General features: G+C 38.2%; 1 non-coding gene across 1 annotated transcript; it reads right to left on the bottom strand.

Annotated features, from left to right (window-relative positions):
* Positions 1-15,474: 15,474 nt before the first annotated feature.
* TRNAV-GAC lies at positions 15,475-15,548 on the bottom strand. The gene has a single exon. It is a non-coding gene; the product is annotated as a tRNA-Val (tRNA).
* Positions 15,549-144,179: the final 128,631 nt, after the last annotated feature.

The following is a 144,179-nucleotide window of genomic DNA, read 5'->3' on the forward strand; positions in this document are numbered from 1 at the left end:
CAGTTCCCACCTGTGGCCCATACATGCTCACTAAAACCCTTAAAATGTCTCTGTCAACTCTAAACCTATCAAGAAACTCCTGGTTATCAAAATTATAACAAGTTATTCTTTGCCCATATCTATGCTTTCTTGGCTGGCGAACACCAGTGGGCACCTTCGGTTTTGGCTTGGCTAAGACAAGCAGCTCATACCAGGAACCAACCATGCAAGCAACAAAAGCAAGTATCTTTGTCAAATGCAATGTAAATGGAATAAGAGAAATTCTGCCTTTTATAACACATATGCGGGCACTGTTTTTTTTTTGAAAAGCTATACCCACACTGATTTTTTTAAAAGCTAGAGGCAAGAGTCCATTATGATGGGCAGAACTAGACATCTTTTATAGGCTATGAGTAATCTTTTTTTGTTGAATTCCTTCCAGTATTTAAACCAAAGGAAGCAGCTTTAAAATAACTGTTCAAGCCAAAGATGTCCTATGTTTATAGACTTGGCTTATTGTTTTCTACACTATTTCTAACCCAGGCAGAAAGGCTGTCTTTGCAATAGCTGTTACTTAAGAATCTATTGTATGCCCATTTCCTTTAACCTCTTCAAGTCCGTTACACTGACCTTCTTATATGCTTAATTAATTAATACCTAGCAGCATTGGAATTTTCCACCTCCTGGCAGCAGAATTCCTAGCTGGACAGCTTGCACCTAAGCTAAATTCCTGAGAATGCAGTTTTGCAACCTGCCTGAAAAGAAACAAACAGATATTGAGATGCAAAATACACAAAGAAAGTCCAAGTATGAAGGCTGTTAGCACACACTCCTTCACAACAATAATTTTAGATTGAACAAGTAATTATTTAATACATAAAATGTATTACTATAGTTATACCAACAACTATTATCTTTCTAACAATAATAGACCCCCAGCTTTCAGTGTCGCTTCTGTTCATGTTGTGATCTTCAGTTTGTGGCAGTTTTGTAGGTATCAGTCCACCTTTGAGATATTTGCATAATTATGATGTATATTTGCATACTTAATGGACAAAAAGAGCAGTGCTAGTTTGACATCATGTATCTGTGCAGAGTTTTTCCAGCATTATGTATGCTTTCATTTGACACTGTGGAGCACAGTATATGCTACTTTTGTCTAATGTTATTAACATTTGACATGTATTCATATTAATGCAGGAAAGTTAATACACATTTTCAGGTACTCAGTAACCCATGAGAAACGCACTTGGCCTGTATGTTGATTTGACATGTGAAGTGGTGTTCCACAGTTTCTCCAAGTGGAAACTGCCTGATATATTAACAGAAATGTGGTATTTATACATATATGCATATTTTATTGCTAAGAAGGAATAGCTATCTACCATGTGATGGTAGTGAGACAGCAGGTATCAATGACAACTGTTCTAGTATTATGTAAGCTTTCATTTAATACCATGATGGAACTTAAATTCCTAGATCAGTTTATTAACAGAAATATTAATGTAACACATAAAATTGACAAAACACACTGAAACACACACGCACGCACATGCACACGCACACATGCACGCGCACACACACACACACACACACACACACACACACACACACACACACACTCTTCACTTGCTGGCCAGTTTGGAACAGCATCCATTCCTGACCTGTGTGCTTACTTGTCTACGAAATGTTTTTCCATGATGCCACTGACAATACCTGACATATATGCATAAATATATTTGTGCATATTATATTGCTAAAGATGTACACACGTCTGCAAAGTGGTAGCAATCAGTCATTTGTTATCATTTGAGAATTTTTTTAGCATTGCGTAAGTTTTCATTTGATACTGTGAAGTACCATCAAATCTCTCTTGGTCAGGTTACTAACAGAAGTATAGGTGCAGTATACCCTCATCACTTGGCAAGAAGTAGTCACATTTTCTCACCTACTGAGAGCCCCATTTTGGTCAGAAGTCTGATCTGATCTGCCTGCAAATTTGGAAGGAGAAATTGCTTTGTAGTGCTACTAAGTGTACAGCTCTTAACACATTTGCTTAAATTCCAGTTGAAAAAAAAACTTCCATTTACCTTAGCTATAGTAGGGAAAACATTAGCAAAGTTGTTTGTAGTATTTGAAATGTTTTGCTGAAAAACTGACAGGATTCTAGTATTTTTCAAACTGTTAAAATCTCATATTGCAGATGGATAAAAGTGCAGCTGTCCTACAGATCCAGGTTAAACTACATCTGCAGATACTCCACTCTGCATGTATATACCCTTATGTGTCACAGTGGTTAGTGTTATTGTCTCACAGCAAGAAGTTCTCTGGTTCAGTTCTTGGCTGGGGTGCCTGCTGTGCAGAGTCTGCATGTCCTCCTGTCTGCGTGGGTTTCCTCCGGGTGATACGGTTCTTCCCATATTCTAAGGACATGCAGCAGGTGGATTGAACACTCTAAAACTGGCCCTAGGTGTGTGTGTGTGTGTGTGTGTGTGTGTGTGTGTGTGTGTGTGTGTGTGTGTGTGTGTGTGTGTGATATCAATGACAGGTGGCAGGGCAGGTTTACCTTTATAACCTCGATTTGCAGAAGGGCAAACTGCACATACCCAAAAGGCAGTCTGCAAGATATACAAACGCAAAATAGAAAAAACATTGAGATTCACTCATTGTACATTCAACATTCAGGGGTGGATTGCACTATAGTGGGGATCGGGAAAAGGTTCCCTTACCCACTGTAGTGTGTTCTCGGAGTTAGAATAATAAAGTAGGGGGCACGCAGCCCCCCCACATTGGGGTGCAGGGGGGTTACCCCCCCTGCTTTACACTTTGTTTTTTTTTTCTTTTCCTTTCATGTTCGAAAACAGTGGATCTGCTGTTTAATTTGCTGTTTTTTGAACATGTAGGTGTGTCGACATTGTTAGTTTCGTGGATTAGTCGCTCATATGAGCACTCGCTCTTCTGCAAATCGCGGTTATAAAGGTAAACCGGCAGGGCTAGCCACCCTGTGGTGTAAACCTTGGCTCAAGATTGTCACTGTCAAAGTGACACCCCAACCCGATGTGCAAAATGGGAATAAATGGGATGAGGATGGATGGACTAGTAATGGCTTTATCATTTCTTTGCAACCCAGCAACTCATTCTGTGATAGCTGATATAATTTAAAAAAATCTGAAACCATTTGTTTTGTTAGGGGATAATTATCATCAGCATGACTACTTTTTTTTTTTTTGCTCTCTTTCTCATTGAATGTATTTCTTATTGTTTAGTTGTAGTCCGTTTAAACTGCTTTAGATTAAAAAAAAGCTGATCTAATAACTGTGTATGCATTTAGTTCACTAGTGCAAATGTATATATTTTGCTCTTGTTGTTGTATATATTGATGCATGTTTGTTGTTGCTATTTGGCCTGAGTTGTGATTAAAATGTTTCAGTGTGTAGGAACAGCTTATGTACTTGGTTAACAAAGTGAATAAATATATATTTATGTGCATTTGTATATTGCTAAAGAAGTACAAATATCTACAATGTGGTGGTCGTTGGATACCATGTATCACTAGGAAGTTTTCCAGCTTTATGTCAGGTTTTATATTATAAAATATAAACTTGGTGAAGTTATTATCAGAAATAATATGACATATATTCATCATTTGGAATGAAAAGTCACAATTTCTCACTTACTTACTCAGCACCCCATTTTTATCAGCAGCTTTTCCTGACGTATGTGCTGATTTGGCTTGTGAAATGGAATTGTGCAATGCTACTAATTGAACTCTGTCTGATATATGTGCATAAATATGATATTTATGCATATTTTATTGCAAAAGAAAAACATATCTATTCAGAAGGGCTTCAGGAGTTGGCTTTGTGATTCTTATAGGTTATTTATAGAAACTATGAACAGAAAATAAATGAGAACATCACAAAAAAATCTTAAAATATCTAGGGATAGTGGTGAACAACAATTTGCACTTTGAACACTGTGGGAATATCAAACAAGGTCAGAGAAAAAAATTTCTGTAGCTCAGACATCTAGGGACTGTCTACTCAAGGAGGTCAGAGAAATACTTCCTATCTCACTGATCTGATTGATTGTTGAACACAACCTCAAGTGGTACAACAGCTATACACAAGGCTAACTGCAAACAAATGCTTTAGGAAATATCACTATATTTTATTTCTTACCGGCTATGCAGGGGAGGATCTCTGTCTGGTATATTACACAATATATCATCCAGTTCTACTTCAAAGTTGTTTGATTAGGAAAAAATATGTGTTTGTATATGTATGTACATGTATATATGCTGCTGTGTTTTAAAGATTTTGAAGTAGAACTGGATGATGCATTGTGTTATATAACAAGCAGAGGCCATGTAAAATCATTGTGATGTGTGGGCTGGTCTGACAGGCCAGTGTTCAATTCAGTGACATGGTCTTTGATTGTGCAGTTTTACCGTTACTGTGTGTGTGTGTGTGTGTGTGTGTGTGTGTGTGTGTGTGCGCATGCATGCATGCATGATATATAGATATACTGAAGCTGACCACAATATCAACTGTCAAAACACTGACAAAAATTATCTAAAGCACAATTTTTTAAACACCCTTTTTAAGTTTTCACTTAAGACATATGCACACATGCATTAACAGAAAATAAAACAAACCATATTAACCCTTATACATTACAAATACATATATGTTTTGTTTCTACCAATTGCCATTCACTGCAACATTCCATAACTTGTTGAACTCCTGCCTTCACCTGAATCACACTACCCGTCCTGAACATTATTCTACATGTATTGTTCCCACAGACTCCATTGATTCCTATGTAATTTGGGCCTTCCCTTTTCTAAAGATTGCACGTTCGTTTATTTTGTCTTTTACAATATTCAGTACTTCAGTTACAGCTGGTTTAGGTTTTCATTATCCAATTGCTTTTTTGGGCACACAACAGCATTAAATGTAGTAAGGCCTTACTGTCTAGACAATTCAGATCCTGTGTACCAGCTCAATTGAAGTTGCTTCCCCAACATTTCTGACAGAGTACTCTGCAAAGAATTTTTCAGATCTGCCAACTTTTGTTATGCCCCCCAAAAAAAAAAAATTCCTAGCCACCTCTCTTTCCCATCACATTTACAGCATTTGATATCAAAATGAGGAAAATTTCTCTGAAGTCTGCTTGGGGTATAAAAATATTTGTGCAAACACCTTCAAGCAAAAATCATAAACCTTTTTAACTATTTTTGCACACTTGCCAGCCATACAGATGTTTCCATTTTTCCTTCGTAAAATGTTTACAGAAACTAAACTGAGCTTGCTCCAAAACAGTGTGCACAAGCATAACCAATTTTTTTTTGCTAAAGCCACCTCCCCTACACCCCCACCCCTGCTACTTAAATATACCAACTAAGGGGTTGCACGATAGTGGCAAAAGGTCATATTCCCTTCTATAACAGTGATGATGTGTTTTATTTATGTTTTTGCCAGTGTTTTGAGTGTCAGTATTGTGAACAGAAGATCAGTTTTAGTGGGACATCTAAATAATATATGTAAATACACATACATACACAATCTGCATGTACGTATGCATGTACATATATAGATACACAGGGGTGTGTGTGGAAAATTATAAACCACTTAAAACAAGGGAAAAACAATGCAGCATTTTACTCCACAAAAGGCACTGCTGTTGTAAGAACTCCACAAATGATGCTGTTACTGAAAAAAAGCATTGACCAAAGCATGCATATTACTAGGCAGTCACTAAAGTGAAGCTACTATAGCACTCGAGAGCAATACAAAGGCATTGTGATCCTGTACTGGCAGCAATTAGTATCCGCCAAGGCAGCATGGTGGTATGAATTTTACTGAAGTGAAAAAGATCAATTTCATCTTTATATGACTGGTAATGTAATAGCAAAATTAGAAGTGCTGTATGCATACAATACTGCATGTACATAAAACCGGAGGTATAGCTCACAGAACCTTTATTCAAAAATCAGTGACAATAGCCTCAAATCAGGGAAATTATTAAATAGTACTCTAATTCATTTAAATAGATAATTAAAAAAAATTGCATCAATATATGTTTTCTGAACAATACAAAGTATGAAACTGTAATGTCCGTCACTGTTGAGAGACTTCAAGCCTCATAAATTGACCAGACATTTTATGAGGGACAAGGTAAAAGAGTAAAGCAAAATCAGGGACAATAGAAAAGTATGATTGCATTACTGCCAGTCAACATTCAGGCAAATTATGTCATTATGTATGCATTCCTAACATTATGCTCACATAACAATAATAGAGGGACATTCACAAAGCACAATTCCTTATAACACTCTACATCCTAAGAATTTCCAGAAGTTCTTTCTCCAGAACATTGGTTATTTTAGGCTATTTTTGCATTTTATATAAAAAATGTTTCTGTCTCCAAAACAGTTCAACCCTTTTCCATACAATTTTGAATTTTACTAAAATAAGAATCAATGCCATTGTGTATGCATCAACAAATAAAAGAATTAAAAAAAAATCACTTTTATTCAGAATTATGCATATTTATATCTGCAGTTACAATAGCATTGTATAATGTATGCTTTGATCGAAATGTGCTTCTTTTTCATACAGATGTACAGTTGCTGAACCAAGGAAAATATTGATGTTTTTGTTCAGTGCACATACAGGGCTGCAGGTATGAAAAGGAGCATCTTATTATACAACTTGTGCTGTAGGCATGAGAAGGACAAATACAGGAATGGCAGTAAAGGTGCAAAAGAGTTTACCAAGCAGCTTATACTAAGGGACCCTGCTCAGGAAGGTGAGGCTATTCCACGTTCATTCTTTGGTGTTTTAGCTTATCTCAAATAGCTCAAAAGGCTATTCTTTCATATTTTTCTAGTTGTTTTGACCTGAATAGTTGGACTGTGTCCACTCCCTGATGGTTTAAGCTAACTTCAGTGTGCTCACAGTGCTTCATTTCTAACCTTGTTTTTTAAAGGATAGAAAGTGAATACTTTTCTCTAGATTTGTTATTTCCTTGGTAATCTGTTAACTCTCAGTTATGATGTTGTTCCCTGTATCACACCTATGTGGCAACATGTGCAGGTAACTATTAATATATTAATATATATCTATATATATACTTTTGTAAAAAAGCATCAGATTGAATAGGTAAAGCAAATTGTTACTTTACTTGTTCAAAATGATGATTTTTTTGCACTTTTATTTTTCCCTTTGGTGATAACTGTACAGTCCACAGGCACAGATATATTTTATACTTGCTTAGCATGACTGTTGGCAGGTGTGACAGAATGAATTAAGCAAAATATGTACACAGTGTTGTCCTTATGGTTTCTACTGTCACTGTTCCCCTAAAAGGAATTCTTTCATTGCACAGTAAGGACTTGTACCACACCTGGGTCCTGAGAATTCTCCAAATATTTTTGCCTTTTCAGAACCATTAATTTAACAGATGCCTTATATGTGCAGGCATCATTAATGATTTTGCATCCCAGTGTCAGTTTGCTGCCCTTTCAGGTTATTAAAAATCAGGTTTCACCCTTGAATTCAGTATTTCAGAAGTGTTTTTTAAACACAAGACAAAACATTTGTTGTGGTTGTTCTAATGGACCATCCTATTGCCTCTTCTATCAGACAAGACGTTCATTTTATATTTTAATGGTACTAAATGCTATACTTCACATGAGGAAATTCTGGTATTGCAGGACTGTTTGGGATCTGAGTCAGAATTAAAGAGAGACGTTTTATTTATTTATTTTATCAGAATAAACCAATTACTTCAGAAAATTCAGTCGAGTGGAGCCTTTCCAGCAAACATCATTTTTATAATTTCTCTTGACAGGTGTTTTGGATATTTTACATGAAAGAGATATTAGTAGAGCAATCTGGTATTAAAGCTTTTTTCATCTAAGTCAGAAACCAGGTGTTGAAGCTACATCAGTTATTACAACAGTACTCTGTTATCTAGCCACACAGGAAGGGGCTCCTTGAGATTGCTCAGAAGACTAGCAGTTATAATTTGGAAACAGAATTGTCTCTGATTTTCTGTGTTATGCTTTTCTTCTATCTGAATGACATGACTGAATCTCTCCACAGAGACAGACTCCCCTGACTCATGAAAGAGACCTCAGTAAAATAAATATTTTCACCCAAATTTCTTGAATCTGGGAACAGTCTACAACAGTTCTATCACTTCTCTCCAGACCTGCTAACTGTTTTTGCAGTAAGCATACACTTCAGAAGGCTTTGGCATTGACATTTTTTCAGCATAGGTTGGGATCTCAATGTGTTGTATGTTGTTGTTGTTGTGTCTTTCGGCTTTCGGTTTTGGTTAGGGGTCGCCACAGCAGAACTTCGGTCCGCTAATGATTGGCAGTAGATTTTTACGTGCCGAGTTGCCAGCCCTGACGCACAACCTTCAACGAAGGTACGCCCATTCATGCATGTCTCCACACAGAAGACGCTTTAGCTGAGAATCGAACAGGACAACGTCTTACTGTGAGGCGACAATGCTACCGCAGCACCACCACCGCAGTGTCTCAATGTGTTGTATGTATTTTTGTTTAATTATTTGTTAATCAGAAAGACTGTGTTACCAAAATATTTCAACTTGTAGTTATGATAGCTCTTCTTTCACAAAGACACCTTTTATTTTTCCAGTTATAGAAAATGACACGGAACCATATTTTTCTCACTAGAAGCCTCCAGACTCCTAGCTCAGAAGATTTGAAGTTAATATCTAGTAGTTTTTGCTGAAAAATATTGTATTTGTTTAAGATCTTCAGTAAGGAAATTGTTTTTAACAGAATAAAAAATGATGTACCATTTATTTTCATGCAGAGGTTTCCATCCTTTGTGACCCAGTCTTTTTTAAAAGTACTTTTATAGTCTTTTGCATATGACCTTTCATTTTCCTCAAAAGTCTGTTACTGCTTGTCTGCTTTTCCTCCTATAGATTTTCATGTTACACATCACTAATGTTTTAGAGGTAATTTACAGCTCAGACCTCACAGAGATAATTATTTTTTCTGTCCTAGATTGAACTCTGTCACTGAGAACCTGAATTTCCTTCCCTGTGAGCCTGCAGCATCTATGGATTTGAAGTTTCTCTCTTGGAAAAACTTTCTAAATTCAAGACACTAGTGTTTAGAATCCCCCTTTTCTAAAAAAAAAACAACAAAAAACTGTATTTGAAATTTGGTATCCATTTCCTTTTTTCCTGCTCTGGGAGAGATTAGGAGTGAACATTTTTATGCACGTTTTGGATATTCGTAGTTAAATGAGGTTTGACGATTGTGCATATCAAATTACATGATCATTTGGAAGCTTTTTTTAATGCAGAGAAATGATGCAGACCAGTTAATAATGAGCATGTTCTTGGTGACAAGACAAATATTTCAAAGATTTCATCTGGGTCTTTTGAGTAAGCCAAACACTTTTACAAGCACAGTATCTAGTGTTACTTCATGTCTCCCTATTGTTCAGCTCAGGGTATATGTGATCATATGGGACCATACGACCTTTGCTTGTACTCACTCATTTATAGAGAACTATAAATTGGATTTCCTTTGGAGAGCTAAAGCAGGTTTTACCTTATATTTTATTCCACAAATACCGGCTTCCCCTTTTGTCTTCTTAGGCAGGGTGTACTGCCTCCTAGTTCACCCAAGTGTAGAGAATGCAGAGAAAGGCATTTAAAAGAGAGCAGTACAGTTCTGTCATACCTAATGTAACAGTAGAGCTTCTCAGACCATCTACATAGTTTGCCACTATATTAGCATCCCCTCATCATAACGATATACTGTCTAGCATATTTGTTTACACATGTGAAGTGTTTTATAGTTTTCTTTGTTGTTTTGGTTATTTTGTATACACCTTACAGCATATACTTTTATTTATATGTTATTTTTTTTTATTTTACAAATGATATATATTGTTTAGAAGGATCATTTTGGTACATGCAACAAAATGTAAGTGGTTACAGATATGCCTGTAGTTTAGATACAAGCATTCTGGTTTCAGAAACCTTGAGCGGAAGTTGGGCACGTACCCCAAGTGGAAGAAGCTATACTACATTAGAACTAAATTCTAACCAAATGAGTCTTGTTTGGCAAGCCAGTACCATGTAAGGAGGAATTGTCAGGTATCTAGATAGTTCAAGGATGTACTCTAGTGGTCAGTACCTCACACAACTGTTTGGATGATTTCAAAGACCTCACAGAGATTGCTGTAGAAAGAGGACCGACTTTCTCAATAAAGGGGAAGAGTCTTTTACCTAAACTATGTTCCCCGAGTCTGACAGCTTGGGACAATTGTCTGCTCTTGCTGACATGTCATAGTTTAGTTAATCATACCAGGAAGCCTCTCGTGAGAAAATCCTACTGTAGACAATGCATAGGTTTCCATATACGCACCAAATTAATGCCTGTACTGAAACTCTGAGGACTTCTTGGCTATTTGCATTCCTTGCATGAGTCAGCTTTATCATATTATACTCTTTTGAGTTGATTCGTGTTGCTGCCTTGTCAGTTTGTCTGGACAAACTAGTTAAGCTGCTTTATTGCACGTGAAGATAAGTCTTAAAGGGATTTTGCATTTCAAACCACCAAAGAAGATTATTACATCAACACAGCAGTTAACATTTGTCTTGAATGTGTTAACCATGTATCCATTTGAATCTGCCTGACATTACATATAGGATGCTTAAAAAAGAACTTTGCTTCTAGAATTCATGTCAGCCAGAAATATTTTCAGAGTTCCAAGTCTTGATTTCTACCAAGCCTTATTGTATTTTTTCACAAAGACTGTCTCTGTAAAGTGATCCTTCCTGTGACATAGTGTCAGGACTTTAAAGCATCCATTCAGCTTTTTTTTTCCATCCTAAGCAAGCCAAGAAAGCAGAAAAGAATAGATTTTACATTCCTTTGGTTTGCATAGGCAATCCAAGCATTACTTGGCACAAGCATCTGCATTTAGGAAATAACATCATTAACAGTTTGTTGCCCTGTCAAAAGGTGAACAAAAGAAGCCGGTAGGTAGGCAAGTCTTGCCTAAATGGTTAGAGAACTATAGCTGGTCATGCTGTCAGAACTCCTAAGGCCCAGCAGAATGAGGGCTCAGACCACCAGGTAGCTTGTACTTGTGAAATGTATCTGCATAAAATCTATGTGAAGCAGATTCTTGGTGAAATATGGATGCATTTGTTGCAAGCTAGACTAAGTCCAAAAGCCAAACTAATTTTTCTCAAGTGCTCTTAATATTTCCACCTTATAGGATTTAGGATGGGTACTATAGAATATTCTGTCCAGCTTTTTTTGTCTTAATGTTGATATACTTTGCAAAGTAAGATTGCACAGCTGAATAACTCACTTTAACAGATGTTTGAGAGGGAACACCTCAGCTGTTAGGTTACACTTCCTCCAGTCGTACAACTTTTGAGTGCTTTGCACTTAGTTGTGTGGGCAGCATTCCTCTCAACTGTCCAGATTTTTGAAGAATGCACAGATTTTTGCCTCATATTTTTGGTGTGTTCTTTATAAAATTTGTGGATTTCTGGCAAGTCACTAGGATGATCCATGGACTGAAGTCACCAAATAATGACATGCATTTGAGTTTCAGAATTCAAATCCTTCAGAAAATGTATGTTAACACAAACCCTGTTACTCAAGCAACTCTCTAAGTTTATAAAAACAATATTTAAAATTTGTCCCTATTTTTGGGCCTTTGCCCCCCCATTTTGTCAGGCTTTGTCCTATTTCTTGCATTAAGAGGTATGCATATAGGGTATGTTTGATATATATCTGAAGGTGGGAAAAAACAGAAAGAGTGGGGAATTTGAAAACAAAATACACAATATATTAATTGTTGTTCCTTCGGCTTTTCCCGGTTAGAGGTTGCCACAGCGGAACTCCAGTCCGCTAATGATTGGCAGTATATTTTCACAGTTACGAGGTGCCAGCTCAATGCCCAACCTTCAACAAAGACACGCCCATTCATGCATGTCTTTCAAACACCACTCTACCACAGGGAGGACATGCAGACTCCACACAGAAGGCGCTCCAACCGAGAATCGAACGGGAAAACCTCTTGCTTTGAGGCGACAATGCTACCGCTGCACCACCGCGGCTGTACACAATATATTAATTAAAAGCATAAAAATCATAGCAAAGCAAAAGAAAGAAATTTAATACAACTGTTTCAAAAGACCATGCAAAAACATGGATTTTTATTATAATAGTTTGCAATAACAATTTTCCAGTACTTTTCCCAAAAGATCATAGTGGGAAGGAAAGCTTTTGCTGGCATTAGAAAGCTTTTGTGACATAAACATTTTAATTCCTGTTTTTTAGTATCCAGCTACACTGAAGGTGCTCTACAAAGGTTTGACTTTGTCATGCAACCCACATTAGGATGTGATAAGGGAAATATCAGAATTGGGCATCTGTTCTCACATTAGGACATTGTAAAAGAACTAAGAGAGTTTGGTATCTGTCAGCCAATGCACGTACAGAAGAGGGGATTTTTCTTTTCTTTTTTGTCATTTTTGTCACTAGCTTTTTAAAATTGTTTTATATTTTGCAAGCATTGTTTTTGTCAACTGATTCAAGGTTTTTTATCTGAGCAGTTATATGCTTGAGATTCCTTTCTGTATTTTGAGGGATTATAATATAGTATTTTATGAATATTGTATAACGTCATGTGAATGGTGTTAACCGTTTGATTAAGGAAATAATTTGATGCATTTGGGGCATATTAAGTCCTCATTTGACTTGTTTTTAAGAATTACAGTTATCATCTGACAAACATTTTTACATAATACAATTTTCAAACGTGTTTTTTTTATTTCTGTTGCACATAAATCTAAGGAACAGTAATTATTCATCTCAACTTATTTACTGTTTTAGACACTGCACAAAAATAAACAGCAGAATACTATTGCAATGGTTTGGTTTTCATTAAGGTCTCAGTATATGCACCTTTCATTGCTTCTGGATGTTTTGAAGGTTGTGCCAGTTGATTAACAGCCTTGTACAAGGCATTCTTATTCTTGATCTAGACTTTAATATCCATATAGGCAGGCTCACTTTCCCAGTATCTACTAAAAGTTGAGAGGTTACATTACTGGTTTTCATCAAACATAATTTTTTTGATGCATGAGGGTATGTAGATCCAGTAATTCCAGTAACTGTGCATCTGAATTTAAAATATAAGAAGCTGGTCAGTTTAAATTATTTTTTATGCCCCAAAAGATAAAAGGTCAAGGGTTTTAGAATGGTGTAGGCCTTCGGCTTATATCTGACCCTTCTTTATTTGGTTTAACAACAAAGGAAGTTCCTGATACATGGAAATGTGGAGTTAGAGTAGATAACATTTTTGGTCAGTATTCTGATGTTATAGAAAATAAGATTTAAGAGTATTAGACATTAAGTGATGCCTCCAAGACAGTCATGCCTGAAGTTCACTGCATTTCAAACATATTCTTGCTGTACTTGTGTAACTTACTGTTAGAGATCAAATATATTAATAGAAATTTTATAACAACATAAGTATCATTTGCTATTAGTAACCTATGATAATCGGTGTATGTCAGAATGCAGAAACAGGCCACGATAGTTTATCCTATGCATTCATAGTATTTAACATTTGCTTTGGCATACAGAACAAATTCATACACACAGAGACAGTACAAGGGGTTTTTGCTTTGTAGAACTTCTGATCAAAGGTAATAAACCAAATTCTGTACCACAAACTACACAAGATGGTAACTATTCTTTCATGACATAACTCTTATTAAAAGCAAAATTTTTTGTTTGTCAAAAATGGAATCTCCTCATCTGAATTACTCTACTTTTCAAGCTAATCTGCAGACAGTATATGAAATTATTGCATTACTTCCAGGCAGGAGAGCACTTGGTTCTGATGACCTGTGGAATTTTACAAAATGTTTTCACATTTACTCTCCCCATACATTTTACATTGTGAAATACTACAGAAGGTAGTGATCCTTGTTTTGTACTAGCTAAAATAACTGCTGTTTCAAAATCTAACAAGGATCCATTTTACATGATGAGCTACCATCCTGCTGCTCTCTTGAGTGTGGATTACAGAATAAATGCTAAACTTAATATTATACCATGAACCCCCATTAATATTCCAAAACGTGCACGCTGATTGGCCAGCGTGCACGTTGTAAATCGACTTATACTAATGGAAAAAGGTCCGGTCACCCGGACTTTTTCCATTAGTATAAGTCTCTTTTAAAACACTGTCTCGCTATGTTAAAAGAGTTTAACATAGCGACACAGGTTTAAAAAAAGCAACGGAGATCTCCGTTGCTTTTTTTTAAAGCTGTCTCGCTATGTTAAACTCCTTTAATATAGCGACACAGTGTGTAAAAAGCAACGGAGATCTTGCTTTCTCCGTTGCTTTTTAAACCTGTCTCGCTATGTTAAATGGGTTTAACATAGTGAGACAGCTTTAAAATAAGCAACGGAGATCTCCGTTGCTTATTTTAAAGCTATCTCGCTATGTTAAACCCATTTAACATAGCGAGACAGGTTTTAAAGCACGGAGAACGAAGATCTCCGCTGTTTTACTGTTTCGCTATGTTAAATGGGTTTAACATAGTGAGACAGCTTTAAAATAAGCAACGGACATCTCTGTTGCTTATTTTAAAGCTGTCTCGCTATGTTAAACCCATTTAACATAGCGAAACAGTAAAAAGCAATGGAGATCTTGCTTTCTCCGTTGCTTTTGGCCACAGCTCTGATGTACTGCCTAGGCATGCGCAGTACATCAGAACTGCTGCGGATACCAGGCAGCTGCGGAAGGGCAGCAAAGAGGCATTATACAATGCCATTATTTAAGAAAAGTAATTATTTCTTTTCTTAAATAATGTCATAGTATAATAGCAATAACCCACTTCTGGGTGTGGGTAATGCAGGATTTACCCAAGGTTGTCTTTGTTTGGTCCCTCGGGCTTCGCCCTCGGGACCAAACCACGCCAACCGTGGGTAAATCCCGCATTACCCACACCCAGGCATGGGTTATTGCTATAATAACTAGTCCACATGCATTAGTCTGGCTTTATTCCTAGTCATACCTTCATGGATCTCAACCCAGTTTTGCAAGCAAAAATGAATCATTATCATAGGTTGGTGGGACTGGTATTTGATATTTTGGATTGAGGATATTTATTTATGCTATTGCGAATGTATTTTTTTTCAAAATGTAATATTAGCATTGTTTTCATATGCACATAGTATTTACATGTTTAAACTACAACTATAAAGATATGGTCCACTGGAACTTCTTGCAATGCTCATTCCTTTTCATATAGGTTCATAGGTAAACACTAGACTAGCTGCCCTTGTGGCCACTTTAAGCCTAGCCAATTTCCTTTTCCCTGGGGAGAGCTAAACCTTGTACTCTGTAATTGCAAGGTAAACACCTTAACCATTATTCTAACCCCAACTCCTAATGGTTTTACTGGGGATTGAACCCAGGACCTTATGCATGTCAAGCAGATGTGATAACCACTATACTACAGAAACTCAATTTGACCTTATTAGCCTAAAATCCAGAAACGCACTTTTGGAATTCATTGATATTCCCATATGATGTATCCTATTGATATAAAAGGAGTTACAATAAAATTTGTAATTTATGCAGCTGGCCTGCTGTTGGCTGCATCTCAGGTCAGGCAATCATTACACATATTTTTCCACTTGTTTTTTATATAAGAGTATTACTGGATACAGAGCTAATCCTAATAAATCTAAAGTGATGTTTTTAGCACTAGCTTTCTGGATTACTGATCAGATTTAGCAAGTAGAAAAACTAAAGTACTTTTGTTGGGTTTGTGCTCCAAATGTAGCTGACTAAATAGAATATTAAGTATCAGATATTTATAAAAAGACAGAACACATGGCAAGTAGATGACAAAATGTTCTATTTACCCATATTGTTTAGATGGATAAACTTTCTTAAGATTAAACTGGTATCCTATGGAATTAATTTTCATAAATAATATATTAGCATTCCCTCTACTTATATATGGTATTATAAATTCAGGAGGATTTAGAAAAAGTTTATTTATCAGTAGGTCACCACATATTCCATGACAGATACTTATGGTTTCTAAATAGCAGGATGGATTTAACCTCACCAAACCAGAACATTATGCACTGGCCCAACTGAGTATTAATTAAAAAACTAGTATGGAAACATTTTTTTTCTGATGGAAACTTATTTCTAAGCTGTGTCATCTGCAGCTTTATGGAACATTTTATTTGGTCACCCAGCTCATCCAACTTGTGCTCAGTGATATTCTTATTAAAGTCCTATCAGTTTAAGCAACTTGTCTTTTAGGAAAACAAATATTCCCTTGCACTTTTATTATCTCCGTCTAGTCAGTGGAAGAAAAAAAACATCTTTGCCAATATTTAACTTTTATGATGATTCTTCTCAGGTGTTCAGCAAAGGCTTATTGTGCCAATCTGCTGTGTCCATCTAGTTGTAACAAAAAAAAAGGAAGTTCTTTAAGAATTTTTCATATAGCCCATACAGCATAATCATATAGGTTCATAAGTGTTTACTAGACGAATGACCACAAGGGCCTTTTTAAGACTAGCCATGCATCCCAAATTTCTGACACATTCTGTCACCCTTGATAAGTGTAAGAAGGGGCTTGGGAGATGAAACATTTACAAGCAGGGGCCTAGGAGATCTTAAGAAGAATGGAGAGGATTTTTCAGGACTAGTTGAGATGACCAGAATTGTTCAGTATCAATAAATTTTGCAGGTCATTTCAAAATTTAACCAAGAATTGGAAATTTCTATTTCATGCATAATATGTATTGCTTGGGAAATTACTTACAAGCCCCTAAAATCACTATACAATACAATCATTCAACTGAAAATGTAACACAGGACATAGTGGACCACTGTTAAAATGGGTTGAACAAGATTGACCAATAAAGAATGTTAGTACAATTGCCACTAAGTTGGTATATGGTTTAATAAATTGAGGAGAAGTCCAAGATTGCATCATTGGCGAGTTATGATATATTTCAAGCAGATTATAAATTTTCGGTTCCATTTAATTACTTCATGTGTCTTAGGCTATGTCAAAGAATTGATTTTAATATCAACAGAGTCTACTGTTTTTGGCATCTTTCATAATATTAGCTTTCAAGGAGAAGTCTCTGACATTGGCTAGAATTACTGTAGCAGTTCCACCCACAAGTTGGCATAACTGGGGAATTGTCTGTCCTAATTTCAGAGCTTCTGTTGTTATACTCGGGGGTACTGAATCTTCCTTTGTATTTGACCCCAAAATATCACTGATCAGATTCACACACACCCAGGTGGAGAAGAACATCTAGCCCTATGTACATAGGGGCGTTTAGGCCCCTTACCACCTGTGAAGGGTGCTGCAATGTCTTTTGCCCTAATTGGAGGTTCAAAGTACAAATTCTTATACTCTCTAAATTTTGCACGTGATTTGGAACATCATTTAGCAATTCTGACTTTTTAACACATTTCAGATCAGGGCTCAACCTCTTTAGCATTCTGTAGCACAGCTCACTCATAAGACCCTTTTCATTTTCAAATTCTAAGCATAGCGCACAGTTTTAGGTAATAGCAAGTCTGCTGCCTGAACTGACACACTTTTCATTTCCTTCTGACCACATTCTGCAAATAAATGAATTTGTGAGCTGGCAAACTTTCCTTTGCATTTTCTACATGGGAGGTAGGGTATTCAGCATGTGCCAGTATTTGGATGACTTTCTGAGATAGCAGGGTTTATTTCTTTAGTAAAGAATGTCAGGCCTCTGTAACGTATTTTGAATTTCACTGCATCCTGCCTTGACACACATACCACATGTACCTTTTGTCTCCATGGAGATAGATCAGAAACTCAGACACATCTAGCACATCAGACCTTACAAAATTCACTTCTGTCATTGTATTATCTTTTTCTAAGTAGCATGATTCTGCTTGCTTATGAACCTTTAAACTCCTTCCAAATGGAATGGGTTTATTTACCTGTGACAACAAGACCCCATGAAAATTGTCAGTCATAGGCCTAAACCTTTTCAGCAGATCATTACCAATTAAGAAATCATTTCCTGGCCTACTAATGACATATACTGAGTGTCTCACTTCTGTTTTTCCAAACTTAGCTTTAGCCATACCTTCCCTAAGTTTTGTTGTCCTTCCACCCATGTAGCCTGTAATCTGCAGGTGATTTGGTAGGATTTGCAGTCTCGCTGAATCTTTTAATGCTCTGATCAACTTATTATAGAAGCCTTTTGACATGAGTTATTTCAGCTCCTGAGTCTGTTAGAGCATTGTGCTTTAAACTGTGTTCCACATTTTTTAATTTATTTATTTAAATTTTGTTGACCAGGTTAGTCCCACTAGGTTAATAGTCTCTTTTCAGGCGAGATACAAGGTGGTAATTATACTACTACTAGGAAACATTTGTCCAGAGCATCACTTTCTGGAGCTGCTAGATGGTGCTGGAGGGCTGCTACTGCAGTTCTGGGAATCCCATGATGTAGGAGAGTGCAGCAGAGCTGGAGAAAACTTACTGAAAGACAGAGAGGGAGATGAAATAACTGTTACAGAGCTGAAAAATGGAGGACTGAAGACACAAGACACAAGTGCTGATAAATTTGATGAAGTAGGCAGAGTGAATTCCTTCGACAGTATTGCTCTCAGCCAGGAGGCCCCTTTTAGGGTCTCTTTGGGTCTGTCAATCGCTGAGTTGTTGCGTTGCAGTTGAATACATTTCGGCAATGCCATGTGTTGTGTACTTTGCCTTCGGCTTTCTGGGTTTTTGGAGTTACTTATTATGGTAATTTGGTGTTTTAATCATCTCGGCATTTTGCAAATTGGTCTTTAATGATGGATAGTTGTTTCAATCTTAATGGATGAGTTGCGGTTGAATACATCATTTCGGCCATGCCATGTGTTGTGTACTTCGGCTTTCTGGGTTTTTGGAGTTATGTAAATTTGGTGTTTTAATCTCGGCATTTTGCAAATCGGTCTTTTAGTAAATTCGGCTATTAGATGTAGACCTGTTCTTATACCTCTAATGAAGGGATTTTATTTTTGTGATTTTTGGTCTCCTAAAAAGACCGCTGAGCTTTGGAGCCCACATTTAGATTATCTTTTTTGAAGGCACTTGAATTAAAGTACAGTAAACAAAATTCTGTGTCTCAAATTTAGTGCTTTGTCTAATTTTAGGGAGCTTTAATATGAAGGCAGGGGGTTATTATTCATATCACAGATAAAACTGAATACATCATTAAGATGTGAAATACGTTCAACAGATATGGTTTCAGTGAGTGCTCACAGTATGGCATATGGCATGCTTATATTTATAGATAGTTATTTCTCATAAATGCTATTGGAAAGGGTCATTATACTGATGTTATTATTTTTACATGGTTTCTTATCCCATTATTGGAAAATGTTTAGAATTCCTAAAGTGTATATGAATGAAGTGAATTTTCCTTTTAGGTCACTCATAAAAGCAACAGGGTCCAAGACTGAACTCATGACCATAATAGAAGAAAAAATGCTGATCCTTTTTTGTTTAGGATGCCCTCATATGTGGAAGTTACTTTTGATCCAACAGACCATGTCAGCACTGTTCTTATAGATGCCAGGCACTGTTTTGTTACTCTGGGTATCAAATCCCTTTATACTGTGTCTGCCCAGGAGGAATGGGTATTCCAACTTGCCGAATTTAAGGTGTATGGGTTAGCTGACTGTAGATGAGTTGTTTATGATATTTTGTCTCTGATTTTAAAGAACAAGTACTTTGTATTTCCTGAACACTAGTATTGTCAAACCCAAGGGTAGCAATGGGTTACTGTTTGCCCCCAACTTTTGCTAATATTTTTGTGGCCCAGTAGGAAGAAGCATATGTGTATCATGGTATATACATACATTATCTTGTGATGTGTCAGCATAAGTTAGATATCTTGGTTATTCATGTATTTTTTTGTGTAGGGTACAGGTTTGTGAGTTGGTAGTTGCTTGGGGTTATCCAGTTGACAAAGCTTATTCAATGGTCAGTGCGGTTGTTATCAACAGATATACCAGATAGCCACCTCTTGTTTACAATACCATGTTACCCTATGCCCAGGACAGTAGAAGTTTAAAGTCCAATATTAAAATGGCAGTAGACATGTTAGCCTGAATGTTCTTTGTATTGTTAGCTAAGGAGGGACAAGCTTGGCTACTACTTGGTTGGGAAACACCCTAACAAATACCAGGAGCTGATTTTAAACTTTTTCAGTATCCCGAGTCTAAATTAACATATTAGTGTTAAATCTGAACTAAAAGTGAATCCGTTAAAAATCACCAGTGGTCAGGCTAACTCAGCATTCCTGATTTAAGATAAGCATGCCCTGGCCTGGCCTGGTTACGACTTACATGGGTGACCCATGTGAATACCAGCAGCTGGTTTTATGCTTTTTATAATCTGATTTCTATGTGTATATGTAAACAAGAATGTGATTCTACATTTTTGTCTTAACAATGACCATTTTTTTTTTGTTTTTGTTTATTGCTGTTAATGTACGTGCGATGGTTCATTTATTCTCTGAAAAAGTTAGTATATATGTACTACATATTGAAAGACTGTGTAAGCAAGTTTTGGGGCCAATCAAAAATAACCAAACACGAAGCTACTTGTGTTTATAATGTGTAACTGTGATGTTCTGCATTACTAAAAGACCTTTTTTTTTTTGGTCTTCACCTAGCCTTTTGCCCCACCAAAGAATCTATTGTCCTCTTTTTCGTATAACCAAATATGGTAACCCTAGGTTGGAAGATAAGCTCATTTGAAAAGTTATTTACTTATAAACTTAACTTTTGTTTGATTTTTGATGAACCTGAGGGGGTACAGCTTGGTGTCAACAGCTTAAAAAGGAGAAGTGTAGCGAGCACTCCATTACATCCAGCAGTCTTGATGTATGAAAAAATTTATAAAAAGGAGATCCGGAACTTGCTGGGTAGGAAAAGACACAAGAAGTTTTACAACTTAGCTAAAAAGGAGAAATCCACCCTGGCTGCCATGATGGAGAATAAAAACAGATGTATGGAGCTGGAAAAGGGAGGTGGTCTTGTGGTGATGGACTGTGTAGACTACGCTGCACACCTTCAGAAGTTATTGTATAGGTTCATCGGTTGGTACTAGGCTATAGGCCCTATGGCCTATACAAGCCTAGCCATAACAATTCCCTGGATATTTCTTCCCATAATATTTACTTCCCTGGACCCCTGTCTAGCAGGGCGACTGACATGATCCCCGGGGTGAATTTCCTATCTCCCATCCAATCATCAAGGTTCCTTTTGAAGAGGGCCAAGGAGATGGTCTGCTTTACATGTATGGGTAGTTTATTCCAGAGTATGGGGAAGTCTCTGGGTCAGGAACCTATCCCTCCAGCATGTTTTGCTCATTGTGATGACAAGGTTTAGATCCCTGGAGCGTGTGGCTCTGAGGGATTGGGATTTCTTTAAATGGAGCATGTCCATCAGCTCAGGGTTTGACATGACCTTGTATGTTAAGCAGAGATTGCCTCTGAGTAGACGATATGCCACAGAGTATAGCTGGAGTTTTTTTTAGATGGTCAGCATATGGCAACTGCTTTAGGCCTGTGATTCTTTTAGTGAGGTATTTCTGTGGCCTTTCCAGCTGTTGCAGATGTCTTGTGAGGTACATACCAAATGGGGTGTTATACGCTATTGTGTGTCTAATGAGGGATGAGTACAGTGGGACAATGACCTCCTTTTTCTGGATGAAAAGCCCTTAGTGATGAGGTGTGCCACATAGAAGGATTTCCTGACTTGTGGCGATGTGGTTATCGAAGATGAGACCACTGTCCACCTAAGTCTCTCATCACACGTTCGGTGTTTAGTGTACTGCCACCTATGTGGTAATTCATGGGTACATGGTTTTTCCCAAAGGGGATACTATACATTTCTTGGCATTAAGCTTGAGCCCATGGCTCTGGCACCAAGCATCTGTTTCTGTAAGGCCCTTTTGTAGAATATTCACATAATTTGGGGATTCAATAATGGCTCCCAGTTTGCAGTCATCTGTGAACTTTGTTAGCCAGAGTCCCTCAGTGTTGGCCTAGTGATGTAGGGATTTATGCTAGGCTTAGTAAGTTTATCTATGATTCCAGAGTGGGGGATGGTGTTGAAGGCCTTGGTGAGGTACAGATGAGAGTAAAAGTGCCTTGGCTAGACATGCAAGCACTTGCATGTATTTTAAAAAGTTTAATTTTTTGATCTTGAAGTAAATTGAACTGGGGGTGTGTTCAGGTGATTGGAGAAACAGACTGTTACAACGGGAAATGAAATAAGTTCATAGGTAAGTACTAGGCTATCCGCCGAGGGCATCTATAAGCCTAGCCAGAATGTGTTGGCTTTCACCACCTCCTTAGATTAATTCCCTGTGCCTCTGTCCAGCAGAGCCATTAGTTCCCTGTGCCTCTGTCCAGCAGAGCCTCTGCAGTGATTCCCCAGAGGAAATTTTTTGTTTCTCATCCACTCGTCAAGGTTTCTCTTGAAGAGTGTTAGTGAGGAGCTCTGCCTAATGTAGATTGGAATCCTGTTCCAAAGCATGGGGAGTCTCTGGGACAGGAATCTATCCCTCCAGCACGTCCTATTTATCATTGTGGTGAGGTTTAGATCCCTAGACCATGTGGCTCTCGGGGATTTGTTTTTTTTTTTTTTTTTTTTTTGGTGGGGCATGTCCATCAATTCTGGGTTGGACATGGCCTTGTATGTCAGGCAGAGATCACCTCTGAGTAAGTGGTATGCAACCGAGTACATGCTGGAGTTTCTTCAGTCGGGCTGCATAGGGCATCTGTTTGAGGCCAGTAATCCTCTTGGTGAGTATCTATGGATCTACTTTGAGACTTTTAAGGGGAACTTTCTTATATCTTAAATATCAAAAAATCCAAAAAGTAAAAAGTAAAAAGTAAAACAAAAAAAATAACAAAAACGGAAAAGAAACCTGTCTTTTAAGAAAGCCAAACTAGGATTTTAAGAATTAGCTTTAATGAAGCTTGAAGTGCTTTTCTTTTCTTTTTTTTTTTATGATAAATAGATTTGATGATGATGATGATTGAGTAGAGACGGACCTACGCATCGAAAACAACTTCAAGAAAATTATCAATTAATATAATAAATAATCTATACATTGAAAATAGTAAAAAAGCAAAAAAAAAAAAAAAAAAAAAATGAAAAATGGTAAATGATTCTTTTAAAATTTAATAAAAAAAAGATAATAATTATTATTAATTTAAGCTACACTTTTAGACTTAATTTTTTTTGTCTAAATATGTATGGCTTCCTGAGTTGATTTATGGAAACGGAAACGAATGTAATTAAAAAACTTCATGCACTTCACTTTAACTAATTAATAATATAAAGAAGAAAGATATTAATATTATTTAAAAAGAAAAATAATTATAGTTTTTATGCAATGGTCATTTAATTAAATGCTATATGATGGACAGATTTCTTTGCTTTTTTATTAATTTTTAAATTATATTTTTGTTAATGAGCCTAGTAGTGTAATTGATTTTAATTGAACTGGATTAATTTGTTTTAATTATGACAAAGGGCCTCTAAAAAAGAAATGGATTTTTTTTATGTGATTGTAACCTGATGAAGCACAACTTGTGTGTGAAAGCTTCTTGTTCCTTTATTTTATTTCACAATAAATGCCTTTTGGATTACATCGTGGTGGTTTCAAGCAGTTTCTTCAACATTGCATAGGGCATCTGTTTGAGGCCAGTAATCCTCTTGGTGAGGCACTTCTGTGGTCCTTCCAGGTGTCATGTAAGGTACATCCCAAATGGGGTGTTGTACTCTATGATGGGTCTGATGAGTGATGAGTAGAGGGGGCACAATAACCTCTTTTGTTCTAGATGCGAACCCTTTTGTGATTAGGTGGGCCACATAGAAGGATTTTCTAACCACCCTTGGCAATATGATTATCAAAGGAGAGATTACTATCTACTTGGGTCTCCAGCTTAAGTTGGATGCTGCGAGTGCATCAGGACTGAATAACAATATTTCAATTGTGAGTGAGCCACGGGCAAGAGCAGCTTGCATTTGACTGTTTTAAACAGTTTGACAGGCTTATTACTGTGACTATATTCGGGATGACCACGGTGGTGCAGCGGTTAGCGTTCTGCCTCACAGCAAGAGGTTATCTGGTTCGATCCTTGGCTGGGGTACCTTCTGTGCGGAGTCTGCATGTCCTCCCTGTGGTCGTGTGGATTTCTTCCCATGTCCCAAAGACATGCTGTAGGTAGTTGGACACTCTAAATTGGCCCTAGGTTTGAGTGCTTGCTTGTGTGTGCCTTCTGTGGAAGGTTGGGCGCCAGGCTGGCAACTCGACACCGTAAACTCCACTGCCAATCATGAGTAGATAGGTGATCTGCTGGGTTTGTTAAACATTCAAACATCCAAAATGTCGAACATTACATGGTCGAGACCAAATGTTTGAAATTTGGATGTTCAAACATAAAAAAAACAAGAAAACACAGAAAAAAAACACTTTAACTTAAATATACCAACTCCGAGACCGCACTTCAGTGCAGAAAAGGAAAATTCTCCCTATATGCACTGTATGATGCCGTTGAAAGTCTATCTTCGAGCAGTCAAAATTTCAAACGTTTGGTCTCGACTATGTAACATTCGAAATGTTGAGCGTTCGAAGATTTGACAGGTACCTGATCTGCTGTGGCGACCCCTAACCGGGAAAAGAAGAAGAATTACTGTGACTATACTGTGTTTTGCACTAATTGACATCTTAAGCTTATGAATGGGGTTTTGCTGTTAACACTTTATGCCTTTAAACTGTAAGTGCCTTTAAATTATAAGGTCTGATGGTTGGTGATTGTAAAGGGGTGTGTTATGAACAGCTGATTTAATTCAAGTATTTTAATGCAAGCTGTAGTTATTCCTTCACAGTTCTGAAGATGTCAAGACATGACAAAAGCGCTTAACTAGGGAGAGTTTTTATTTTTTATTTTTTAGAAAGTTTTTATTGTGTTGTTGCTACCGCAGTGTTTGTTTTATCAGCTTTATTAAACGTGATTTGGGAGACAGCTTCGGGCAGTCTGGCTCTTGTTTTGTTTGAGAAAGTATTAGATAAGGTAACAGGAGAAGGGATTTTTAGAGAGGTGAAAGAAATATTATTTATGGTGAAAGAAGTAGTAGACATGATATTGAAAGAAAATAGAGAAGTAGGACTGATAAGATGTGACGCAGCTAAAGCATTTGATAAAGTGAGCCACAAAGCAATGTGGCAGATTTTAGAGGCATGTGGCATAACAGAAAAAAATACTAATGTAATAAAAAAATGTTATGAAAATTCATAAGTGCAACTTATGATAAATGGATGGGAAAAAATAAATATTATGTGAGAAGTAAAACAGGGATGCCCGATAAGTATGTGCTTACTTGTATTAGTAATGAATGCAGCAGTACAGCCAAGCATGTATGAAATGAGGAAGGCAAGACGTGAGATGGAAGGAAATATTACATTACCATTATGTACGGTATATGCAATCGATTTAGTTCTAATAACAAAAAACAAGGGATGGTTAATTGAGCTTGTAAAAAGGATTTAAAAGCTGTTAAAAAAATTGGCCTGCATTTAAACAAAATAAGGTGTAAGGGATTTGATCAGATAAAAATAACTGAAAAATATTTCACAAGAAAAGAAGTAAAGATCTTAGGGGGTAACATTTGGTGAGTATGGTACTAGGGTCATACCTGCCTGGGGTACAAGATCGGAGAGCTCTTCCATGTTTCTTTTCATGTAGTCCAGGGAGGTACATCTCAGGTCATTCACACCGACATGGACAATGACAGAGTCATATTTGTACTTGTTTTGGAGTGACCTGAGTGCATGGGTTATGTGGCGGATCCTGGCACCTGACAGGTAGCTGACAGTAACCTTCTCCTTATTTAGCCTGGTGAGTGGGACATCAGTGTGCCTGACTATAGAGTCACCCATGACTAGTGTGTTGGGTACGTTGGTTTACCTTATGGGCTGTGGTTTATTGGCACACTGAGTCTGTGGGCTATGGTTTATTTGGGTTGTGTTGGGCAGTGGAGGTTGCTTGCATTTCTCCTTTGGAGGTCTCTGTTGCTTGAGCAGATTATTATTGAGAGCCTCTGCGAATGTTTTTGTGTTTCTATGTGTGGATTTTGGTGGTGTAGGTTTAGTGGGACTATGTGATGAGTGTGGTGTGGTGCAAGTGTTTACCTTCTCCTCTTGACTGTCAAGTTCAGTCTTGGTTAGAGAGAGCTTTACCTTCAGTTTGGCTAGATAAGTGCTAGATAAGTGCATCTTTCACAGGTTGTGGTGGTGGGCGATAGGAAGAGAGGATTGTCTGTGTACGTGAGGCAATTTATACATTGCCTCAAGATGCCCAGATTCATCAGATAGACAGGAGAGAACACTGGGAGCTGACCCTTGGACATGCCTGAATAAAAAACTACTTTCCTCTAGACAAGTGAGGAAAGTGAGTATAAGAGCTGCTTTTCTCTAAGCAAGTAAGGAAAGTAAGTACAAAAACTGTTTTCCTCTAGGTAAAGAGGACGGTTGAGTGCTGTAGTAATTTGTAGCTTATTTAGTGCTAACAACAAGTTCTGAACAAGTGCTGAGCATGAATAAGCAAATTCAAGTGCTGAAACTAAGAATCTGTATCTGGAACTTGTGATAGATAGGTTACTTAGTGCTTACCACTCCCACTGATAAGCTAGAAGGCTTCCCTCCAACACAGAAAGGCTTGGTGGGGCTCGAAAGCTTACAAGAAGTCCTAGATAAAACAAATCTGTATCTGGACTAGACTAGTTATAGGAAAGGTGGCAAACATGGGCTTTTAAACCAGAAGGTTGAAAGAGATGGAAAAACTGCCCAAACGGCCAATAAACTACCATTTCTGGGCCAGAAACCACTCTTGTGGTAGATAGGCTACTAAGTGCTTACCACTCCCACTGATGAGCTAGAAGGCTTCCATCCAACACAGAAAGTGAAGTCAACAATTGGCTAAGCTTCTGGTGTCATTCTAAGGGGATCCAGTATCTGTCTGCCTGGGATGACATGGTAGACAGACCACGATGCTTTGCCAGAGATGGCCTGCACCTGTCGCCCCTGGGATTCTGGATACTGGCTAAGACTCTTACCGCCCCTATAGTGCCTTTTTTAAGGCAAGGTTCAAATGACAAATTCACCACCATAACAGGAACAGGCAAGCAAAAACTGAGGGTAATGCGACATAATGCTAGAAGTCTAAATCTCAAAATGCACTCACTCGAGGCACTCCTTAAAATAGAGAACATCAATATCTGTGCAGTGACTGAGACCTGGTTCATGGCTCTAGAGAGCACCCCTGCATTACCAGGCTATAACTCATACCACGCTTTTCGGCCATCTAACCTGCACCAGAACACAAAAGGCGGAGGTGTGTCCATATTCATTAAAGATATCCACACCTCCAGGCTAGTTGCGCAGCATAACGCATCCAAGGTTATCCAAGTGCAACTAACTCTGGGCAAAACTGCAATCCAAATTGTAGCTTGCTACAGATCCCCTACCCTGCCCCAGGATTTCCACTCCTCTTTTCTTGATATACTGGAAAATATTAGGGTTCAACCAAACACCCTAATAATGGGCGATTTCAACTACACCACCATTAACTGGGAAAGCTAATCATGTGCCAACTCCTTCACTCAACGCTTTCTGGAATTCATAAATTCCAATGCCCTGGATCAACTTACCCACACCCCCACCAGGGGCAACAATATCCTAGACCTAGTCATTACCAACATGAGTGACCGGTGTTCCACACCTGAAGTCTGTACAGCACTTTAACTCTATCTTCCTAGACACTCTTAACTTCCTAGCTCCTCTAAGAAACAAACGAATCAAAGCCAATTCTGCTCCTTGGCTGACCAAAGAAACTAAACAAATCATGCACCACAGAGACAAATCCTGGAAGCTTTATCAGAAAAACAAACTGTCTTCCACCTTCCTCCAATACTCCCAACTCCACAACCAAGTAAAGAAATTAATCACGCTGGATAAAAAAAAAACACTATAGTAAACTCCAGTCCAACAATAATATCAACCCAAAACAATTCTGGAAATCTGGTAACTCCCTTCTCCACCCTGGGACAAAGAATAATCCCTGCCCTGACCCTAGTTTAACTGACAAGGAGCTTAGCTCTCACTTCAATACTTTATTTACAGAATCCATAGCTAAGCTAACCAAAACATTCCCAAACAATAATCCACCCAACTCCCTCTACTCAACTGCTAACAACCCTAACAACTGTCCCATTAACTTCCAATTCAAACCAGTGTCCACCATTTTTATAAAAAAGCTACTATCCAAACTAAAGCCATGCTCTAATGCCCCTGACAACATACCTTCCTCCTTCCTCAAATGCGCAGCTGAAGGTATTGCCCTCCCAATTAGCATTCTGATTAACAAATCCTTGAAAGAGTCTTACATTCCCAAATTTTGGCGCTCTGCCTACATTCTACCTCTTCACAAAGGAGGCAAAATCACCACTATTTCTAACTTCTGTCCCATTGCCATTCTCTCCCCAATATCTAAAATTCTAGAAAAATGTGTCCACCACCAACTATTGCCCTACTTAACTCAGAATCATCTACTAACTCCCACCCAGCACGGCTTCCGTCCTGGTCACAGCACCATAACTGCCTTACTATCCTTCCTAGAAGCAGTCAATCAAGCCTGAGATGCCACACTTCTTGTATCCACAGTACTGCTAGATCTATCAAAAGCCTTCGACACCATTTCCCATACATACCTTCTCTCTCATCTCGCCAACCTTAATCTCTGTCCTAATGTTCTATCCTGGTTCTCCAGTTACCTATCTGACAGATCTCAAGCTGTCAGATGGAAGAACTCTACCTCTTCCTTTTTGCCTACACCTACCGGCATTCCTCAGGGGTCCATCCTCGGACCCATGCTTTTCAACATCTTTATAAATAACCTTCACCCTGCCATCCACGACACTACAGTCATCCAATATGCCGATGACTCTACCCTAGTTTGTACCACCTCTAACATTCCCGAACTACTGACAAAAGCACAAATAGCTTTCTCCACTACAGAGAACTGGATGCACCAAAACCATCTCTCCCTCAACTCCAATAAATCTAAAATACTAATTTTCCTCCCCAACAATGTGTCCTCCTGTGACAAAAATGCTTTCAAGGTCCTAAGCCAAACCAACACTGCTATTGAAGTGGTCCCTTCTGCAAAACTCCTAGGCATTACCATAGATGAACACCTTAAATTTGATCTCCACATACACCAAAACATAAAGAAAACCCACCAAAAGTTAGGTATGCTCTATAGGAATAATCAGTTTCTTTCAAACTCCTCTAGGCTGACCCTAGCAATTACCTACCTCCTACCCTCTCTACTATATGGAGCCCCCCTTCTAACTAATCTGTCTGCTTCCAACTCCTCAAAACTTGAAGTTTGCTATAATAAGATCTCTAAATTTGCCACTAAATCTAAAACCTCAACACACCACTGCCTTACCCTACAATCTCTAAACTGGTTATAACTCCCTAACCATCTAGACTATCTCCAACTAACCACCGCTCACAAATGAATATTCTTCCCAGATAAATGCCCAGCCTTAACTAACATCCTTCCCACATACATCCCAAACAGATCTCTGTGATCTGAACACCAAAACCTAATCTCCATCCACAAACCTAAACGTCCTGCTGGACAGCTTCTACTCTCCTTCTCCCTAGGTAAAATATGGAACTCTCTCCCACCATCTCTTAGGACTGTACCTAACACTGAATCCTTCAAGACCCAACTTTACTTATACCTATCATCCAAATGGAAATGTCCTTGCTTTCACCCTATATAAACTCTAGGGATTACCCTCTCTAAGCTCTCTATACTCCTGCTCCACTCTACCCTCAGGTTTCTTTTTCCTTCCTCCAAAACTGATTCTGTTGACTTTCACTTGACTGTAAATATTTAAATACTGTAAATTCTGTATTGCCATTGAAAGACAAAAAAAAAAAAAATTTCTTTTGCCACATTGCACTGTCTATGATGTATATTATGCATGTGATTTTCCCTGTCTGTAAAAAATTTGTCTCTTGTATTTTACCTTTTACGTTGTGTAACCTATTGTATTCACAACTGCTTGTGGAACTTTTCTCCCCGAGCCTCCACTGAAAATGGACACTTCTTGGCCCAGTGGACTTCCCCGGTAATCAAACTGAAAAAAAAAAAAAATAAAATAAATAAAGTCAACTCCTTGTTGGTCAGATCCGAACATAAGCTAATCACCGTAGATATCCACATCCCGCCCCCACCCAGCATTAAGGAAACCACAGTAAAAAATTTCTCCAAAGCCAACTTCATGCTTCTTAAGAGAAAAGTGGCAAACTTCATGACACCCATGCAGATGGACAATACAATTATGACTGCTGAATCCTACACAAATACACTCTATAAGCACTTACACGAGTGCATGGATCATGCTATCCCAAACAGAACCAAGACACTATCCTCCAAAAAAAGGAAGCCAATCTGGTGGTCCCTTGTCATAAACAAACTCTACAACAGAAGGAAGAAACTGTTGCAAAAGAGTAAAATCCCATGAGTGGAGGAGCTCCCTGGTCAGTCTCAGTAAGAAGCTGAAATCCCTTATAAGATCCTCCAAAGCTAGCTATGAAAAGAAAATTGCCACTGATTCTAATGGGCAACCACAAAGCATTCTATAGCTATGTCAAGAATCTCAATGGCAACACTCAGATCTGCTCTGAGTTACAGCACAACGGCACGAAAATTACTGAACCAACTGATATTGCCAACATCCTGGCAGATAGGTTCAGTGCTAACTTTAACCCCCTTCTCTCCCCCTAAAGGGCCCATATCTATACAGGAAGAATGCAGAGTCCCTGTAATCACATGTATGCAGGTAAAAGCTGCACTCTCTAAAACCAAAAATACAGCATCCATGAGACTGGACAACATCCCAGGCTGCGTTTTACAAGAACTTCAAAACAAACTTGCTCCCCACCTAAGCACCATGTTCAGTCATAGTCTCACGTCAGGCTTTGTGCCCACTGAATGGTGCACAGCAGCAGTTATCCCACTCCACATAGGGGGAACCACCACTGATCTTGGGAACTATCGCCCTATTAGCCTGATGAGCCTGGTCTGCAAGGCCATAGAACGTATCATCATAGAGCTCATAAATAAAGACATTGGTAACCTCTAAACTCTAGACCCCACCCAGTCCGGGTTTGTGAAAGGCAGATCATGCCTTCTGAACCTGATCGACTTCTTTGAGGCAGTCACCAAAGCTGTAGACAAGGATAAGGTGGTTCACACAGCCTATCTTGACCTCGCCAAAGCTTTCAACACCATTCCCCATTCTGGAATTATAGCTAAACTCACTAAATGAGTCTATGTCATATATTCAAAATTCTAAAATGTCGAACACCATATGTTCGAACTTGGAATTCAGAATATTGAAAACATCGAACGCTCAGAATAGCAAATTTTTTCCCATGAAAAAAAATTTGCTGTTCCGAGAAACATACACACAAAACAAGCACACCAAAATAAATAAACCACACAAATACAGTTAATAAAACCCAACCCCACACTAAAGCACACATACATTACTAACTATCCACTTATCTTAACCCACACCCTAACCCTAAGTTCCGTAACTCTCTCACCACAGTGGAGGAAATAGCAAACTCCGATGACGGCCCACCGATTTCTTTCCCTTGGAAAGAAATCTATGTTCCATCAGTTCGCTCTTCTGAGATTTCAAGCATTTCAGTTCGATTAAATTAAATTTGGCATTTTCAACATTTGAAATGCTGATAGGAACCCCACTAAACTAGGTATAAATCCCTATGTCACAAGATGGGTTACCCAACCGGCTCACTGACAGAACCCACACTGTAAAAGTTGCAGACTCCAAATCTGACTTCAAACCAGTGACAAGTGGAGTACCACAGGGTTCAGTCCTGGGACCTCTCCTGTTTGGTATCTACTTCTCTGAAGTACAGGCTAACACAGAAGACCTCTGGCTAATGAAGTTCACAGATGACTGCAAACTAGGAGCCATAGTCGAGTCCCCAAATGATGTGGACTTACAACAGAAGGGCCTCACTGAGACAAATGCCTGGTGTCAGAGGCATGGCCTCAAGCTCAATGCTCAAATGTGCATTGTCATCCCCTTTGGTAAAAACTCTGTACCCATGAACTACCACATAAACAGCAGTTTACTTAATGCCGAATGTGTGAGAAGAGATCTTGGGACCCAGGTGGACAATAGTCTCTCCTTTGATAATCACATCGCCACAGTAGTCAGGAAGTCCTTCTACATGGCACACCTCATCACAATAGGGTTCTCATCCAGGAAAAAAGAGGTCATTGTTCCCCTGTACTTGGCACTCATTAGACCCATTATAGAGTACAACGCCCCTTTTGGAATGTACCTCACAAGACATCTGCAGCAGCTGGAAAGGCCACAGAAGTACCTCACTAAGTGGATTACTTGCCTCAGACAGATGCCCTACACTGACCATCTCAAAAAATTCCAGCTTTACTCTGCAGCATATCGCCGCCTCCGAGGAGATCTCTGCCTAACATATAAAGCTATGTTAAACCCAGAGCTGTTGGACATGCTACACCTAAAGAAATCCCAGTCCCTCCGAGCTACATGCTCTAGGGACCTAAACCTGGTCACCCCAATAAACAGGACATGCTGGAGGGATAGATTCCTGTCCCAGAGACTTCCCATACTCTGGAACAAGCTACCCATCTATGTCAAGCAAAGTTCCTTTCCAGTCTTGATGAGTGGATGGGAAATAGGAACTACACCCCGGGAAAGGGGCACAGGAAATTACCTTTTTGGGTGACGTAAGCCAGGGAACCCTGTTGGCTAGGCTTACTTAGGCCCTTGGGATGATAGCCTAGAACCTACCTATGAACGTGTAATAAGTCAATGGAGAGGGATACTGGAACAAATAAAAAAAATGTTAGCTTGGTAGAAAAGCTTTAACTAATCATTTTAGAAAAAGACATATATGCTGAATACTTATGTTTTAGGAAAATAGCGTATTTAAGGGGAATATATATGTTTCCCACTCCAATGGAAAAAGAGTTATTAGAGAATTTTTAACTTCATTTGAGGGTTAGAGCTGAACCTGGTGAGGAGAGTGATAATTTATAATAAAAAGGAAGAAGGTGGTTTGAATTTAGAAACATCCAGTGGTGCACTTAGCATCTCTGTATTTATTTTGGGTAACAAGAAAGTTAAAAGAAAGAGAAAAAGAAATTATAACTAAAATGCTATATGAAAATTGTAAAAATGTATGAGAAGAAAAAAACAGCAAAAAGAAAAGAAAAAAAAGAGACAGGGTGTAAGAAAAAGAAAATTAAATTATGGAAGTTAAAAGTAAGTGAGGTTGATGAGAAAAGAAAGGAATGGTGTGCTATGCTTTTAGAAAAAAATGATTGTACCTGTGGAAGGAATAAAAAGAAGATAAAAAAGGGCAATAAAAGACAGAAGAATAAGTTTGAACATTTTTATGAAGTAGAAGATTTTTTTATTTGTGGAGAATTTTATTAGACAAGTTTGTGGTGAAAGTGAATATGAAACATAAGATGATCTAGGCAGTAAAATGTCAGCACTATAGTAAAGAAGAAACAACAAAACATTTTGGATTGATAAAAGAATGAAGAATTTTGGAAAAAGTTTAAAATGAATACAGATGGGAAGAGTTTAAATGTATAAATATGGATATAATATTTTATGGAAAATATGATAAAGCAAAGAAATGTGATATTGATAAATTAAATAAAGTACTATTTGTGACAATATGGGTGCTGTGGAAAAAAGATGTGAGAATTTGTTATATAACAAGAAAATGGAAAAGGATGATGTATTAGCTGAAATAACAGGATCATTGTGGAAGAAAGAGTGGGAGCATAGAAGGTAGATACAAATGAAAAAAATAATGAAAAAATAAAAATATTTAGTTAAGTTATTTTGTGTCGATAACTTGCAACTAATTTTAAATATGAATGTAAAAAAATGAGTTGTAAATATTTTTTTTTTATATGATATAAAATTAATGGAAATGTTAATAAAGCACCACTCATGTTTTCGATAGATGCTGAGACAGTGTTTTGTGTTATCTTTGCCATACATACATCTTTCAAATCAGTAGCCACACCAGAATCATTTCCTTAGCAGCCTGAGATGAGACAGAAAAAAATAGTCATTTTTTATTGGGAGCACTGCTGTCAGTAGGGGTAGGATTGCTGGGTACTCCAGACCCAGTAGGAGGAAAACCAGGAATCAGAGAGGATTTTTTGGTACCAGAAATTTTGAAACAAGGCCTTCAGTCCTTCTACCTGTTCCGTCATCCATTTGACCTCATCCTGTGACCTGTTTATTTCTTCTCAAGCTCGTTCTGGCTGAGAGGAATTAGGTCTGTGCAATAGCCCCTGTCAGAACCATGTCTCTGTCCCCTTCATATCTCCTGTTATTTTGTCTACTTGGACCCTTTGCAATAGTCTCTGCCAGAGCCCATGTCTCTGTCCCCTTCATATCTCCTGTTATTTTGTTACTTGGACCCTGCCTTCTGTATGATTGTCCCTAGCTAGAATAAGACTGTGGAGGTCCATTCTATTGTGGTAACTCTACTGGAAGTTGTGGAGTAGGAGGCATTTGCTGAGTTGCTGGAGAACTGGCACTAACTTGTGCTTAAATAGGGGTATTAGCCTTTTCATTTTACTTGGTTTGTTGCCTTTTGAATGAGGTATTTCAGTATCGCTCCATGCCAATGATATTAGAAGCTTTCACTTCTAGTACCTGAGCTTGGGTAGCAGGTATCCCCCCCCCCTTCTTGGTGGCAGGGCATCATCCTCTTTAGTGGACTCATAGATATCTACTGCCCTGTCTAAAATCCACTGCACACTTTGAGATTTCTTCCTAAGTTTTAGACCTGTGTCCTAATATGGAACAGTAGGATCTGGAAGCACATATCTTGAACATCATCACTGTCTGTATCTGAAAAACCAACAGCTGCAAAATACACATCCTTTAGATGGTTATAGAATTTCCGGCGGTTCTGGTGTACATACTATCACATGATCTGCCAGGAAATTAGCAATATTAATACACAGCAATACATAAAGGCAGAATTAATAAATGCAATCAATGCACAGTAGCAATGGCACGATGCATGCAATACTCAATGGCATCAACAATAACAGATATAGCAATAACAATAATGTTTATGATAACAATGACTAACAATATCAGAAATACATACATTTATTTTCCTTTTCAATCAAAGAGTTCTTTCCCCTAAAGTAGCATATCTATGCCAACATTATTTTAGCTTGGTGCAGTGTTTCTCTCCTTTTAGGGTTTAAACATAAACCCCACAGGCTTTTAAAACATACTTCCCTTATGTCTTTTCCCAGTATGTCTGGTATTAAAGATAATCCTGTAACTTAATTAGCTTGTGCAAACACTGCAGCTTTAATCAAATGAGCACTTTTCCTTAATGGCATTTGATTCACAGACTAGGAATCAGCTGTACTAAGAGTATGAATGACAAATTAGACTAAATGCCAGCAGGCACAAAGGGTTGAACAATGTAGTCAGTTTTGTGTGTCATTTAAAGAAAATTCAGAGAAAGTTTAGTAATGTGGTGTAATGAAGTATTTAAATGGGCAATGTTGTATTTCAAAATAATCTGATGAAGTCTCTTATCCATTTGAGATACAAGTGAAATGAAAATGCTTACATCATTTTTTTTGTTCACATTAAAAGATGTGTGTTTTACTACTTTCCTCGCACTCCTGTTTCCTTTACTAATTTTTGGAAATTTTATTTTTTGTCACTTTGGGAAGAGGACAACTTTATGTATCTTTCTGACAAGATAGTTGCTTAACAATTTTTAGTTAAGCAGCTTTTCGTGCTGTTAAGCTCTGCTATTGTGCTACAGCATAACAGTGATTAGTTTTGACAGCATCAAGAAGCTAAAACAGCTTTAGGAGCAATAATAATAATACATGGCAGTCACATGCAAAAACAAGATGTGGCAGAGTGAAGTCTCTAATAATTTCTAAAGCCATTCATTCATAAGATGGACACTTAGCTTCTCTCCACTGTTTGTATAGCAGTGCTAAGTGTTTTATGTCTTTCAAAAGTGTAAAACACTTCATACTCCTGCATAATTTTTCCTGTGATGTAATACTTCATAGCAACCAAAACTTCATGTACTTCAAAGAATTATGATTGTGTCTATCCAGTCATAACACCCTTGTTATTTGCTCCTGACTTGGATGTGTCAGGATTCACTTGTTTTGAGTTTTAGTTTGCTACATTGTCGAGGTGAATTTCTTGACATCCATATGTCAAACACACACCTTGGTTATGATCAGAGACTTGAGCATAATCCGCAGTGTTATATCCTTTCAGGTGTACTGCCAGATTCTAAGCTTAATGCTTTAACTTGTCTAGAAGGGGATGTTCCTTGGTGTCCTAGTTAAAATTTTCCATAGTCAATATGAATACCACCTCAAGTGTCCCTTGAAAAATAAGCCATGCCTATTGGGATTAGCCCAGTAAATAAATGTATATAATGTTGCATAAACAGCACATGAACTGAGGGCTCTTCTTATAGCAAGTGACTGTTATGCAATAGATGATAGACATTTTCAGGGCATCTACATGACTGCATCTCGGACAGTCTTGCATAGGCCTGAAGTTTGAGAGCCCAATATTTTTATGAAACCATCAAGATTTAGATGCTGAATGTACCACTGGATTAAGGGCTTATCCTTTTGGGGTTTTCTTCTTAGAAAATGCTAAAGGGCTTGGAGAAGAAGAGAAAAATAAACTCTGTATACTGGGGAAAAACAGGAATCAGTAATATAAGCAGAAGGAAAAGTAAACTTGGAAAGCCAAGTGCCAATAATGATAGCTTCAGGTGTTTTCTAAGCAGGATAGACTATGCAACAACTAGTAACTGCCTCACTATCACATTTTGATGCCTGTCCATTTCCCTTACCCCATGATAGGAAAGATATACCAGTTTTACAAGTCAGTATTATCTGGAAATTTCAGATAGTGACAGGGTTTGGGAGTTGGCATAATGGTTAAGGTGTTTACCTCACAGAAACAAATTAGAGTTTTATCATCATCTTTGGTCACTGTCTGATTATTGGTTAGGTATATAATAATCTGCAGACTGATTGCCTAGCATTTACCTATAAATCTGTAAACTTATCAAGAGATTATATTCAACTCTTTACCAGTAGTTTAGATTAGCTACTAGGCATTCAAGCAGTGCCGCCTGTACCTTTGTCAAAAAGTGGACAAGGACTTTACTTAGGTCCTTCCTAGTATCAGACAAGGAGAATTGGTAGAGACCAGTTCTGATCGCACTTTTTAAACAAGTTTTCCTCTGAATTCATGGCATAGAGGGGTAAAAGCCCCTACTATTACCTAGATGATGAGTATTTGTCTAGCTTCTCAGATGCTAGAAGAACTGGGTGTAGAGGGTGAGAATGAGAGGTCAGTGTCAACTCACCTAAGGAGGAGAGGGATGTCAAGTGGTTCCGGTCACTGGCTGCATTTCAATTAGCATTGGCTGGGTCAGTCAAGCTGTTGATCATAATTGTCACAAGTGGATGAGAGCACATACACTAGGGCAGGCTATAGTAGGCCCTCACTGTAGCATGAGTGCCTCTGTCAGCAACCAAGTAGCAGGGCTAGGGTCATATAGAAAATGCCATCATACACTTGCATTTGAACAATATAGTTGTGAAGAAGGGTGTGAATTTAGAGTAGTTCCCTGGCTTTGGGCAATTAGGGTCCGGTCCTGACACACCGACTACCTGCTTGGGGGATGAATCCAGATCCTTATAGCACTAAGACAATGGCATAGTAAATGATGCAGGTACAGGCAAAAACTCATCCATAGCTACCTAGATGACGAACCTCTCTGGTTAGTGCTCTCACCCCACTGACATCCCCATGGCATGTGAGGTATTGGGGGACTGGGAGTGATTATAGCCCATGGGGAGGGGACCGGCAACAGTTAAAGGGAGAAAAAACAAAGAAAATATGTTTGAAAAAAATTATCAAAGTGATGATGCTGCAACATCTTTTAATTCACAGTGCATATTTAGTGATAATAGGGTTATAAGTAATGTGGTCTATTTGCTTTTATGTGAATTCTTATCATAGAACTTGTTCTGTTAAGCCAGTCTAATTCAGCAATATTTTCAGTTTACTCCGAATTTCTGTGACCTCGGAGTAAGTTATATTGAGGGGTTGCAGTTTTCAAAGCCATGGTAGGTGTGAGACTTGCATATTGAGGGGTTGCAGTTTTCAAAGCCATGGTAGGTGTGGGACTTGCCCAGCCATGGATAACTGCCTGATTTATGCCTACTCCTTGCAGTGCATAAATGTATCAACTCAGCAAAACCTGCAGTGTTTCCAGAGTCTGGGGATTTCTGTCATAATATAAAAAACAGATGACTTCCCCTCCCAGATAAAATATTTTTTAGAAGTCATCCTGGGCAAGTCTTGAATGAAATTCTTCCTTAGGATAGCATGTAACTGTCTTTGTAAATCACAGCAGGATCTTTCTCAAGGCACTGGATTATGACCTCCTTCATAATTATGGCTTGTAGCTCTGGACTGCACACTGGAATAATCCACTGGCATTTAAACTTACTATTTTTGTAATCAAAACCTCAGTCCATGGACCATGTTCTTTCTTTAATTCTGGCTATTGTAAAAGTCTTCAAGTAATATGCAATGATATTTCTGTGCATTGGGATCTATGTTTCATTTCTATGATTACTAACTAGTGGCTTACTCCAAGCTATCCAAGTTATGTCTGTTGGGGTAGGAGCAGGCAATGAAAAATCCCCAAAGTCCAGGAATGTTTATACATGTCTGAGAGAGCAATGCTGAAGGATATGTTGGTTATTCATTTGGCCCTGACAGCCCTCAATTCAGTTTTGAGAGGGATCTTACAGGTTATCACATTATTTTCATATTGTCTGCGATTTCTTTTGGGAACAGGTATTACAGATGAACCTAACTCTTATTTCCACTTTTGGGAGCTGACATGGTGAGGCAGGAAGAATAGTGAGACTTAATCTTCTTGCCTCTTTTTGTGGAGCGGGGTAGGTAATGTGTTTGTGGATATACTATGATAATGATTTGCCTGGTGATGACCACAGAAAACTCACCCTAGCTGCCTTGTCATTAGGAAGGTGGGGCTGTCTGGAGACTTGTATCAATTCCATGAGTGAGCAGCAGTCCTACACTAATGTCCATTACATGTCCTCCTTGAGAGACCCCACTTGACATACATGGGAAGTTAGGGCTTAAAAAAAACTCTAATCCATCATGCATGGGTGCTGTTATTTGCTCATCAACTGATGCTAAACTATTCCAAAAAGGGCTGGAATAAGCATATATTTTGTGTATTGAAAACAGTATCAAGCTTAATTTCAAAAAGTTCAGCATAGTAATATAAAAAACTGTTCCCACCTCACAAGTTATAAGTGCTACTCCTCTTCAAATTTGTATGATTGTAAGAGACCTGGTTACTTAAGCTGACAGCTCTATCGCATTCAATCATCATGTTTTTACCACTGTCAGGAAATCCTTCTGTCTGCCCCAGTTAATTTCCAAGGTGATCTTTTGGTATCTAATTATCTCTGTAGTCTTCTGCTATTAGCAGCATTATTGACTACATTACCTCCTTTGGTATGTACATATCCGGACATATCACTCAAATGGAAAGGCTCCTATCATTTTTAACAGCCTTCTCCCCCCAAAAAATTAAAGGACTTAAATCCTTCAACTATCCTGAAAGATTACACAGCTCTTTATATGCTCAGTAGCTTGCTGCTTCTCCAAGGTGACCCATGTCTCACTTTCTGAGCTGTACAAAACCCACTTCTGCTTATCCTCCCATTTCTCCACAAAACCAATGGATCTCAAACATGCACACTGGGGACTTAAATTTACACCAAAAAAATAAATAAGACTTGCTAGAATTATAGGTTGCTTAGTCAAAATGTTCTCAAGTGAAGCAAAGGCTAGTCTTGATGACTGGATTTATACCAGGGTTATCATATATGGCCCTGCTTGATTTGGAAAGTGGATACTATTGAGTACTCGTAAAGAGTGACAGTCTACTTTAAAGTGTATGTGGCTGTGATGACTTGTCCAGTATTTTTCCTATGCATGACTGTACCACACCTGGCACTCAACTTTTACCCTATGGAAATAAATAGGATGTAGGGCAGTTGCCTAAAGAGGAACAAATGGGTCCATAATGTTGTGTCTGGGGAGGGAGGGAGGATTGATGGTCCAAACTGGTAGAGCACCCAAATCTTTTAATCAGAGATTTTTTTTTTTAATATAAACTAGACAAGAACACCTTCTTCGTGCTTAGTGAAAGATGTGATCAACCAAATGAGGACTGATTCTTCTCTTGTCTGAATATTCAGCATTCTCTGTTCTGCACTAGGCTTTCTTACAAACAGGTGGCACTCACTAATAAGTTTGTAATCATTTAGAACAAGGATCTTCTTTATGCATTAATTCGATCTCACCTGAATTGAAAACTGCTGCTAAAGATAAATAGAGAAATTAAGATATTTTTTACAACTCTGTTCTGGTTAAGGCAACTATAATTCATCCTTCTGACTTGGGACTGAAGTGGATTACTCAGTAGCCATGCTCGTTTACTGCAAACTGCTAACATAACAAGAAGGTTTTTGCTCTGTCAGTGTTTCATATCTCTCTCTTATATCACAGAGGATCACAGGTAAATACAGGACATTTTTCTCACAGGTAGTGGTTAAAGATTTACTACTATTAAAATCATACCTTTCTAAACAAACAATATTTTCTTGTTAGTGCAAAATTAAAGCTGCAGGTCTAGTTTCCTGTTCATTGTCTCAGCTGATCTTTTTCTTGTTCATTTGCTCCTCCATGCTTGTCCAGAGAAGGCTAGATGCAATGTTTGGACCTTCAGGATGCTTATTTGCATTATAAAGACTGCAAAACAATTGAGAAGGTTCCTGTGCTTCAAGATAACAAACACTAACAGTTTCACAAACTTTTATCGAGTCTTACTTTAGCCCTATAGCTAAGTCTTCAGGACATACTTACTGACAGCATTTCATTCTCCATTGCAAGCACCATTTCTTAAAGTCAGCTTGTGATTCTGGGATGTGGAGTGGATAACAGTTATTGTTATGGTGTCAGTAGAAAGACTCCTTTGTCACAATGACAAAGCTGTAAGAGTTCTAGCTTGAATATTGTAGACTGTTCCAGCCTGGATCATTTGCTCCTGTTCACCCTATTCACAGCAGTGTTCTGGTATGGGTGGAGAGACAATACGGCTAAGGATGGAAGGCACAGGGATTATAGTCCAACCAGGAGTCTCATACACACACATATATATATATATATATATATATATATATATATATATATATATATACACACACACACACACATATATATATGTGTGTGTGTGTGTGTGTGTGTGTGTGTGTGTGTGTGTGTGTGTGTGTGTGTCTCCCCTGGGAATAAGAGTGATGTTTCTCTTCTCTTCGTTTGCACTCTGGAGGAAGTGTCAGTGACTCGTAAGGTAGCACAGTTGCCTTTGGTGCAGGAAGATTGAAAGACTGTGATCTATTCCCACTACAAGTGACTGAGTTAATTTTCCATTACTGAAACTATAGTGCATTATTAGGGGTGCCTCACTCCTGAGTGTCTTTCTGCAGTTACGGTTTTCTTATTTTTTCCAAAATATAATTCAAAACCATTTTATTGACCAAAATATCATCAGTTCCAGCCATACAGATATTTTGTATCAAGTAAAACAGCCTTCTATCTGAAATTTTAACTTCCTCCTTTGTCTTATTTTCATAATAACCATAAAGAATTATATTCATCTGCACCTCTCTGATAATCTCTAATATTCCTTTTCCATAAAAAGTAATTCCATGCTTTCTTAACTCTGTCACAATCTAAAAACACATGTTTTGACATTTCTACCCTCTCCATAAAAAATGGAAAACTCTTTACTATCACACTTTATATTTCACGTTCCCTTTCACAGAAAGTTTATATAAGGATAAACTCCACAAAAACTCCTGACATTCCACCTCATCCTTGAACTTTTGCTTTCCTTTCCTTAGCTTGTTTAACATTTTCACAGATCTCCTCCCAGTGTTTTACATAAAATCATTTTTAATACCAGCATCTTCTATTATTTCATGAATCTTCTAATTCTAATTTTGTTTTCTAGAGGTAAGTGGGATAAGTTGATTCTCCCCATAGAACAAGTTGGTCTAAGATTACCTGATTTGAAAGGATACTAGTTTAGGATCATGTATGTAACACCAGCAGAAGGTTATAAGTCAAATTGGAAGGGGATAATGATGAAATGGCGGGGGGGGGGCAAAGTTGAGAAATAAAGAGAGAGTAGAATTTTGGATGCAGGTCCTTAAGGAGAATAATATCAACATTATATTCATAAAGTAGCAGAAAAGCATTCCAAGATCCAAGCTGCTATGGAAATGGAGAAAGGAGATTTTACTAATGGGAATTTTGCAAGTAAGGGTAGAGAAAATCTGCAAGAGGTTGTTGGAATTTACCGGAGAAAATTAGTAAAGGAACTAAGTTACTGGGAGCAAATAGCTATGGAGGGGAAGTTCAAAGAATGGGATGAGGCCAAGCAGAAGTTTGCAGTGCAGAGCAGAGATTGCCTTCCATACCAGGGACTGATAACAGAATATAAGCAAAGAGTAAGTGACAGAGATTTGCTAAGTTAAAGACCAGCTATGGTACAGTTTTAGTTGAGTCTAGAACAAAAGCAGCTTTTATGGAAGGCATAATTAGTAGGGCATATAGAATATTGAATGATAACTAAAAGAATTAATCAGAGGAGGTTGGAAAAGGCTGAGAAGAGAGACTGGAAAGGCAATTTCCCAAGAAACAATGGAAAGACATCTATCCAACTCCTGGGTATGCAACCAAGTCCAGAAGGTTTTTGCTTGGAAATGTTCACATAGATATTTTACACCCCAAGCAAACTTCAAAGAATTGTTCCTCAGGTAGATAGCAAATGCTAGAGTGTGATTGGAGAGAAGGTGTTCTTGGAATATCATGAGTTGGCAGATTTTAACATTTTTCTACAGAGTGTTTTGTCAGAAGTGTTGGGAGAACAAGTTTTTGTAACAAAGAAAATAATTCTTTTAAGTTGGGACATAAGATTTGAATTGCCTGATCATAGTAAGGTCTTACTAAGTTTAAAAGCTACTGGCTACCAAAAAAAAAAAAACATTACTAGAAAATGGAAATCAAAATCTAAGTTGACTAGAATTTTAGTATTGAATATTGTAAAGGAGATCAGGATCATTAGAACAAGGAAAGAGTAAATTATAAAGAAGTAAATTGAATATGTAGGAATAATAGATGCAGAATAATGTTCAGGAGGAGGAGTGAAGTTTAAAGGAATGAAAGAATTGAACAATTTATGTAATGCTCCTGGAGTGAATAATTGTTAAAAAGGAAATGTACAGTGCATAAGAAACTGTTACTATGGTTTGTTTTCTTTTATATTAATGTTTGTGTACCTGTGGAACACCGGATTTCTTGTCCTTCTAATCGCCTTACTCTTTTACATACCCTCATTTTTGCCAGAATGTTTCATTTCTATTTAATGTTTTTGATAGCACTAACTTTCCTTCTTTATTGTCCTTCACATTTAGTGTAATCCACTATATATATTAATTAAACCTAATTCTCCTTTTTCACTTTTATTATAAGCAGTATCTCTTTACTGGATTCAGTCTAGATCTCCAAATAATGAAAAATACAATGTGAAATAACTTTTTTCTTTATTTCCAGGTAACATCTAAACACTTCCCAAGTAACTTAATTTCCCCAGCACAATGCTATTTATCAGGTATACTTTTTTTCTTGACAGATTATTTGTATATTTTTATAGCCTACTAATGTTTTGAATATCCTCTGATACAGAGAAGAGTTGGGGTTCTTTATTGTCACAGCTTACATACACTATTTGTTCCAGAAGTGCATTCTACCAGAACTTTCTCCTGTAATGCTGCTTTGGATATTTGTGAAGCAGTTTCTTTCTTTTTTTTTTTTTTTTTTTTTAATGAATACCTTTGAAAAGGAAAGCATTATAATACAGACGCCACTTCCATGTCTAGGTATTTTTTACTGATCACAGTGTTTATGGGATTTCTCTTGAGGTTACCAAGGAGCTGGAGAGTCTTTTGCACCAGTTCACCTATCCAGAGATTTGCAATGTCAGATGGAAAGAGTCTTCTTTGAGGAGAGTCACTGCAGCAGAAAAGCTGTAATATTATGGTATACCCATGTTCTTTTCCTCGTCAGTTTTCATTGGTTGTGCCTAGTCCTTATGAAGGCCATTGCTGATTTGCCACCAGCATCTGATGCAGCCTTAGCAAGTGCAAAAGGTGCAGTTGTCTAGCTAGAATTGTTGCCAGCCTCCATCATTTCATGTTGTTGATCTTAGTGCTGCACAAGGCACACATGTAGGAAACAAATTCTTTGTGGTGACTCACATAACTCTACCATTAATCATGTTAAAGGACTTTAAAATATTAAAACAAACTGTTGAAGTGTGGTTGTAGTAAGTGACTTGCATTTTAACTTTACCCCAGCAGAGTGAAAGCTTTTTGCTCTTGTTCCACCTACTTGCCCATTAAGCCTTCTCCCCTAGTCCATCCAATGACTTTTTTCCCTTCCAATCACCAAACTTGACCACCAAACTCCCCTACACTTTTCCATGATCCATTTATTCCACTCGATTCAAAAGCCTTTGGCTCATTCATTCATCTCAGGGCGAGACTCTAGCTCCATGAGTGGTGCTATCATCTGAGATGGGAACAAGAGTTTCCTACTTTGGCTCTGTTTTCTCCCCCACAGATGTCTATTTAGGACTTCTAATGTCAGGCTTGCAATGGGCATTGAATAGATCTGTCATTCAGTTATTTGACTGATTTAAGCCCACAGATGACAATGCTCACTTGAAGCAAATGCCTGCCTGAGTTTTCTGGTTTCCATTGAAGATCACAAGTGGAACATATAATACTGGGCATACATCCCTTCCACAATGGGAGAAGCAAGCAGGCACAGCCCCTTCATTCCTTTCCTACCCCACCTAAGCTCCTGCATTGCTGGACTGCTAATCATTCTCACATTATATAAATCAATGGGCTTCATCCCTCCACACCAGGGAACTGACTCTACAGTAATCCTGTTTACATTTTTTTAACTCCTTACATATTAAAATGTATAAGACAAAGTTTGACAGGACCAGGATAAAAGAAAGAATTCTGACAGTGTCAAACTTGAGAAAGGGAAATGTTTAAAGAAGGCAGATAATTAACTAAGTGAAATGTGCAACTCCCTCAGTTCCAGTATAATTTTATTTCCTCTCACATTGTACTTTTGCATTTGTCCACACAACTTTCCTTTGAAAAGCCACCTTAGAAAAGCAGTCGGAGACCCTGAGATTTAGACACCTAATAATCTGTTAAACAATAGCACAAGAAACATCAACAACAACAAAATGAAAGCATATTTAAAACAAGCAAACAAAATTGAAGCTCTGAAGTTGTCAATTTTCATGTTATCCTCAGTGGATGGGTTTAGCTCCCATCCCTCGGAACCGACTTGGCTGCTTGCTAATGCTTGTGGCAACCAAAAACTCTCAAGCTTCCACCTCTACCCACAGTGGAACTGGTTCATTACCTCATATCTCATTTGCCGCTATAAGCTTCACACCAGTTTTTTTGCCTATTCTTGCACATTCCAGATAAATGTTTATTATATGATTTTCTATATAGTATTCTCTTCTTGTTTTAGTCAAATCTTACCTTTCTGCATCTATTGCAACCCTTTTTGCTGTTTACCTCCTTTTTGTTTGTAATTGTGTACTTAAGTACTGTTGCTAGTACTTTACCCTCTATCCTTCGTTAGCTTCCCATTCCCCCCTTTCATCTATACTTACATCTATAAAAAAAGTCTCTATCTTTTCACTATCCCTTCCTATCTTATTATTTTTATTTATTTATTATTTATTTACATTTGTTTACCGGGAAATTCTGACTGGATGCAGGTCCTTTTTCAGCGGATGCCCGGGGAGAAAAGCTCCACATCATGTACATGATAGAGATACAAAGTTGCAGCAATAGTAAACATTACAGATTGTTGGCTTTAATACAATAACAAGATATTGATTATCAACAGTATATACAGAAAATGTTGCAATCCTACTTGTGTGTGAATCCTTGCATGTTTGTGGACTGTGGCTTTTCTGCCTTCCCATTTTACTATGGCAGAGAAAAGCAAAAAGAAAACCCCTGCTTGGTTTAAGAGATGTGCAAAGTGTTCCCACAAGATCCCCTTTTTGGACCAGCACTAGCTTTGTGTTTTCTGTCTACAACTACTCCATTTACAAGAAGACTACTCCATTTGTTATTCTTTTAGCCACCAGGCTCTGGTGGAGCATAAAAACAAATACTTGATTCTGAAGAGGCTGTTACCCTCATCCTTCGGTGAGGCCATTTCTGGGCCATTGTCCAAATTTCCTTCCAAACACAAATCAAGATCTTCTAAGTCAAGTTCAGCTTCCTCAACCTCCTCTTTCAAGTCTTCAGAGGCAAAGAAATGGAGTTTGTCGGTGCTGATACCATTGTCAGTTCTGACTGTTAAAAGTCTAAGTTGTAGGTTGCACTTGTTTCATCGGAACCAACAACTCAGTCAATGGTATCTACAGTTTATTTAGTACCCACCTTCAGGAAAGACTTCTCCTTCGATACTGTCTTCATTGGTGCTGAATAAGAAATTCATTACAGTGCCTAAGTCCAGGTATTCCCCACCCTTTTGCAGATATGCTGCCTTCCCTTTTCCTGGCCCATACTCCTTCTCCATCAGAATCCACCCATTCTCCCAGAAGTTACACTGAAGAAAAGCTGGGAAGAGTGGTGAGGAAGATACTCTGGGCACAAGGAGTTATTGTTCTTCCAGGCCTCCTACCCTGATGGGTCAGGGTCCTTCCACTTTCACCCCTCCAAGCACATTTCCTCCTTTGACTTCTCAGGTAAGTTCAGAGCCCTTGGTTCCAAATTATCTGGCACTAACTGTCTTGCTTCTGAAGTTTTCTTCATTAGCGCTGATGGTGTCCCCCTCGCTTGGAACCAGAGACCTCCTGGAGCCGTACCTGTCCTGTCAGTTCTGAAGAGTTTGAGTCGACCCAAATTTTTTCAGAGTCATCTCTTCTCCTTGGAGTCTTGGCATGGATCAGCTCAGCTCTGTCTTCTGCCTCAGGAGGGATCTGCCCCAGTTTGGGGGGAGACTGCGGTGCTAAGTTCTGCTTTTTCGAGCCTGGACTCCATTCCTGCCATGGGTGGGTAGGCTTGATAGGCAATGGAGAGGGTTTTATCTGTCCCAAGACAACAGTCTTTTCTACCCCTCTCAGAGTAGTCTTCCAAGTCACTCCTTGCACAAGAGTGTCATCCACTCCATCCAGCCAGACAGCTGTTGTCAAGGCCTCAGGAGCACCCACATTTGGGAACATCCTATTTTGATACCTCCCCAGAGCATCCCATGGAGGAGCTTCAACAGAAGAGAAAGTGTAAGAGGAAACACATTGATTCCCCTGAAGAATCATACACTGAGGACACAGATTTCAAGGAAAGTGAAGGATCTCCACGATCACCTCCTGATGTCTCATTCGGAGACATTGTGGAAATTTTGAAACAGAGAGGTGGTTGGCATTCCAACAAACTTAAATCAGAGGAATCTGTGTACCTGCAGGCTTTTGGAACCCAACCATCTACCTCCTGGGTGACCCCACCCGCTGATAAGCTCACTGAATTGATCTCTCAGCGGGTGTGGAAGGCCCCTGATTCTATTAACCCAATACTCCGGAGACCAGACAAAATCATAACTGCACCTGTAGATAAACCCTTCTGGACCATTGGCTTACCAGCAGATGCCATGATCATGGCAGCAGCTACCAAAAAGGAACTGGCAGATGAAAGTTTCACTATTCATCCTCCTAATAGGGAGTTTAGGATGAGAGAGAGGATAGGGAAGTGAATTTATGCTTCACTGACCTTTTCCTTAAAGTCTTTGAATTACCTGGCATATTTTATGAGGTTGCAGAGGGATCTGATTAAAGAACATTCAGATACCCTCTCAGAAGCCATTTCTGACAAGGTTTGGGAATCCGTAACTTCTCAGTTGGCTACCCTGACCTCCATTTCCAACTCATCCATGACTTATTTCTCATGCAGCAGAAGGAATGACAAGAGCTATTGGTTCATATGTAACCTTAAAAAGACATGGTTTAATGCATTTGTGTGATTTTGTGGAACCCTTCAAGTCCACACTCGTCAATGCTTCCTTTGACAGCATGTCCTTGTTTGAGCCTAAAGTTAGACACACTCACTAGGTGTGAAAAGGATAGAGAGACTCTTTCTCCAGTGGGCATGCATTTTTCCACTCCTCAGAGCCCTTTTTGAGGCACCAGTGCACTCTTGGAAAAATGTGGTTCAAAAAGTCCCAAGGGTCCCTTCCAGATACAAGTAGTGACAGTTTCCCCAAGGGCAGAGGGGGGAGCTTCAATGGTAGACACCACCTTCGAGGCAGAAGAGGTCTGTGGAACCACCGTTTCTGAGATTCATTCTTCAGTATACCTTTTCAGTGCTCCTGAAAGGAGGACTGAGTGTCCTCCTCTGGAGGCAGTTGGGTGTCACTTTTCCCCAGCACCAGACAGCGTGGCTACAGATGATGTCAGACAAATGGGTGCAGGGAATTATATCTACCGCTTATATTATTCCCTTGTGACAAACCCCATTTTCTTACAAAAAATCCCAGATGTTTCACCCAAGCAAAGGGATCAAACAATGCTAGAAATATAAAAACTGCTAGAAAAGCAAGTAATCCAAGTGCTCCACCCTGACCAGATAGGGTCCAGAATTTACTCAAGGTTCTTTTTAGTGCCAAAAAAGACAAGGGGACTGGAGACCTATTCTAGATCTCAGCAAACTGACAAATTAGTTTTTTGAACCAAATTCTGGATGGTCACGGTTCATTCTTCTGTTCATGGAAAAGGATGACTGGATTTGCTCCATAGATCTCAAGGATGCGTACTATCAGATAAAAATGCACAGGTGATCCAGGAGATTCTTGTGCTTCTGGCTGGGAGCCAGTCACTACCAGTTGAAAGTATTGCCTTTTGGTCTCACCACAGCCCCCAGGGTGTTTTCACTAAGTGCATGGCAGTAGTAGCAGCTCACTTGAAAATGCTCGGATTCTGAGTGTTTCCATACCTAGATAACTGACTCCTCACTGCCACTACCAGGCATCAACTCGTAGAAGCCAGACAAAAAGTTCTTCAAATATGCTCCTCCTTGGGAATAACTGTCAGCTACAAAAATGTCACCTAGAGCCAACTCAAGTCCTAGACTTCATAGGTACTGTTTTAAACACAAAGACCACCATAGCCTCTCTTTCTCCACAAAGACTACGGACAATTCAGATGTAAGTTACGAGCATAATCAGCAAGAACAAAGTGCCAGCAAAACTAATCCTCTGAACATTGGGCTTCATGGCAGCATCAATAACTCTTGTACACCTGGCCAGATACCATTTGCAGATTCTTCAGTGGTTACTTGCAACACAATGGTCAATACTTACTCATTCCATGTCCCACCAATTTCCATCACCAACATTTCCAAAAAAGATTTAACGTGGTGGACTCATTTGGAACAAATTCTACAAGGTCAGCCTTTTTCTTCCCCTCAGCCCAAGGCCACAGTGACCACGGATGCCTCCCTGCTGGAGTGGAGGGGCATTGCAGTGGAAAGACCGTCCAAGGCCTTTGGTCTCCACTAGAGGCCTCATTACATATCAGTGTTCTAGAGATGAAGGCAGTGCTCATAGCATCGCAAGCCTTTCATGATGCTGTCCCCTCCAGAATGATTGGAATTCAAACAGACAACATGTCAGTAGTCTGGTACATCAACAAACAAAGAGGAACCAGGTCTTATCCTCCATGTCGAGAAGCCCTCAGAGTGCGGCAACGGGCAATCTCATCAAACCTCTTTCTTATAGCAATGCACATTCTGGGAAAGTCCAATGTAATAGCAGGCAGATTAAGCAGGTCTATTCTTCTATTCATGAGTGGTCCCTCAATCAGAGTGTGGCCGAGAGAATTTTTTGGTCATGGTGCCATCCTTGCTGTGATCTGTTTGCCTCTCCCCGAACAACAAATGCAGCAGATGTTTTCCCCTGCTCCCCCAAATGGGGGAAGACCCGAGGGATATTCTTCTCCTCAATTGGCCCTCTGGTCTCTTTTACACCTTTCTACCAATACCTTTGATTCTAAAATTTCTTCAGAAAGCCATCAGATTGAACAGCAAAGTCATCCTCATAGCTCTCTTTTGGCCTCAACAGATTTGGTTCCCCTTCCTATGGCCTCACCTAATCAAACAACCTTGGATACTGGATCTAATTCCAAATCTCCTGTCCCACCCGACAAGCATTGTACATCCCAACATTCACAATCTCAAGCTGAAGGCTTGATATCTCCACTTCCAATAGTAGGCAGAAAACCGATGCTCTCTTCCCCTGTTTGACGCATTCTACTGTTATCCCATAAAACTTCCACTTGAAAGATGTATTCTAGCCATGAAGAATTATATCAGTCCCAGTTCATGAAATCTTGAGATTCTTGGCATTCCTTTTTGAGAGTAGAGCCTCTGCCTCAACCATTAAAGTTCAACTAGCAGCCACCTCCAACTTCCATATTGGTTTCAAAGACTCCCCCGTGGCCTCTCACAAACTCTGCAAGTCTTTCTTAAGAGGTAACTTCTGTTAAGACTTCCCTTTAAAGACCCTACTCCACCAATTGATCTCAGTCTGGTACTACAAGCAATCACTCAACAACCGTTTGAACCTGCCCACACTTTTGATATTATGCAGAGATATATAATCCAACTTGCACTAAAGGCGATTCAGGTCAAAGTGGAGCAGAGTGTAAAACATCCTGAATCAAAGTTCTACTCTTACGATCTACACACTTGTGATATTAGGTTCCTCTCCTGGAAGACTATTCTATTAGTTGTGCTTGCTTCTGCTAGAATTTCAGAGAGTCAAGCTCTATCATCTAAACTTCCATATTTAGTCTTCCATAAGGACAGGGTTTCACTCAGAATCAACCCTTCCTTACTTCTGAAAGTGGTCTCTGAGAACAACATCAATGATTGTATTCATTTTCCCATTTTCTTCCTCAACTACTCTAACAAAGGAGAGTATTGCTTACATGCCTTGGATATGCACAGACAGTTGCATTTCTACCCACACAGGACAAAGGATTTCAGAAAATCAGACCAGATTTTTACCTCCTTTTCACAAACAAACTGGGTCAAGCTGTATGCAAAGTCACTTTAGCAAAATGACTGGGTAACTGCATTTCTTTTATATATTCCAAATCTGGGATTACCCATCCAAGAACCCCAAAGGCTCATTCAATGAGGGCTGTAGCTACGTCAACAGTATTTCAGGCTAGAGCATCCATGCATGACGTATGTGAAGCAGCAACATGGGATAACCACCACACTTTTTATCAGTCATTACAAATTAAATCTGATCTCCAGGGGTAGAGCATCATTTGGTTCAATGGTGCTTAGGAATATCTTTCCTTAGTCCGGCCAGGAAATAAGGTAGCTGGAGACTCTGTCCCATCCACTGATAATAACATGAAAATTAGCAACTTCAAATAAAGAGGTTATGTACTCACTATAATGCTCCATCTGAGTTGTCAATTTTCTGTATCTTCAACTGCCCACCCTCCATCTCCCTACCTATTTCTTTTGGAAGAATGGGTGATTTCTACCTTATCTCAATCTGGCTGATTATTTGTTTGATTCTGGCTGACCCAGACATGGTCCCTGTTAGACTATAGCATCTTTCTTCCTTCCCTTCTTCCTCTGCTTATTTTATCAGCAAACTCAACCTGAGGTAATGAACCAATTGCATTGTGGGTAAAGGGGAAGCTGATTGCTACAAGATTTAGCAAGCAGCCGAGTCAGTTCTGAGGGATTGGAACTGAACCCATCCACTGAGGATACATGAAAATCGACAACTCAGATGGAACATTATGGTGAGTGCATAACTTTTTTTTTATTTTGATGAAGTAGTTACTTTTGAAGCAAGACTTAACCTTGGGTCATTAATGATAACTGTTACATATGGAGGACAGGAAACAGATTTTGCACTTCTGCTGTGCATTGCAATGCACCACAGGCATTAATATAGGTAGGTGATGGAAAAGAGATTTTACTGAGTGCAGCTAAGACATTTTGCTTTGCAGTTTATAACCACTGGAAAATAACACACATCACTTTAACACTATTGGAAGACAAGATGTTATTGATTATTTACAAGGTGCTGCCAGTTTGTAAGAACAGCAGTTCTGCTAACAGTGTAACAGTAGAAGAACTACACCCTACAAATGTGCTATGTGCTGTTATATTCCATACAAATTAATAAAGATGGGAACGGGAAACAGATTTCAACCTGCACCTGTTACATTCTGCTTTGTACTTTAAGATCATGGGGATGCAACATACTGCATTTTAAAAATTATTGCAAAAAACTATGTGGTCTTGATTATTTAGGGAGCCTATTCTCAGAACTGTAGCTAGGGTCAGACAAAGAGGGCAGCTACACAGGAGCAAGATGTTAAGAGGACGGAATCAGGAAATGCTGATCAATCAGTTGTACAATACCAGCGTTCATTTCCATACTGGCATTTCTAAATGCAGTGCTATTATTGCTTTTGCAGGCAGGGCACTGAAGTGCTTAAATGCTTCATGTGTGGTATATGTTATAACAAACCTATTTCTACAGTTGCCATGTAGTTAAAGTTGTTAAAGTAGAAAATAAATATATATTTTTTTTGTTCGGGGCCTTAGAAGTTGAAGGTCAGACATTGTTAGAAGCACCAGATCAGGAAATTATGGAAAGAGACTTTATTTATTTATTTATTTATTTATTTATTTATTTATTTATGTGTGTATGTATTTATTTATTTATTTATTGCTCCTTATCTTGGCAGTTGTAGGGCAAAGGTTGGGTAGAATGGATCTGGAATAAAGCACTAGATCAGGAGATTGGAAAAGGTACATTTTTTGCTGCTCAGCATATAGTTGAAGGGTGCCAGAGTGGCACCAGGCACTAGATAAGCCAGCTATGGCTCTGCTTATTCTGTGTATGCCATGTTGTTAGTCATGCAGACAGTGCAGTGTGCAGACTCAGTTCTTAGTGTAGTTAAATAAATGTATATGGAGGATGGTAAATACATTTTAGCAAATGGGGCCATGACATTTTGTTTTGCACTGTATGATCATGGTGAAGCAGCACATGATAATTTTAAAATAATTTAATACAAACAACATCGATCATTGTACTGTTGAATATAAAAAGATGGGAGATGGATTAGTTATGAGAAATAAAGGCAGACACTGTTTTCATGGTCAAGCTGTCAGACATGCTTCCTAATCAATATTAATAATAAACTTTTCTTATTGGAGATCACGTTGTTTTGAAGATTTATTTACTTTCATACTGACTTGCTTTGAGTTTTTTTGTGCTCCTCCCTAGCAGATCCACTTAGTCATTAGCTGTTCCCTGGTTACCTCACCTGCACACCCAGAATCTCCCAATTGCTTCTTACCAGGCTACTACCAATGTAAATCTACCATTGGCTGGGCCCTTCAACCACTCTGTGTGTCCAACTTCCAGTTCTCTTTAGTAGTGCCAAGATTGTGAGGGATAATCTGATAAGGTGCTACAAAATGTGTAATTGAGAGCTATCATGTATATGGAACTGGTCAGAATCTCTGCTTGGGGAGTGGCATGTGCAATAACAAGTAGGCCACCTAGAAGTCTCCTGGTCTCAACAAAAGGTCATACAGGAAACAGATTTCCATAAGTCCCTCTCCAGGATAGGAGATCTGGCCACTGGCTGCTTCATCCTACTTTAACAGCTAACCAGTTCAGTGATCCATGACCATTCCCAAACTTGAATCACCAGCATTACAAATGGTCGGGACAACCCAATTTGCTTTCATCTTTATTGATATGCATATTGGTTTATTTTGATGTGGCCAGCCCTGTAGATGTATCTTTGTGATAGAAGCAACATAGTGCTACACATATGCACAAGCTAACTCAAAAACAGAGTCAGAGGTACACATCAAATAAACTGCACAGAAAGCCACTGATGCCTGCCAGTTTTCTCCTAGGAATCTCAAGCTACCAGTCAGTGTGCAACAGTAGATGTTCTTCCAGACAGCAAGATCCTATTCTGCTGTCTTCTTTTATGAAAGAGCAGTAGCTTTACACCAAACGGAGCTTCTGTTTGACTGGTCACTTTCCCTCATACCCAAATTTCCTCAAAAATTTCTTTGGTTGATTAAAAAAGTTTTGTAGTATGGTGTTAATTATCAAAACGAGCAGCATTCTTCTAATAAAATGTAGTCATAACCAAATTCATTAGTGCTGTGCTCAGTGCATAACTTTATAATGAATGAGGAATTACTGGAAGTTAAAGGGCTACATAAGGAAAAGTAGATATTTTACAATCAGCTATTTATACTCAGCTGACATCAGTTTATACTATCAACATTGACTATCGGTAGTCATGATGATCAAAAGATGCCAAATTCAAATCACAGATATCCTGAACCCAGTATTCAGATTTAAATTGCCAAAAAAAAATGCCAGATAAACAAATGCCCTAAGCAAAAGTATTCAGGCAAGTAGTACTCACACACTGAAAAAGTGTAGTTTTAATTTTAGGTAGACAGAATGGCTAAATTTGCAAGTTCCAAGTAGATATTTGTGAACAGGTTACAAACAGACTAGCTCCTGAAGAGTATTTTTAAAGTCTGATGCAGATGTATGTAAAAAAGTAAATTTTCCAATAGTTGAATGAAACATTTTGTAGAAGTTTTTGGCAGACAGTAAAAGTAAAACTTCAAGGGGGATATAAAAACACGTCTACAATGTTGATATTAAAGTACATACAAAATAATGTATAAAAAAAAACTCTGATGCAGCCCTCAAGAAAACTATGCAGGAAGTTCTCACTGCCTGTTGACACTTCTCTCCCAGGACTTGGGGACTGTGTCTGGCATACAGTAGTATACATTCCTCCTTATCAGATGAACCTCTTCTGTTCTGTCTTCCTTTCTCAAAGCTGTTATAAACCTCACCCTGTCCACAATTTCATCAGTAGTATGAGATCTTATGCCATGTTTATGTTGTCAAATGGTCTCTGTTACTCTTGACATGCACAGCATTGTGAACTTTTTTGTTAAATACAATCCTGTGCATTGCACAAATGAAAATGTGCAAAGCGGACACTGTGCTTATAATCAGTGTCATGGGATGGAGCTGCAAGGAGAAAGGTGGGAGAAGGTTTATTAATGAGAGGATGTGGTGTTGGGGACATGAAATGTTCAAGGTAAGAGTGAAGGTGATAATTAATGGAAGAATTTCATTTTTTCAATGTTATTGCATGACTGTACAGTTGAAAAACAGCTTAATAGCCAACATGAATTAATTCTTATAAAAGTATTTTAAAAGTTAGATAAGGTAGCTTAAGATCAAAATGAACTATGTGGCTTTTATTGAACAGCAAAACTAGAATATATAAATAAGGAGGATAGCATTGTTCCAGGCTCAGATTATGAATATTACTATGTCATCAAAGCTCAAGCATTGAAATTGAACTCAGCCAGAGGAAAAAAAAACTGTAACCTAGGATATGTAGCCTGGGAGTATAATAGCTGAATGTCATGCAGTCACCTCAGTGTGCTGACTAATGACTGCCAAAAACAAGTCAAGGAGGATGCTATAGGACAGAAAATCTATTACTGAAAGATGCATATTAAGTGTTTTCTTTATTTTATTACTAGACTTGTTATATAATGTAGTAGTTATCTTCCAGTATCAGCAAAATTTAAATATGCAATGAATTACGAATGTTTGTTCTGTTTTAATTTTTTTTATTTACTTGCTTAGAACAGTTATACTTTTTCTTCTACCAGTTTTAGGAAAATGGGTCGGCATCTGTTGAGAAATATGACTCACACAACAAACAAGATGCTCACAGAAAACTATTATGAATGTACATGTGTGCATGAAAAAACATTTATGAACCTCATTTGCCCATGAAATCTAAGTTCAGTCTCCCCAAGCTGTGCCTTTTAGGGCTTTGATTTACTTAGCTTGTCTTATTATTAAATGATGTAGGAAAAATATGATGATAATTGAAAATATGTTTTCAAAATCTATAAATCCAGTTCTCTAACCATCATTGTGTGATGGTGTAGTACAGAGTAAATGCCTTGTACTTCAGTTTTCACTAGTTGTAGTTACAAAACTATTTTAGAAGCAAGATTTTGCCTCTGGAAAGTGAACTGTTTTCATCTTATCAATGCTGTGTAGGCACTGCTTACAGTGGCAAATTATAATGGGGCAAACTAGGCAATCTTCCAGTCCCACAGCTTCGGGGATGCCTATGGCCGACCAACATAGAAGATTATGATCAGGTCACCAATTGTAACCAGATTATTATGTATTAGAGACATGAATACCAAGAAATTCACCTTGAGAGCAAAGCTTGAGAGGTAAATCTTGGCATGCATGTCAGAACACATAATTAAAGGCTATGGTTGGAGACCTGATCATAATTCCTTGCAGTGCATGAAGCTTTATCTGTTCCCATACATTACTAGTTGCAGGGAAAAAAACGCTAAGTATTTTGCCAGCTTTCAGATCTGTAAAGCACTTAACAAGTGCTGTGGGAAAGATAGTGTAACACAGTCTCTTGGGTTTCCACTCACTTTTCCATGCCTCTCAACTGACCAGATTTTCGCAGAATGCCCAGATTTTTGCCTCATGTTTGGTCTGTACCTCATAAAATCTTTGGTTTTCAGACAAATCTCTGAAGATTGACATCACTAAATAATGACATACATATGAGATTCAAACTTTGCATTCTTCAGAAAATGCAGGTGAACACATATCTTGTTTTTCTAGCTTCTTTCTCAGTTTGTAAAAGAAAATTAGGGACATGTTACTGTACAGACAACAGCCAGAAGCAAATCTGTGTTTTTAATCTGCCGCTGTCTTTGCTAGTCAGTACTAGCAGATTTGACTACCTAGCATGAGACCCAGCCTTAACAAGTTAAGCAGAGCGTGCTTAACATTTGTTAAGATCAGGTCTCTCACTAAAGTAGCACTTAACTGATTTGTCTTTTATCGAATATCAGAGCGTAATAACTGTGCCCCTTGCACTATAAAACACTTTAACTTATTTGCACGTGCTGCATGACCTGTAGAACAAAACTTAAAAAAAAGTCTCTCCTTTTTGCACTAAATCTCCATTTTTTCATTTCCAATGTCCAGTGCAAGAAATAGCCCCAGTGCAGCCAATAGCAGTTGTAGCAGCAGGTTCCACTCCCTCCCTCCCTACAGCCAATAGCAGTTCAACTCCCTTCCATTCCCTACTTTCAGCCAGGAAGCCTAGCATGTGAATACACTTTGATATATTAGAGGGGAGGAAAGCCCACAAGGAGCTTGCTGGTATTGACAGAGGCTGATATTCAATTATTTTTCTGGGCATTGTGAATTTATTTCAGCTGCTACTGAAAACTGAGCTGTTCACCCTTGAGTGTAAGTGGTTCTCCCATTCAATTCTCGGCTGGAGCGCCTTCTGTGTGGAGTCTGCATGTCCTCCCTACAGATGAGTGGCGTTCAAAAGACCTGCGTGAATGGGCATGCCTTCATTGAAGGTTGGGTGTCGAGCTGGCACCTTGGCACCATGAAAATCTACTGCCAATCATTAGTGGACCAGAGTTCCGCTGTGGTGACCCCTAACTAGGAAAGGCCGAAGGAACAGCAACACTTAAGTGTAAGTGAGGTGGATGTTTGTGTGTGCGTGTGCATGTGTATTTCACTCAAAAATGTACAAGAGTCACTGCTAGAGTGTGAATATAAAAACCTCAGTTCTATCCATTGATAATGAGTAACAACTGTAGAACTCATTTTGTAAGGGGCCTGAATGAATAGAAAACTGTATCACTCCTGAGTAGTACTTCTGTTGGCAGAATAAGACCTTATATCATGGCATAGGATCATAGGAAGTTACTAGGCTATTGACCCTGAGGCCTTTGTAAGCCTAGCCAAGAGTTTAGCCCATGTTTAGACAAGTCAGCACCCAGAGCTCCTGTCCAGCAAGGACACAGGTAGAATCCCAGAGGTGTATTATCTGTTTCCCATCCAGTTATCCAGGTTGCATTTAAAAAGAGATAATGAGGTACTCTGTTTGATGTGGAGAGGGAGTCTATTCCACAGATGGGGTGTCTCTGGGACACAAATCTGTCCCGCCAAAAAGTTATATCGATGTCACAGACCAGGTTGAGGTTGAGCCTGTGGGTTACTCGAGTGGATCTTGACTTGCGGATAAGCAGCAGTCCCATCAAGGCGGGGTCTGAAATTGCTTTGTATGCCAGATAGAGGTCACCTCTGAGGAGTCTGTATGAAACTGAGTAGAGGGACAGGGGTTTTAGCCTATCTGTGTAGGGCAGATGTTTGAGGCCCTAGGCATACCTAGCTGAAAAGGCTAAAGCTTCTCTCTTAAAATATTATTCTCTTATTTCTTGCATGCTTGCACTGGAAATGATGTGTAGCAAATGGACTTCAGGTAAAGGGTCACTGGACATGTTACTGGCTGAAAACTGTCTCTCTTCAAAATGATATATGAATAATACTATTGATATCCTACTTGAAGAAAGTTCAGTAGCCTTCAAGTACTTGAATGGGGAATACTTGGTTAGAATTAGCATGAGATGCTTCAAAAAATTAGAAAAGCGCCTCATTAGTGGAAGACAAGGTAGAAATTAGATTGCCATGTTGCCAAAGTCAGTTCTATACAGTCACTTTATACTGAAAACTAGTAGAGATAATTAGTTATGCCCTCAGTGGCAATTTATTTCAGACTCTCACTTCAATGGATGCAGAGTATGTGTACATGGTCACTGAGTGCATTTTTCATGAATCCAGCAAAGGTGATATACAGGGGGCAACTGATCAGGACTTGATTACTAGGTTATAGGAAGGGTGAGGATGTTACTCAGCTCCTTGATTAGTAAAGTTGTATTATTGCATACTAAAAGAAGGAGAAAGTAGAACTTATTGCTAGGTCTGCTTTGTGAAGTCTTTAGAAACAGCTGTAGTGAACAGTTCCTTCAGATAGGAAGATCAGTGTTACTGGTGAACTGTAAAAAAATCTGTCTGTTTGCTAGAACCATTTCTGAAACTATGCTAGGTCATTAAGGTTTCATATTTTTTATTGTTTAGAAAATGCATGCCCGTGCAACACTTAGTTCTGTTAATGTTTGAAGTGATTTTTAATTCTCTGACACTTAAGACTGTGCAGTATTAATGTACTGTTTCTTGTAGTCAAAATTACAGGGGTTGAACCCTTTCACCTCCATTTGCTATTTGTGTGACTTTGAGCAAGTTGTAATTTATGGTGACATCAGTGTTTAACTCTCTATATAAATAGTTGGTTCCTGCACCCCAATATTCCACCCATATCATAGTGACTTAATGCTGATTTCCTTTGCCAAGGGAGCAAGGTTTGAATCCTTCCCTTTTTACTTAGTCTGACAGTTGGAACAGATAGTTAAGGCGCGGTGTTCCTGTGGTATAGGATGTGATTCTGTCAGCTCTCATTTGCCTAATGTGTGACCTTGAGTAAGTCACTAAAGCAGACAGTGCTTTGGGGAAAATAGAAATTTGGGCTAGGCTCCTCAATTGTCCCATAGACTGCAGGCCAAGTAACTACCTATAAACCACAGGAGTTATGATGTAAAGGAAGGAAATTGATTATAGCAAACAGAAGCATCATCAGGGTCTATATTATCTTGCCGAACGATGTGTTCAGCGAACAGGTCTTCATCGGCAAATAAACAGCGAATGCTGAAATCAACAAAAGGCCACATCAGTGACTTTTTTCGTAGGAAAAAAGCGCTTGGCCATCATCTGGGATTTGCCGTTTTCTCCAGTGTAGTGCAATCTCGGAGTTGGTATATTTAGTTAGGGGGGTGTGGGGGGCAAAGCCCCCCAGTTTGCAGGTTTTGAAGGTTTGTGTAGTGTTTAGTATTCCAAGCGCTTTTTTACCCTTGGAAAAAAGTCACTGATGTAGCCTTTCATTGATTTCAGTGTTTGCTGTTTATTTGCCGATGAAGATGTGTTCGCTGAACACGTCTTTCGGCGAGATAATATAGACTCCATCATCATATTAGACATTTTCTTTGGGTGTTCTCCATGTTTTTTTGAATGCTGACAGTGTGTTTTAATTTAGCTGTGAATAGCATGAAGTCTGTGAGTTCAATTTTAATATTTTAACTATGAATTTATTTTTAATTTAGCTTGTTTTTTTGCAGGCAAACAGTTATGAAATGCATTGAGTTTAGCTACAACAGTTTTTCTATCAATTTATGCAGATGAGTATGGCTAATTAGCTATTAAAGAGCTGTTTTCTGTGGTACAAGGTTTGATTCTGCCAGCCTTCATTTGTCTTCTGTGTGACTGACCAAGTTACTTCACCACATAGTACTCCTGGACTGCTTCTGAATAGGAACACTTCTGTCCAGTGGACTCTGTCAGGCAGTTAGCAAACATTTTGTATTCCTGAACCCTTAACATAGCTGCTAATTAGTACTTCACTATATGCTGAGTATGAATCCCAGCATGTCTGTTGTAACTTAATAGGTTGCCAGATACATTTTCACTAAATGTGAGTTTCAAGTAAAGTGTACTGTATTTCATGATAAGTCTGGTATCAATGTAAGAGTGTCTTGTTTTATTTAGAAAATGGCTGTCAGTGTTTTTTGCTGTAAAATTAAAATAAAAGTTTTAAATGAAATCCAAATCTCTGTGATAATTTTAAAAGTAAAGAAGAAAATACTATGTTCACTGACAGGTTTAAACAGTGTTTGTGATAATTGGGGAGAGACAGCCAAGTGATGGAATGTTGGTATGGCTGACAGGACCCTTGTTCACTACCCTGCATAGTGTCCCACTTGTCACTCTGGAAGTGTATACTTCAACAATACATCATTATCAGCTGTCCAAGTAGGTCAAACCTGTAGTGAGTGAAGTCAGAAGGGATATCTATTATTAATAGCAGACACACACTGGGAGGTCAAAAATGAGATGTAGGTGTCCTGCAAGCATTTAAGCTCCAAATTTCCCCAAAAAGCAGTATTTCATATGCTGTAATATTTATATTTTTTGTGTGTTGTTGAATAAAAGCTGCTGCAGCATTTATATTGTATTTAATTGTTTTGTTTTAGTCGGTACAATAAATAATTAATTAATTCATTAATAGGCCTAGATTGTGCAATATAGTCTAAGTATTTCGAATTTTAGTAATATATATTTTTGCAGTATCTTCCTTACAGCCTTCAGCAACTGCAAAGGGGTTGACATTTGTCCGGTCAAATAGTATGCATTATTTGAAGTGGTTTTCAGAACCATCTGATCTTCAGCATCCATTATGCAATCATTCAAGGGGTGAGTTTAGTATAATGGTTAAGATTTTCATCTCATAGACACAAGGTACAGGGTCTGATTCTGACATCCAGTTATTGGCTAAGCAAAAAAATGTCCTTCCAGGCCAGTTAGCCTAGTATTCACCCTATGAACCTATTTTTGCATATTACTATGATGCAGTTTTCTCTACAAGATCTGATTGTAAAGGATTTTTGCATTTAGTTAGTAACTGTTGCTCTGTCTGGCAGTTAGAGCTGAGGACTAAAGCTGTGACTTATAAATGAGCTGCTTCATGTATCAAGGGTGCAGTTTTTGAATCCTTCCACCTTATTTCACCTACTGTGTGATTCTGATCAAGTCACATAACTGGACAGTTCTTTGGAGCAAATGGGAATTTGGGCTAGACTCCTTGATGGTTTCCTGGACTGCCTGCCTAGTAATTAACTACAATGCTATTTGCCAACCATTCACTACTGCATAGCTGATCTAGGTCAGAAAATGTTATGATAAAATCATCAGAACAACAATTTTAATACAACATAGGCCTTTTATTCTTTGAGTGCAGCAACAACTGCATTTCTGGATGGAGCACTGAAATGCAAAATTGTTTGCCAGCAATAACATCCATATTAGTAATAGGTCTCATTAATGTGGAATTATTCAGTAGACTTTTACTTCTGCAGAGATTGTGCATATTGACTTAACATAAATTTTCAGCTGGTTAGTATTTTGTTATGATCTCGTCATAATTGCTCTTCTATTTAAACTGTGCTACACATGGATTTTATGATATGATGCTAGTGATCTTCATACAATTTCAGGTTGTTCATCCAAAGCAACCAATAAAGTACATGTAATTTATTTCTTCATAATAATAAGGGGTGTGTAGGTTCAAAGGTGTGCATTTGACTAATAACCACAAGAGTCTTTTTAAGCCTAGCCATGCATCCCAGATCTCAGATAAGTTCTGACACCCTTGATAAGTGTAAGTAAGGGCTTTGGAAATGAAACCTTTACAAGCAGGGGCCCAGAAGATAAAGCATTTACATGCTGCCTGTGTCTATTAGAGACATAGGTGCCAAACCAGGGATGAATTTCCTGTTCTCCATTCAATTGAATTGGGTCTGCTGTGGGATACATACCTGTCTGTCCAGCAAGTCCTATTTATATCACAGTCAAATTTTAAGTTTTTAGAATGGGTAATTCTGGTGCTGTTTGTTTTGTAAATATGCAGAGGTCCATCAGAGTGGGGTCTGACAATGCCTTGTATGTCAGGCATAGATCTCCACTCAATAGCCTGTAGGAAACAGAATACAGGGGTAGGGTCTAGAGGCAGTCTGGATAGGACATGTTACTTACACCCTGTATTCTTTTAGTGAGGAACTGCTGTGAATGTTCCAATTGTTTAATATGTCTGGTTAGGTATATGCCAAAGAGGGCATTGTACTCAATTATAGGTATCAGAATACAGTGGAAGAATGACCTCCTTGGACCTAATGCCATACCTTTATTTATAAGTTCACAGCATAGAATAATATTCTAACTACTGCAGACACTTGATGATCAAAGGCTAGATTTCTGTCTGTCTCCCCAAGTTCCTGACTACAGGATCAACTTTTAGGGATGTGCTTTTAATATGATAGTTACCATGTGTGGAGGACTTCCTAATGGATACTATTATGCATTATTGGCATTTAGTTATAGCCTGTGGCTCTGCCACCTGTTATTTGTCTGTGTCAACCCTTCTTGGAGAACAGTTGTGTTGGTGGGGGATTCAATGACTGCTCCTAATTTGCAGTCATCTGCAAATTTAGCCAGCCAGAGGCCATTGACATTGGCCTTGACTTCAGAGAAGTAAATGCCAAAAAGCAGCAGTCCCAGGACCAATTTCTGAGGGACTCCACTTGTGACTGACCTCTTTGTAGAGGTGGACTCCCCAATTCTTGCAGTTGGCTATCCACTGGGTGACATAAGGGTTTATACCTAACCTCTTGAGTTTGTCAATAATGACCAAGTGGAGTATTGTGTCAAATGCTTTGGACAGGTCAAGGTAGGCAGTGTGAACTGTTCTGTTCTCATCCATTGCATTGATGACCTTCTCAAAGAAGTCAACCAGGTTGAGTAGGCATTACCTACCTTTGATAAAACCAAATTGGGTTGTGTCCATTGTCTGGAAGTTTCCTACATCATTATTAATCATTTCCATAATTCTTTCCATGGCTTTGCATATGAGACTAGTGCGACTTACGGGTCTGCAGTTTCCAAGGTCTGTAGATGGCCCACCTTTGTGCAGAGGGATGCTGTTCTCCATTCGTGAGATACCAAGCCTCTTTGAAGGATGTAGTTAAATAGCAATTCCAGAGGGACTGATAGGTCATGTTTTATGCTATTTAGAAGGCATCCTGGGATATTGTCTGTGCCCATTTATTCAGTGTTTTTGGCCTTATAGACAGCACTAAGGACCTGTTCCCTATAGAGATGGTAGGGGTAGTTATATTTGATGGTATTTCTTGAGGGGAGGTTCAGGGGGAGAGAGATGTAAAGCTGAAGCTGATTTTTTTTTTGGCCAGTAGGATTGCTATAACTTCTGCTTAGTATAGGTGGCTCCATTAACAATGAGTTCAGAACATAATTGTGTATTGCCTTTGTGGTTGTGGACATAGTTAAAGAATGTCCTGTGGTTGTCCTTGGCCAAGAAGGCCACATTTACCTCAAATTTGGCTTTAGTAGACTTTATTTTATCCTGTTGGGTGATACTACACCTAATTTTTGCCATGATTTTCTTCCTTTGTTATATAGTCTATTGATGATATAATTTTACCAGGGTGCCTTGTTTTTGAGTTAGTTCTGTACTTCTTCCTGGTGGGTGTAGCTGTCTCTATGCAGCTATTAACATACTTGTATGTGGTTTCTGTGAACAGTTCCACATAGGCAGCAGTGTTCTCAGGGTTTACGGGGGCTTGAAATTTTGCTAGATTATCACTTAGTAGTGGGAAGTTAGCTAAAGAGTAGTTCCTGAATATTCCAGGTTAGCTGGGGTTCCAGGTTTATTTTTACTTCAAAGGAGACCATTTTGCAGTCTGACCTTACCAGAGAAGACATTATACTAGGGGGTGTGCAGCACTCTCCCATATTAGTTAGTACCAGATCCCTTATGATTGCTCCCCTGGTCAGTGTATTGACAATCTGGCCCTGGGAGTTTGTGTTTACAAAATCTAGGAATCTCTGTGCCTGCATGTTTGGTGTCATATATAATGTCCGGTTAATAGTGGAGTAATTAAAGTCACCCATTAATATGGCATTAGGTTGGATGGTAAGTGTTTCCAAAAAGTTTAAATATATGTTATGGGTTTCCTGGGTCATAGTGGGGGACCTATAGCTTGCAAGGAAGTGGTATGGGATTTTTCCTGATGTGATTTGAATGTGGAGAAGCTCAAGTGCATTGTCCTGTTTGACCAGCCTTGAGTATGCTTATTTTTGATGTAAATAGAGACACTGCCTCCTTTAGTCCCGGTCTATTTAGTAGCTGGTTTAAATCTGTGGAAGACGTTATAGCCTTGTGCTTCCAGTGTATTCACAGCTTTAAACCATGTCTCAGTGACTGTACAGATGTCAGAATTCTCTAGGGTGAGGGGAGCTTGTAGGTAGTGGCATTTTTTTGTTTAGACTCCTAGGATTGAGCAGTAACATGATTAGATTTTCTTGGTTTTGATTTTGCTATGTAAGAAGTAATTTCACTTTGGCATTGCCTAAAAAGGCACTATAGTGGAGGACAATGATTTAGTTAAATTTCAAAAGTGTAGAGGGAAAAGGTGCTGACCATCCCTGGCAAAGCAGTGTGGTCTGTTGACCATCTCCATCCATGCTGATAAATATTGAACCCCCCTTAGAATGACACCAGAAACTAAGCTAATTATTAAAGTCAGTTGTCTTCTGTTTATATTGTGGCATCATTGTTGGAAAAGGTAACATACTAGACTCATACCAGCCCAGGATACATATTCCAAGAGCTACATGATGTCTCTCTATATATAGTCTAGTGAGGTATGTCTCAGATCATTTACACCCACATGGACTATGACTGAGTCATACTTGCATCTATGGTCCAGTGACCTAAGTTCATGTATAATGTGGTGGATCCTCGTTCCTAATAAGCAAATGACTGTGACTTTATCCTTACTTATTTCTAAACAGTCTTTAAGCTGGCTTTGCAATCTGGCTAGTCCACATGTATGTGTAAATTAAGTTGAAGTACTTTGGCTACTGTATGTTCATGTGAAACAAGTTTGAAATGTATTGCTTTAGTTATCATTACTGTTAATATATGTTTTGGCTCAGACCTCTGAGAAGGGTGTAGTCAACAATGTAGTTATAATTGCTGGTTTTATGAATGTATATGGATAAAAGTGACTGATCCTGCTAAATTGCTGAGTTGATAAAGTTAAAAAGTCATTAATCTGTCTTTGCAGGACTAGTGTATATTTTGAGGAAATCAAATTGAAATATTTTTCTGTGGCTGTTTTTAATCATAATCAGGCATGTGATATGTACAAAGTTGATGAAGTGGTTGTAAATGGTGAGTACAGTTATTTGTGGATTATAATGACATCAGTTTGTATAACCCGAAAAATGACGTCAGTTTGTATGGCTTTTTGTGGAGGAAATATTCTGAAATTGGTACTTTTGTTAATATTGGTTAATACTTTTGTTTCACTGTTTACTGGAAAATAACATTCAAAACAACAAATGTAAAACAGACTCTAACAAATGTTGTATTAAATAAGAAATATAATTTAAATAAATCAGGTAGGTGAATCCAGAAGAACACAAGCATGCGTGCATGGTTCTAAATTTGTGTACTGGGACCTTGGTTTGAAAACAGCCTAGGTCTCAAGCTATACCTAATCCACTACTGATTACTTAGATAAACATTTGCTGGCATTTCTCTGAAAGCTCCATCTAATAAAGAAATCATTCCAACATTTTAAAGGAGGAAATAAATCAACAATGTTTGTTTCTTTTTTTTTTATTTTATAATGACACATATTCCAGACTGCCACAGAGAATACTTACTTACCATCATGTTGTTGATACATAGACCAACATTCTATCTATTTTCCTTTTTAGTGCCACTTAGTTGTCTATGATGTGTCATTTTTTATTCCAGAATGAAGTGTGTGGGCTGTCTCCAACATATACTTAAAATCTTTTGCTACGATCCCATCTTGTATATATGATACATTCACCATATAGGGTGCACGGAATTTGGCAACAGTCTATCCATCTTTCATGAATAGGATTCAGTATGGAGTTCATTAGTTCTGGATGGATGCCCTTCTTGGATTGGTTATTAGGGCAAGCTGTCATCTACTAGCCACATATGAAGTTTTCCTCAGCTGTTGCAAAATGCAGTAATTACATAGAAGATATAAATGTATTTGTATGAATCTCCAGATATATAAGTTATACACTTTTGTCCATGTTGGTTTATCAGTGCACATCTTGGCAGTACCAGAAATCTTTCCACTATATATATATATATATATATATATATATATATATATATATATATATATGGATATATGGATTCCCTTCATAAGCTCGAAGTTTCAAAACTTCGAACTGCAAATGGTTGAGACCATAAGATCGAAGATTTGAAACTTCAAACGTTTTGAATGGAGATCGCCGTACAGTGTGGAATGGGAACTATATTGTTTTTTCTTCACTGTAGTGTGATCTTGGAGTTGGTATATTTGTTTAGCAGGGGGTGGGAGGGTGCATTGGGCCCCCCCCCCTTGTAAAAATGTGAAAAAAATGTTTGTTTTTATATTTTTTTATTACAATTTTGAAGTTTCAAAACTTCGATCTTATGGTCTCAATCATTTTCAGTTCGAAGTTTTGAAGCTTCGAGCTTGCAAAGTAGATCTATATATATATATATATATATATATATATATATATATATATATATATATATATAGTAGAGAGTCGATTATACAAACTAATCGGGACTTAGGGTAGTTCAGATAATCAAACTGGATAATGAAATATATAATTGAACCTGATAAAAAAACTTCTAAAATCTTGTTTTTTCTGCATGCTAGGAATACATTTTTCAACCATTCAGTGATTACAGAGGACTGTAAAGAATATTTTTCACACACAAGCAGGCTACAAGCTCAAAAACATGCACAAGCAAATACGTATAATGTTTACATATTCAGACTTTATGATTTTTCCTACACCACAACTTTGGAAGGCTGAGTTCGAATAATTGACATTTTAATGATCGACTCCTTAGCTCAAGAAAAAATGCAAAGCCGAAGCATATATTAACAGAAGAAAGTCCAGGCAGTTGGGCTTTTTTTCTATTAGTATATGCTCAATTTACAATGGGCACACTGGTTGTTGGACTGACAAGTTAGCATGCACATTTTTGAATGTTAGCAAGCTACTATTGTACAATAACCAGCAACCTACAGCACAACTTCTTAAAACCCTATCTTTTTAAAATTATCTCTTTCTAGTTCCTTTTCCCTCTCCTGTCTTCATCTTTATTTAATATACCTTCTCTCCAGTGAAATTAATAATTTTCTATCTTATTCCATACTACTTGCACTATTCTCACAAATTTTTATCTTCTGCCCCCTCATTGCTCAGATACAAATTTCCTTTTCCACTGCAAACTATATGCTGCTAGTTCATTAATCCAAAATTCCATCTTCTAACTGCACTTCCTTAAAATTTGATAACCTACACAATGACTTTGCTTGAGATTACCTTTATTTTTTATCTTTTGCTAAATATTGGATGCTCTAAATCAACTTGTCACTCTATTGTGACATCTCTCAGTGGAAAACCACTTAATTAGAATAATTCTGTAAATATTAAAGTGGTATTTCATAGGATCATAGGAAGTTACTAGGCTATTGGCCCTGAGGCCTTTACAAGCCTAGCCAAGAATTTAGCCCATGTTCCAACAAGTCAGCACCTTATGCCACTGTCCAACGGGGACATAGGTGGAATCCCAGGGGTGTATTTTCTGTTCCCCATCTAGTTTTCTAGGTTGCACTTAAAAAGGTTTAATGAGGTACTGTGCTTTATGTGGAGAGGGAGTCTATACCACAAAAGGGGGAGTCTCTGGGACACAAATCTGTCCTGCCAACAAGTCCTATTGATGTCACAGACCAGGTTGAGGTCTTGCATGTGGGTTACTCGAGTGGAGCTTGACTTACGGATATGCAGCAGTCCCATCAGGGTGGAGTCTGAGATTGCTTTGTATGCTAGACAGAGATCACCTCTGAGGAGTCTGTAGGAGACTGAGTAGAGGGACAGGGCTTTTAGCCTATCTGTGTAGGGTAGATGTTTGAGGCCCTGGATTCTTCTGGTGAGGAATCTCTGTGGTCTCTCAGGCTGCTGCATGTGCTTTGTGAGGTACATGCTGAAAGGGGCATTGTATTCAATAATCAGTTTTATCAGGGAGGTTATGACCACCTTATCCCTGGATGAGATACCGTTACTAATGAGGTGGGCCATGTAGAAAGTTTTCCATACAACCGAGGCAATATGGTGGTGAAAAGTCAGTTTGCTAACCTGGGTTCCCAAGTCCGTCATGACTCATTGCGTGCTTAGTGCCTTATTATCAATGTGATAATTTGTGGGGATGTCATGCTCCCCAAAAGGGATGATAATGCATTTTTTGGCATTCAGTTTGAGGCCATGTTTCTGGCACCAGTCATTTGTTTGGGTGAGACCCTCTTGCAGGATGTCCACATCACTAGGAGAATTGATGACAGCACCCAGTTTGCAGTCATTTTCAAACTTGGTCACCTGTAGCCCACTAGATTTGGCCTGCACCTCTGAAAAGTATATCCCAAACAGAAGAGGCCCCAAGACCGATATACAATGACCTCCCCTTGACAAAACCAAACTGTGTGGGATCAAGTGTTTGGAGGTTGCCAATGTCCTTGTTAATGAGGTGCATGATAATCTGCTCCATGGCCTTGCAGATCAGGCTAGTAAGGCTGATGGTTCTATAATTTCCTGAATCGGTGGATGCTCCACCTTTCTGCAAAGGAATGACAGTAGCTGTCCTCCAATCAGCTGGAACGAAACCGGTACTAAGGCTTTGGTTGAATAGGGTGCCTAATGGTGCTGCAACTTCCTGCCTGAATTCATGTAGAATGCAGCCTGGGATGTTATTAGGTCCCATTGAGGCTGTATATTTTACCTTTGAGAGGGCAGTGATGACTTGCTCCCTAGAGATAAGGAAAGGGGGGCAGGTACTGGGGATGTACTGTTTTACTGATGGGGGGGGGGACAAAGGAGTAATGTTTTCACTGAACCTGTCTGCCAACAGGTTGGCTATATCTACAGGGTTTGTGTATGTGGCGTCCTTGACCATCAGTTCTGAGCAAATCTGGGTGCTTCCCTTGAGATTGCAGACACGTGAAGAATGCCTTATGATTGTCTTTAGTAGATGTGGCCAGTTTGGACTTGGTTTGCTTTGGAGGATTTCACTAGTGTTCTTATTTGCTTGTTCATGGTAAGAAGAGATTGCTTCCAATTAGACACCTGCTCCTTCTTGGTCCTGGACAGCAATGTTTTCCTTTTATTATAGAGTTTATATACTGTAGATGTCCACCAGACAGGTTTACGCTTCCTTCAGGAGGAGGATTTAGTCCTGTATGGTATTAATGATTCCATGGAGCTATATAAATGCTCATATAGTACTTTGGTGTAAGTTTGGATATGTATGCCAGTTTCTGTGTGGGGTGGAGCTGTGAAACTGTTTATACCTTCCTTCAGGAGGTTGTAATCAGCTTTGGAGAAGTGTTTTTGTTTGACCCTAGCTATGGGGGGGAATTGAGATGGTGACTTTGAACATTACTGCTTTGTGGTTGGATCTTACTAGGGATGATGACTGACAATTTCACTGTTGATTACTTCTATCGTGGAAATTTTCTCCTTGGGTCTCTATTGAAAAGGGCACTGCCCAGTCTGAATATCCCAGTAAACAAATGCAAATAAACAGATATGTACATGTAACTACATTTGTTGATTTATTTTCTAGATAGTTTAATTCTGGATAATATAGCTGAACAGTGTTTAGTGTACAAGTTCCTCATTTCAGTTTTAGAGATCTGAGGGACTAAAGCAGATAAGTAAGTACATTGATTCCACAGCTTGCTACGTAAATCACATGCAACAAAAACCTCATTAAAAATACGCATGAATTGCAGACTCATGTGTCAAGGATGCCTTATTTTATCCTTGTGGTACATGACAGGAATTATATGGCGCAATGAGGCTTGCATCCACAATAATGTTATATCATTCCTGATTTTGGCATTCCCTGAGAAGTCCAGAATCAAGAAATAGCAAACTTTATAACTCACGCCAGCTTTTACCTTTTAGGTTATGTGCTGTCTGCAGACCAAGCCCTCAACAGATGTTTACATAAAAAGTACTGTTGTAATTGCATTTAAACTGAAAGTGAATTAAAAAGTCTCACTGAGCAACAGTATAGTAGTACAACTATTGCTTGATATCTGGACATTCTCCTTATAGAATTCGGAATTGTATGTCTTAAGACTGGGGGACTGAGATGGTAGTTCCCTTGCACAAAAGTGAATCTTTCAAGAACGGGCAGTTAATGTCAGTTATCCCCAATTCCACACAAGGTAAATTGAGGAAAGAAACTGTAGGACAAGATTAGGAAATTTCTAAATGCTGATTCTCCTGCAGATATGTAACAACATGATGAAATACAATGGTCTTCTAAATCTAGCCTGGAACATTTTTTGACTGGGCAGAAGCAGCTGTTTGGATGCCGTTATCTGGGCCTTAGCAAGACCTTTGACACTGCTGTTTACAGGAAGTTAGTAGGGAAATTAAAGAACACTTGGTGGGGGCCAGGATGGAGGCAATTTAGGTTAATATGTTGATCCATGAGGATGCTTAGAAGCCAAGCCAGACATTTCCACAAAGTTTTTAGCCTTTATATTTTAAGTACACATAACCCAAAAATGAGCAGAACATTTACATGTTGCCCCAGTCTGTGAGAAACAAGGATGCTAAATTAGAGGTGAATTTGTGGCTACCCATCCATTTATCCAGATTATTTTTGAATAGTGTAAGAGAAGAACTTTATTTCTGAGGAGAGGAAGACAATTCCAAAGAAGTGGTATCCCCTGTGATACATATCTATCTTTTCAATGTGTTCTATTTATGTTGCAAACGAGATTAAGATCTGTTGAAAAGATGTTCATGTTCCTACTGGGAGAGGATAGGGTCTGCAGAGGCTCTGTACATGAGTATGTATGTCACTGAGAAGAGGGGCAAGACTTTGAGATGATCTGTATAGCTGTTATGATACAGGCCCTTGATTTTCTTAGAAAGTAATGTGAATATTCAAGTTGTGACAAATATTTGGGCAGGTAAAAACTGAATGGGGCATTATACTCAACCACTAGCCTGATGAGTGCAAAATACAGCAGAATGATTACATCCCTGGACCTGGACACTATAGCCTTAGTAATAAGCTACGCAATAAAAAAGGACTTTCTTACATTAGTGGATTTTCTTACAAGAATGTTTACTTGATGATCCAAGGACATTTTATTGTCTACTTCCTGGGTCTGTAACTACTGGGTCAGTTTTCAGGGTGTGTAGTCAATGTGATAGTTACAAACATCTTCTAGTTTGCTGAAGGATACTATTATACATTTCTTGGCATTTAGCTTTAGTCTATAGTTTTGACACCATTGTTGGTTTGGGAAGGACCGTCTTGGAGAATCTTATTGCCCTCTGAGGAGTTTCATTTCTGCATTTATTGAAAATTAGCTAAACAACTGAAAGCAAATGAAGATAGCACTTTATTACTTTTAATGCTAAATGTAGTTTCCTTCTTTTGACTTATGGACATAGACTAAAAGTAGCATTTTTTTCCTCCCCAAGAAATAAATTAAAGGGTAAAAGGGTATTATAAAACTGCCTTTGATAGACCCATAATAAAAAATAAGTGCTTTATCAATCATTTATTAAGTATCCCCTGTGTTGTAAATATTCTGCTCCCTACAGGCCCATTACTAGTTTCTATTTCCAGTTTTCTACAGATAGTTTTTATTTTTCCCCTTCCTCTGCATGGCTTGCATTATAAACCTCTCCCAGCAGTAGCCATATAGTTGTGATTTAGTATCTGACATATTTACATGCAATATGATTGCCTTCTTGCCTCATTGTTTCAGGAAGACATCTGCCTTGGGATGGGAATAGCCCACTGCATTTCCCCTACCCTACCTTCATTCCTATTCACCCTTCTATCATTTGTTTTACACCTCTCATTTCCTCACCCAGACCTTATTCCTTGGCTCTTTTGCTCAAGTCATAAACAACTGCAAAATATCCTCCTTTCCACTCTAACTAAAATTTCACAAATCAAATACCAGCCAATCAACATTAATCACCCCAGTACTTCTGTCAGTTCTAATAATATATAAACTAAAGAATCCTTCAACAGAAACAGAGCTAGTACACTATAAAAAAAGTTTCCTCATTACAGACCTAATCCTGCCAACACAGTGATGTTAGGTCACTACACTAACCTTATGAAAATGACATAGCACCAGTGAGACTCAGCAGATTATTACATACCAACTAGCTAAAGCTCACAAAATAAAACCTAGAAAACAAGCCCCATAACTCATATATTCCTAATACTGAATAAATATGGACATTGTTATTTATCAGAATATCAGGAGACATCCATATCAACCCAGTCCTTCCCATTACTCTGCACAGCTGTACAAAACAAATTCTTAGTAACAGTAGTGAGAATAACACTAACTTAAGACTTCCTTCACCTAAAGACCCTGTTTAGCTGATGGCATAAAATAGTCTCAGTGCTATGAGTATCTGCAACAAAACCAAACAGATAACAAACCTTCATTGACTATTATACCCATGACATTTTAGCAGTTACAGAAATCTGCTTAAACAACCACATAAAATGAGGAATTCAACTCAAATGGCTGTAATTAGTATTCTGATGTGATAGGAAAAGAATATATCAAAAAGTATTGCAGTACAAACAAAAATGTATTCACTTCAGCTACACCCTCTTCAAGAAGCAATGACATCAAGACAATGAATTCATCATTATTACTGCCCCAGTTGGTCCACATAAATCCTTTAAACTGCTCAGTCTTTACATATGTCTCAGAAAATGTATGTCACATACTTGAAGATACCTAAAATGCACCCATTCAGAAATCATTTGTGCAGGCATAATAAATATTGATTGGTCAGTATCACCTTACCTATTTGAACATAGCGTCCTAAATGGCCTATTATAAAGCAAGAAAAATAACCAGTACATTATACTAGTGACTTGTCCTCAAAACAGAATATATGGTTGGATCTGCCATACCTGCAGATTCTGTGAGTGGCCATAATCCAGCATTCTTAATTCTGAAACACTTCCATGACAAACCTAATAAAAGCTATAGGTACCTCACCATTTTCAACTTCAGAATTGGATACAGAATACCTAAATCAGTAGTTATAACAATTAAACTGAAGTCTACTAAAATGACTTCCTACCTCAGATCCTGTCACTGTTCTACTCATCTGTCAAACTATATTAGACCTTCTAGTTCCTCAATTCTAAGAATGAAAACCTGCTTTCAGCAGTGGATGGCTAACAACCAAATGTCCTTATTGATGAAGCTAGATATAGCTTGGATAATATACATAATGTTAACCTAAAATACCTATGTTATACATCTTAGAGACAAATGTAATACTTGCATCAAAATGTAAGAAAAACTACCTCTGTACTGACAACCCAAATTCCTTATTAAAAATTTCTAGAAGCCAGTTAACAAACTTATGAAGACAGGGCAATCTTGCACTCCTTCCCCCTGCTCACACTCTCCACACTCCAAAACTGCCAAGCTCCCATGAAACTACTTCAAGATCATATCAACTCCTTCCCTCCTCAACATCAAATACAGTACCATGCCCATCGCAATAATTTGAACTAAAAGAAGTGAGCATACCCAAAGGTTGCAAATTACTAAAAAAGAAAGAAAGAAAGGAAGAGAATGACCCCTCACCAAAATTCCATGGGTGGACAGTGATGCAGGGATTAATGGTGTCACCTCACAGCAAGAGGTTCTCTGGTTTGATTCTCGGCTGAGGTGCCTTCTGTGTGGAGTCTACATGTCATTTCTGTGTCTGCATGGGTTTCCTTTGGGTACTCTAGTTTTTTTCCATATTCCAAAGACATGTGCTTGGAGTGTTTCTCCTTGGGCCTCCGCTGAAAATATGCTTTGTCCTAGTCGGACTTTCCTGGTCAACAAATGTTAAATAAATAAATAAATATGGAAAAACAAAATTTCACCTATCAGAAGAGTAAGAAATTAGCAGCAAAGGATGAGAACCACAGGTGCAAAATCCAGTAAAATACCATTTATTGGTAAGCGCTTTCATCAGGTTTAGGCATGTTTGTAAAATGGTGTCTGAAGAAGTTTGGTGATGAAAGCGCTTACCAATAAACAGTATTTTACTGGATTTTGCACCTGTGGTTCTCAACCTTTGCTGCTAATTTCTTGCTCTTCAAATAAATAAATATTCCATAGCTATTCATTAACTATCCTCATAAATAGAAGCATATAGAAAGGAATTATACTTACTATCTAGAAATTGTCATATATTATCACAAGACAAAGATGGTGCTTTTAGCAACCTCCAATACATTTTGACCCGTTGTAGTAGTTCTTGCAGCTTATGAAAAATCCTTGATAGAACTATTACCAGCAACTATGTTTATCACATAGTGTCTACTTCTCAGCATGGGTTTTGTAATTTTTTTGTACTAACATAGCTCTCCTTACCTTAATGAACTAAATAAGAGACGATCTAAATTGGGATAATCCAGTCGCAGCACTTTTCTTGGACCTAAGGCCTTTGATATTGTAATCATAATGGACTAACAACTAGATTAGCATATATAAATTTCTCTCTATAGTTTTAAATTAGTTTAAAAATTGAGAGCTAGGTGGGGCGTAAACTATCATATGAATGTATTACTTAACTAGGTGTTTCACAAGGTCACGTTTTGGGCGCTTTTTGTTCAGTTTATATATAAGCCAAATGAAAAAGAAAACCCAATAGCTAAAGGTGATTCATTATGCAGTGCATACAGCTGTATTATATGCAGCTAAACACATCCAAGAAGACATTTACACCCTAGCAAAATGGTTGATAGATACTGCCATGATAAATGTTGTAAGGAGCTTCATTCTGTTCTTTTATAATCACTACAAAACCACAGAGTCTCAAATACTTACAGCATCTGGCACTAAAATACTCCATACATTCACAGTAAAATACCTTGTCATACTGATTAACAATACCCTCCCATTTGAAGACCAGATTCATGCAGTCTTAGAAAACTGCAGTACAACTCTTGGCGGCAGTGCATCTATAACACACTGTCTAATTTATGCAACCAAAGAAAAAAATAATGGCCACTCTAGTACATTCCAGTCTGTTCTACAGCTGCATGGCTTACACAGGTTTACCAACAATGAATCTTAGAATTAGAGCACACATATCACAAAACAATTAAGTTCATCCTTAGCTGTCCAGTTAGAAACCATTATTGTACCTTTCTCAGGAAGTTATCCTGGCTATCCTTGAAAAATAAACTAGACCTAATTTTTAGAAATAAAGATACCAACTATTACATCACTCGAAACTGGACATCCCACCTCAATACTATGCCCAACTAACAAAGCAGTAATAAAAACAGATATAGTAGCTCATACAGCGACCCTCATCTAAAATTGTATAGGCAACACCTGGAATAAGCATCCAGAATTGATCACTGAATTAATAAACTAAACATCCTTTAAACTGAAATTGAACTGTACTGTAAAACCCAAAGCTTATACAACTACCAAACATTAACCAAAATACATAATAATGCTATGTGACATTCACCCAGTCTTTTTCAGAGTTTAACTATTTCCCTGAAAAACGTAGTTCTAACCACTAATTAAAAATGTATCCATAGTGTATACAGCTTTAAAAACATCAATATGTTTCTCCTTCTCTTCAGATGTTCTCCTCTCATAACTCTGATTTTCATAATATTTGTTAATTATAAAGTATAGTGATTAACCATTGGATGCCCTTACCTTTCTCTTTCCACATATCTGATTTTCTTAGCAATTACTGTCTATTATAAAGCACAGTATTTTGATTTCTTCAAACAGTATATGTTAACATTGCATACTTCATAGTTTTCTTTTTCACTTCAAGCATCACTGCTACACAGTACTCATACATCCATATGACTATACAATGGTATTCTGACTTTCTAATACAAAAAATATTTACTAGTGAACTTATCACATTGTGCTGTGTGCTGACCTATATAAAATACTGAATGAAAAACAAATGTTCTAAAATATATTGGAAATTGATATATGGTATCTTAATTTATTTATTTATTTATTTTATTTTACATTTGTTGACTGGGTTTGTTCGACTGAGATAAGTAGCTCTTTTTCAACGGAGGCCCAGGGAGAAAAGCTCCACGTTCTACAGATTATAATTTACAAAAATAAGTAAATAAACAACTGGTTTACAGAAAAGATTCAAAGCAACATATACATAAAAAACAAGGATTTACTACAGTAAACTAATCATTGTGTCTGTCAGATTTAGAATCCTACATCATTCAGAAGGACTAACAATAGTTTTGTCACCAGACGTAAAATCTTACATTATGCAGATAAGAATTATATAATGTGCTTAGGACAGAGAAGTCAATGTGAGACAAAGTCTACAGATTTAGAGAAAGTTACATAGGTTGGGAGCAGATAAAGGTGTGCAGTTAGGGTTGATAAGCTGTTTAAAGGGGGTGGGTACAGAGGCAGGTCCATTGGCTTAACAGGTATTCTTTAGTGGGCTAGTTTGAATTGACTAAGTTGCTTGAGTGACCTGATCACTAGTGGGAGTTTGTTCCATGCCTTGGAAGGATTATAGCTATAGCGAATATATCATTTCTTAGTTTTAGGTTTGTGGATTTGTAGCAGATCTAGGTTAGAGCTCCAGAGGGATCTAGTAGGTGTATAGTGGGATATGAAAGATGATAGGGTAGGACAGTAAGAAGGATGATCTGGCATTGAGGGAGAAGCTGGTGAGGTAGTTCAAGCCAGTTAAGGTGTCTGAGTGAGAGACAGTGATGTGACTTTTAAGTTTGATGTGCTGCAAATCTGGCTATCCTGTTGTAGGTAGATTCAAGTTTGGCAAGGAGTATGGAGTTGAGGTAAGTAAGAATTTGAGAGCCATAAAATAGACTGGGTAGGAGGTAGGCGTAACAGAGAATTACTTTAACTTCACTGGTATCAACTTTTTGTTGCGGTAGAACCAGTGATGACTGAGGACAGGAAGAGTAAAGAAGATTAGTGAAGATGTTGAAATGTAGTGGACCAAGGATGGAACCCTGAGGGACACCCATTTTAACTGGGAGAGGAGGGGAGAGTGCAGATTACCACTTCACTGCTTGAGATTTGTCATTGAGGTAGCTGGAAAATTCTGCAACAGTAGCAGGGGAGAAGTTAAGGTTGGTTAGTTTGTGCAGAAGGAGAGGGTGAGAGATGGTATCAAAAGCTTTAGAGACATTGAAGAATAGGCAGGAGACAAGTTTATTGTTATCTCTGGCAAGGGCTATAGTATTAAGGAATGGTAGTAGGGCAGTAGTAGTACTATGCTTTGGTCTAAAGCCATGTTGAGTAGGTGTAAGCAGATTTTCAGAGAGTAGGTCGTGCATAACTTATGTATGCATTTTTCTAGAACTTTAGAGAGAGGAGAGAGGATGGCAACTGGTCTAAAATTAGTAATGTCTGACCTCCTTTATGTATTGGTAGAGTGAAGAATTGTTTCCATATGGAAGGGAATTTGGACTCTGAAATGGAGCGGTTGATTAAGATAGATACAGGGAGAGCAAGAGAGTCGGCAGCTAACTGAAGTAAAAGGGGAAGGAATGTCAGTAGAAGCTGAGCAAGGTTTGAGTTTAGAAAGTAGGGATTTGATGTAGCTAGTGGATACAGGTTTGAGGGAAAATGAATTTGATGAGAATATAGTAGGAGTTGATAGAGAGTGGTTAGAAATATTATTAAAGGTAGATGAACTGGCACTGGGGTTAAATAGTTTGGCCATAGAGTCAATGAAATGTGTTGAAGGTGGAGGCAGTATCTTTGGGAGTGTTATCTGAACAAGGACTGGGGGAGCAGGGACCACCAGGATGTAGTATGTGGTTTAAGGAGTTCCAAAATTTTGAGGGGTTAGATTTCAAGGCTGAGGATGGATTATAGTAGAAGTCTCCCTTATCTTTATTAATATGCTTTTTGGTCTGATTTCTAAGTTCTTTGTATTTTAGCAAGTGTGCAGGGAGGTTTGTTTTGGTCCATGTTTTCCATGCTCTGTCTCTATTTTTCATTAGGATGTGGGTGGAATTTGATAGCCATGGAGATATATTAAATTTAATATGGACTGTGCAAAGTGGGGCAAGTGAGTCAAGAATACTGAGAAAGGTGGAGTTGAAAGACAGGACAACATCATCAAGGAGGAGTTGGGTAAGGAAACTCCAGTTAACTTTAGAGAAAAGAGATTTAAAGGTGTCCAGGTGGATGTTAGTAAGCTTGCGGCATGTGATAAATCTATGCTGTTTAGTAAAGTGAGGGATATATCTAAGCACTTTTATTGGGGAGTGATCACTTAGTGTGTTGGGAAGGGTTTCAGGATTGTGATATTTGGAGGGATGAGAGACCAGAATCCAGTCGATAAGGGTGCTGTGTGTATGAGAGTTGTTGGTATGGGTGGCATCAGTGATAAGTTGAGTAAAGCTGTACAAGTTCATGTGTAAGGAAGAATTTGGGGTACAGAGAGTTAACCAATTAATATTGACATCACCAAGAATAATTAATTCATTAGGAATATGTTGAGAGAAGTATGAGAGAATGTTTTCCAGCAGGGGTAAGTTATCCCCCAGGGGAATGTAGATTGCTACTATTGTGATGGTGGTATGGGTGTTAAGTACAAGGTTGTCTGTCAGTATTTCAGTAGGGGGAAAGGACGGGATAGTTTTATTACGAGTTGTCAGAGTAAGGTGGTTAGAGTAAACAATGGCAACTCCACCACCCTTTTTCTTTTGGTGGTCAAGGTGCAGTGTACTATAGCCAGGAAGGAGAAAGTCTTTGTCATGGTGTTGGGGGTTTAGCCAAGTTTCTGTTACGGTGATGACATCATGAGTGTGGCTTGAGATCCAAGCATGAAGTTCACTAACCTTGTTTAATATACTTCTAGTGTTTATTGAGTAAAAGAAGATTTGTTTGTTTGGGGGGGCAGAGGTGTATATGTTAGCGGGGGTATAATTATCAGTGGAGTTGTGTTGAGTGGGACCTGGATTGGGATGAATATCTCCTGCAAGCAGAAGAACATTAGGGTAGTAGTGGCAGTTATATTTGTAAAAATTAAAGATAAAATACTTTGTTTTATTTTTAGGGAATGTGGTGTAGGTGGGGGGAATTTTGATTTTAGGAAGAGAAGTTTCAGTAGAAAAGATAGAAGCAAAAATTGCAAATGAATGATAAGGAGATAAGGTATCCCTAGTATGAAGTATTGTAGGAACGCTGAGAATAGGAGATAACTGGATATTAAGTGAGGTGAGAGTGTGAAAGAGGAGTAATGGAGGTAGTACAAGAAAAAGGGTAGTGGAGAAAGGCGTGATGGGTAAGAGTATTGAGTGTAGAGAACTGAAATTGGTGATTGGGGAGGTAGTAATAGGTATGTGTGAGTGTGTTGCTTAGGTTATGTTTGAGTAGGGGAGTAGGAATAATGTGGGTAGTGGCAGGAGAAGTAATAGTTTGCTAGTGTAGTGTGTGGAGGGATTAGTTTTGGTTTGTGTGGAGAACAGGAAGGGGAAGTAAGATGCAGACTGGGTGTTAACAATCGTTAGGTGTAAAGGAAATGATATGGGGGTGGGTGGGTGAGGAGCGAAGTGAGCCAGAGCATAGCGAGGGCAAATAGAGTGGGGCTACACCCAAGATGTCAATTAGCAAATGTAAGATATATGTAGAATATATGCAGGACCTTAGAGAACAAAAGTAATATCTTTATTGCCTACAATGTGCTGTTTAGCCAGTTCAGAAACCTTATGCTGTGTATTTGTACTTATGTTAACTTTAGTGTGTTTGGCTTAGCTGGGAGTCAGGAACAACTACTAAAAGGGTATGTGACTGCATATTAAGGAGTTTTGTAATTAAAGATTACAAGAAATGCTAGCTTGTGAATGGGGGGGGGCAGCTGCCATCCCTGGCCTACCATTAACAAAATACACTATGCAATACAGTGATAAGCCCAAAATAGTGTGGAATTCAGGTGCCCCTACAATGCTTTTTGTATTAATCACCTTGTGCGTTTATGTTTTTTGTTTGCTTCTCACAACTGATTAATGGTTGCTCTAGGACCTCTCCTCCACTAGGTCTACCAGGCTCTTCTTTCCTCCCCAGGACTTACTCTGACCCTTACCTGGGGCTTGTGAGGAGCTTAAGGCTCTTGGCTTAGTGACATATCACTGCCACTGAGTGTTTTTTACTTTATGCCCTAGTCTCCCCACCACTGCATGCACCAGTACAGGTCTGAGGATGGATGTGGGATGGGGATATAGGGGTATATTTTTCTACCTCTGTATTTAACTACCTCTGTGGCATGTCAGCCTATATTACACCTTTCAACTTAAGCCACACCCCCTATGTGCCCTCAGCCTGCTATAGAGATTAACCTCAAAGTGTGAGTGAGTGTACACCCTCCCCCAGTATTGGCACACCCATCCTTTTCTGCCAGCACACCAGACACCCTAAGCATTAATCAAACTCAGGATGCATAGGCCATAGTCAGGGCTTTATCCCTCTACATCACAGTGCTAACTTATTCTCCTTTTGTGTTGATGCTTTTTTGTCTCAAATTGTATTAATTATTTGCAATATCTGTAATTTTTACATCTGGTATAGTTTATACTTTGGTTGTGCAGGTTTCTACCCACTGAAATGAACAACAATCCAGTTGAACAACTCATCCGTCAGCCAGTCGATCAATCAAAAATAAATAAATGAATGCATATTTAAAAAAAGCTGTCTTGAGAAAAAAAAAAACAAGAGTTCATTGGTAAGATTGTTCTATTATATTTGAGTTGAACATCACAGTGGGGCTGGAAAGCAACATTGTCCTGTTAACAAATGACAGCTCAACTGGTACAGAGATCCAATGGCAGAATCATTCTCTAGTAAAGTCTAGTGTTTTTATAGTGTGAGTCAATAGGTAGCAACTAGTATTTTATGCAGGAAAAAAGGGTAAGGTTATGTGTCAAATATATAATATATAGCTTTAAATGTTAATGAGATGGCTGCAGGAAAACACAGGCCACATGGCACACTTTATTCTAGTGACATCACACTGACTAAATACCTCATGAAAGCTAGTCACCCTGAACAGAGTCTCTGTGCTGCTTTACTCATCCTGAAAAACCCACAGATACCACATGGTATCTGGGGAGAGAAACACATCTGTAGATGTGAAGGAATACAGTTGCTTTCAAGAATTAATTTGTTTGGAAGTTCAACATTATAATTATCAGTGGGAATATAGTTAAGATGGAGCCACCAGGAATTCTTTCCCATGAAAAAAGCACAACAAAACTGAAAACTTTAGATCCAGACATTTAATTTTTTGCTATATGTCAGTGGGGAAGAAGACTTGAATGTATTATTTTACTTTTCTTGAAGAGGAGAAAGATAAAATAGCATTAATTGGATACAGGTTCAATAATTATTGTGGGCCTAAAAAGAATTTGCTGTTTATTCACCATATGGTCTTTACATCAATACAAGGTCATGGAGAGATTATAGATATTTATGTTAATGAGCTGAAGAAATAAGCCAAAGATAGAGAAATTATAAAATAAAGATTATGCCAGTAACAGATGTGGCCTTATTAAATAATGGGTATATGTGTACGGCAGATGAAATCACTAGTACATGGTTAAAAGAACGGACTTAGATGTATGCACGATAAAATGTATATCGAGTAAAAAGAAAATGCGTTGCACAAGTAATTGATATAAAAAGAAAGCCATGCAGGGATGAAGAAAAATAACAATGAGAACAAGCAAGAAGATTATGTAACTGAAATGTCAGTCTCACATACTAATTGTAGCTATAAGCACGAGAGAATGCCTTGCCCTATTTTATTTAATTTTTTTTGGGGGGGGGGGTTCTAGTGTCCAGCTCTGGCTTTACTGGCCATTTCCTCTTGAGGTGAGAGCCTTGAAGCACATTTGTTATCCTTGGAGACACGAGTTGAGCCATCAAATGTTGTGGGTTGACTTTTTTAATTTACAATTCTACATCCCTCTCCCTGCTGCAGCCATGTCTTTCATGAAATGCTTGTTACTGTTAAGGAAAACACAAGTGTGTTCAGAAGAATTTACAGATTATTGAACAGAAACATGAAAGGGAGGAGTGCTAACAAACAATTCTAGCAGGCACTACTAAAGTGAAAAGAGATGACTCGGTGAAGTCTGAAAGAGCATCTGAAGCACTGAGACAAAAGTGCAGGTTAAAGTTTTGGAGATCAATGTTGAGAAGTAATAAACAAGATTTAAATTAGAGGTGCAAAGTGCAATATTTATCTGAAGATGCTTTTGAGGTCTTTACATACAAAGCCGCATGCTCGCGTACACACACGAACTGTGTGCACATTGTTAATTTTGCTTAACCATTAAATGGAGCCAACAGATCAAAAGCTATTTCAGTGTGAATATAAAAATAAGAAGTACAAGTTCCTTTTTCCCAGGAGTACTTCTGAAAGAAGTTAATTCTGCTAAAACTCTGGATCATTTTACTTGAAAGAATTTGTGAGTATTAAGATTAATTCACAGTGTTAAAGCAAAGAACACACACACACACACACACACACACACACACGCAAAGAGGCATCCTACACAATCTTGGAATGCAGTAAAGATTTCTTTTAGTCCCACATTTCTATAAGTGGTGTTAATTTACAAACTATACAACAGAGACATTGTTCTGTGATTGCTAAGGTTTGTTTTCTTCAGGGTTTCTGTCTGGGCTCTTTTTACACTGCTTTCCTCATGCAGACAGCAGTGTAACTACTCTCTCATTTCATGCACTTCTATTCGCAAAGTTTGGATGTGATGACTGATTATCAGCTTCTACCCCAAATTGCTTATATAACTATTCACCGGATTTTAGATGCAGTGGCTGCTGGAATTTTAACTTTGGCTCCCTTACATAACTACATTTTCTATATAATTTCTGTACTGTCATCTCTAGTGCAGTTTCGCCTGGGGGTAAAACAGTGTTGTTGTCTGAGTATAGTACAGGTAGTTAAGGCAAGGTGCCACTAATTAGCATTGTTTGTGTTCCTTGCATTGATTACTCCACTTTCTATTTTCAAGTCACCAAGCAGGCAGTTCTCCAGGGTCATACTTGGAACGAGACATTTATGTCTCATGGGGCTTACATGGCTGACAACTGAGCAACAATTAAAAACAAGTAGTGCTTGACTGTGCTGTATTACAGCAGTGTGCCAATAAATCCATATTTTCATGGCTGTAGTCTTTTTCCAAAAATAACTCAGTATATATAATGAAATTTAGCTTTATCCATGGACTAGTGCAGAAAATTGCTATTATAAAATAGTCTTACTTGTAAATATTATTTAAAAATATTTGATTAGAGTCTTTTGTTGATGGATATATTGGTTGTTCCATATTTTGATACAAACAAGCAAGAAAGAGTTAATCTAGACATGCAGTTATGTCTGTGAGTGTATCCGTCTTTTTACATATTATAGCCAAGTGCAATTTGTTATTCTTTGGTTTTGATGTTTCATATTTTATTCTTTCCATGTTATGAAATGGGTGGTATTTGAAAAGCATGGGTGTACTGAAGGGGGTTGTTTATCACACATTTTTGTTTTTTCTTCAGGATTTCCATGTGGGCTCCTTTTACTTTGATTTCCTCATGCATGTACCTCTGTGCACAAAGTATTGATGACTGATTATCAGCTTCTAGCCCCAAACTGCCAAAGTTATGTAGGATTAATGTGTGTGTGTGTGTGTGTGTGTGTGTGTGTGTGCACTCTGAAGTTATTACACACAGCTACTGGAATGTAGTATGTTTTGAAGGTTTACCAATGAGAATTTTTTTTCTGTGTACATCAAAACTGATTGTCAAGAAAGCCTATTTTGTCACTTGTATTTACAATATCTGTCCATGATCTTTATTCATTTAAAATGTCTCGCTTGGCAGTTCACATTTTTTCTACGGTATAACTTGTATTTAATCTGATAATTAAAATTAACAGCAGATACAGGAGTTATTCACTCTAACAGCAATACAATTGAAATGTGAATTTTTGCACTTAATGTGCTTTTTTTCTTTCAGCTAACATTGAATCTCAGGTAAAAAGCTCAAGATCCCCTGAATATCAAGGAATAAAACAGTGTTACTGAATTTTATTATTTATTACCAGTACTTTAATGAGGTGTCCCATTACATGTTTCTCTATGAGGCACATTGCTGTACAGTAGTCTGTAATTACCCAAAATTGCAGCATTAGAAACAAAAGTTGCAATTTAAGCTTGTCCCATTCCATAGCTAACAACATATTTGCCAAGTATTTAAACATTTTGTAGCTGCCACTGGATAGCAACAGTGATTTCAAGCTTTTGCCTCCCTTTTCTGTATTTTAGGATTGGAGGGGTAAAATGAAATGAATGGGCTAATGGGGGTGGAGGCATGATGATTGTCGAAGCCCAAGGACCAAAGTGAATGATAAAAAATTCAGAAAATATTATTTAATGGAGAGGTCAGGGAGTCCTGGCATGCACTGTGACACCTGCTACAGTACGGATCTATAGAGCAGGTTGGAAAATTGTAAACAGTCGATGGTATAAATCGATATGACTACCTGCAACATCATGAATAAATATGTAAAGTCATATTCACACATGGCTACAGTAAGTCCACATCTCCTACTGGTTTATTGTTGCAAAGTCATCTGAGTGGGTGAAATGAATGATTAGCCTAGCTCACAGGCACCTTGTTTGCTGGAATACTAGATATTATGAGTGGATATGTGACCAAAAGACTCCTACAATGACACATAGCAATAGCTGGATGCATTGCTCATGTATGCATTTGTCAGGAGGATAGAAGAGATATATGAAGATAGGCTAGTGCAGCAAAATATCATTTGGCTTTCTGTAATTAAAACACAACATTTGTGGATGTCATGCTTTAGCCGCAGTGGTGCAGCAGTAGCGTTGTTACCTCACAGCAAGAGGTTCTCCCGTTCAATTCTCGGCTGGAGTGCGGAAGTGCCATCTGTGTGGAGTCTGCATGTCCTCCCCGCGGTTGGGTGGGCGTTCGAAAGACATGTAAATGGGCGTGCCTTCGTGGAAGGTTGAACATCGAGCTGGCACCTCAACGTTCGTAAAAATCTACTGCCAATCATTAGTGGACCGAGTTCCACTGTGGCGACCCCTAACCGGGAAAAGCTAAAAGACAACAACAACATTTGTGGATGTCATGCTTTGATTCTGTCAGTTCAGATGTGCCATTTTCTCAGTCAAGAGGAAAACCATCTAGACTCCATAAATTCCAACAGTAAAAAAACACAACTCAGTAACTCTGATGAAAGTTTCTTCTTTAGCATTTTAGCAAGTCCTAGTTTAGACGGGGGTGATTTCATTCATATGCTGCTTGAAATGGAAAGTAAATTTATTCTGAATTACAGGACACTTCAACCAGGACGTATGAATTTGGAAGTTAATTTGAATATTTAACCCAAAGTTATAGTATGAGTTATTCAATGTGTGTGATTATTTAATAAAATTTAACAAAATGTTTACATAATAGTATATGTATTTATATTATCTGCATTCAGACAGCAGTTGAGGACCCACTAGATAAAGCAGGACAACTTGAATTGGTGTTGATAATGGGTGACTTGAATGCACATATCGGGACAGACAGAACAGGATATGAGGACTGCCCGGGTCCACATGGGTGGGGCAACAGGAATAAAGAAGGAGAAGCCATTCCTGACTTCTGTCTGGTAAATGGCTTAATAGTAGCTAACACATGGTTCAGAAAGAGTGACAGTCACAAGATCACATACAAGAGTAGTCAACATGCAACTCAGGTAGACTTCCTCCTAGTAAGGAAAAGGCAATAGGGCAGAATCCATGACTGCAAAGTCATCCCCAGTGAAGCAGTCGGCCCACAGCATAAACCATTGGTTGCCACAATCAGCTGCAAGCAGTGGTCAGAGGAGGCTCTAAGGTCAACAGAGAGCAGGCTGAAGACCTGGAAGTTGACTGGAGAGAAAGTACAACAGTTCAAGGAATTACTTGGGGCTTTAGCACCCCTAGAAGAGGAGGAAATAGGTGGCATTGAAGAAAAATGGCAGCGCTTAAAAACAGCATGTGTTAGGAATACAGAAAAGATATGTGACCGAGCCAAATATGGAAATAAGGCACATAAGGAAAGCTGGTGGTGGAATGCAGACATCCAGGAAGTCATCAAAAGAAAAAACGAGTGCAGGAAGAAGTGAGAGACAGAAAAGACTGATCAGGCTAGGAAGGACTGCTGGTTGGCTAACAAAGAAGCTAAGAAAGAAGTTGCAATAGCAAAGAATAGGGCATTGGAGGCACTGTACCAGCTTCTGGAGAGTGCCTCAGTAAGGGGCACAAAGAAACTATATCAGGTTGCAAGGCAAAGACAGAAAGATAAAGAAGATGTTCAGACACCCTTCATAAGGGATGCCAGCAACAACCTATTCACCAGCCCAAAGGACGTCAAAGGCAGATGGAAGGAGTATTTCCAGCAGCTTCTGAATAAAAAAAAACCCTACAGAAACTGTATTGCCCCAGAAACATACTACAGTGAGAGGAGAAGAAGAGGAGCCCACCCTAGAAGAATTAAAAACAGTACTAAGGAAGATGAAGTCAAGGAAAGCAGCAGGCTCAGATGAGGTCACAGCAGATATGATAAAGATGCTGAGTGAGATGGGGAGAAATGGCTCCTGAGGGTGCTAATATCAGTGTGGAGAGAGAGGTGTATCCCAGACGACTGAAGAACAAGCATACTCATGCCAGTGTACAAGACAAAGGGGACATCAACAACTGTGGGCAGTACAGAGGCATCAAATCCCTATCACATTGCATGAAAGTTCTGGAGAGGGTGATTGATAAATGTATATGCAGAGTAGTAGAATGTACAATGAGAGATGAGCAGTTTGGAGTCAGATCAGGATGCAGCACAAATGACTTGATGTTTGCATTGAGACAGATACTTGAGAAGAAGCTAGAGATGAGGAGGGAGCCCAACTGGGCATTCCTAGACTTGGAGAAAGCATATGATAAAGTCTCAAGAAAGCTGATCTGGGCAGTACTGCGGTGGTTTGAAGTCCCAGAAACATTGGTAGAATTAGTGCAGGCTATGTACAAGGACCCAATGACTCAAGTACAGACAGTGTTTGGCCTCACAGAGGGGTTCCCAGTGGGTGTGGGTGTACATGAGGGTTCATCTCTAAGCCCACTGCTGTTCATACTGGTGATGGACTACATTAGCAAACAGGTTGGAGGGGACGGATCAACAAAGCTGCTGTATGCAAACGATGTGGCAGTACAGGGAGACTCTGAGCTAGAACTTCAACAAAGGATAGGAGAATGGAATGCAAATCTAAAGGCACATGGGATGAAACTAAACACAGATACGATGGTGGTAATGGCAGCAAATTGGGGAAATCAGAAGAAGATGAGAATAGAGATAGAAGGGAAGATAGTGGAACAGTTAAACAGCTTCAAGTATCTGGGAGAAGTAGTTGAGGAGAAAGGTAGTCTGAATGAAGAGGTCAAAGCTAGAATCAGAGGGGCTGCAGCCAACTGACATAGAGTATCAGTTCTAGTGTATGACAGAACAATGCCAAAGAAGCTGAAAAGTAAGGTGTAGAAGACAGTGGTGCACCCAGTACTACTGTATGGTACAGAAATCTAGGCAGAAAGGCAGAACAGTTGAAGAAGCTAGAGGTGATGGAAATGAAGTGCCTGAGAAAGGTAATAGGATGCACAATGTGGGACAGATGAAGAAATGAGGACATAAGAGAAGAAGCCAAAGTAGCTCCAATTGCAGAAAAGATCAAAGAGAACAGATTACGGTTGTCTGGGCACATGTGTAGAAAAGCAGAAGACAATCTGGTGAAGATGATTTGGGATGGACAGGAAGAAGGTAAGAGGAAGTTGAGGACAAGCTGCAAAGAGGTGGATGGATTGTATGAAAGAAGATCTGCGACAGACATGAGTGTTGAAGAAGGCAGGAGTGTGGCACTGAATCGAGAGAGTTGGCGACAGTTAACATGATACCCTGACCCCATGTAGAAAAATGGGAAAAGGGGGGGGGGCTGATGATGATGATGATGATGATTTTACTTAATTGTTATTTATTAGTCTTGTAATTGATTGTGAGCTCCTCATTTGTACTTATTAGCACTTGTATTTAAGCAGTTGTTCAGTGGTGTAAAGCTATTCCTTGAAGGCATATAGCCAAGGTACCAGAAGCACCAGGAAAATATTCATCTTGCTGCATTGTGGCTCATGTTTGGGTTTTTTTTTTTACTGTTTTGACAGTTTCCAATTGGATTATTTGGTATTTGTCTTTTTCCATAAATTCCAAACCTGAGGACACTGAAAGATTTGCTATGGCTTTATTCCTCTAGACAATTTACTGTGAGATGACTTCCTTATATGGCATTCACTAAGTTTGGTTGTAAGTAGTAATTTGGTGGATACTGTGGAAGGCAGATGAGACAGTGAGGATGATTAAAGTCAGGTGTACAATAAAATTAAATTTATTAAAGCAAAACAAGTGTTACTTTCAACATCTACTATTGGTGATGAGCTGCATCATATCTGCACATGTTCCCCCCAGAAAAGTATTTATCCTGCCTTCTACATATACTACACCCTCCATTACCTGACTCTATTATATAATCTATGTTGTCAGTTTTATGAACAGAAGTTCAGTTGCTTTCCCTACAGAACATCTCAGCTGTCTTATTTCTGTTATTCTGGCTTTCAGGAAATTTTAATCAAAAACTGGAATTCTACAGGTTGAAGTGCAATGCTAATAGGATAAGCAGGCTTTTTTTTTAAATAAAAAATAGAAACGTTTTCTGATGACTACAGCAACATTTTGATGCTAATGGTTTTCAACCTTCACATGAAAGAATCAGGGACTAAGGACCTTAAAATCTGAGACATTCAGTTAAAGTCAAATATCTTATTAGAATAAGATCAGCATATTACTTTTTTCCAGTAGCAGCCATGCCTAGATGGAATATTACATTCATCACCAAAGAATTTCCTAAATATGAAGATCCAGTAGATATGAGGAGAAATCAACTCATAAATTAATATATTTAAGATATACTTGCCACTTTGATTATCCAGATTGTGTGTGTGGCAATGGCATTCATGTACGTTATGGTATCAGCCTGTTCAGAAGTGGCATTCTCAGCTGTCTTCCATGTTTTTTTGGCTTTTAGTACCCTAAGTGGTGATTTTGGAAATGTAGGACTACTTCTGCTTCTTACTTCCAAAAAAAAGAAAGCAAAACGACAAATTGGGTCACTTAAACCCTCAATTTGTGTATCTCTTTGTGTTATTTTATAACTGACATTTTTTCCATATAGTTTTGGGCTTCATAGCATAATACCTAATATCACAGAGAGGCAATCTTACAGAAAAGTAAAATCTTCCTTGCCAAACTTTGAAATCTGACATCATATATGAAATCATGGACAAATGACCTTTTTGTCTGTCTTGTTCTTTCTCTTTCTCTCTGTATCAGAAAAGTTTTCATACATTTCAATGGAAAGAAATTGTGGGCATGCACCATGTAGATGCAAGCTCACAGTTTTTAAATGTAATTTTTCAGAACTTTAAAAAAATTATGAAGAATATGAAAGGCAGTATGTATATAAAGCAGCCCTTCAAGCTGAGTGCTGGTTTTCCTATCTTGGTAAGACTACTTAAACTTAAAAGTAATAGTAGTGAAATATTGATAAACATGCACTTCCATAATATCCATAAAAATTATCTCAAAATATCTGAGAATAAAAGCAAAGATTTCAAACACAGAAATTGGGAGGCACAAGCTACTCATATGTTTTACCATGAGTATTCCTTTTTATTTTTCATTCCCCATTAGAAAAGTTTTGGGAGACTCCAGTAGGAAGAAATTGCAGTCTCGCTATTTAAAATATTTTTCAGATATTTAAGCAACATTCCAAGGGATATAAAAAGCAATGTGTGTAAACATTAGCTCTACAAACTGATTGTGATTTTCATACCTCTGTAAAATGGATTAAAGTTATAAACAACAGTAGTGAAATTTTAACACAGGGGCATGTAGTTCTGTATTCACTCTGAAAATGTCTCAAAATATCTGAGAACATGCTCAAAATATATAAATACAGAGACAGTGCTATGGCATATAGGGATAAAGCTGTAACTATGGCCTAGGTGACCCAGGTTTGTTTAGTGGCTTGGGTATCTCAGAAGCTAGCAGAGAGGGATAGGCATTCCCTATGGGGAGGCATCATCACAAACAAGTGAGTAGCCCTCAGACATAACAGATGAATGTAGGGGAGAGGGGAATGAGGGTAGGTGATTACAACCCCCCTCCACAGCAGCAAGGATGATGTGTGGTTTCTGGATGCTCTAATCATCCTCAGCCCTGACCCAAGTCCATGAAAGATTAGGATGGATAGGTAGACCCAATGCACCATGGGGGCACTGGGATGATCTGATGACTGCTGACTGGGAGGGAAAAATGCACAAACATAGAAAAATAGGAGGTACAAGCTGCTCACATGCTTTCCAAATTAAAATGTATACTGCTTTCCTTTCTTACATGTACAAACTATAAATAAACTACATTCTGTACAAATGCATTGATTCTGTGAGAACAAACTTCTTGAGTGTCATTTTTCTACAGCCAATCAGCTTCTGGAGGTGGGATTCAACTGCCTTTCTTCAGGTTAAGCCCACTTGCACTATCCAGATTTATTTTTCTAACTCAGATTTGCTGCATATTAGGAAAGGTGCACATTTTCTAATGTGAATTTAGTTTTGGGCAGCCCAGCATGATGAATCTGGATTTGTTGCACCTGGTTGTACATTATGGCCTGCAAATCAGTCTGAAGTATGTAACCTGTTACTTGCCTGTGAAACTAAAGTTGCGCACATCTTTGACCGGGGTCATATCTACAAAGGTCCTCAAACCTTCCTGTTGAGGTACTTATTATATAAATAAATATAAATAATTGCACTATGCTGTCAATTACATGCTATTGCCACGATGTACTGGGATATTAAGCTCAATACTTGGCATCTAGAATATTTTCATTAAATACTAACTATAGCAGGATAGGCTCCGTAACGTGGAAGAACATGGGTGCAGTCTAATCTCACACTTTACAAAAGTGGAAGTGGAAGGAATTACTCTGTTAGCTGCATGCTTGCAACTCCAGGTGCCACTGACAAATGGAAGGGCCCGCAACAATCATATATCTAGAGGACTGCAAGACTGCAAATGTTGGATGAGTTTGGCAAACATTAATACTTGCCAAAGACTTTATGACCCTCTATTTCAGTTCATAACAGCTTGTTCTCTACCTACAGTCATATAATTAATGTAAAATGTCCCATAGGGCCAGTCTACCACCTTAATAATCAAATGAATAAATAAATGACATTTCTTTGAATAAATTGATGTAACATTATCCTATTTAGGAAAGTTGGTATTACCGTCACAGAGTTCTGAAAGGATTTTAAAGTAAAAGGATAGCCCCAAACTGGCCTCCACATTCATTTAGATTTAGATGAGATGGCAGAGGTTAAAAACTATTCCCTTGATGAAAGAAAGATAACCATTAAATTATCACTAGATTCATTAGGGTAACTACAGTCCATAAAAGAAGGTCAACTGCATACATGTGACAGCATGAAATTAACCCTAATACTCTCCTCACTGATTAAAAGTAAATACAGAAATAGAAAAAGTATTCCATACAGAATAAAACTCCCAGCACTTGTACTCAGAGCCAGATCCAGCACTAGGTGACATAGCAGTCGCCTAGAGCCTTGAGGCTATGGGAACCCACTCCGGCCAGAAGGCTTCAACATTATAAAAAAAAAAATACTTCTTAACACCATGGTGGTGGCATCTTTAAGGAGGACTATGCATGTGTCACATCCATGCACTCTAACTCCAAGTCATTTCATTTATAGACTGTAAGTGTGTGTGTGTGTAATTTAAACTAGCAGTTCTGTTTGTTTCTGCATGAGACAGAGAAAGTGTGTGTGTGTGTGTGTGTGTGTGTGTGTGTGTGTGTGTGCGTATGTATGTGTGTATGTAATTTAAAGTGTTCCTTGTGATGTACTACATATTCTATTTGTGTTTCTTATGGAGCTTTTCTCCCCGGGCCTCCACTGAAAATGGGTTCTGCTAGGCCAGTGGACTTTCCCGGTAAACAAATGCCAATAAATAATAAACTAGTTATTCTGTTCATATGAGAGATTTTGTGTGTGTGTGTGTGTGTTTAACATACCTCTGAATTGCCCAGATTTAGCCTCATAATTTTGGTCTGTTTCTCATAAAATGTGTAGTTTTCTGGCAAATCACAAAGGATTGAAGTCACTAAATAATGACATATATATGAGTTTCAGACTTCACATCATTCAGAAAATGCTTGCTAACACAAACCCTGCTATTCTAGCAACTTTCTAAGTTCAAAGAGTAATATTTAAAATCTGTTCCTATTTTCTGGGCCATTTTATCCCCATTATTTTAGGCTTTGTCCAGATTTCTTGCACTAAGAGGTCGACCATCCAGATTTTTGCAGAATGTCTAGATTTTTACATCATATTTTTGGAGTGCTCCTCATAAAATTTGTGGTTTTTCTGGCAAATCACTGAGGGTATAAATAACTCAATGTCATGCATTTCAGACTTTATTTCCTTCAGAAAATGCATGGTAAGCCAAATGCTGTTATTCTAACAACTTTCTAAGTCTATAAGAGTAATATTTAAAAAATATCCCTATTTTTGCCCCCCCCCAATTATTTAAGGCTTTGTCCAGATTTCTTGTGCTAAGAGGTTGAGATATATGGAGGTATGGTATGTAATGCCCTAGTTGGGGGTGGCAGGTTTAAGCAATTAACTTGATCAGGCTTGATCCTATAACTTGGTTACAGGAGACAAGAGCCTGAATTTTCTGTATCAACTACCAGACTGCTGAAGGAATTGTGAGCTTCTGTGGAGACGAGCCTAAATCCTCTACACCAACTACCAGACTGTTGAAGGAATTGTGAGCTTCTGTGGAGACAAGAGCCTGAATCCTCTACACAGACTGCTGACAGAATTGTGAGTTTGAGTTTCAGTACATTTTCAGGGAATTATGCGTTTCAGTGCATTTTCATGGAATTGTGAGTTTCAAGGGAAGAGAGGTTTAACGTTGCTCATGCTATGTCTGTTTTCAATGTGCAACTAATGGTTTTGTTTATCAAATGGCAGTCACGGTTTGTACTGTAAAATTTGAAATCAGTATTAGTAGCATAATTGCTTTTGGTGCAGAAGGCTTTGGATTCTACTCCCACACTGTGTAGATGGAGTGCTGATATTGCAGAGTCCTTTTGATTGCCAATTATTTGGTACATTTTAAGGGGGGGTAGGGGTTCTGCATTCCTGAGTGTGTCCTCCTGTGTATGAGATGCTTAGTAAGTATTAACTTGTTGTCAGTTTCTCAGGCATTCCCTATTGCAATATTACCAGCTTGCCATTTTTTGTTAATGTAACATAAGCAATTAATTCTTCAAGGACAGCAGGCACTGAATTTGTAGATGAAACACTGAAATGGAAAGTTGTTTGCCAGTGGCAGCCTCTTTATTAGTTACAAATCTCTTTAATGTTGAATTATTCAGATGACTTTTACTTCTGCAGAGACTGTGCTTATTGACTGATGCTGGTGGGTTGTAATGATAGAAGTTTAAGTGGCCTTTTATGGTTAAAATGTTCTGAAATGGGCACTTTTGTCATTATTGGGCCATGCAGTTTGTTTCATTGCTTACTGGAAAAATGTTCAAAACTACAAATTTAAAACACACTCTTACAAGTGGTGCTGTATTATACAATGAATATAATTTAATGCAATCAGGAAGGCGAATCAAAGAATACATACTTGTATGCATGGCTCTAAAAATGTGTGCAAGGAGCCTATGGTTGGAAAACAGCCCAAAGGTAAACTTAATTCTTCACTGGCCAGATGCATTTTATTTGAATGTGGGTTTTAATGCCGTTTCAATGGTAGAGACATTTACTGCTCATGCTAAGTCTGTTTTCACTGTAAGACTGTATTGTTTGTTTAACAAATGGCTATCAGTATTTGTGCTGTTTTATTTCAATATCTGTAATCATTGTAAAAGTAAATAAGAAAACATAAGAAAACAGTATGCACACTGATATGTTTGAGCATTGTTTATGGTAAATGGGGAGAAATAGCCAAATAATGGAACACTAGAATGGCTGGGGAGAGTGCTGCTGTAGGGGGAGTGGCTGCTTGGGGGGCCCGAATCAATTACCCCGCCTAGGTCCCCATTTGACCATGATCCAGATCTGCTTGTACTGTAGTTCAGAAAACAAAAATAAAGAAAACCCACAATAAATTATTCTGTACTGCGGAAACCAATCTGTAATTCAACTTTGGTGAAATGTAGTGTGTGGCATGTCAAAGAGAGAAAAAATCAACAGTGTCTGAAAATTCATATGCATGTTTTTTTTTTTTTTTTCAGAATAACTCAATAGTATTGAGAATGAAATTTACAATACAATGAAATAGAAATTCTGGCTGTGGGAAAAGTCATTTGGAAACTTTGAGCAAAATTTAAGCAACAGAAACTTTTTTTGTAGTTTCTGATTGTGAAGAAGCAACATGCACCTTAAAGTGATCACAGGAACTGGCAGAATACATACAGTTTTTGCTGTTAAGAAAAAAATAACTACTTTCGCAAGCATTCTCAGAAACACTAGAAAACAACTGTAATTGTTTTATTTGTTTAAAAAAATACACATTGGAAAGCAGCATACAGCATTTTAGTCATGATAAAAAGACTTGTGGTTAAGCAGCAAACAGTTTATTAAAATATTATATTGCTGATTAAATATATGGTACTCCTGATTTAAAAAAATACATTTCTGAGTTTAAAGCAAATTAAACTAATTTTTACATAATGTAAATTAAGAAGATAATAAAGAAACAATTTAAAGCATTTTACCTTGACCTGTACTACCTGCTACTACTTAACATTCTTATTTAATATTTTGTAGAACTAAGAGCATATGTTATACTATCACCACAGTTGTAGCCCTCTGCATATACCACAGCACAGGTGTGCATGCTGTTTTTATTTCTCTTCCATTGCCTTTTTTTTTACCACTTGTCAATCAGAATGAAAGTAAAAGAGTGATAAAACTGTGAAAGTAATGGAGGTTGTGACAGCTTTGATTTTGAGAACGACTGTCCTCGCAATAGCCGACTGATACCCCTGGAGCTGTGACACACTTCAGTCAACATAGCCAAGAAGCAAACTAATATTTTTAGTGGATAAGTGTCATCTTCTTTTAGGAGGGCACTATCAATCTTGAATCCTGGCAATGATGTAAAGCAGTGTATTGACATGCATTTGCACAGCAAGAGAACAAAATAGTGGGAGTTAATGCTATATGTCTGATCAAATAGATTAATAAGATTGTGCAACATTAATAAGCAATTAAAGTAGGCTAGAACTAATTTGAATATCTAGTATCCCATAAATACAACCACCTGAAAATAAGTATGGTATAAAATGACCAGATTTTCTAAGATGGTAAAGAAGAGCTTAGGAAAGAAGTGTTACTCCTGTGCTAGATCTTTGATTGTATGAAAACATAAGAACTCATATTTTGTATGATTATATAAGAACTTGTATTTTCATGATGTGTGACAACAACTTTTATAACACTATGTCTTTATTCTGAAGTTTTTCAGTGCATTGTATATATATTTTGTCTCCTAATTAATTGCTAATAAGTCTGCAGCACTCTCTTGGACAAGCCATTAACAGATAAGGTTTAAGAGGAAGAGATGATATGTCTACAAAAATTGGATGTAGTCCTACTCCATTGAAGCACTTTATTAAGGTGCTCATTTCTGGTTGATGGATGCACCTTTATCTTTAATTTAGCTTATTGTAACAGAAGACTAAAGTGGTGAATGAATAAAAGTGACATGGTTTAGAAGTTAAGGAAATGTCACATCAATTTTCAGTCTAGCATAACTTAGATAAGAATTATATTGTTATCAGCTTTGCTGTCATACAACTCATATATAATCCTAGGTTTTAATTATAGAATATTATATGTATTTAATGTGCCCTTTAGAGCTATGATAGGTAAAGAAAGGATGACAGTGGTAGTAATGCAGTTGGTGCTAAATAGGCGTAATTATGAGAACTTATGGTGAATGATGAAGTATAAACTGTCTTGATCTGTTGACAGCAAAGCAGAATACTTTTTTTTGTTAACCCAACTGGAAAATGCAGGCATGCCAGTATACTGCTGAGATGTTATGATTTATTGCAGCTTTTGGGAATCCCAATAAAATTTTCCAGAGGTAAAGTGACAAATGGTTTGTGTGAACAATAAGAATTAAATAAAATGAACCAAAAATAATCCCATCTGACCAGTTTGGAAAAACTCAAAAAAGTTAATATTGAAACTGGTTTGCAAATAAATGCATATGCAGATATTACAATCATCTGAGTGCAGAACTGAAATCTATATGGCAGGACCCAATATATTGCAAATGGAGCCTTCTTTTCTTGCTTTCTATGCTGAATTACTCATTACCTCATACCAAGAGGTTTTCTGGTTTGATTCTCAGCTGGGATGCCTCCTCTGTGGAGTCTCCATGTCCTCCTTATGTTTAGTGGGTTTTCTCTGGGTGTTCTTGTTTCCTCTCACGTTCCACAAACATACAGTAGGTGGATAGAACCCTCTAAATTGACTGTAAGTGTGAATGCAGGTATGTGTATGAGGTATGGAAGAACAACTGTGGCAGGGCTAGCTACCTGGCAGTGTGAATCTTGGTTCTAAATAATTATCACTATTGATGGGGCATACTCTGACCCCATATGCAAAAATGGGAAAATGGGGTTGTGGATGGATGGATGGATGGATGGATGGATGTTTTTGGTGGCAACTGAAACAGACTAGGACACTCAGCACAGAGTATACAGGTTTCTCTATATTCTGTCTTTATTCTACTTTATTGATTTATTTGGGTGAACCCACTAACCACAAATGTATATTTTCAGGGGCATCCTTGGAACACTGGACAAGTGGCTTGCTCAAGTTTAGAGTGAATGAGTCTTGTAAAGAAAAAATCATGTGGATTAAAATAAAACATTTCAATCTGTTTAATAAAGTTGTTATTCAGAATGCCAGTGGCTGATGAGCTTCCTTCTGTGGTTTAGTATTTGACTCATTTATTATTCACCTGCATGCTATGTGATTCTGAACGAGGTCCCTGAATCATATCAGTGCACCTAAATGCTTATGAAAAAGGCATTTTACATCTACTGGACTTACCTACTTAACAAATAAGTAAAAGTAAATTTTATATAACATGTGTCTGTGTATGTACGTATGTGTACATATTATATATAATTTCTTCGTTCAAGAATACATTTGTGAAATGGAAGTGTAGCAGGAGTTATGCAATGCATACTTTTCAGCTAATTAGTTGTATGATTTTTTTTATTCACTAATAGTTATAGTCTAAGCTGTCTAGTATTTAATGACATTGGTCAGATCATGATGATAGCATAGTAGAAACAATAATTATCACTATAATCGATTTATAAAAGTGATACTGATGATTTATTTCCACTATATTGAAAGTAAGATGCCAGAATGATGCATTTAAAATGGTGCATTTTTATTGCATTCTCTGCAGTTAGTACAGTTTTGTGATAATTGCTAGATTTAGTATCCTTCTTTATGGAAAAAATACCAGCTATGTGCTGCAGGCATGCAAGTGATCTAGCTGTAGAAGTAGCCCATTTCTGCTCTTAATAAAATAACTGTAGGTAACCAAGTTATTGTTTTTGTTTTCACTCTGTTATCTTGTGTTTTTTTTCTAAAATATAGCATAGAAGCTGGCATTGCTGCTAAAATGTCTGTTAGCTGACCAGTTCGCATCACATTTACTTAAAACAAACATGCTCTGCCTGTGAGCCTTAGAGTCAAACATATGAGCTTGCATTTCAATATCAGATTTGCATGGTTGTCAAGATAACATTAATTCAGTTATTTGCACTAGTGTTCTGACTCAGCTTCACCTCTTTCAAGTCATGTCATGCCTGTTTCAACACTGATAACTCATCTATATCACTAATCACTCAACATGACAGATTATGTTAAAAAGAATGTATGTTGTACATTTCTTGTTTTAAAACTAAACATGGTGATTGATGAACTACAGGCTATCTTGATCTGCTTAGAGCACATAATACTGTTTTTTGTCAACTCAGTTGGGAAATAAAGGTATGCCACTATGCTGCTGAGATGTGACTTATTACAGCTTAGAAGAATTGCAATAAATTTTTCAGAAGTAGCGTGACAAATGGATTTATAAAAGTGGCACTTCAGATTAACGGGGTAGAACTCAGCAGTGCAGTTGAATCAGGAAGATATTAAGCATTTATCTGAGACTGCTGACCATAAAAAATACGGAATGACTAGTGTCAGCTGACACTTATCAGCTCCAACAATAGAGTGCATGGATTTAGAAAGACAGTATATTACAGCTGTCTGCAGAAAAGGTGACTTGATATTTTCCCCTAAGGATCTCCCCCTCCCCTCCACCCACCCATACATACAGCATGGCCATAAAAAAATACTTTTCTTTTCTGAATATAACTCACATTTATTAGCAGGAGCTTGATTAGAGCTGTAGGTGTAAAGAAAGAAGAATCTGTAGTAGCGCTCTTTATTTTTCTTAAATTTCTGATTCTGTTTCTCCTTCATCAGTGTGTCCAAATATGCTTTCATAAACACTACATTTTTCCTTGTTATTGTATTCTGAAGAGTAATTTTTCCTATTAAAGATGTAACTATGCAGTACAATTCTTTTCTGCAGTACAGAACTGGACTGCATGAATAGTGAACATTGTGCAGGATTCATAAGATAATTTAACTCTTGAGATTCAAAGCTATGTGCTGCTAACAGATTTGCAGATTGTGCGACTTTAATCAAATCACTTAAACAAACAGTGGTCCATTGCTATGAATAAAAACAGGCATTTGTGCCTAGTTGGCTTAGCTGATTAAAGTATAAATAACATTATTAATTAACATACATTTCATGCGTTAATGCATGTAACTTCTTGACTCCCTTAGGAAGAGTCACACTATACCTCAGGTTTGGTAGTGTGACAGAATTATTTTTGAGTGTCACATCACTAGAGATATTGTTGTACAAATTGACATAAGGGTCTTACACATATTTCTCACCTCAATAATTGCTCAATAATTCTGGGCAAGGCCAAAAATAATAGGTGGGGGCAAAGACCCAAAATCAGGGACAATTTTTAAATATTTCCAATTCAGTTTAAAAATTAGTAGAATAAAATGGGCCAGATTCAATAATGCCTACACTAAGTGTACATGATCTGTATTCAAGAACATCCCTACCACATTTTTTGTGTTTTCTGTTTGCTTAGAAATATGGGTCTATATTATATGTTCGAAGAGACTTTTCTTCGAATCATCGACACCTAAAGAGTGAACGCTCTAAAGCGCAAATGGCCACATCTGCGAATTTTTCCTCTGGGGAAAAAATTCACGGGGCTGTACACAAAAAACACAAACTTCAAAACCCTAATCAAGAGGGGAGCTGTGCCCCCCAGCCCCCTAACTAAATATACCAACTCTGAGATCGCACTACGTTGGGGAAAAGGGCATTTCCCGATAATGGTCAACTGAATTTTTTCTCGAGGAAAAAATTTGAGGATGTGGCCATTCACTCTTTAGGTGTCAATGATTATATGTTTGAAGAAAAGTCTCTTTGAGCATATAATATAGACCGAGAAATATTGCAGTGTGTGCATATGTATCCCCCTGGATATTTAAGATTGCAAGAAAAGCAGTAGGAAAACTAAAATTAGGAGGACGAAGGTGTGAGTTATGCTTGTGTTGTCTGTTCATGTAGTACAGTGTACACTTAGTGTGGTGTTAATGAATCTTAGGGAAGGTTTTTTTCATGAATGTGTAGTTTTTGAACAGTAAGAAATAGGAAACCCTAATGTTTGGCGTTATTGACTGACTGCATTCTTCAGTAATTTACCAGAAAATTAAAAATTCTGTGAAGTACAGGGCAAAAGTATGATGCAAAATCAGGGACATTTTGCACAATCATGGACAGTTGAGAGGAATGGTCTTGTAGAGTGAATACTCTTCTAGAACGCAAAGTTGTTCATAAATAAAGTAGTCATGAATGCATGCAAAAAGGAGCTTATATGGCCAAAAGCTGTACACAGTAATGTCGCTTATCTGGACCAGGTAGTCACAGATGGCAATTACTGGTAGCAGTTGTTTCACCACTATGCCCAGATCTTGTTTGTTACTGGACTAAGTTGTCTGATTTGCAGGTCAGAGCTTCATTTGCTAATAATGACCATGCAAGGATGTGGTTTACAATGGCCATGAAAAAAAACCTGAATGTGTACAAAGAGCAGTGCCTTGGATTATAAGAACGGATTACAGTAAGATAGGAGCTATATGGGGGCCAGAAGTAGGGTAGTGGAGTGCAATAAGGTAGCAAAGGGAGAAACAGTAAAAATGTCATGAAAAGGCATTCATTGGGAGGAAAGAAGTCCTGTAGGTATGTAGGAGAACGCAGGGACGTGTAAAAGGAATTTGTGGACTATACTGGGAAGAACAGAAACATTGAGGGGCTCGGCAACAGGTAAAATTCTAAATTAATATTTCCCATGGTTTTCATGAGGAAAGGGAAGGGAAGATGCCAGTTTTGGAGGGTAGGATAGGTAAAGTGAACAACAAACAGATGATGAAGTTATGAGTGAGGAGCAGCAAGACATTAAGGGCACTGAAGAAGGAAAAGTCACTAAGACAAGATGAGATGGCACGTGGGATCTTGAAATAGGCCCCTGAAGATTGGTTAAACCTTTTGCAGAACAGCTGAACAGATCAGAGAGGGATGGCGTAGTCCCTTTCCTTTTTCTTGGCTGACATCAGGAAGGAGATCTTCTTGAGAGAATTTGGCTTGCCTTCTGAGTCTGAAGAGGACAACTAAGTCTCTTCTGACAACTCCTTCCTATACCTCCAAATAAAAAGCAAATACCTCTACAAGCAAAAGTGCTTAGTGAAGAAGTATAAGATGAAACAAAGATTATGTCTGTTTTCAACACCTTAATTTGTCACTGAAATGTGCTTATCATAAGTACATTTATTTTACTTTTGATCCCTTACATCATCCTCATGATACCAGTACCCAGTGCTCCATGTCCATGCTGGGTCTACTGGCAATGCCATACCCCTACAGACTTGCTCTGCTTACTGCTGAGACCAGTCATGGAACCTAAGGGTGCCATGGGGGCCTCAGCTGTCTACATTCCATTGTTTTTTCTATTAATGCTCTACAAACTATCCCTCCTCTACCCTTACAGTTTTGTGGTGATGCTTGAGGGGTAAGCATGCAATGGGGGTGTGCAGCATATCACCCCACCTCTGCAGCAACTCAACCAAGACCATCACCCTACCACTCCTGAGCCATGTCCTCTTATGCAACGTACCCAGCCTCAGTCAGGGATTGTCACTGGACATTCACATGTAGCTATCCAGCCTCCCTTGTCACAGAGTAAGTCGCAGTAAGCACTAATCAAACTTGGGTTGACTGGGCAGTAGTCAGGGCTTTATCCTTCTGCTCCACCATAGCGGAATCATATAAACACATTTTTTAAATGCATGGAAAACCAGGATTACTGGCCTGAATAATAACCAATAATGTCATGAAAAACAATAAAGGTACTATGGAACATGGGTAAATTTAATATTAGTCCTTCAGAAAAAAATGGATGGATAAATATAGATTACATTGCTACTGACAGATGCAGAGAGTGGTTGAACTCGTAATGATGGTAGGAGAAAGTGGAGGATAGATAAGTTGGGAGCGGCTCCTAATGTTGTCTTGATGCCCATTACTTGGTTGTTTATGTATTCAGCCAGTCTTTTAAATGTTGCCATAAACCTCCAGGGTCACTAGAATACTTATCTTCCTACTGCGGTTTATTTCATATTATTCTATATTCTGGATTCTCTCTGCGAAGAAGCTATGATTTGACATATCATTCAAAGTTTCACTGATCAAAGGAAGAGACACAAGTGGAAATAAATTAGAAATTTTAGCAGTGGCAACGTGATTGTATTCTGTTTAAGCAGCCATATTTTTACACCTGAAACTAGCTCCATGAAGAAAATCTGAGAGCGATAAATATGAATCCAAGTACAAACACTAAACTGTGAGCCCTTAAATCAACATAATTGAAAATCAAAACTTATTAAACATTGTTAAAACTTTTGTCCCCCTCCACTAGCTGACCATCAGCTGCTCCTGAGTGTCCCACCTCAATCGTTGGGTCTACCAAACCCAACAAGCCTCCTCCTGACTTTCTCCAGCATATGCTTGGGGCTGGTGAGGAGACTGAAGCACCTTGTGGGAGCTTCAGTTCAATACTGAGAAGAATGGGAGTGCTGGCATATTATTCTGCATACACTGTGGCCCAGCCAGTGCACTGCTTCCTGAAGGAATCCCCTCCTCCACATTTCCCCGACCTCTGCTGGAGATTGACCATCCTCCCTTGCCAGCACTTTAGACTCCCAAGCCACTAATGGAATGCAGGCCACCTGGCAATAGTCAGGGCTTTATCCCTCTATGCAACAGCACTGACCAAAACTCACTATACTGCTCTTTAAGGTCTTTTTTGGCCTGCCACTGCTGAACTCAGGCTTCTGCACTGCTTACTCCCTTATCACCCCCCCTACTCAGATCCCCAAACCATGGTAATCCCCTGACCTAACCAACACTGGGTAGGTATCTCTCATGGGAGAGTTCATTCATATGGGTGTCCCCAATCCCTATGTGTAGGTTCTAAAGGGAGCGAGACAGTGGGACAGGGCCAGGTAAGGAGCTGTCATATTGTAGCCTAAATTTTTCTTTTTAGGCCCCACTCCCTAACATGCTGCCACTGCTAATGTATGACTGGCATACAATGAGATGTCACCTGTGAGGACATGACTGCACTCAGCTCTAGAACTACCACAGATCCTCAGCTATCCAGCACATCCAGCCCAGAAATTGTCCCCAGCCCTGGTCTCCGCCAGAGCTTCAGTAAATGATTCTCCCCACCAGCACACTCTCTTCCCCCATGATGAGCAATCCATTCTCCCTGACAACTCTGTCAGTAGTTGCCCAAACTGCTATTTGAACTCTGGGGTCCCCTGGGCTTTAGTCAGAGCTTTATCTCTCTACACTAATGGCACTAACAGATATTGCTGTCTAAAGTGCTTTTGCAGGTAGAAAAAGGGTCTGCTGTACCCCAATGTACAGCCAGTGCCCCCACACCCCTGCAACTTATATATACTAACTCCAAAGCTTCTTTACTTTGGAGCAGGGGGAATACACTGAGATGCCACAGTCCTGCCCTAATTATTCATATCCTACCTTTCACACATGAGTGATTGCACTTGTATGACTTGCATAAACAAGGTTCAACCTCATTCGCATTCTACCCAGCATTTGGCAATATATTTACAATAAACTATAATATTTTTCATTTATGAAGCAGCATCCAACACACCCTTTCTACTCTGTAGCTGAGGGAGTGAACATTTTCATTTACAAAAAAACAATTTGTAAATACTTTAATTTCAGAGTCTTCATAGGATCATAAGATCATAGGAGGTTACTAGACTAATGGCAATGGCCCTGGGGCACTTACAAGCCTAGCCAAGAGTTTATCCCCAGAAACAAACCTCAGTTAGCACCTGTTGCCCTCCTCAATGAGGGACACAGGTAGAACCCCTAGGACAAATTTGTGGTTTCCCTTCCACTCATCAAGGTTGCGCTTGAAGAGGCATATTAGATTCAGGCCTTTTGGGTGGGTAGTGCATGAGGAGTTAGACTTATGAATATGGAACATCTCTAGTAGGGCGGGGCCTGAGATTGCCTTGTAGGCGAGCAAAGATCACCCCTGAACAATCTGTACAATACCGAGTAGAGTGATAGTGATTTGAGCCTGTCTGCTTAGGACAGGTGTTGGAGGCCATGGATTTCCTTTGTGAGATATTTCAGGGGCCTTTTCAGTTGATGCAGATGTTTGGAGAGGTACATCCCAAATGGGGCATTATACTCAATTATTGGTAGGACCCCTATTGCTTGGCATCTATTTCTCAGAGGTCCAAGGAAAGACAAATGGCCAGTGGCTGACCAAGTTTGCGGCCGACTGTAAGTTGGGTGCTGTCATTGACTCCCCAAATGATGTTAACATACAGCAAGAGGGCCTCACAGCAACTAATGACTGGTACCAAAGTCATGGCCTCAAGCTAAATGCAAAAAAATGTATCATCATACCGTTCAGCAAAAACACGACCCTACAGATTACCACATCAACGGCAACCCCTTAAGCACACAATATGTGGTGAGACTGGGCACTCAGGTTGATAACCTCACATTCGACCATCAGTGGTCAGAAAAGAATTTTACTCAGTTCATCTCATAAGTAAAGGCATTGCATCCAGAAAAAAGGAGGTTATTGCCTCTCTATACTCCTCCATCCTGCTTTAAATTTTCCAAGTTATTGTTGTCTAGGCTCAGTACTTTTAACCAGTTCATTAATATTTTGAAGACTACTCCTGAAGGTTATCTGCTTAAATTAATCCACTCAAAATGGCTGATTTTTTGTATGTTTTTTTAATGTTTCAAATATAATACTATGAGAGTCATAGGAGTTAGTTGTCTGTTAGCTTCCTGTATCAGGAACAGAAGAATGTCTTTAAGCCACTGGATCCACTTTGGTGCAGAACCCCCATCCCATCAGTCTTCTGATAATGAGCTGCCCAGATATAGAAATATAAATCTCATCAATATAAATTACTTTGGTTTGACCTGACCATGTCTTATAGGACTGCAATGCAGATAATCCTGAATATCATGCAGTATCCTAAAACAGTACTGTCATGAATATCATGTAGTGGCCTAAAACAGTACTGTCATGAATATCATGTAGTGGCCTAAAACTGTACTGTCATGGATGTTAGTCAAGCTGCCCCATCCACATGCAGTCTTTCTCGTTTATGATTTGCATTTCATTGTATTAAATTTGAACTGATGCTGACTATATGTATATGTGTGTGTGTGTGTGTGTATATATATATATATATATATATATATATATATATATATATATATATATATATATATATATATAGGTTTACCATAATTTTTTTCAAGAGACAATTCGACGTCTGTTATGATTCCAAACATCAGATTGTCATTCACTAAATGTAGAATGAATTTAAATGCCAAACAGACTTATGCGAATGCAATAGTGCATTCGGCTTTGAGTTCGACAACCTGTACGGAGATCATGGTACAGTGCGGTTTGGAAATTCATCCATATCCACAATGTAGTGTGATCTCAGAGTTGGAATATATTGTTAGCAGGGGGTGTGGGGCTACAGGGGGGCTTGCCCTCCTGCAAAAATGTGATATGTTGTATAGGAGTTTCATTTGCATGAGCGCCTATATGGATATCATGTGATGTTTTCGAAGACAATGTCAAATCTGCTGCATCAATCAGCTGATTCGACATTGTAATGAGATCGTGATTCTGTTTTCGATGTTTTACTTTGAAATTGCGAACAGAATATATTTTGCCTTTCGCAATTTTGATAGTAAACCATATATATATATATATATATTTTTTTTTTTTTGCTGTTGTTTAATATAGATTTCTTGAATTGCTGATAAGGTGGGCAGTTCCGCTAGTTTAATAAACCAAGAGTGCATTTTCAGCTTCAGAATGTGAGACAACTGCTTGATTCCTATAACTAAGGTTGAAATCAACACTAGAGAACTCCTCTGTAGTTTTCTCTGGGACACCTTCTCCACTGAGATGCTTCTCAGTCCTCTATAGTTGAACTATTATGAGATGTCATTTGAGGTGTCATTCCCATCTAGGGTAATACACAGGTAAATTTTCCTTCTCTCCAGAGCATGTACCCTTCCTGCTAACAGATAAAGAAAGTCTGGATATCATCATTGAAAGAATGAGGGGTAGTTATCTTATGTTCAATCCAAGCAAATCCAAAGCTGTGACTATCCATGCCACCCTGAAACCATTCACTGCTCCATACACCACTCTTGTCATCTGTGGATAAACTGGCTGGAGCTTTGTCCCATGAGCAAAATATGGATTTATACCTGATAATTTAGTAGTCCAGGACAAAGTGACAGTTGTAGCCATATTTTTATTTTCCACCAAACAAACCACATCCAAATAAAGCATTTCATCCCGATAAGGGTCTCTCTCTGGTTAGGTTTAACTTCGGTATGTTATAGTCTGCTCACATTTGAATCGTTGTATTGCACTTTACCTGGGTTTTGATAGTGTATTTTCAATCAGTACAGACTACAGTGGCATGTGTATTCACTGTGGTATCACACTATTCCCATATGAATCTAAGTTTATGTCATCTGCACTGATTGTCTATGGCCCTCATATATGCTTAGTTATAGGAATCAAGTACCAAGTTGGTTAGTCCAATGAAGTATCCAAAATTGATGACCAAATGCAGTGAGGTAAAAAAAACTTCCTTTATTCTGACAAAGTAACACAAGTACAAAGTACTTTCACAGAATGTATCTCAGGTGATGATATCCATGATTTTCTTTTAGTTAGTTTTATGCATACTTATTGATACATTAATTGAATAATCAGCTAATTGAAATCAATTTATCCATAGAACATTTAAAGTTGTATGTTTCTATAAACTTTTAATATATATATATATATATATATATATATATATATATATATATATATATATATATATATATATATATATATATAAAAACATACATTTAAAAACATGAAATACATTTGTATTTAGTACTAGATAGAACATATATTTATACATTTAATAAAAATACTTTAACACAGTTGTGTAAATAGTTCAATTCAGGTTTGAGAGAAAATGTTTCATTGAGACCTGAGGGGGTACATGCATTAAAATACAATATCCATTTATTTTCCTTTCTTTCAGTAAAATTCTTAATGTCCCCACCTCTTTGTGTTAAAAATACATTCTCTAAAATTAGAAACTTAAACACGTTGCTCATTTTATTTGATATATAGGATCAAGTATAAAAGCAACAAAGGAGCGACCAAGGCAACAAAAATTGCAAAGTCCTGTGTCATAAAAAACGTTTTTATTATAAACAGACAAAAACGTGGTAAGCGCTTTCTCATAAGAGCTTCCTCAGACCATTAGTATAACCACATACAATATATCTTCATATATAAAAATTTTAAATCCAAACCCTCCAATCATGAAACAGCAGCAATTAACTCAAGGAAGGTCCTTAAGGACACACTTCTCTGGAAAACATGTAAACATACAATATAAAATATAAAACAAAACAACATAAATAAAAAATAAGAAATAAAAGTGTAATATCATGCTTTTTTTAAAAATATATACATAATGTAATAATAAAAGTATATATATATATATATATATATATATATATATATAAACATGTATAGGACCATCAACTCTATGCTATTTGCGGATCCTACATTTATTCAACAAGGGCTTCAATGAAGCCTGTTCGTTGAGGCCACTACCCCTGTCAGCTCTCAGAATAATCATCCAATTTGTCTCCCTATACTCTGTATGATTACGGGTATCACCTGCTCTGATCATGGGTGTTATAATGTCAATGACCCTGAAAACAAAGCTATGCATCTCACCACACTCTGCAACATGTTTAGATAAAGCATTATGCTCAGAGCGTATACATATATGAATACTATATACGTGTTCCCTCATTCTCTCTCGTAATGACCTATTAGTTTTTCCAACGTAAAACGACTTACATTGTACACACCCAGCTAAGTAAACAACATTCATGGTCCTACAATTAGCATCCAATTAGTATTAATCAGGCCACAAAAATTACAACTGCCACATGGCCGAGTGACTCCTGTCCTCACAAAATTATTCTCCAAATCCTTACCATGACATAATATTCTCTTCAGGTTCATCCTATTCCTATAAAGGAACAAAGGTTTATCACCAACTATATCGTCAATCACTGAGTCTACCTGCAAAATGGACCAGTGCTGTCTAAAGAGCTCAGTTAATGACTTATGATCTCATGTAAAAAATAAGGGGAATCTTCACCAGTCCCTTCTCACCAGTTAAATTTTTAGATGTATCCACCAACCCCTCAGTGGCAGGACCATAATATGCAGCTGCTATGCCCTCCCTAAGGGACTCTAGATCAACCCAACTCCTGGAAATCTCCACATTGTTGTAACCTCTCACTAACAATCTGTGCTCCAGGGATCTAATCTCAGACTGAAAACCTTCAAATGTAGGATTCAGTCTGGAAGCTCTAATACCCTGTCCACGCATTAAATTACGAAAAATGTAATTAGGGTGCATACTGGTCCTACTCAGAAAAGTATTCCTAAAGCAAGTTTTACGAAAGATACCAGTATTGATGATAGAACCCTGTAACTTCTCAATAAATAATTCCAGGAACTCAATACGTGTCCTGGAAAATTCCATAGTAAATTTCAAACACTTACTTAGGCCATTCATGCAATCAAAGAGATGATTCAACTCAGCTATCGTCCCATTCCAAAGAGGGAATAAATCATCGACAAAACGTCGATAGAAAACTACATTGGTATGAAATTCCTTCAACTTAAACAAAGCAACATTCTCCCCATGTGCGAGAAACATATTGGCGTGGCTATTCGCACAAGAAGTGCCCATAGCTACGCCATGTTTCTGAATATAAATATCTCCATGAAAAGTAAAAATGTTATTCTCCAAAATGATTTCCAGAAAATAACAGATTAACTCAATCTGATTAACATGGTACCCACTATTAGCCTCAAGGTATTCATGTACATAACTCATACCCAGGTCATTTGAAATCATCGTAAAAAGTGATTGAATATCCATAGTGATAAAAACTAAGTTTTCAATCTCGTGTAAACCTTGTATAGACACATAAAAATCTAAGAGAAATTGTTTCGAATCCCTAAGCACAACCTTGTTCATGTTAATAACAGGTCTAAGATGTTTCTCTACATATATCGATAGAGGTTCTGTAATCCACCCACCACCTGACACAATAGGTCTCATGAGTGGATTATGTACATGTTTATGGACCTTAGGGAGTCCTTGTATTATGGCTAACAGAGGATCAGATACCCACAAATAATTAAAAGTATCCTCTGATATTAATTTCCCATTAAAGATATCCTGAATAGAATTCTGGATATCTGCAATGATCTTATGGACATCCTCTATTGTAATTTTGCTGTAAAAACTAACGTCACTCAACATCCCTTCCATGGCTTCAAAATAATGTGTACTATCCATCACAACAACTAGACCACCCTTGCCAGCAGGTCTCACAATGATCTGCACATTGTCCTGTAAACTTCTCAAAGCGTTCCTTTCATTGAAAGTGAGGTTATACTTCATCCCACCTCTGGGAACACCTACACACTCATCATAATACTTGTAAATATCGTCCTCTGTCAATTTCATATATGCTTCAACCAAAGGATGATTCATGGGAGTAAAGTACTAAGTTTTTTTTAAAACAAGGATGACTATTATCAGATCCTTGAACACTTCCATCTACATTAGTGTTACCATAATAGTAACGCAACATAATTTTCCTGCAAAAGACCTTTGAATCCAAAACAGTATCCGTTAATTTACTATTACATGATGGAATAAACGTCAAGCCCTTACATAAAACACTCAGCTCATAAGGGTTCAAGACATATGATGATATGTCCAAAATCAATGACTCAGTACTTTCCCCCACATTTTCTTCAGGGTTTGATTTTGGCTGTACTCCCCTGAGAATTTCCTCTTCTGACGTCCCCTGCTCATAGATCTGGTCCATCTCCCAGACCTCTCTACCCTGACGGGTAGAGGAAAGGGGAGATCACCCAAGCGACCACTAATATTACTTGTATTAATACTGGGGTTGTTGGCACTGCACTTATCCTTCGGTCGCACAACCAAGTCTCTACTATTAGTGTTAGAATTATTATTTATAACTACATTCAGATAAAGATTCTGTCTCGTAGGCTTAAACAAAGTAGTCACATTATTATTAACAGGCAATGCATCATTCATAGCATCATTGACCTGCTCATCCGAGCAGGGTCCATATACAATTTTAACACCATCACCTTCAACTGAAATAATAGCGTCCATATCACTAGAGGATACCATTGACCCATTATTGCCCCCATCAATGGAAGGCATATTATTGCCAATTCTGGCAATTTTTTTAACAGTCAACAAATTCTCATTGTCAATCGTTGCCTCTTCACCAGCCGTAAGGACTCTACAGTTCACACTGTTATCAATCAATTGTCCTGCTCGAGGCCATAAGAAAACATGACCCATTCTAAAATCATTACAGTCCCTTAATATTTTAGTCTTTTTCTGCTGTAAGAGTTTCCGCTCAAAAACAGCTACCCCATCGAGTACGCTCTCAAGTAACGGATTCAAAGTCTCTCTAGAATATTTTTTAAACAAAATGTCTTGTTTCTGTCTGAGATCTTCTCTTAATTTATCCTCCTCAGGACTAAAAAAATAATTTAGTAAATGCATATACTTAGAGCTTACCTCAAGATTTAATTGTTGCTATCTGGTCAGAAGCTCGGGATAATGTGAGCCTTGAGTAGGCATATTCAACACTTGGAGACCTCGAGGAACAATTTTGTTCTCCAAGCAATACTCAAAATGTTGTCATTGCAATTGTAACCTCTTCAATTTTAAGAAGTCCCGTTCTATCTCTTCCATATTCTGTTGTAGTTGTTCAAACTCTTGGGTCGCATTGGTGACATCATCACTGTTGGCGTCACTCATATCCAATTGCCATAACAAGCTTCTGTACTTCTCCAAATACTTAGTGAAACGTTCTGAAAGCACAGTCTCAGACCTGCTACTTCTAGCCAGGTTGTAATCCAATTCCACAGTCACTGGAGGATCTATAGCCATGTCCCCGTGGATTAAGACACAAAAGCAGAATAAAGTCAAATAATATAAGATAATCCACCGGGCAAACGCTCCGTTGCTCACAAATAAAATAAAAAGGATCAAGTATAAAAGCAACAAAGGAGCGACCAAGGCAACAAAAATTGCAAAGTCCTGTGTCATAAAATATGTTTTATTATAAACAGACAAAAACGTGGTAACTGCTTTCGCATAAGAGCTTCCTCAGACCATTAGTATAACCACATACAATATATCTTCATATATAAAACTTTTAAATCCAAACCCTCCAATCATGAAACAGCAGCAATTAACTCAAGGAAGATCCTTAAGGACACACTTCTCTGGAAAACATGTAAACATACAATATAAAATATAAAACAAAACAACATAAATAAAAATAAAAAATAAGAAATAAAAGTATAATATCATGCTTTTTTAAAAATATATACATACTGTAATAATAAATATATATATGTATATAAAAACTATATATATAAACATGTATAGGACCATCAACTCTATGCTATTTGTGGATCCTATGTTTATTCAACAAGGGCTTCAATAAAGCCCATTCATTGAGGCCACTATCCCTGTCAGCTCTCAGAATAATCATCCAAAAGCATTTATACTTGATCCTTTTTATTTTATTTGTGAGCAACGGAGCGTTTGCCCGGTGGATTATCTTATACTATTTGACTGTATTTGATATATGTTTCTGCAAAGAGTTAGTAGTAATTTGTCACCTTATCTCTGACAAATGGCTGCTTATATGTTTTTTTCAGTTTTTGATTTGTTTTTCTTATATAAAACGCCGTGCGTAATACACATCTTGCCATACAAATAAGATTACTCGTATTGCAATTCCCATATGCTTTGACAAAAAATTCTGACTGTCTAGAGGAATCTATAAAGCTCTTACTAGTATATATGTGTTTACAGTATACGCATCTCCCACATCTATACAAGTGCCTACATATTTATTCTTAGTTAAACTGTTGCTATGTTGCTCCTTATAGCATACTTTATTTTTTATAGTATTGCATTTCCTATATATAAAAGTTGGGTTTGCACTTAAACTATTTACTTCTGGTATTAGTGACAACAGCAGCCAGTACTGAAAAAACGTATAAGCAGCCATATGTCAGAGATAAGGAGACAAATTACTACTATCAAATACAAATGAACAACATGTGTTTAAGTTTCTAATTTTAGAGAATATATTTTAACACAAAGAGGTGGGGACATTAAGAATTTTACTGAAAGAAAGGAAAATAAATGTATATTGTATTTTAATGCGTGTACCCCCCCGGTCTCAATGAAATATTTCTGTCAAACCTGAATTGAACTATTTACACAACTATATTAAATAAAGTATTCTTAAAATGTATAAATATATGTTGTCTAGTACTAAATACAAATGTATTTTATGTTTTTAAATGTATGCTTTAACATATATATTATATATATTAGAAGTTTATAGAAACATACAACTTTAAATGTTCTATGGATAAATTGATTTCAATTAGCTGATTATTCAATTAATGTATCAATAAGTATGCATAAAACTAACTAAAAGAAAATCATGGCTATCATCACCTGAAGAAGCAGATACGTTCTGTGAAAGTACTTTGTACTTGTGTTACTTTGTCAGAATAAAGGAAGTTCTTTTCAGCTCACTACATTTGGTCATCAATTTTGGATAGTTCATTGGAATGGATTGACTAACCAACTTGGTACTTGTTTCTGTACTTTTTGTGTGGTTTACAAGTTGGTATGCAATGAGCACAACCTACAACAATTTTGAGCACTATGGCTCAAACATCTTCACAACATATACAACAACTAATGGAGGTTTTAGACAATCCTCTATTAAAAGACTCAGAAACTGTAGTGGAAGATATCGTGGAAGAGATGACACCATTACCTGACATTAAGGAATATAAAAGTAAGATACTTAATTTTGAAAAGTTGTTTCAAAAATTTAAAAAGCTGCAATGGTAGAGACTATCGTTTAATGCATATCCCAAGCTGAATATTCGACCTAGAGGTCTCCGTATAGTAAAATGCCAACATATGGAAACCTCTATACATATTTATTAAATCAATGGCAAAAGTTGAATCTGACTCTTTCCATGCAGTATATGAAACTGATGAATGAGTTCTTTGAGCCAAAAGAGCAGCAGCTTAAGGAAGACATTATCAGTTTATATAATGAAATGTCAGAATCAAATGAAAATGTTATATTTTCAACTTTATTCGCTGAAACGCTTGACAAACTGATCAAGTTTGAAAGTATACTTATACAACAAAAGAAATGCAAACTCAAATGAGATTTAAATGACTTTAAAATAGGCAATGTGTTCTTCTGGCAGAAAAAGCAAATTAACAGCGATCGGGAGAAGGGCTCAGAGTCATCAGCCACAATGCATCTAGTGAGGAAAGAGATGTTACAACAGGAGTGCAAGAGGGAGAGAAAGAAGCTGATAATGCTAATAGAACAACGGACATCACACCAAATATATACCATCATCTGGTGAACGGGCAACAGTTGATGCCAATAGAGTATCTGCTCTGGATCCTGTAGAAACAACAATGCAGATTAATTTGAATGACACAAGTTTTTTGTCCCTGAGAGAAGAACCATTCCCTTTACCACCAAAACACAAATGCTCATACAGCCAACGGGAATGGAAGAGACGCAACCAGATCAACTAAAAGACTGCCAAACATATACTATTAATGAAAATATTGTTTTTAATACATCGCAATACCAATTAACTGATAGTGAAACAGCGGTATTAAACTGAGGTTTAACTTTTCTACCTGCAACCAGCATGGATATCTCTAAAACGCTCACAGACTTTAAACTGTTTATACGGAAATGCATCTACATGTCTTTTTTCTTCCATGCAAGCAAATTAATTTAATCACAATTCTCTAAATAATAAGTATTATAGAAGCAACACTTTTGTAGCCCCATAGAATCAGGTTGTCGATATGTTTGAAAAAATGGTTGAAAAGGACATTTATGCATTTTTTAATGAGAAACATAAGAATTTTTTTTTAATTTAAATGAAATGGATTATCGAGCCATAGAGTCTTTACAACATAATGACAAAATTATTATAAAACCAGCAGATAAGGGAGGGGGAATAGTTGTTTTAGATAAAAATTATTATGGCAGTATAATGATAGCTATACTAAGTACCACTGACTATGCATGTATAAGAAAGACAGATGTCATATATGTTCAACAGGTAGTTGCTAATAAACTTGAAGAACTGTATGCAAACAGTTCAATTACTGAACAACAATATAAATATTTATATATAGAAAAACCAGTGAGCCCAATAATTTATGGATTCCCAAAGATACACAAGGACATGTTAAGACCACCATTATGCCCTATAGTTTCAGCAAGAGGCTGGGCTACAGAAGCCATATCTAAATACTTAGACTCAGAATTGAAATGTATACTGAATACATCTACCGCCATTATTAAGGACAGTACAGAGATTCTAAAGGGACTGTTTGAATGGAATGAATGCAATACAGAAGTCACCTGTTACTTGGTTACACTTGATGTTAATCCCTTATTTACTTGCATTCCGAATACATTAGGAATAGAGATGATTAAGAAATATATTCAGGCCCATGCCAATTTAAAACATCTACAATTGGACCTAATATGTGACTTATTACAACTAATACTGGAGCATAATGTGTTCTTGTTTGGAAATAGATATTATGAGCAAATGTCAGGCGTAGGTATGGGAACATCGGTAGCTAATACGTATGTAGATATAGTCATGAGTATGTGGGAAAAGGACAACATTATAGACACAACCAATAAATATATTAATAAAAACTTGTACTACAAGCGTTTTGTGGATGACATTTTTCTTATTTGGGATGGTCCACTATGTTGATTAAATGAATTTATAGAAGAAATACAAGTAGTGCCACATTCTTAACCTTTAAAGAACAAGTTGACTATAAAGCTATAGATTTCCTTGACATACATATAGAAAAGAGTAGTGAAGGTAAATTAGATACTTCCCTATATAAGAAAGAAGTAAAAAAAACACATATTTAGCAGAAGACAGCATGCACCCCCCACATATTTTTAGAAATATTATGAAAAATCAAATGGCCAGAGTTAGTAGGCTTAATACTTCAGATACCATCTGTATTAAACAGCTAGATAATCTAGCCAATGAATTTGAACAGAGGAGTTATGACAAGCAGAAAACATTAGAAATAAAAACTGAGGTTATGTCAAACAGGACACTTATACACCAATTTTTCTAATAAAGGTTTAACTAATAAAATGAAAAAGAAGTCTAATGTGAATAATGAGTGTAAATACATCATGAATTATGATCAGAATACAAGGAATATAAGAAATATTATATATAAACACTGGCCAATGTTGTCACTAATACCAAAAGCAATTAGTTTAAGTGCAAATCCAACTTTTATATATAGGAAATGCAATACTATAAAAGATAAATTATGCTATAAGGAACAACATATAAACAATTTTAACTAAGAATAAATATGTAGGCACTTATAGATGTGGGAGATGCGTATGCTGTAAACACATATATACCAGTAAGAGCTTTATAGATTCCTCAAGACAGTCAGAATTTTTTATCAAAGCATATGGGAATTGCAATACAAGTAACCTTATTTATATGTCAAGATGTGTATTATGCACAGCATTTTATATAGGAAAAACAAATCAAAAACTGAAAAAACGTATAAGCAGCCATTTATCAGAGATAAGGAGACAAATTACTAGTAACTCCACTTTTACTAACTTATTAGTCTAGCACTTTACCAGACTTCTTGTAGCAATTATTGTAGCACAAAAAAGTGCTACCAGCACTAAACGTTCTACAAGGAAATAGCTCCAGTACTTGTTATTAATAACCACCCCTCCAAACATGTCTAAAGGTTAGTTTCCTGTGCTTTCTTCTTTTAACCTGGTGAACTTTTTTCTCCTGAGGCAATATAGCAACTGCCTCATGTACACTGACAACCCTCTCCTCTTACCTCCCAACACTCAGACTTGCGAGAAATGCACCTATATATCCAAACTGGAAGCCACGCACTCTCCAGCCAAAACTGAAATAGCTGGTCAAGAGGAGAAGGTCAACACTTGCATCACACCATATGGCACACATAGCCCTCCAGAACACACACCAGCACTGCCTTCACATAAAAACACAAACCATACACCCACCTTCATGGAGGCTCTTAATAAAAATCTACTCAAACAGCAGAGACCTCCAAGGCAGAAATGCACTCAACCACCACAACGTAACACTAATCACGAGACACATAACTCTCCTAAACAGTGTGCTACTCAACCAAAGCCCCTAAGGCAAAACAGCATGCCCAACACACTAGTCATAGGTGACTCGATAGTGAGGTACACTGATGGTCCCACTCACTAGGTTGAATAAGGAGAAAGTAACAGTAAGCTGCCTGTCATGTGCCAGGATCCCCCACATAATCCACACACTCAGGTCCTTCAACAACAGGTACAAATATGACTCTGTCATTGTACATGTGGCTGTGAATGACTTGAGACATACCTCCCTGGACTACATGAAAAGAGACATGGAGAAGCTCTCGGATTATGTAGCCCAGGCAGGTATGACCCTAGCCTGAGCAATATCCTACCATCACCCATAATGATACTACACTACAAGCAGAAAATGACTGATTTCAGCAATCGTCTACGTTTCTGGTGTCATTCTAAGGAGATCCAGTATCTGTCTGCCTGGGATGACATGACTGACAGACCTCAATGCTTTGCCAGAGATGGCATGCATCTGTCACCCCTAGGCTTCTGGATATTGGCCGAGGCTCTTGCCACCCCTATAGCGCCTGTTTTACGCGGTGTTCTAAAGACCAAATTATCACCATAACAGCTACAAACAAATGCAATCTGAGGGTCATGCTGCTCAATGGTAGATGTCTAAATCTCAAAATGCACTTGCTCGAAGCACTCCTTAAAATGGAGAACATCGACATATGTACTGTAACAGAGACCTGGTTCAAGGCAGCAGAAAGCACCCCTGCACTGCCAGGCTATAACTCATTTCACACCTTTCGGCCCCAGAACTTGGACTGAAGCTCCAAAGGCAGTGGTGTTTCATTATCCATAAAGGATGTGCACACCTTCAGACTGGTAGCCCAACATAATGCATCTGAGATACTTCAGGTGCAGCTAACATTGGGTAAGCCATAGATTGAGTTTGTAGCCTGCTATAAGTCCCCAACCATGTCCCAAGACTCACACTCCATGTTATTAAGCACCCTGGAGAATATTAGGTTCCAACCTAACACTCTCATACTGGGCAACTTCAACTACCCCTCCAAACTACTCATGTACCAATACACTTGCCCAGTGTTTCCTGGAATTTATTAATTCCAATGCCCGGGACCAGCTCGTTCTTACCCCCACTAGATGTAGCAACATCCTTGACCTGGTCATTACTAACATGGGCGACTATTGCTCTACACCAATATGCAACTCCTCCCTGGTTAGATCCAACCACAAACTAATCACCTTGAAAATCCACCCCCACAAAGGTAACTACCATGAAAAACTTCTACAAGGCTAACTTTGGGCTCCTAAAAACAGAAGTGACTAACTTCACGGCACCCATGCAAATGGAGAATAGTTGCATGACCACTGAAACATACACCAATGCACTGTACAAACACATATACAAATGCATGGATCTAGCCATACCTAATAGAACCAAGACACTCTCCTCCAAAAAAAGCAAGCCAATCTGGTGGTCCCCTGGCATAAACAAACTCTACAACAGAAGGAGGAAACTGATGTGGAATCAGGTGAAGTCCCAAGACTGGAAAAACTCCTTTATCAGCCTCAACAAAAAGTTGAGATCCCTCATCAAATCCTCTAAAGCTAGCTATGAAAACAGATAGTAAAGACAACCACAAGGCCTTCTATAGTTATGTAAAGAATCTCCATAGCAATACCCAGATTTGCTCTGAGCTACTGCACCTCCTATACCAAGCCAACAGATATTGCCAATATACTGGCTGACAGATTCAGTGCCATCTTTACCCCTCCTGCCCCCAAAGAACCAATCACAATACCAGTAGATTGCGAGGCACCCAGTACTGCTGCTGCACAGGTTAAAACAGCACTGTCTAAGGCCAAGAATACAGATTCTATGGGACCTGACAATATCCCTGACTGTGTTCTACATGAACTACAGAGTGAATTGGCACCTCACCTGTATGCCCTGTTCAATCACAGCCTCACCTCAGGCTTTGTCCCTACCAAATGGCGCACTGCTATAGTCAACGCTCTCCACAAAGGAGGAGCAACTACAGACCCTGGGAACTATCCGCCCCATTAGCCTGACAAGTCTGATATGCAAAGCTATGGAACACATCATCATAGACCTAATAAAGAAGGATATACGGAATCTCCAAACTCTGGATCCCACACAGTTTGGTTTTGTGAAGGGTAGAGCATGCCTGCTCAACTCAACTGACTTCTTTGAGTCAGTCACCAGAACTGTGGATGAAGGCAAGGTGGGTTCAAACAGCATACCTTGATCTGGCCAAGGCATTTGATACTATTCCCCACTCAGGAATCATAGAAAAACTCACAACCCCTATATCACTAGGTGGGTTGCAAACTGGCTCACAGATAGAACCCACAGTGTAAAAGTAGCTGACTCCAAGTCAGACTGCCAACTAGTCACGAGTGGAGTCTCACAGGGTTTGGTCCTGGGTCCTCTCCTGTTTGGTATCTACTTCTCTGAAGTCCAGGCCAACACAAAGGGACTCTGGCTGACAAAGTTCGCAGACAATTGCAATTTGGGAGCTATGATTAACTCCCCAAGTAATGTTGACATTCTACAGAAAGGCCTCACTGAGACCAACGACTAGTGTCAAAACCATGGCCTTAAGCTCAATGCCAAAATATGTGTCGTCATCCACTTTGGGAAAAACCCTGTTCCCATGAATTACCACATTGATGGTAGTCCACTGAACACAGAAGGCGTTATAAGAGATCTGGGAACACAGGTTGGCAGCAACCTCTCTTTTGACCACCACATTGCCACTGTGGTCAGAAAGTCCTTCTATGTGGCACATCTCATTACTAAGGGTTTTGCATCCAGGAAGAAAGAGGTCATTGTCTCCCTCTACTCTTCCCTCATTAGGCCAGTCATCAAGTACAATGCCCAATTTGGCATGTACCTCACTAGACACCTGCAACAACTGGAGAGGCCACAAAAGTACCTCACAAAGAGGATCCTAGGCCTTAAACCCAGCTCTGTTAGAAATGCCACATCTAAAGAAATCCCAATCCCTCCGCAATACACACTCCAGTGACCTCAACCTCATTACCACAATCAACAGAACAAGCTGGGAGGGACAGGTTCATAACCCAGAGACTGCCCATGCTATGGAATAGATTTCCCGATACATGTCAAGCAGAGCACCTCACTGGCCCTCTTCAAGAGAAATCTTGATGAGTGGATGGAAAATAGAAAATTCACCCCGGGGATCACGCCAGTGGCTCTACTTGACAGAGGCACTAGGAACTAAGGTCAGTTGGCACGATGCCAGGGTAATCCTATGGGCTAGGCTTGTAAAGGCTCCAGGGCCATTAGCCTAGTAGTACACACCTATGAACCTATATATGTATTTAATGTCTGAAGCCCTGCATGGGATGAGTCCTGCCTACATAAAGGAGCTGCTTGTACACTACCAGTTCACTTAGCTTTTCTTCTTATCCAGTGGAGAGCAGGTAGTGGCTGCAGGGTATCATATGGAGGTTAGGTTTAAATTAATTTGCTTACCATGCTCCTTGTCTGTGGAGTCTACTATCTGAACTGTTTGAGATTTGAACTTTCCCTCGAGTCCTTTCAGAAATTCCTTAAGATCATGTCTGACAACTGGGTGGTGAGTACAGAAAATTGACAGCTGGAAAAACTCCTAGGACTCCATCCTTGTTTTGTTTTCAAGAGAGCTAGGAACATTAGGAATTGGGTAGAGTGCAAATTCAGACCAGAGGAGGACAACAGAGGAACTTTACCCCTGTGGCCCCCATTTTTACACTTACTGTAATAGAAAAAGCCACACAGCAGCAAGGACTCATTCTTCAAAAGTTATTCTTAGCACTTTCATCTCAGACAATGACAAGACTTCATCAGATAAAAGTATAAACTCAAATGAACTTTAAATACCCATGAAGCCAGATGACATCAGCATCTCATTGCACATTTAAAGAGAAACATACACAATTACTCTCAAATACATATAGTGACATACATAAAAAACCTAATATAAACAATTCAAATAGAAAAAAGAAAGTAAATAACTAACAACTGTTGAATTTATCTACATTCTGCTTTCAATTTTAAAATACATCCAATGGATGCCATCTCATTCAACCCAGGCCAACCTACTGCTCTCAAACATAAAATCCAGTACAACTCCCTTTGCTCAAGAAAAAGTCGCCATGTTCCACCCGCAAAGGTTAGGTTTAACTTGTTCAATTACCACAAACTTAAATTGCTGCTCAGGGAAATCCAATAAGTACAGAAATAGGGCATTGATTTTTTTCTTATTTATTTCATAAATATGATTTTGCGATCAGTCTTTCCGACATAAAATACTGGGCAGCTACATAACCAGTAAGGACCACTTCTTTTGCCCAGTACTCAGGAGAAAAATCAACAGCACTTGCTCTGGTAATTGCATCACTGCTTTTGTGATGTTCAGTGCACAGTGTAATGGCTGCAGTTAAAAATCAGGGTGGCACATCACCTGTCTAACATCAGACTCCAGATCCTAAAAAAAACTAACCAAGCACTGCTGGGATTTCCCAGACCATGGAGGTTTTCACTTCCATATCCTGGGCAAGCTCACTATAGCTACACTCTAAGGAAACAAAAATGCCATCTTCGAATAAATGGAGTTAAGCTGGCACATCAGGCTGGACGCCCACAACCACCCTGGTCTAAACTGAAGCATTTCAATCAAAATTTGCTTGCACACAGGAAACTAAACCATAAATCATACAGCTAAACACCTGTACTGTTTAATCCAGGACATGGACATTAACTGATAATTAATTGTTGGTGTTAATATGAAAAAGTCAGTCATGAAATTATTTTTGTTTATCACTGCATCTACCTTGGTACAGTTTGTCTGGTGAACTATTAACACACAGAGAAAAAGCCACTTTATTTTTGTTTTCTTTTTTTTTTTATTTCAAGATGTGTACAAAAATAAACAGTAACTGTTAGGAGTTTGAAAATGCTTTTTACCTCATGGTGTGTAGAAACTTAAACAGCAACTGTCAGGAATTTGAAAACATTTTCTACTGCTAATTTGGGTTTGGGCTTTTCTTTTGTTGTAAGAAGTGAGAAAAGAGGGCCAGTCACTAGCCTCCTAGTTTGATTAACAGCCCATGGTACCACTCACTCTCTCGGGAAATTGGTTAACTGCCTTCCACCTAATTCCCCCAGTTTCTTGCCCTTTATCTAGCCAGGCACAGAGCTATCTAGGATGGTTTGCACCTATCCCCTCTAGGCTTTTGAATATTGCCTAAAACTTTGTCCTCCACATGTAGTCGTTTTTAGGCAAAGCCAGACTGAGAAACCTACCAATATAGCAAAATCTCCCCAAGGAACTCTAAAGGTGTTACTGCTCAATGCCAGTAGTCTGAACAAGACGCTCCACTCCCTCCAAGCTCTCCTTACCTTGGAGACGGCAGACATCTGTGCAGTTACCAAGGCATGGTTTAAAGCTGCACAGAATATTCCAGCAATGCAAGGATTCAGTGCCTCCTGCACATTAAGATCAGTGACTGCAGAAACAGGGACTAAAGGTGCAGGGGTTTCAATCTACATCAGTAACAAGCATACTTCTGGGTTGGTTAAACAGGATGATGCACTGAAATTCCTCCAAGCCCAGATTACCATAGACAAAGTTTCTTACCATATCCTAGCAAGCTATAGGTCACCCTCAATGTTCCGTGAAACTCATAGCTTATACTTAGACCTATTGTAGGCACTCACAATTCAACCAAATACCATACTCATGGGGGACTTTAATTATCTCTTTATAACCTGGAAATCCTACGTGACCCCAAATTTGCAGGCTCAGAGATTCCTAGACTTTGTAAACACAAACACACAGGACCAGTTAGTGCATACACCTACTAGAGGTATTAACTTATTGGATCTTGTACTCGCAAATATGGGAGAAAGCTACACCACCACCAGTGTTGTGTCCTCTCCGGTGAGGTCAGGCCATAAAGCAGTCTCCCTCAAAATAAGACCAAATTCTTTAACCCCAGCAAACCCTGTAACAGTTAAAAACTACTTCAAGGCAAACTACCTTTTATTATCAAACCCATCATGGAGTTTAATGCCCACTTCAGAATGTACCTGATCAGGTATATGCAACAACTGAAACATCCATAGAGGCTCCTCACAGAATCTAGAGTGTAAATGCAATATCCTATGCAGATTACCTTAAAGCCCTACTTTGTCTCCTTCAGACTGCTGAGAGTTGATTTAATCATGGCATGCAAGGCATCCTTGGTTCCTGCTCTGATGGATGTTTTGCATATCTACAAAATTAACAACAGTAGAACTACTACATCTAAGGATTTAAACTTTGCATGCTGGAGGGACACTTTCTTACTGTGCTTTTACATTAGGAGGACTGAGATTATTCATCTAATGGTTGTAGGTGTTTACCTGGACTTTTTGAGCTGGGAAACCCACAAAAGGGCTCCAAGTATTTTTCTTTGCACTTCTCTTACATACTGTGACTGTATTTCAGCAGTTTAAAACCTGTACTGTTTGCAGCTACTTTGCACTGTATTCTATTACTGCATTTTTTGCACTTTGACTGTATTTCACACCAGCTGCTGCTTTTACTTAATGTAAGAAAAGATTTGTTTCTGTTGTTTTATTCTGTTACTACTATTAATTCAAGAAAAACTGTGCTGCTTTTTACACTGTTGTTTATTTAATTAAAATATATATATATATATATATATATATATATATATATATATCCTGCTTTTTTCTGTTGTTCTGATGCACTTCTGTTGGCTATATTATAGACTGGATTCAGACTGGCTGAATTCAGTTTTTTTTGTAGACTGAGCTCTAAAAATCAGGACATCTTTTTTGGAGACGCCCCCTGTACCCTCATGGCTGGAGCGTACAGTAGGACTACCTATTTGAAGGTCACTGGTTCAAGGCTCAGTCTGAGCTATTTCATTGGTGCATGGCTAAGTCTGAGCTTTTTCATTGGTTTCTTTGTATTCACTGCTTTGTTCTTGCTTGTGCATAGTGTACCATCACACACCACAGTGCAGCGGATGTAACTCGGCTGTTATAGATGCAAAAGCACCAACAGAGGTATTTTCCCTTAGAAGCAGCCACTGTTTTGCAGAGAAGTTCTTGAATAGCTCTCATCTGTTCAATGAACTACCCAGCAGAGATTTTACCTCTTACCTATCAACATCAGACCCTATAGATCCCCTCTTTTATAGACGACCTACTGTAAACCTCATAGGTTAGTCACCCTAAAATAGCTCCCCCACCTGATCCCCCCATCTTTGTCCTTATCTGCTGAGATACTTGCCAGCCTGGTGGACATGTTTTTTTTGAGGCAGTGTAGCAACTGCCTCATGTACACTGACAACCCCTTACTCCTAAATCACTCAAGTACAAATTGTGAGAGATGCTCCTACATTAAGAATCTGGAATCACTGCTCTCTCATGTCCAGAACAGCAACACTAAAAAGGTTGTCAGCTCACACACCATGACTCCTATTCATAATATGCACCCAACACATAAACCTTCATATGGAGAGGTACTCTCCAGAAACCTACCTAAACACCAGAGACCTCCAAAACACAAACATGCTACATATAACACAACACCCAAAGCACCCAATACACATAAAAAAGCACCTATGTCTCACCAAATAAGCCCTTAAGGCAATGCACAACTATTCCAAATGTTTTAGTTGTAGGTGACTCTATAGTGAGGCATACAGACATCCCACTCACCAGGTTGAACAAGGAGAATATACACTGGAAATCCAATATTGGATGCACAATAAATGAAATCCGAAGTGAAAGTGTAGCACGTTCTTTTAATAGACCATAAAAAACAGATTAGACATTAACATTTAGCGCTTTCATCCACGCTATGGTGGACTTCTTCAGAATGTCTAACAAAGAGTTCTAACAGTTCATTTAAAAACGTTTTGGCGCCAAAAGTCCACCCACCTTAACTTTTAAGGTGATATAACAATAAAAAAAAATTTCTATGTTAAGCAGTGTTATCTGACTGTCACCGAAACTACATCTGCTATAACCTATAGTCCAATAATTAAAACCTTATACAAATATACTTGAAAATATATATGTAAACAACAAACATATATAAACTGTTTGTTAAAAAATATATAAAAATCATCCAATATCTGATGAATTCTTCACAATAATAAAGACTGCAAAACTTGAGAGACCTCAGAGATTTCTAACTAAGAAAATTCAGGGTCTCCAGCATGTCTTGTACGGATAGACTGAAGTTTCTGTCACTATTCTCAGTAGTGTATAGACTGCTTAGAGGCAACTTATGTCTGGCTTACAAGACTACCTCTGACCAAAAGCTTATGAAAATGCTGCACATCCGTAAGTTAAATGGGCCTAGAGTCACCCATTCCAGAGACCTTAATCTAGCCTGTGACATAAATAGCACCTGCTGGAGAGACAGATACATCTCTCAGAGTTTGCCACTCCTCTGGAATAGGCTTCCAATCCATGTCAAGCAGAGCACCTCCATGACCCTGTTTAAGTGCAAACTGGATGGGAAACCATACATTTTTGCTGGACACTGCCCTTGCTTTTCTCCTGGACATGGGTAGTCCTTGCTAGAAAAATATTGGGCATAGAAGGTATATCTCATCTAGTATTATACTGGGATTTAACAGCTAGGCTTGTAAAGACCCTCAGGTCAATAGCCTATTAACATCCTATGAAGCTAGGTGTGTATCTCAGAGAATCCCTATTTTCTGGAATAGGCTTCCCATCCATATGAAGCAGAGCCCTTCCCTAATCTGATTCAAGTGCAACTAGACCAGTGGATGTTAAATTGGAAATTCAGCCCTGGTCTGACACCTAAGTCTCTGAAGAACAAACAGAGGCAGCCATTAACTCTTGCCCTAATTAACATACAACCCTTAAAATAACCCCTAAGGCACAATAACGTATGGGGTACATTTGAGTTGCATGGCTAGGCTTATAAAGACACCAGTGGTATTTAGCCTAGTATACACCTATGAATCTATACATATACATATATGTATATACACACACACACACACACACACACACACACACACACTTTGACTTCTTTAAAAAAAACACAAAACTCTTAATGTTCCAGGTATTTGCAGGGCAAAATTATTCTTGTTGTGAGGTGAAAGGAGTTTGTTTTCTTTACAGTTACATACAACAAGCAAGAAATCATAAGGCCCAGCAGCAGATGGTGAGTATGTAACCATATCATTTAGTGTGATTGCAACAAATTCCTAAACAGGACACAGTCAGAAGACATTCCATCTGCACTAGTCTTACGGGAATATGAAGACTCTGTATTATACATTGTATATTTTCCCTTAAGCTTAATGCTTGCACTAAGAATAACAAACATTATAACACTATACTAGACTATAGACTATGGGAAGAAACTTTACAAAATGTATATAGTAGCATTACATCTCACTCTTTGCTATCATATCTTGTAACACAGTCTATCTACTGACTTTGTAATAACTCTACTGATGTCATTTGGTAAGAGCAGAGTGTGATTGACTGGAAAGTACTTCGGGGATCGCAAGTCTTCAGTAATATTTATTATAGTGGTACAGATTAAAAGCAGCTCTTTTGCACAGGATCAGACTTCTGTACCCTCATCTGCACAATCCAAACTAACATATATAATTCTGTGATAACGTAGCATTGGTGGCAGGAGAAATTCCCCAAGAGAGTGCACATATGTTGATGTCCCTGCTAGTTTTTATTTTCATTTTTAATTTATTTTCATTTTGGTTATTGGGCAGAACACTGATAAAAGATTGTCCGAAAAATCAGCCTAGATTATATTCAAAACTGTAACAAGATTGTTTCAGTTGTAACAAAAAATGTCATTAATCAGACGTGTTTTGGTTATAATGAATATAACGTTTTAGTTAAAACATCATTTCAAGCACAGTAAAAAAGCTTAATCAACAGGAAAAACAAGACAAAGAAAAAGTGTTACCAATAAAAGATACAATGTGCAATATTTACAACAGATGTGATGGTGCACTGCAAAACAAGTATAAGATGAATAGGTCAGAAGGTTTAAAATGGATTAATGATAATGGTGAAAAAATAAATGAATTGGATCTGGTAAAACTCAAAGTTAACAGAAAGAGAAGAGAGCAAACTGATCTTGAGGAAGGTTGTGGACATATACAGCTGGGAGAATACACAGGCATCTGTCAGTAATGAGGCAGACATGTGCCATGAATTGGAGTATCTAGAGTAAAGGTTTGCAAGGTTATGTAATCTGTCCTACTGATACCTTAAGTACCAGGTCTGAATCAGGTAAATATCCAGCGGCAGATCTTATAACTGAGGAACTGGCTACTACACAGCCATTGTAAGGGCACATTTGTGAATCCAGCTCTAGAAGAGATTGAAGTTGAGGCATCTTTGAAACTTCTTGTTTTGAACTGTGTTAATGACATTTTATCAGTCACTTTACTAAACTTTGATTAAAACAGTCCAGTCAGGTACAAATATTTTCTGTTTCTTCTAAAAATTAAACCTTTTCTAATTCTGACAATACATGACCTTGATGTATACAACAGACAAAAAAATTCTCAGGTTCAGGCACAAACATCAGACTGTGATAAAATAAGATAAAATCTTCAGTTTTTCATCTGAAGAAGAGAAAATGTCCAGGTAAATTAAACAAAATGTCCATGTAGCAGCACTCTGTGGCTGGCAACCAGCTGTTGATATATTGCCACTATATAGTATAATGAAAACAGGAAATATCAGTGTTTCTGTATTTGAGAAATTCACAATCACAGTCTTGATTTGAGCTGGCAGCTTGCTTTTTCATGTTTGTGTTTAATCTGTATCACTGTCTCTCAACTTGACTATTTGACTGAGGATATCTTAACAAAGATATGATGCATTAAAAACTCCCATCATGAAAAAGTTTTAATTCTTAACACACACACACACACACATATATATATATATATATATATATATATATATATATACACCATTAAATGTGATGATGTATGTTAACAATAACATCATGAAAAAGGACTTCACCAGTGAGAACAATTTGAGAAGTATTTTAAAGTTTGATGACCTTGGTCTACTTAGACTAATAATCAAGCCAAAAAGGAGGGAAAAAATTGGTAAAATGCCACCAGTAAACAGAAGCACCAAGCCAAACTAATCCAAAGCAGGAGGCTTTACTGTACACACGAAAAGCACACAGGCAGGAAAAACACATCAACGCTGCCAAATATTTGCTTTTTCATAAAAAAACTTCATCAGATGCAAACCCATTCGTGTGATTAATAACTACTTTTATGGTCGCATTTATTTGTTTATTTATTTGCTTTTGTTGACCGGGAAAGTCCACTGGGCTGAAATGAATCCATTTTCAGTGGAGGCCCGGGGAGAAAAGCTCCATAACATCATACAAGAAAAATATAAATTTGTTTAACAAGAGTTACAAAATGTAGGTGAGTTAACAAGGAGTATTGATAAACAAGAGTTACCAAAAGATATTTGAGTTACAAAAAGGGTATTAATCAGGGGAATCAATGGGATATTATACTCTACATGGTCTGAAGTTATTGAAATCAGCTTTGATTCATGACAAAGGTATACAATGCATATGAATTTAACATAGAGGACAGATAAGCCATAATTATTTAGTATACTTTAGGCAGATAGACTGAGCAGAATAGCTTATGTAGTATACATAAGACAAGCGTGGGTAGCTACACTATTGTTCATGTATTATGTGAGGCAAATAGGGTAAGGAAGATTTTCAAGGGTGATACTCAAGAAGGGAGAGAGTAATGAGTATAATTTAAAAAGGGGTACAATAGAAATATCAGGTTGTCGAGAAGTTGGAGATGGTACATGGGCAGAGCCATTGAGAGGAGAGATATTGGTGTAAGGATTCTTTGAATAGGGGGGACACTATTAATGGTCCTGAGAGAAGCTGGAAGTGTGTTCCAGAGTTTAGCTACTGTGAAGGAGTAGAGATTCTGACTTGCGGGGAGTTTAGACCTATATACATGGATACGTGATTGATTTTCAGATCTGAGATGCCTTTTTGGTTGATAGAGAGTTAGAAGGGAGGTGTGGGCTGGGCATTCATGTGGTTTGTATATGATTTTGTGTGCAGTGGATAGTTGGATGTGTGTGAGATGTGGGAGTTCAAGACAGTTTAGGGATAATAAGGAGTGTCAGTGATGGGAAGAATATTTTGCATTTGTCACAAACTTAGCAAATTTTTTATAGCAGGATTCCATCTTGGTTTTTAAGCAGGTTTGGATGTTTCTAAGAATAGGGGCATCGTAGAGTTGTGAGGGTAAGAGAAAAGTCTGGGCAAGTGTTTTTCTAGTGGAGTAATTTAAGAAGTGTGTATGTCTATAAAAGATCCCAAGTTTTTTTTGGTGTGTTTTTTTTATGTTGTGGTGGATGTGTTGTTCAATTGTTAAGTTATCATCTACAGTAATGCCGAATAATTTGGTATTGGGGACTACCTCTATGGCAGTTTTGTTAGATGAGTAGATGGTGAGGTACAATTTACTAAGAATTTAATGACCAAAGCACACACCCAAAAATACAAAATCCACAAACTGGTCTTTATTATAAATAACACACCACACGTCCACACAACAAATCGCTAGCTGATAGGATTAGCTTTATGTTTTTTGCTGACCATCTCTGAAACATCAGTTTAATAGCTGCTTGCATTAAATTTAACAATCATGATCAAATTAAAATTAAAATTATAAGCTGATTGAATACCATTACCATTAATTTAATGCCTACCAAAAACATAAAAAAAAAACTAAAAAAAAAAAAAAAATATATATATATTACATGTGTGTAAAAAAAAAACTTATCAACTATTGTACCTCATGTTAAATAATATATATATATATATATATATGTGCTATGCACATCAAAAATTTTTTAAGCTAAAGATAAACTCCTGACCCTGCTGCCTGTGCCCCTAGTCAAGATCCCTAGGCAATAAGATATAGATAGAGGGCTGATACTGTGGATGGATACTTATTTATATTATTATGCCTTTTAGGTTTTAAAATAGGTTATTTTTTAACCCAGGCCAGTTTAACCCAGGCCAGTAATTTAAATTTAACACTAGCTCCCATTATATTCTATCCTAGCTTCCTTCTTCCCCTCTAATCCTGTCCCTATATTCTGTCATCGAAGAATCATGAAAAATCATTGATGATTTGACACAACATTTTATACAAGGCAAAGGGCATTTGTTTTTTTTTTTTTTATATCTCATAGAAATGTTCATACATTCTTCTCTTCTTCTCTCTCCTCCTCCTTTCCCTACTACATACACACACAACAACATAAACACATAAAAAAACAAACCACACCTCTTGAGTTGCATGTGAAATGTGTGACTCTCATCTTCTCTCATCTAAATATATATAAATATATACTTATTCAAAATTGCATGGGCATTTGCACAACACAACATTTAATGTTGCCAGGTTTTTGTTGTTGTTGTTTTTTACATTTCTTTCTTTCTCTCTTCTTTCTTCATATTCTTCAAATTAACTCTCTTTTTAATAATCTACTCGGTGCTGTTTGGGAGAATTTCTGAATTTTCTTCATGTCAGTGGAAGTGGGCCAAAATTTTCTTCTAGTTCTTCTCTCATCATCTGCCTGCTGCAATATATATTATATAGATTTAATCATAATTCATTGTTTTGTTTCTCTTCTTCCCTAACCAATTGGTCTTACGAACTCTTTCTTTTAATGGGGAATACAAATACAATGTACCTCTTTTCTATTTTATATAGAATATAGAAATAAGTCAAAAAAGGACCCCTCCTCCTCTCCTTTTTTTTTTTTTTGCAGACCTCATTCATTATGAAAATCTTTCTCTGTCTGCACATCCTTGAAGCCCTCTAATCTTGGCCTTTGCCTTTTTTTTTTTTGTGCAAAGCAAAGGGCACTTTGGAAAAATGTAAGAACGAATTTGAGAATGAGGGCTACGGTAAATTAATTTCAAAAAATTAGTTGAGTTATTAATGTGAGTTAAGAATTCTGATAGCAAATCAAGTGTTCCTCTCCACAAAATACATATGTCATCCAAGAACCTCCTGTAAAAAAGAGAGGATTTTCTTTTGGGTGTAAAGATCAGGAGTCTGATTTTGCCGGGGTTAAGAGCAAGGTCTTTATGGGTCATCCAGGATTTGGTAATGGAAAAAGCATTTTGGGTCATCGTCTGAAGTGCCGAAGCAGATAATAGTAGGATCATCTGCGTTTTGTACTATGGATCCATGAGTGATAGCAGAGTGAAAGTCGTTAATGAAGATACTGAAGAGAAGGGGTCCCGATATAGATCCTTGGGGAACTCCTGTGGCAGTAGTGAGAAAAGATGAGAGAGAGAGTAGCCATTTGGTAGATTGTTGTCTGTTTGTGAGATAGTTGGAAAACCAATTATGGGTGGACATGGACATGCCTAGGTATGATAGTTTAGAAAGGAGGAGAGAGTGAAAGATGGTGTCAAAGGGTTTAGAAAGATCAAGGAAAAGTGCAGAGATGAGTTTGCCATCATTGCGATGATGGTTGACAGTGTTCAAGAGGGAAAGGAGAGCAGTTATAGTACTGTGACCAGGTTCAAAGCCATGCTGAGTAGTGGAAAGGAGTTGGTTTTGGAGTAGATAATTTTATGAGTTGGGTTTGGATGCATTTTTCCATTATTTTAGAGATGGGAATAGTATGGAAGTAAGGCAGAAATTAGAGATGCCTGTGTTGTTACCTCCTTTATGAAGAGGAATGATGCAGGCTTTTTTCCAGATGGAGGGTACATAGGATTGTTGGATAGATCTCTTTGTGAGAATACTGATGGGGTAGCTGATAGATATGGCTGACATTTGTAGATACTCAGGGAGTTGGTTATCTGAGGTGGTGCTGCCGGGTTTAAGTTTTAACAAGAGCTTAGTTATGGTGAAAGTAGGAATAGGAGAGAAAGTAAAAGGCTAGGAAGAAGAATTTGTTGATGAGAAATGAGTAATGGGATTACTGTTATGACTGGTTTGAGGAAAGATGGCAGCTAGTTTGGCTATAGTATCTATAAACTAGAAACTGAAAAGTGAAGACAGCAGGGGTTTTGTCTGGATTTTGGCAGGGGTTGCTTTTGGAGCCTGGGTTTATTAAAGCAGAGACCGAGTTCCAAAATCTTTTTGGGTTATGCTTACAATCATTTTGGAGATGGTGTTAGTATTGTTTTTTATCTTTAATGACTAGACTTTTAACTTGGTTGTGATCAACTTTGTACAGCACTTAAGAGACGGAAGAAAGAAAACAATCAGTAAGTAGAAGTAGAGACTGGAACCCTTGATGATAGGGAAGATGGGAGAGTGCAGTATTTAGTGTTTGTATTACCTTTTAGTGGTAGATTTGATTTAAGTTTGTAAGTATTATCAGGTGGGGAGCTATGGGGGAGATGGAATAGGTATGGAGGCAGAGTGATACATTGTTTAATGAACTAAGATGACAAGTATGGGTGGAATATAGTATTAAGTAGGGGGTAGAGCAGGAAGAAGTGTTAGAATAGTATAGGCAGGAAAGGTACAGCAACCTGGTGTTGGGTGAACAGTTATGGAGAGTGGGAGGTGATGGGATGAGAGCCAGGAAAAGTAGAAAAGTGTAGGCTAGAGGGGCTAAGGAGACAGGAGGGGTGATGTGCGAAGGGGAACCAGAAAGAGAGATTGAGTTACTGGAACAATTATTACTATTGGCTAAAAACTAGTACACAGACATTCACTTTTGGAGGTCAGGCAGCAGATCAAGGCATCTCATCTTCCACTAAGTGACTGGGGGGCTTCTCAAGGACCAGACTTTTCTTGGGAGTTTTCTGAATACACCGCAGTGAGGGAGGAGCACAATTATAGTAGTATCACCTAATAGGAGTAGAGAGAGTTAATGTTAACAGAGAAAGGAAGGGAAATGTGAAACACTGATACTGATATAACTTATGAAAAATACTGAAGGTATGTAATAATTAGCTAATAATGCTCAAACTGGGGTAAGAATGGGCAGATGAATAGTCAGAGTAGCAGGAAAATTGAAAGTTATTAATAGGGCTAATGTATGCACTGCTTAAGTGGCACCATGGAAAATACAATGCAAACTTCCAATATTTCAGTATAAAGCACAAGTAACACAATAGGTAATCCTAATATTAAAAAAAACATGCTTGTTACAATTATTAGCACATGAACAGTGAGGGAGCTCAGGCACCACACCAAGAGGACAGCTGTCTTAACATCTGGGTTTAGATAATTAGTACTAAACTATTCAAATGGTTAGGTAGGGAGTAAGGCATAATACTTTGTACCTGTGGATGTTTGACTACAATGAGGCTGAGAAACACTTGACTGAGCTGTTAATAAATAGAGAAAGAGGAGGTATATAATATTTAGGAACTAATGTAAGGAGCAATATTGGCTATGGAGACAGGGAGGATGTTATAGGGTAAATACAGCTGGTATTGGTCATAGAGTAAACAACGTGAAGGAAGAGGGGGCTATGGAAAGCAGACTGGGATAGTTATGAGAGCAGTCCAAGTAAAGTTATGTCACATTATGCCCACAGTAGAGACTGCATATAGGTAAAGAAGAAGAGTGTATGGGAAAGATAGGAATAGTTCAACTGGTTAGGACTTGGGTTGTGAGCTCATGCACTATGGGAGACAGCCCAGGTGAAAGGAAAAAAAGAAAAAAATGTCTTGGCTCCAAGCAGAGTATATTACATGAGATTTAGTGCAGTGACTATGCTTGCTATGGTTGGAGAGAGTGATTAGTATGGGCTAGAGTACAGTTCATAGGTTGGTACTAGGCTATCAGCCCTAGGGCCTATACAAGCCTAGCCATAACAATTCCCTGGCTATTTCTTCCCACACTATTTACTTCCCTGGACCCCTGTCTAGCAGGGTGACTGACGTGATCCCTGGGGTGAATTTCCTTTCTCCCATCCAATCATCAGGGTTCCTTTTGAAGAGGGCCAAAGAGGTGCTCTGCTTGACATGTATGGGCAGTCTATTCCAGAGTCTGGGAAGTCTTTGGGTCAGGAACATATCCCTCCAGCATGTTTTGTTTATTGTGATGACAAGGTTTAGATCCCTGGAGTGTGTGGCTCTGAGGGACTGGGATTTCTTTAAGTGTAGCATGTCCAACAGCTCAGGGTTTGACATGGCCTTGTATGTTAAGCAGAGATTGCCTCTGAGTAGACAATATGCGACAGAGTATAGCTGGAGTTTTTTAAGGCAGTCAGCGTAGGGCATCTGCTTTAGGCCTGTGATTCTTTAAGTGAGGTATTTCTGTGGCCTTTCCAGTTGTTGCAGATGTCTTGAGAGGTACATACCAAACAGGGCATTGCTGAGCCACTTGGTGTGGCTGAAAACACTTCCTGAGATAATATCCCTACAAACAAGCCAAACTATTATGTACATTAATTAACACTTTCCGTTATATAAAAACACATTAGAAACAGGTACAACTGTTTGGCACATTAAGCAGAGCCAGTAGAGTGCATGATGCAGACAATCGCATTTAACAGGAAAAAAAACACGGTACTACAATGTCGCTACTAAGCAAAGGTAGTAAAATGCATTAAATGGCACATCAATGGTCAGTCGTCTATAAGCAGAGACAATTTTAACTAAATGGAGTGCAGTTAGCAACAAGTGATGCAAGCACACAATACTAAATGGGTACAAACAATTACCAATAACTCTTAAATTCTATCACATATTGCTTTATAACCTAAAAGGTTTAGATTAAGCAACTACGGCACAATACAGAAGGCTGAGATACTAACGACAGCATACCTAGCAGAAAACACATGTGAAAAACATTTCAACAAGAAGCTTGGACAATTGGTCAGTAGTTACAGTTCCTGAAAGACTATTGACAGGTACACTAGATGCTTTAAGGTATCCATTAACCAAACAGCACTAATCAAATATTAAAATTCAACTATATAGTTATTTCACACTCTAATCATCCCACTAAGTAAATCACCTTATTTAATAGCTGAGTAGCCATAAAAACCATAAAATGAATATTGTTACAGTATTGTTAAAAACAAGTTAAACAATTTAAAATCAGATTTATTTAAAAAATAACCAAAAAAATAAATAAAAGGAATACAATTCATTACAGCTATCATATGGTTAAATAACAATAGCACCATCTTGTGGTTAAAATTAATAATTGCATGCATCAACTTTAAAACTCATAAAATTCATGGGAAGGAAATAATGCTAAATAAAAATTATATGTAGTAATCATAAAATGCTGTTGTAAAATACTGTGATATTTTGAAATAATATCATACATTAATAAGCCTGGAATTGTAAAACTCTACAATCTTGCTGACCTCATTTTAAGTACTGGGGCTAAAGAAACATTTTCATTCAAGCATGGGGGGTTGTTTGACTCTAGGACGAGCTGCCAGTACAACTCCCTATACTCAATACGTGCCTCCCATAACCCCCTAACATCCACAGGGACCTCTTCCAAGACAAAAAATAAACATTTTGCCTTTGGACATTCTAAACTGTGTCAGTATAAGGCATTCCTATTGTTCTTATTTTTCATATCATTAACATGTTCATATATTCTGTGTTTTAACTTCCTTTCGGTCTTTCCGACATAGAACGCTGTACAGCGGACACAATTTGCCAGATTTACCAACCCTTTGGAGTTGCATTTAGTGTATGATTTACCATGAATCAATCTGTTCCTAGCTTCTAGATCTACTTTACCATCATTCTTAATATAAGGACATTTGGAACATCTACCTTCAAATGTTCCCACTTTGCCCCAGTTTGAAACAATGTGAGTTTTATGTTCCATTATTTCCTTCAAATTCTGTCCCTTCCTAAAAATACATTTAAATGGGACACTAATCAATCCACTAAGATCTGTTAGACTAGAGAACCGGCTCCATTCCTTTTCCAGAATATTTTAACAACATAGGCATCCCCATTTAATTCAGTTACAAAGGCTAGCTCAAAATTGCTGGGCAAACTAGTGTTGTCTAAATTCTCTGCTCCTGTGGTAAACTCCATATCTATAATTGGGGTAAACTTGTAGTACGTCCCTGTTTCACCTCATTATATATCTCATCTATCAGGTGGACTGGATATCCCCTATCTTTAAACAAGTTGACTTGGCTTTGGCCAAGTCCAGGTAAGCTGTATGTACTGCTTTTATCTCATTCAGGGCCTTGGTGACAGTCTCAAAGAAGTCAACCAGGTTAAACAGGCAAGATCTGCCCTTGACAAATCCAGACTGGGTGGGGTCAAGTGTTTGGAGATTGCCTATGTCATTGTTTATGAGATCCGTAATAATACGCTCCATGGCTTTACAGATCAGACTTGTCAAGATAATGAGGCGATAGTTTCCAGGGTCAGTAGTGGCACCACCTTTGTGTAAGGGGGTGACAATGGCAGTTCTCCACTCTGCTAGAATGAAGCCAGTACTTAGGCTGTGGTTGAATAGGATGCTCAATGGCAAAGCTAGTTCTTGCTGGAGATGGTGCAGAATACAGCCTGGGATACTATCAGGTCCCATGGAAGCTGAGTTCTTTGCCTTGGATAGGGCCTTGAACCCTTGATCTATAGAGATGTGAGGTGTGGGACAAGTATATGGGATGTTGAATGGGCCTTTGGGGGTGACAGGGTGTGAAGTGAGCACTGAACCTATCTGCTAGCAGGTTGGCTAAGTCTACAGGATCAGAGTAAGTGGAACTGTTAAGTACTAATTCGCAACAAACCTGGGTTTTGCCATAACTGAAGAATGCTTTGTGATTTCTCTTTGTTTTGAAGGCTAGTTTTGATTCATAATTGGCTTTGGAGGTTTACACTAGTGATCTAATTTGCTTGTTGAGGCTAAGGAGGGAGTTTTTCCAATTTAGAATGTGTTCCTTTTTACCCTTGGACAACAGTTTCTTCCTTTTGTTGTAAAGCCTGTTGATAGAGGATGTACACCAGACAGGTTTGTGTTTGCTTGAGGAGCAGGTTTTAGTTAAGTTGGGTATGGCTGAGTCCAGGTGCTTGTATATTCATTGCCGTACTGTTCAGCATAGTTGTCTGCATCTTCTGAAGGGGGCGGTCATGTGACACTACTGATACCCTCCCTTAGGAGGTTGTAGTCAGCTTTTGAGAAGTTTTTTAACGTGGTTATGGCTGAGGTGGGGGGGAGTTGGGATGGATAGAAACTTCGAATGAGACAGACCGATGATCTGATCTCACCAGGGAAGAACATACCATGAGAGTGATGCAGCAGTCGCCCATGTTGTTGAGAATGAGGTATAGCCTGGTAAGGCAGGGGTGCTCTCTGCAGCCATGAATCAAGTTTCCATGATCCCACACGTTGGCATCTTCAGGTTAAGGCTCCTAATGTTAAGCAGCATGACCTTCAGTTTGCTTTTTGACAAGTCTTTTATGTTGGGAGATTTGTCTTTGGGACATTTCCTAAAAAAGGCACAATGGGAGAGACAAGAGCCTTGGCCATGACCCGGAATCCCAGGGGTGACAGGTGGAGGCCATCTCTACCAAAGCATTGAGGCTTGTCAACCATGTCATCCCAGACAGACAGATACTGGATCCCCTTGGAACAATACCAGCAACTTAGCCAATTGTTGAAGTCAATTATGGTGGTTAACATTTGAGAAAGGGGGTACACAAGGGTGAAGATAGGGTGAGGTACTAGCAGCAGTGTAATATCTGCTGACTCAGCTCAAACATTACTGTGTTCCATTACCAGTTGATTGATCAGGGCAGCCACCTGCTCAAGCCATGGCTCGGCCATCTTGGTGAGTAGAACTGGGGCACTTGCCAATAAGAAGTTGAGATTGTCTCTAACAAAACTGTCCACACCTACACAGAGGAGCCACACTGGAAAGGATGCCTTGTGTGGAGTTAACAGTTGTCTGTGGTGTTGGGGTTTGAATTCAGTATGGTATACTTAGGTTACCCCTATGTCTGTTGTCATCTTAACCATCCCAGCAGGATACATTTTATAACTATGCCTCTTACTTTTACAGGTGTCTGCATGTCTGGAGTATAATGTGGGTGACAGAGGCTGGACAATTTCAGCCTTACTGAAACGACATGGTGATGTAGGCAATCAGAATGCTTAGGTGGGTCTGTTAGGAGGAGGGGATGCTGACCAATTTTTACAGGACCAAATATGGTAGACATAGCTTGGTAATGTCAGTGCTCTAGGCTGGTGGAATCACACACTACAGCAATGAAATAAACATGTCAGCAACATGCTATCCTGTACAAAGGCAAAGGCACAATCCATAGTGGAAGAGATTATTGCCGCCTGGGAGAAGCAAGGTAACAGAGCTGGAGGAATTTCTGGGATCTCTGCAGGGAGACGGTACTGCGATCATCACTAGGGAAGTGGATACTGGCATTGCAGTGGATGATGCACTAGGTTAGCAACACTTATAGCAGAAATATTTACAGCAGTACTGCACACATAGACTGTAGGTGAGCCACAGAAGCATCATATATCTAGCTTCATCTGGATGTCAGTGAAAGTAGATTGGGATTGTATTGTAGTTCTTGTATAGACACCCTTAATTAACATGCCACAGGGCCATACTTGTAGCATAAGTGCTCATGCTCACTTCAGTGTGTGTGTGTGCATGCATGTGTGCGTGTGTTTGCGTATTCACACTGAAGACCACTCTTATAGTGACACCTGTAGAGAACGGATCAGGTCAGCATGTTGATACTGGCTCCCATGCAAGGTCTGCCAAATATCTAAGTCACATGTGACACAGTGGCGCTGTCTGTTGTTGTCCTGTGTGGACATCTAAACACATTAGAGGGTGAAGTCATGGTGTCACTCAAAAATTATCCTGAGACTGTACAGTAAAATAATTTATTGTCTCCATGGGGAAGAGGCTGTCTGTATCTGCAAGCAGCAGCAATGCTACCCAAGTGGCTGCAGCAGCAGATATGCACAGTGGGTATAATGTGTGTTTATCCACCAAAGTATAATATCACATGGATGCCTGACACCAATACACACCACAACTGGCCTCTAGCATGTTGTCAGTATGCACATTAATTAACAGATGTTATGAACTATCATCTATTCAGAATCTGCTGTTACTCAGTCGAACATGGACCTGATTTCTGTGCTGCACAGTATTCATGAGGATGTTCTCAAGCATTACCAGCAGCTCCATGAGGACATGGATTCCAGGGAAATTGCAATGATTGATGAGATGAGATCTGTGGCAGCACATACTGCTTCCATATCCACCTCTATGCAGAGGATTCTCATGCACAATTGCTATCCAAATTAGTAATGCTATCTGAGGTCAGAGTGGAGTAGGTAAATAGGACAGCCACTGGGGTGGGGGTTATCTCACAATACACAATCATCACCTGATACTCTGCCACCCCTCATCATGGGTGGTGATGACACCCAGCCTTCATTGGCAGAACACCTCACCAAACAAAGGGTCTATATTAGAACACCGAACATTCAAAATTTTGAGTGTTCTAATATCGAACCCTATGAATCGAAAATTTAAAACCTCGAACATTCAGAACAGCAAATTTTTTCCTAGGGATTTGCTGTTCCAAAACACATACACACAACACAAGCACACCAAACAAACAGCAATCCACACACTTACACCTAAACTCTTACACCTAACCCTACACTAAACTATACATACACCACTAACTATCCACTTACCTTAACCCAAACCCTAACCCTAAGGTCCATCACTATCGCACAGTCACCTCACCCGCGCCATAACCCTAACTCACCTATCCTGCCCTAACCCTCACGTCCACACAATCACACATTTACCTGACCCGCACCCTAACCCTAATTCACCTAACCCACCCTAACCCTCACGTCCACACAATTGCACACTTACCTGAACCCAACCCGTAACTTTCCACCACAGTGCTGAAAAAACTGAAGCAACAGAAACGGATGACTGAATTCCTTCCCTAGGAAAAAAATTGTTTTTCTCTTTCTTAGATATTTTCAGCATTCGCTGAAAACGAGTCGATATTAGAACACTCAAAATTTTGAACATTTGATGTTCTAATATGGACCCCAAACAAAATGGCACCAAATGACAAGTGGAAAAGAATGAATAAGTCTGCATGGTAAAGTTTAACAGAACAATCATTTTTCCACTTTGAAACCATCTGTTTTAGCTATTGTCATATCTTAGTTAAATGGGCTATTTCCAATAGAAGCAGCACTCTGATACTATAGGGGTTTTACAAGACTATGAACGGACCATATAAATGTAGTTTTTGTTATATGACAAAACTGTTGCTTAGTAATTCTGAACATACATGCTTTACCAGTTACACAGATACAATGATAGTGATGTGATGATAATGATCTAAACTATTCACAAGGATATAATGTGAAGTCCTGCTTTAAAAAAGATCTAGTCTGTACGTCAGCCCTTTAGGGTATCTTGGCTAAAAAATAAGATGCAAAACCACCATATATCTGCAAGATGAATTTTATAAACTGCACAGTCACTTTTTGCAGTTGCAGGAAATTTGGCACACAAGTTAATGAGGATGGAGTGGACGTCTAACCATGCCCAACCCCATAATTCAATAGACTGGATGATCTTCCAGTTTAAGTTTGCAAATATTAACAGTTCATCATTTTGCAGCTATTTCTGCCCGGACGTCTGAAGAATGCGATGCTGTTGCTCAGTAAATAACTTGGGTGCCTATTTAAATACTGAGGATTGGGGTCTATATTATATATTCAAAGCTTCAAAATTTTGAACCTCATATGTTTGACAACATATGAGTGAAACTTGAATCTTCAAATATATAATAAAGACGTAAAAAAAAAAAACACTTACCTTAATGCTCTGAGCAGGGAGACAAGCCCCACACACCCCCCTACTTAAATATACCAACTCCGAGACCACACTTCAGTGCAGAAAAGGGAAATTTTCCCATTCTACGTGTACGGAGCCGTTGCCTTTCACCTTCGAACTTTTCAAAGTTTGATCACATGGTGTCGACCATATGACATTCAAACTTTGAAATGTTCAATAATTTAATACAGACCCAAGGATTGCAAGTGAGATTCCTCAGATTTCAGAACTAAAAATTTAGTTGTTGGGAACTAGATCCCTAGTCTCTCTTCTCCAAGGTACAGTGATCTCAAACAGAAAACAGGTGTGGGGAGTGCAATCAGTCTCTATGTCAGGGGGTCTACGTGCAAAATTGTATAAAAGTGTAAAAGTGATTAAAAATTCCTCTTTATAGCTTGACTTTCAGTTTAGTTTTTAGACAGTCAGGACCTTAAGCTTCATATCTTGTATTTGTGATAGGGAGCCGGTAAAAGCAAAGACAGCCAGCTAAATGTACTAGTACTAGCCATAATTAACCATGCTCACTATAATGGCTGCTCTCTCACAAAAAGAATTAAGATTCCTTTTCGTGCTTTTGTTGCTTGGCCATGTTAGTAATTTACTACATCACAGAACAAAATTAAATGGTAGGGTAGTGCATACAATCTCTGTCTGCAGATAAGCAAAGCCATCACTCTACCCACTGCGAGATTAAATGTTTATGCCAGCTGACTTTCCTGGCTGCACTACACAACAGAATCCTTAGCCAGTGAATGAAGTAATTGAATTTACTGCCAAAGGCAATCCCATACACCTACATAACAGAGTAAGGAAGTGATTGAAGTTAAATACTTAAATAATATTCATGTTTTTATAAGAGCCATTATGACCCATGACTTCAGTACTATTATGTTTCTCAATGTGATTGCTTCCAGAGATGTTTGTATTGCTAAGATGCTTACCAATATTTATGGCAGTATTGTAAAATTGCATATCTCTACTATATTGGTTCCCACACTAGTTATAGTACGAAAAAATGTGAAAGAGGCTGATAATTGGAGCCTCTAGATTATCACAAGACATTATGCATTCCTACAAGACGTGTGTGGCATCAAGAGTACATTTTATGCCAGAATGTATCCACAGGGTTTGGTAAATTCTGTGGATCAGGGTTATTTCAACACAAAAGATGACCATGATAGATCTGTGGAGATGTCTGTCTAATTCCAGAAAAATCAAGAATTTAAATAATTGGAGAACTTTTATCACTCTGTAAAGGGCTGGAACAGGTTGTTTGGCACTCCCCTTTCTTTAACAGCAAACAGAATTTTAATTAAAAAAGTGCTTTGGAAAAATACCTGATAATAGTGATAGAACTTGGACTTTGAACAGAACTGGTATCTATGTCTGTTTTTTGCAGGTATTATATGCACGTATCACAAATGGCCTCTGGTAAGTTGTCAGCACTTAGATCAATCAGCAGTTGTTACAGGCTATCATCCATTCACAGTCTCTGTTATTTTAGTATGACTTTGAAAGTAGCTATTGGGGCAAAAAAGTCATTTTAATTGCACTTTCAAGAATATAGTTTATCTGTCTGATTGTCTCCTATGCTGTGCTTTCTGTGTTGGGAAGACAACTAGGAACCTCAGCAACACAATTTATGAACAATTAAGTAAAATGTCACCAAAACGTTATTAAAACATTCCTCTGCTTTTAAATTAAAAAAAATCCATTTTTTACATCATTCATCAGGTAATTTTAGAAGCAAGAGGTGCAGACTTGGCTTTAATGATAGAGGAAAAAGATGGCAGGTAAGGCTGAATGCATGCTCTCTTCCTGGAATTTATAAGGCTGTTAATTATAGAAGTATTCAAAAATCCAAGACATTATAAAGCAGATATTTGAGAACAGGTCATCCACTTCCAAAAAAAACATGCATGTTTTGTCTCTTGTGTTTTAGGTAGTTTTATTTATTTGTCTTCAGTTTCAGGATATAGTGGACATTTTTTTAATAAAAACTTTGAAAGTGTTTTATGTATGCTTCAATGTTCTGTATTCATTTTACATTTTTTTAAATTAACTTTCAAATGCCAAGGTTTATGCGACTAATTTTAAGTTTTCTTTTATTGTTTTGTTTAAAGTTATGTAACATGATTTTTTTCTATGTGCTTTCCCCTCTGCGTGTTGACTATCAAGTCACCCTGTATCAGACTCAAACCCAGTCATTCCATTGACGTGATGGAATCCATTGAGATCCTTTAGAGTGAGAGCCATCCAGAAGGCCTTCATCCAGGTACACATTGGAAAGTTTTGTGCTCTTGCTGGCATCCTGAAAATGACAGCTTTTTTTTTTTTTTTTTTTAATGGAGGCCCCAAACCCTCCCTTTGAGTTTGCATGTAGGCATATATGTCCTGGTATGG

This window comes from Protopterus annectens, chromosome 8.part0 (assembly GCF_019279795.1).
Source record: "Protopterus annectens isolate FY-2018-M chromosome 8.part0, PAN1.0, whole genome shotgun sequence".
In the NCBI taxonomy this organism is placed as follows: Eukaryota; Metazoa; Chordata; order Ceratodontiformes; family Protopteridae; genus Protopterus; species Protopterus annectens.